The sequence below is a fragment of the Heteronotia binoei genome, chromosome 7, assembly GCF_032191835.1.
Source record: "Heteronotia binoei isolate CCM8104 ecotype False Entrance Well chromosome 7, APGP_CSIRO_Hbin_v1, whole genome shotgun sequence".
Taxonomy (NCBI): Eukaryota; Metazoa; Chordata; class Lepidosauria; order Squamata; family Gekkonidae; genus Heteronotia; species Heteronotia binoei.
Genome location: NC_083229.1, coordinates 67190436 through 67334614, shown reverse-complemented (window position 1 = coordinate 67334614; position 144179 = coordinate 67190436). Strand labels below are relative to the sequence as shown.

Genomic DNA, 144179 nt, shown 5'->3' with positions numbered 1-144179 from the left:
AACTTTAAAGGCACACATTTGAAAAACGGACCTGTTTGCAGGTTTCTAAACCTGCCAGAGCTCAAGAGGTACATGGTGACTATGGGGGCGAGGCTTCCCCCTGCCGGCCAGTTGGCTGGGGGCCGAGGGAAGCATGTAAAACCAGGGGATCCCCCGCTGGGACCTGAGGATTGGGAAGCCTAGTCCTATTCTCTGTTCTCGTGCCCCAACAGAGGAAAATGCCAGCAACATTCAGCTGCATCCTCTTGAACTCTCCCTTCCCTCATTAATAGATTTTTGATCGTTTGTGGGATGCTCTTGTAGGACATAAGGGAACCAGTGCAAGAACCATTTGAAGGGAATCAGTGAGGTTGCCAATCTCCAGGTGTATTTTTTTAATGCTCTACAAGCAAGCCCTGGTGCATGAAGCATCAGGTAAGCAGGGCTATTTTCTTTGGCTTCTCTAGCTTCTCTTTCTTCTTCCTTGGTGGCAACAGCCTCTCCAGCTTGGAACTTTTCCATCTCCGACTAGCCAGCTGCAGATTCCCCACCCCCTCCCACCTTGGGATGTGGTGGAAATACAGAATGCTTAATCTGCAGAGAGTGATGTTCCAGGCATGAAGTACCAAGGCAATTCAACATATGCAGAATGAAAGCAAATATTCTGACGCAAAGGCGTAACAACTATAGTGCTGGGAACCTATGCAGTAAAAACAATGCAGGAAGGGCCTATTTCTTTATTGTCAACTTTAAAGTCATGTAATGACTTTTGTCTTTTTGATAGCTGTAATCCTGCTTTGACATATTCTCCTTCAACTGTCATCAGTAGTTGTTTTAAGGCCATTTCTTTCAGTAATGTTAATATTTCTTCCACCACTTTTCACTCATCTAAATCTAATGCAGCTTTCTTTATTATTATATTCTGCATACAGATTGAAGAGATAGGGAGGTCCCTTTCAGGTCCCTCAGACCTGCCTGCGGAGGATGGGGGGGGGTGAACTTACCAGGAGTGGGGAGGAACACTGAAAATTAATGTGATGTGCCTACATAATCTGGAAGTGACATGGGGATGTTGGGGGCAATGCTCTGGTTTTTGGACAAAACTATGGTAAAATTAGGAGCCCTGTGGTGCAGAGTGGTAAAGCTGCAATACTGCAGTCCAAGCTCTCTGCTCACAACCTGAATTCAATCCCGGCGGAAGCTGGGTTCAGGTAGCCAGCTCAAGGTTGACTCAGCTTTCCATCCTTCTGAGGTTGATAAAATGAGTACCCAGCTTGCTGGGGGGAAAGTGTAGATGAGTGAGAAAGGCAATGGCAAAGCACCCCTTAAAAAGTCTGCCATGAAAATGTTGTGATGCGACGTCACCCCAGAGTCAGAAACGACCGGTGCTTGCACAGGGGACTACCTTTACCTTTTTTAAAAATGGTAAAATTAGCTTCTACCATAGAGCTTTGCTCTAAAACCAGAGTATTCCCCCTCCCCCGATGTCACCAATGGTCAAATAGGTACATTGCATTATTTCTGGTTTCTTGCCTGTTTGGGAAGATAATTGGGAAGACAGAGAGGAGGTGCCCAAAACCGAGGGGGAACCCTACCTGCACCCCTTTGTCAACTGGAAGCAATTCCATTTCTTCATATTCTGTCCTAACAGTAGCCCCCTGTTCAGAATACAGGTTTTCTTGGCAAAGAAAATCACAGCACCTCACTTCCACATGGGGAGATATTTGTATAAAGCAGCCTTGATGCTGATCAGAAGGCTACTATAATTGCCTCTATATTTGACTTTTCATAGAGATGGCCTTGAAAGAACTGGATCACAAAATAGCATTTAGCTGAAGTGTCTCCAAAACTGACCTAGAAATGTATTGCAATTTTTTTCTAGTATATAACCCCTGGTTTATATTTTGAATAACAAGCTTATTTTCAACACATTGTAGCCTTCTACATCTGATTCATTTCACTGTTCAATTATAATGATTCAGCTTCCTGGTTCTATCCTTTTTAATGGGCCTTTCTTTGTGTTGTACTCCTTTCCCTATTATTATATTTGACAATTATATTAAAATAGATGCTGGAGGACAATATGCATTTTATTTTGCAGATGACTATGAAAATTATTTAGTCCTCTAAAACCTAATAAATGCAAGCCTGCAGTATTCCCTTATGGATAGCAAATAATTAGACTGCAATATTCAAAGGTGAGATATTGCCTGTTTGCTGACTCATTGCTCACATTTTGCAGATTCAATAGGAGAAAAGTTAGATGAAACAGTGTTATTGTTCAGATTTTAATATATTACATTTCTACTCCTGACTCTAATGTTGCATGGCCCTTTATTATATTAATAATAAATTAAATTATTAATTTTATTAATTTTTAATAAATTAAAAAATGAAAAAGACATGAAGTATCACATTTTAACTTATCCATCTAAATAGATTAATTGTATAATGACTATTTTTTAAAAAAATTTATCTTCCTTTCCGAAATCTAGTTATTTCATTTGGTTATTTATGAAATGTTCTAAGTAGTAACTGAACAGCATACAGTAAGACTTTCAGAGTACTTTCTAATATTTTTTTTCAACAGATGTCCACTACATCTTTCAAATGTCCCAATACAGCTCTCAACAGATCAGCAGATTAATCCTATGCAATAATTTCCCAATTTTTTCCTAGAAAAAGTCATGAATGGTTTGTCTATTTTATAAACCCACTGGCCACGTTATCTCCTGTTACCTCAATTACCAGCACTGATGACCTGGAATAGCTTTGACATCTGACAAAGCAGTGAAAATGGGATATTAGCTTCCTAATTTTTTGCTCCTATTTACCATGAGTAGAAGTAGTAGTAGTAGTTATTACTGGTAGTGTTGCCAGGTCCTAATGACATGCTGGCAGGGAGTGGGAGCCTTCCGACAGTGGGGCAGGACTCCACAATGTGATGACATCATCACATCAGGGACATTGCACAGCAACACTTCAGTTTTCTCTACAAAACTCTATGGTAAAATCACCCCCAAACCATAGAGTTTTGCCCAAAACCCAAACTGTCACTATGTAACATCCCCCAACATGATGGCATCACTTCCATGTGATGTCATTGCATTAGGGATGACTTGCAGCAACACTGTCATTTGCGGCAGGGTTCCCTTCACTGGCCAGCTGGCGGGTGGCAGGCAGAAGTCTCAAAAACCAGAAGATCCCCACTGGGACCTGAGGAATGCTGAGATAGGGCTCAGGGCAGTTTACAACATTCAATGAATATGTCATAGCATTTCAGTAAATACAGTTATACAAATAGATTAAAAATTTAAAACAACAATACAATCAACTATTCCAGATGATGTTTAAACTATATATGTCTTACTCCTTGAAGGGGCAGAGAGACAAAAGGAAGCCAGGCTCAATGTTAAACCATTGCTCTTCTCAACCATAGGCCTGGTAGAACATCTCTGTCTTACAGGCCCTGTGGAACTGAGTTAGGTCCTGCAGGGCACGAAATCTTTTTCTTCCAGCCTCTTATTGCCCATAAAGAACTAGTGTTCACATCTAGGTTCCTTTACTATGTAACTTATGAGGAGGTATTTGTGTAAAACAGGTCTTGACCCACCTGACAAGTTTAGTATGGCAAAGAAAATGTGTGATTTTATAACATGTGTTCTGCTAGTGGTTGCAAATTTGTTCACAGTGAACCAGAAAGCAGAAGAAACCTTAAAGCCTTAAATGTGTGGTTTAATCTCTTTGGATCACATTCTCCATAGTATGTGTAATAGTCGGAATTCAAATGGCATATAATTTTATTTATCGTAGCCCAACATAGGAATACAGGGACTAGCCCTACAATGGCTGGTCTCCTTTCTCCATGGTTGGGGACAGAGGGTGGCGCTTGGGGGTAAACTAGCCCCAGCACCCATTACAATGTGGTGTGCCACAGGGAGCAATTCTTTCCCCAGTATTATTCAACATCTACATGAGCCCCCTTGCCCAGATTATCTGGAGGTATGGGCTGGGGTGTCATAAATATGCAGATGACACCCAGCTCTATCTGCTGATGGATGGCCACCCGGATTCAGTCCTGGAGGAACTGGATAGGGCATTGCAAGCCATGGTTGGTTGGTTGCAACAGAGCTGGCTGAAATTGAATCCATCGAAGACGGAGGTCCTGTGCCTAGGTTACAGGGGGCTGAGATTAGAGATCCGGCTCCCATCCTTTCATGGGGCTCCACTGATGCCCACATTGAGAGTGAAAAGCTTGGGGATATTCCTGGATGCCTCTCTGACTATGTGTCAGGCAAAGGAATCTCAAGGCAGTATTCATTTGAAACAAAAATGATACTTTATTGGAAACTCATAGCTGGATACAAAGATTGAGACTAATGCGGGTACCTAGGTGATAACTGTTTTTAAGGATTCTAGATCAAAGCAATTCTAAACAAAGCTCCCTTTCCCAAAACATCAAGGGGTTGGAGGTGCAAACTTTCACATGGGCTTCAGCTTATCCCTTTCCCCTGAGAAGTTGCCTTGCGGCCAAGCTATCTTTTAACGGTCGCATTCTTTTGTTCCCTGGGAGTATCAACAAGGTTTACACATCATTGGCTCTCTCTTTTGATATGCACAGTAACTATATGACAGGAAAGATCTTTGGGTTAGTATTAAAAGTCCATATGGTTAGTATGTTGCAGTTATTAGTCATAATCATTACAGAGCCTGACACTATGGAGGCCCAGGTTACCACCATTGTCAGATCGGCCTTTTTCCATCTGAGGCAGGTCAGATAGTTGGTGCCATATCTCACCCCCCACAACCTGGCCGCAGTGACCCATGAGATGGTCTATTCCAGGCTAAATTATTGTAACTCTCTGTACATGGGGCTGCCTCTGACCCTCCTCTGGAAATTCCAGCTGGTGCAGAATGCTGCTGCATGGATGTTGACATCGTTGCCTGTATGGGCACAGATCCAACCTGTGCTGCATGAACTGCACTGGCTATCTATTGAGTACCAGATCCGGTTCAAGGTGTTGGTACTTACCTTTAAAGCCCTATGTGGCCAGAGGCCAGCATACCTTTGGAACCGTCTCTCCCTGTATAAGCACCATAGGTCTTTACAATCAGTAACCCAACAATGTTTGGTAATACCCAGCCCCAGAGATGTCCATCTGGCCTTGATGAGGGCCAGGGTCTTTTCAGCCCTGGCCTTGCCTTGTGGAATGAGCTCTCCTTGGAGATCTGGGCTCTGCAGGATCTGCTCCTATTCCACAGGGCCTATAAAACAGAGCTCTTTTGCCAGGCTTTCAGCTGAGGCAGTGGACGTCACTTATTACCAGCCTCCCCCCTTCATTCCATCTCCATGCTATAAGATCTGCTGGACCTGGACAATAGGCCATGTCTGTGAGGCAGAACCTGCCATTTTAGCCTCTATTGTCACTCTGTAGTTTTAGATTTCATATATTTTAAATTGCTCTTTTATTGTTTTCTACTGTTGTTTGTTTTTATGATGTAACCCGCCCTGAGCCTGTTCTATGGGATGGGTAGGCTAAAAATCAAATTAAACAAACAAAGGTACTGGAAAGGAGGGAGAGCAAAGACACTTAAACTTAATAAGCGTCAGTGGGGAAAGAATAGTACAGTATGTAGAGCTGATATTGCCTTTTTTATAGTAAGACTATAAGTTTATTTGTGCCTACTAGCCATGATGACTAAAGGGAACGTCCACATTCAGAGGCATACACCTCTGAATACCAGTGTGTTGGCCCTGGCCTCTGTGCCCTGCTGTTGGCCTTGCAGTGTAATTAGTTGGCCACTGCATGAAACAAGAGGCTGGACAGGATGGTCTAGTGGTCTGATCCAATAGGGCTTGTCTTATGTTGTTATTACCGCTTTAGCTGGCCTATTTCCCTGCAGCCACTGTGGCCGGATCTGCCTGTCCTGCGTTGGTCTTGTCAGCCACCAGCGAGCCTGCAGCAGACGTGGACTACTGCACCCTTCTTAAATCTTCGTTCGCGAAGTCAAGCCGAGAGAGAGAGCTGGCCTATTGAGACCTCTTTAGGAAAATTATAATTGTTTACATATAGTTGATTTAAGAACCAGATAAAGGGATTCTACATGCCAGTTTATGGTTCTGAAAGCTTTTTAGATTTCTATTACACCTGTCATATGTGGTATTAGACCATTCATTCATCCAGTTTAGTGCTGTCTGTACTTAGGAGCAGTATTTTATTATTTATTTTGTAAATTATTCCATTTACAAATACCCCAATAATGACTATTGTAGAGCCAGTACTTTTAGTCACCGTGCTCAGACTTAAATGCCTGCAAGCGGAGAAAGCAAATTCAGCCTAGATGGTGCTTAACTGCTACCAGCAAGCTAGCAGGCTTTTCCCAGGTTCATCTCCTATCAGTAGCAACACTCCAAAGCTTCAAATGGATGTATTTTCTGATGGTGATATTTGAGATTCTTTTCATGGATATGCCATGAATGGAACTTTAGTACTCTGCCATTAACTGTCCCAAGTAAGCTTGGAGATTCCACTGAATTAGGCCTAGCCATTTGTATTCCAATGGAGAAATCTAATCTCAGCTAAGACACAGACTCATGTTGTGGGCTTGAACCTCCAGATACTAATTTTCACTCTCCACCTGGAAAAGAGGAAAAAAAACCCAAGAAGGTATTGAAAAGACATAGTTGCAAGGTTTCTCACATTTTCTTTGAGGATGAACTGTATTTGAATCATTGCACACTCAACTTGGTACTGAAATAATTAACAATGCCACTCCACATCATGTTCATCAAGGGCAAACATTTCACATGGATTCTAAATAAAACTCTGAGGACCTCTGTTTTTGGCAGATCACTCCATTATTGTTAGTTATTAGTATCATTCATGTAAGTGGGCCTGTTCTATTTAGCCTTTTACTTCAGCAGAAATTAATTTTGTGTATCTTATGAGCTTTTAGGTAGTTACAAAGCAATATTCTTGGATAAAAGATGAGACATTAAAATGCATTAATGAGTAATGTTGAGAAAAAAATTAAAATACTGCAAGTTGAAGTGGGTGTCCAGTCTAGTACTAATGGGACTAAAAGCAAATAATAGTCAGTTGGACCTACAGCAGAAATAACTCATATTGAAATGTTCCTCTTCATCCATATAGAAACTCTATTTCTGAGAAGCTGGGCAGGATTTTTTTCAAAAAGCAATTAATTTTAAAATGGCAAAATTACAGTGATTATTTTTTTTACTAGAGACATAATAGTCTTTGGTTTCCATAAAACAAAACTATCTGAAAATTTAAAGCTAGCACAGACATTAGCCTCATTAAGGGAAAGCCACCACAACTGAACTCCACATTTTGTGTGCATTGTGCCAGAAATGCAATGGATCGCCATCATCCATTACTACTTTGCAATATTATGAACAGGAGACTCTCTGTTCTTCTAGAACTTCTTGAAGGAAGCACAAGACAAAAAATGCAATCAATGGCAATCAATGTCATATGCATGACTAGATACAATAGACCTGGAGAACCAACTGTGTAGAAAGCTTGTTTTCAGCAGCTACTTGGAAACATTTTTTTCTTGTTAAAGGGTGGATGTGTAACTACTGTGTGTTAGTCATGCTCCAGCTAATGACTGGTACATTGTGAAACGCATCTTTCCCGGACCGAGAGTTAGGAGTGCTTGTGGGGGGGGGGAGGTTGTTGCCACTTATATGGTGTTTCTGAGAGCATTAGCTTACTTCCTATCATATAATTATTATTATTATTTATTGTATTTGATGAATCGCCCTATCCTGGCCAGTTGCAAAGTAGTAATGGATGATGGTGATCCATTGTATTTCTGGCACAACGCACACAAAATGTGGAGTTCAGTTGTGGTGGCTTTCCCTTAATGAGGCTAATGTCTGCTAGCTTAAGTGAATCTACTGCATTCATTTCTGAGATGTGTGACCCCCAATGTCTATGGCTCAACCATCATAATTGGGAAAGGGCTATAGCCCAGTGGGAAACCCTCTGCTTTGCATGCAGAAGGTTCCAAATTAGTCCTCAGCATCTCTAGTCAAAAGGTAATGTGATAGACGGAGAACCAGTCAGAGTAGACAGTATTGACCTTGACAGAGCCAGTTGTCTCACTCAGTATAAGGCAGTTTCATTTATTCTCATAACGAAGAAAAAAAAAACAATTATCCAAACCTTGGCAATCTGAACATGTGAACCCAGACATTTCTTCTCTTTATCTAAAAGAGAATAGTTATCATCTTGTAGGATAATGAAATGGAATGATAGTTTCTTAAATTTTAACCTAGCACAGATTTTCTTCTCAAACAGCGATTGTTTACTGGTCCATAATCCATCAGTAAGCCTAGTTATCCAAAAGGTCGGCTGTGTGCTGTGGCAAAATCTGTTTTCTCTTTTTTCCCCAGGCTCTTTCATGATGTGTGGCTGATTTGCCAGTTGGCCCCTTCCTTAGCAATAAACAATAAATTAGAAGGTGTAATAACTCATGCTAGACAAAAATCTATAATTCCAGCTAGCTATATTTACTTGCCAAATTTAGCAGGACAGAGGGAGCTGATACTGTAATAAAGTCAGTTCGATTTCATTCCCGTTACCACCAAGAATGAAAAAAATGTATTAGATCAAGCCCATATCAAAATGCAAATAGGAACAGCTCATTTGAAAAAAATGATGTTATCAAGATTTATAGCATATTCAAACACCACCCCTAAAATCAAGGAGCTGTAAGTACACAAGCAGCTATGAGGCATATACAGTAAACAAAGTTAATTTTAGTTGGTAGGTAGAAAGGTGTCCACTCAAAGATGACACATGCAGCACACAGAGATCTTTATAATTAGATGCACATGCAGATTCGTGCTCATAATTTACAGTACACTGCCACCTATTCCAATCTTGTGTATGCTGCTTAGCTAGCAGATGTGCATGTCTGATCAGTCAGTCAATGAATATATGGTCCCCACCCCCCATAATTTCCAGCTAGTTCTTACAGAGAGATTCCCTCAAAAGAGAAGCATCTGAACTCTGACCAGTTCTAACAAGACCTCCTCTTGTTTCAAGATTCCACCTTCACTCCTTCACAAAGCTAGAAGTACAACCCAGAAACTTTCTGCTCCTCTGGTCTACACTCTCATTTGAGCTTCCCAGCCATGGTCAGTATCAGAACCTTTTGACTTGTGGCTGGCAACAATTGTAGGATATTAGTAAACTCAAATTCTTCTTTGCAGATAATCTCCTCTTGGTATCTTGCTTTGCTAAGAACCTAGGTATTGATGAAGCTGCTGGAAGACTCAAGCATTTTCTTACAAATAAGAAACAAGACTTAGAGAAACTAACAATTTCCCCTTACTTTAAATGCATCTGTCTGAAGCTGCAGAACAAAGTTTGAGTCCAGTGGCACTTTAAGACCAACAAAGTTTTATTCTAGGTATGTGTCCATATGAAAGCTTATACCTAGAATAAAACATTGTAAGTCTTCAAGGCACCACTGGACTCAAACTCCCCTAGACCATGACTACATCTTTGCATTGCAGCAGTGTAATTAGAGCCAGTCCTATAAGACATTACCATTGCAATGCTATAATGCTAATTAGAAATATTATTGTTCATATACTCCTTACTCCAAAGCAGCTCTAGTGATATAATGTTAATTTATTTGCACATTTTGTTCCTATTTCTCAGGGCAGTGTACATAGTTCTTTGCCCTATTCTTTGCCCTATTTTTTTCTCATCAGAACCCTGTAAGGCAGGTTAGACTTATAAAAGTCTCCATAATGGTTGATGGTCTTTGGCATAGTCTTTCAGAGCTTCTTTTGGGGCATTATGTCCCTATAAAAACTACTTCTGTCAATAGGAGTTATAAAAACAGTGGGTGATGTATCTTGCTATCTGACAGAAAGAGCAAAGTTGTGAGAAAGCTTCACCTGCTTGACATAGGTGTGTATTAGACTTCAGGTAAAGGCAGAGAAGCCAAACCTATAAAACAAAGTTCCATTTCCTAGATTATGGGTCTTTTCTGTTGATAGGTGGGCATTAGTTTAAATGGAACAATCTTATGCAGAAAGAAAAAATAATAATGCTGGTTCATTATTTTTTGTTTGTTTCAAAGCAACAGATGAGAAGATCCAGACGAGAAGATCCGTCCAACTATTATTAGCTTTCCTCAGCCTTTCAAATATTCTGCTTTATTTGTAAAGCCATTTTAAAATTTAATTATTTTCCTACAATTACTTTTTTAAAAGGCTCCCTCATGGGGCTAAGAGCAAATATTACAGACATTGGCACTGTATCACCAAACAGATGTTCATTCAGTCCTGTGACATTAAACAATAATTTTAATTTCATCTGCTGTTTGAAACACTCTGTATTGACTACAATCAAAATTCAAGATGGGTCATAAACATTTGTGTGTTTCCCCCCAATGTATTTATCAACTACCATTGAAAGCATGGGTTGTAACTGGTGGGGCAGAGTTAAAAAAAATAATTGCCACAAGAGAGCTGTTGAAGAAAATATTTTAATAAACATTTCCTCTTATAAATCCTAGGACCAAACAAATACATGGGAGAATTTCTAAAAACCTAGATGACACTGATTTTTAAAACTGCATGTTGCAGTTGCATTCTTTACACTCATGAAAACTAATTTACATCCCTGAAATGAAAGAAGAGGCAAAGAAAAGCAACTCTAAAAATGTACAACTAACCAAAATGCAATCTAATTTTTTATATGTCCTTTATAGCTGAATCTACAATATGTATCCCATAAAACTAGAAATTCTTGGGTAATAAATTAGATTTGCATTTTCCAATAGCTTTCAATTCCTTAGAGGAAAAAATAGCATTCTGAAACCAAGGAAACAGATGTATTAGTGAACATGGACTTTCAAAAGATTAATTTCTGGAGAATTCCAATCCTCAAATTTGCATATATAGTCACCAGATTTAAACGTTTGAAATGCTTCCCTGACTAATGCTTATTTTGTGTGTGTGTGTTGTCTTTCATGTTTAGCATTCATGCAGCTGATCTGGTTCCCTATGCTTGGCAGACATCTGAAAAAAGTAGGCTAATAGAAAAGTACATAAACATTCACTTTTTATAGTCTAAACATTCAGTCCCAAATTCTTGTTTTATACTTGCTTTCAAGTTTATTCTGCCTCTCTTTTCTTCCTCTGGCAGCTGCCTCACTGCCTCCCAAAACCTGCTGGTAAAGGCATCAGGTCTCTCTTCACGTTCAGTGGTGCTGTCCTGAGTGAGAGGTGGGGCTAGGATGCTGTCTGGGAGACATCCCACAAGCTTCTGGCAGTGTCAACCAGAGCTACAGCCTAAATTACGCTAACTGAAGGATAGCTCTACAACTCTGTAGATAGAGACAGAACCGGACTAGCTCTCAGTGAAAATGCAAGGCCACATCCAGCCAATATCCAATCACCATCAGGACACATCCATGGAGGTGTGGAAGATGACAGCTTTTTCCCATTAATCCAGTTACAGCAGTAGTTTCTTCAGTGAAGATATACAGTATGTTAAATAAGTATTGCCCACAACAGGACAGTAAACCCAACATTCAAGTAAGATGTTCCAGCCATCCCAACAGCAAATAAAGACACCTTTACCTAGGGTTGCCAAGTCCAATTCAAGAAATATCTGAGGACTTTGGGGGTGGAGCCAGGAGACATTAGGGGTGAAGCCAATATCAAGGCTATGACAAGCATAATTGAACTCCAAAGGGAGTTCTGGCCATCACATTTAAAGGGACAGCATACCTTTTCAATTCCTTCGTTCCATAGGAAATCATGAAGGATAGGGGCACCATCTTTTGGGGCTCATAGAATTGGACCCCCTGGTCCAAACTTTTTGAAACTTGGGGGGGGGGTATTTTGGGGAGAGGCACTAGATGCTATACTGAAAATTTGGTGCATCTACCCCAAAAAACATCCCCCCCCCCAGAGTTCCAGGTACCTATGGATCAATTCTCCATGATTTTCTATGGGAATAAATCTCCATAGGGAATAACAGAGTTCCCAGCAGACATTTCCCTCCCCCCCCCCCCCCGCTTTCTGACGACCCTGAAGCGGGGGGAGGGCCTCCAAACCGGGGGATCCCCTGCCCCCACCTGGGGACTGGCAACCCTACCTTTACCTATGTAAACAAAAGTGTACAGGCATGGTACACCCTATGCTCCAAGTCATCAATACATCATTCTTTCTAGCTAGAAAATCTGGAGCAGGTAAGCCATAAAACAGACTACACACACAATATGCAAGAGGGATGAGGAGAAAGGACTGGAGCATGTCAACGGGGTGGTGGGGTGAAAGAGTTTAGGTCAGAGGCACTTCACAAATCCTCTAACATTCCTAAGATTTTGGACGTCCATGACTAGACCCCCAGCCTAGTTACACTACTATTAATAGCAGCCACAGAGGAGTATCAAATTGAATTGGGACTATGGTATGGGGGAAAGAAATTTAATTCCTCCTGCCATGTCCCATTTTTCCAGTGTAATCTCTTCCCTTCCCAGCTGCTATTTACTAGACAAGGAAAACATATGGATGCCTTGAGACTAAACACAGTCCCTGTTGGCATACAAAGCACGTTCTCTTCCACTGAGCTAAAGATCTTGCTGTACAGCTTAGGGTAGGAAAGGTATCACTGGCTTGCTCATCTGCACATGGAAAGGTAGCATGTCCAGGAAATTTACAACCCTTCCCATGACATGTTCATGTTTAAGGTGCAGTGCATTTTTAAAAAAGTGACAGTTTTAAAAATCTGTGCTCTTATTATCTGTAGTCTATAATAGTATAGTTCAGCAAGAGCTAAAGCATGTGATTGTGTTAATGTTTAAAAATAAAGCTTTATCTCTCTCTAGTTTGTCAGTGAAATGCTTTAAAAGTAATCATGAATGCAGCAGTAAATTGTATCAGAGTTTCCAGCACTCAAAAAAGAATTAACTTCAGAAGGTCTCTTTGCACCTGCTTCAAAACAGTGCATATACCCAACATAAACAAAGAGAGTACAGTAACACTACACAGACTGATTATTTGTGGGAGAAGTAATTCTGGCTTAAGGCCTATAGCATCTGATGAAGTGGATGCCTCTATTCCACTAGTGTTTGTGGCACAAGCAGCTTTTATAGTGCCACAAAACACTGAAGTTTATTTTTTTGGAGGGGGGGCTATAATTCAGCAGCTCTCTGGAATTCATTCAACAAGCAGGCTTTGTTGTTCTGCTTAAACACGAGTGGGAAACATAAATGTTTGTTCCTTACCATAACCTTTGAAATGATTATGAATGTTCCTGGTGGTCTGCTGTACTGGAGGATCTCAGCAAACCAAAAATTAGCCAAAACACAGCAAAATTACTGGCAAATTACACAAAGCTAATTACAAGCATCGATATTTCGCAATAATCAAGTGTTTGTTCTTTAATCAAAAACTTATTATTAAAACCCTTGATGCCATTTGCTGCATTTGCTGCAGTACCTATAATTCCTGGAATAATTTTCTAGTTAAAGGGATCCCTAGTCTAGCAGCAAAGATGTTACCCATTCAGTTTTTTCAAGAAGGTTATTTCTTAAGTCTTTCCTGACAACACTGCCTTGCCAGCTACAGCATGCAAAGGAAAGGTTTAGGTTAGGAAAGCTAGGGTGTTTTCGCACTTAGCGTTTGCTCCCCTTATTCCACGGCGCAATTATGTCCGGCTCATTTTCCTCGTTTTCGCACATGGACTCATTTGCGGAGTCGCTTTCCATGAAGCCCCGGCTCAAATCGTTTTCCCACTGGCATCGACTTGAGTTCGATGCCCTGTCAATCATTTTTTTTTAATCGCAAGTCTGGTTGCGTAAGGACGTAATAACGTAACATCGAGCAGTCAGAGCTGTTCCTTCCCCTTCTTTTCGTGCACAAACCGCATCACGTGTGCTGCTTCTGCTCATGGATTGGCTGTAGCTGTAGGATCCTCCACAGCCCTTTATGTATTAACAGAAGCATTCACAGTGGAGAATCCTAGCACTAGATTCCACCCCCAAATTCCGAAGTTGCGAAATATCGCAATAACGAAGAGAGAGAAATCGAGGGGTGGGTGTGTGTGTGTGTGTGTGGCAGCTTCTTCCTTTCCCAGCCTCGCTCCCTCCCGGGTGGCGAAGCTGGGATTTCCTCTGCGCTCTTTCCCCTCCCTGGCTGGCGCTTGCAACGGGGACCTGACTGATTCCTGCCGCCAGAGCTCCCCCCCCCGCCCCATTCTCTCCTTCCCCTTCTGTGGCGCGTGTGAAGAGCGAGCTCGCGTCTATTTTCTAACCGAGCGGAATGTAGCCAGGGAGAAGAATGCAGGACTCCAACTTCCCATTTTATACATGGCGATTTTGTGCAGGTCGAGAAATCCTGGTGGCACAGCTGAGGGAGGCATTGCCTTTTTAAAACACACACACATGAACACTTTGGCCCACACCGGCGCTAGATTTCTCCCCCCCCCCCAACAATGTATAATGTAGTTGCGAGATAACGCAACAGCGAAATAACGCAGGAGGGGTTTTTTTTTTGTTAATTTCGAAATATCGCTATTACGCAAGAAATATGAAGTTTAAAAAAAAATGGCCGTGCGGGCACTTTTGGGAAGCGCCGCGAACGGCTGATGATTGGCCAAGGGGGTGGATGGGGTGGGAGGACGGAAAGGGAGAGGGTGACGCCCACAAAGCAGTCGATCCGGCGTGGATGGATTTCCCACAGCAAACTCCGAGGAGTGGATCCGGTGTGGATCCGGAGGTTTTCAAAAACTCTGGAAGGATGTTGAAAAACATACTCCAGCGTGAAACCCCTGAAGCGCTGGAGCAAACCGCAGCACCGGAGCAACAGGTGGGAAAACCAGGAAAAGATCCGGAGGTAAATGGGGTGCTACGCCGGAGTAAACGCTAGTGCGAAAACGCTCATAGTCTGTGCATCCAAGCATGGAAGGGGCACACCTCTTTTTTCCAGCCAGTTTCAGTAAAAGTGCTGCTTTTCTTGTTCTCCCCTCCTTATACCAAAGTAGGAAATAGGGCATGGATGGAAGAGGAAGAAGAGACCCATTGGCCTTATCATTGTTCTCTCCTGGAGTATAAACACAGCAGGGTATCAACATATCAATCGGAAAGAGCCCAGAGAAAATAAGGGGCGGTGGGAGGGGGTGGTGGTTCTATCTGCATGGCAATTTGCTATTCTTGAATTTCACAGAAACATAAATTCAGATGGGATGCATAAACTATTGAAATCAATTTACAGCCACAAAGCAGAAACATCAATCTAGTAACTCCCTTCTAATCATAACATTAAAAACTAGTTTCTCACGCACAGTCCAGTTATCATCTTGGAAGGAAGATTAAATGCCTTAATAAATTTAAGCAGGGACCTATGACCTGGTAACAGCTCTGTAGAGCTGCTAAAGTTAAGTTGATATATAGACCTACTAGGATTATGTTCAAACTGAAGAGAAGACTCCCCACCAGCATAAAGGTAGAACATAGATCTTTGAAATCACAGGAAGCTGCTGCACAAGGCAAAAAGAACCCAAATCCCTGACTGCATGAGAATCAGTCTCTTATCCCCACCCCCTTTTTCAATCTTTGGTCTGCCCATCTATCCCACAGCTGGATTCCTAAGGATCTCATTGTCTGATTAATTTCCTGTCTTCCAATTTTCTATCTGCTCCCAACTGAACTCACACTCACTGATGTGCAGTTTCAGGAACGAAAGAGTTCTCTCTATTATATTCCAACAGAGTAATGTCTGCATATATCCAGCAAGTTCCATTTCACAGGTAACCCTGCCTCTAAGGTGGCTATTTTGCACAAAAATGGCTGAGCAGAGTAAGTGCCATTATTCTTACTGTGCTCATTAAAGCAATTCCCACTTCAGAAAGTTCCAAGTGAGACTGAATCTAATAAAAACTTTGTAATGCAATACAAAATGCCACATGCACAAAGAATCGCCTAAGGACTCCCATCACTTTTTGCATGCAATAAAGCACAATTGAATAGCCCTAGTTTGTCATCAAAACAAAATATGCTAGTTCACATACAAATTACCTTAATCTCACAGGAACAGAATAAGGTGTTAATAAAACGGCTACATTCTTAGCTCTTTGTTTTTAATTTGCCCTATAGACACTTCTAACCTCTTGTTTTAACCCATGGACCAAACTGAAGCCGATGGATCAATGAATTTTTTGTCAAGTAATGGTTTAACTGGTGGTGAATGTGTGGCTGATAATGCCACAATATGCACAGCTTTTGCTGATTATAGATCTTCCCTATTGTGAACCAATCACGATAAGTCCCCCATACCTTATCAACTACAGCACAACAATGTAAATTGACCATTGCAAAGACCTCATGCAGCCAAGCATGGATCCAGAAGCAAGTTAGTGGTATTAAAGCTAATGACATAGAACATGGAGGAAAAAATTCTATTGGGGATTACTTGGATGAAGTTAAGGCTTCATGGTGCAAACAATAAGTTTCCAAATGTATGTGCTTACATTAAATGGTAAGCAACAGGGTTCTTGAAAGAGAGGGCATTAGAAACTAATTTATAGTGGAGAAACACCAAGGATATTTCTACTCCAGTGACTTAGAGTAATAATTCTAGGGATGCTTTAGGTTTGTTTTTCAAAATGCAGCAACTGAGGCTACAATTAAAAGGGAGGGATCAACATGATTGAGAGGGCCTTCTTAACCCTTTTCCTTCAAGTCATTGGCCTATTATACATATAAAGGTTACTTCAGATTTTAACAGCAGTCATGTCATGAAGCTTGGATTCTGTTTTGCATTTTGCACTATTCTTTTCCCTATAGATTTGGGGTCTTCAAAAATCTGGATCCTTTTTTTAATGTGTCTCAAAAGAATTGCACTTTCCCTAAGTGGAGTGGGGACTTCACTCCTGATGTGGTCATGGGTGGAGACAAAGGGGTTTTTTAATTATTATTTCCACTGATGCCCTAGTGCAACTGCTCAGTAACAATAATTCCCTGCCTTCCCTTGCAAGCTCATGTAGTTGTATGTGTGATTCTCTAATTAGATATTACACGTGGGTTGATATCTTGGCAGTTTTTTTAAGCCTCTTGTGTGCTGATATGTTCTTTCCTCCAAATGGATTGATCCAGAACAATTCTTAAGCTCAATAGTTTGATGAAGGACCATGTGGTTCAGCTGCCATTTTAATGTTAGGCTTCAGGAGACTGTGAAAATACTCCCCCCCCCCCAAACTTGGTCCACTGATGCATTAAAGGGGAAAATGTTTTCAAAATGTGGGTCCTCCAGCATTTCTTCACCAGTGTAACTTTCTCAGTGGGGATGGGGTAGTGATGGGATGAAGGAATCCTCATCATAGGCTTCCCATCCCACCATCTCTCTCTCTCTCACTCTCTGCATTTTATGTCAATTTCATTCCACACTGATGATCTCACCCTTTATTATATTTGCATGCAGCATTGAAAACCTCATTTCTGTACTGGGAATGCTGCCATTTGCCTTCTCTGATCCCCCTTTCAAGCCAATACCAGCAGAGGACTGAAACCTCTAACATCACTTTTTAATTCCCCCTCCATCATTTTAATTTTTTTTTCAGGTATCCAAAATTTATGATAAGACATTAATTGCAGCCAAGGGTAGAGGGGATTCTTGATTAGTGTTTTATTGCTAGCCTCAGATCATTGAATTAAAAAATAAATAAATGGGGGGAATTAAAAGGGCTACAAGAGGTTGCAGTCCTGTCTTGGGCTTCTGTTTACAGTGCTGGAGGTGGTTGAATGGGCAGAATGACTGAAGTAGACAAAAGAGCATTCAGAAAAAGCAGGGCAAAGTTAACAAAAGCAAAGCCATTCCAAAAGTGATGAAAACATGTGCAAAAGGGGAAAAGTAATGTTCATGTAAACTGAAATCAAAGGAAAACTGACATGCATAAAGGACCACTATATCACTGAACAATGCCCTAGCCAAGCTGCTTTTGTATATGGCAGGAAAATTTATCAGTATATATATACATCTATACACACACATCTGACCTTAAACTGTTTTTATAGTTACCTCCTTGCTACAGAAACTATACTTCTATAAGCAGGCTAGAGATGATCTCTAATACTGACAATTTTGTTTTTCAGTTACAAACTTAGACTTTGCCTGTTACTTTGTATTCCAGTTCTTAATCCTGAATTCCTGATTTTCTTGTTTGTCCAAACTGTGAACAGAAGCCTCAGTTGTCTGACTTGGTGCTGGTTTGTGACCTTGCATTTATCTCTTGCCCTGAAATCTCCAATTCTGACATATTTATATCCTTGTGATGTTGTTCCCCCTCCAGTTGAACTCTAGTAGGTGATAGCCATATAACTAATATTATTATTTTAAGCTATAACATCTTTATTTTGTATGCTAATTTACAATCTAACCTCTGTATGTAAGCTATATAAGATATATAAGATTCAGTTTCCATTTCATACAGTCTGAGGAAGTGTGCTTAACACACAAAAGCCCATACTTTGAATAAAACTTTGTTGGTCTTAAAATTGCCACTGGACTCCAACTTTGTTTGATTTGATTTCCCATTCCTCTACTTGCAGCTGCTGGAATGGCCTTGGGTCAGCCAGAGCTCTCGCAGAGCTGTCCTTGAAAGGGCAGCTGCTGTGAGAGCTCTCTCAGCCCCACCCACCTCACAGGGTGTCAGATGCTGCACAAGCAGGTTAACTAATAAACCCATACATTGGCCCTGCTCCAACAACACCTCCAGTCTCACTCTCCCCCTGTACCAATAGCCCTGCATCCAAAATACCCTGTAAGTCCTCCAGAGAAAAATTCTGGTAATGTGGAGAAGTTGCCTATGTTCTTCGCTCAGTGTCAGCTGTACATTGAGCTGCAGTTGATAGAACCAAGGTGGGGTTTATTCTGAGCCTGCTCAAGGGACAGGCAGCGTGGTCCATTCCCATTCTAAGTCCTTCCTGCAGGTGCTGTGATGCTGCATACCAGAAGCTCCATCCAGTAAACTTCGGGTTTGCCCTTGAATACGATACTGTTTCCCCTATGATGTTGTATTAGTGTCACCCAGTACTAAAACTCAGGAGCCCATCAAGACATTCCAGACTTCAGGGCCACATGTGCCTGTCTACATGAATATTGTGCAGGAGAAGGGCTGGATCCAGCAGCTTCTTTGCTCATCCTCACACAATTTCCCCTCCTTTCTATAGCCTCCATTCCATATGACTTTAGTATCTGGAGGTCCTGTGAACTTTTTTGGTAGTCCAAGGGAAGCCCTCTTTCCTTTTTCATCCACAGATCATTGGATCATAGGATCCAACTCTATGTTTGCTAAAATAATAAAAAAAAGGAGTGGCTCCAAAAACGTCCACTGTCATTGAGGAAATTGTGATTATTCTTTGTTTTTGCAAGAAGTGTTAACAAACAAGTTGAAGTTGAAACAAATGATACAAAACCCACCATACTTTGAAGTTAATGGAAGCACACACACCACAACACACAAACACTCTGTATGCAAGCTCAGTGCTCCTAGGTGGACTGCAATCACCATACTGAAGATCATTCAGGGCCCAGTGATGTGAAATTCTTGCTCATGTTTCCTGTTATTAAAATGGAAGGCAAGAGATAATATTTTCTTGGTAATTGCAAGCTGTGCCTTTGATTGATACACAAAAAATACTCAAAAGGTTTGTCTAGCTCAGTGTAGTAAGATCTGTTTATTTAATACCATAAAGAAACAAGCTATCATACGTGATAGCTGAAATTGGCAGAACAACAGTAACTCTTCTGTTTATGTCATATATTCTACTGCCCTTTCCATATAAATTAGAAAGGTCTGGGCCTTAAAATACCTGCCTCTTAAAACTTTTCACTGGCACATCTGCTTCCATGGAAACTGTAAAAGAGGCTGCCATTAGCAACAGCACAAAAGTTAAAACTCTCATCAATTTCTGAAGTGACAGTCAGCTAAGAGATGAGTTTGTTATAGTCCATGAAGATCTGTAGTGTTAAGGGGTCCTGGCATTTATTATTATTAGCCACAAGGATGAAAATGTATTTGACCCAAACAAACTGGGGTCATACACATTAGCATCCATTTTATTTATTTGTTGGAATTTAAACCACCCTCCCCTGTAAAAACAGGGCTCAGGGTGGTGCACAAAATGGAATAAATAGATAACGCACAATGAAAAACAATTAAACACAATAAAACTGAATTATCAATCTAATAGATGACGCTAAAAAAATTCAGTTGTAGCACTGCTTCATGGGGAAGCAGGGGATAGGAGTTCCAGGAAGATGGAACTGTCACTGTTTTCAATCAAATGGCTGGTAGAATATTACAACCAGGGCTTTTTTTGTAGCAGGAACTCTTTTGCATATTAAGCCCCAACCCCTGATGTAGCCAGGGCTTTTTTTGAGCAGGAACGCATAGGAATGGAGTTCCGGCTGGCTTGGTGTCAGGGGGTGTGGCCTAGGGTTGCCAATCCCCAAGTGGGGGCAGGGGATCCCCCGGTTTGGAGACCCTCCCCCCATTTCAGGGTTGTCAGAAAGCGGGGGGAGGGGAGGGAAATGTCTGCTGGGAACTCTTGTTATTCCCTATGGAGTTTTATTTCCATAGAAAATCATAGAGAATTGATCCGCGGGTATCTGGGGCTCTGGGGGGGCTGTTTTTTTGGGTAGAGGTACCAAATTTTTAGTATAGCATCTAGTGCCTCTCCCCAAAATACCCACCAAGTTTCAAAAAGATTGGACCAGGGGGTCCAATTCTATGAGCCCCAAAAGAAGGTGCCACTATCCTTCATTATTTCCTGTGGAAGGAAGGCATTGAAAAGGTGTGCCGTCCCTTTAAATGTGATGGCCAAAACTCCCTTTGGAGTTCAGTTATGCTTGTCACAGCCTTGATCTTGGCTCCACCCCCAAAGTCTCCTGGCTCCACCCCCAAAGTCCCCAGATATTTCTTGAATTGGACTTGGCAACCCTAGTGTGGCCTAATAGGCAAATGAATCCCTGCTGGACTTTTTCTGCAACAAAGCCCTGTGTGAAACAATGGTGATGTCAGGGGGTGTGGCCTAATAAATAAATGAGTTCCTGCTGTGTTTTTCCTACAATAAAAGCCCTGGATGTAGCCAATCCTCCAAGAGCTTACAGGACTTTTAGTACAGGACCTACTCTAAGCTCAAGGAGGATTAGCTACAGCAGGGGTGTGTGGCCTAATATGCAAAGGAGTTCCTGCTACAAAAAAACTGCAGCAGGTCCTGCAGAGCATGAATTTTATTTGGCAGAGAGTTCTACCAGGTTGGAGCCAGGGTGGAAAATGCCCTGTATCTGCTTGAGGACAACCAGATATCTTAGGGGTCAAGGACCACCAGTAAGTTCTTATCTACTGAGTGCAATGCTGTTCTGAGGGTATACCAGGAAAGGCAGACATGGAGATATGTGTGTCTCAACCATTAAGAACCTTGAAGGTTAACAGCAAAACCTTGAACCTGAGCTAAGACTCCACTGGAAGCTAGTGCAGCTCACACTGCACAGGTTGAATATGTGCTCTTCATGGAATCCCTATGAGGACCTGCCCCACTGCATTCTGTACTAGTTAGTTTCTGGGTCAGTTCTTTAATCTAAAGGAGACCATTGCATGGTTTATTGTGGCTAGATCAGGGTGAGATAGGAAGGGAGCTAGTTCTTGACTTGGTATAGCTGGTAGAATGCCAGTTTAGCAACATTTATGGCCTGGGCTTCCATTGATAGGGAGGCATCCAGAATCTCACCCAGACTTCTGACAGATGGTACTGGTCTTAAGGGTACTCTGTTAAGAGTTGGGAGTTGGCATCCCAGACATAAATCTCACTGTCCCAGCCACAGAACCTCCATCTTGGCAGGATTCAGTCTCAGCCAACTTTGTTTCAACCTTCCCACCACAGCCTCCAGCCCTTCAGCCATATGTGCTAGGGTGGAGTCCAGCTGACCACCCTTCAACAGATAAATCTGGGTGTCATCAGTGTACCAGGGCCCCATAAAATCTGAAATTTGGGAGTGGGTAGTATTGTCTAGTTGAGCAGAATCTATGGAAGAGGAGAATCAGATTCCATAATGGATTCCATCTAAATACAACTGGGATAACTCATGATGCCAGGTTATGAGAGACTTTGTGGTTGCACTTAATATAATAATAATAATAATAATAATAATAATAATAATAATAATAATAATAATAATAATAATAATAATAATAATAATAATAATAATAATAATAATAATAAAAATTATTTATATCCCGCCCTCCCCGCCTAGGCAGGCTCAGGGCGGCTAACAACATTTCATAAAACATACAGTAATAAATAAGGCTTTAAAATTAACAATATAGAACTTTAAATTTAACATCACTAAAAACCAATCAGTATAATTAAAATTTATAACTTAGTCTGACAGTGACGGTGGCATTTGACGCTAATTCTGTCAGTGTATATAGTATTTCCAGTGGTAATCCTTAATTAAACAGCGGTAATCCTTGATTAACAGCCCTTGTTCAGCTGTCTGTATATGCTAGCCTGAAGAGGGTGGTCTTGCAGGCCCTGCGGAACTGATCAAGGTTCCGAAGGGCCCGCACCTCCTCAGGGAGCTGATTCCATAGGGCAGGGGCCGCGACTGAAAAGGCCCGTGCTCGGGTGTTCTGGAGTTTGATCTCTTTCGGCCCCGGGATAGTCAGTATATTTTTCCCGGCTGACCTCAGTGCTCTCTGGGGTTTATACGGGGAAAGACGGTCCCCGTATGAATTGGAATTAGTTGCTAAGGGTAGTTAAAGGGTAGACATCAATACTACATTTGTCTGAGACAAATGTACTACATTTGTCTGAGACATGTTCTTTTGTGATACAATTTTTAGCTAATTATGTTAACAACCAGAAACAAAATTAATCAAATCCCTACATTCCCTTATTGTGTCATACATTCTATTAGTCTAAATTCAAATACTAAAGAATAATTTTAAGACCTTTTTATTTCACCAATTAAATAACAACTTAAATTACATCCCTCATTTCCTAAATAAATGAAGAAAGAACTGATGTAGCACAGGACAAAACAATATAAAAACAACTTTTTCTGCCATTCAAAATAAAGTAATTTCATCAGTGGTCCATTAGCCACAGTATATATGTGTGTGTGTGTATATATATATGTGCACACACATATACATATATACATATATATACACACATACATACACACACACACACACACATATATATACTGTGGTTAATAGCCACTGATGGACCTCTGCTCCATATTTTTATCCAACCCCTTCCTAAAGATGGCTATGCTTGTAGCTGCCACCACCTCCTGTGGCAGTGAATTCCACATGTTAATCACCCTTTGGGTGAAGAAGTACTTCCTTTTATCCATTCTAATCTGACTGCTCAGCAATTTCATTGAATGCCCACGAATTCTTGTATTGTGAGAAAGGGAGAAAAGGACTTCTTTCTCTACTTTCTCCATCCCATGTATAATCTTGTAAACCTCTATCATGTCACCCTGCAGTTGATGTTTCTCCAAGCTAAAGAGGCCCAAGCGTTTTAACTTTTCTTCATAGGGAACGTGTTCCAAACCTTTAATCATTCTAGTTGCCCTTTCTGCACTTTTTCCAATTCTATAATATCCTTTTTGAGGTGCGGTGACCAGAATTGCACACAGTACTCCAAATGAGACCGCACCATCGGTTTATACAAGGGCATTATGATACTGGCTGATTTGTTTTCAATTCCCTGCCTAATAATTCCCAGCATGGTGTTGGCCTTTTTTATTGCAACCGCACACTGTCTTGACATTTTCAGTGAGTTATCTACCACAACCCCAAGATCTCTCTCTTGGTCAGTCTCTGCCAGTTCACACCCCATCAACTTGTATTTGTAGCTGGGATTCTTGGCCCCAATGTGCATTATAGATGTTGTTTACCTAGACTTCCAGAAGCTTCTGACAAAATTCCTCATCAAAAGCTCCTAAAGTGAACCCAATAGACATGGAATAAGGCAGGGATGGCCACACTGCAGCTTGAGAGCCACACATGTTGTGTAGCTCTAAAAGCCCCCACTGCCGTGTTGACCAGCTTGGAGAAGGCATTTTTCTCTTTTAATCACTTCTCCAAACCAAACCAGCTGGCAGCTTTAATGCATTTAAAGTTAAAGTTGCTTTGTTTCCACCTCTCTCTCCCTCCCCCCTCCCCATCTATTTCCTTCCTTCCTTCCTTCTTGCAGCTCACAAACATCTGACATTTATTTTATGTAGCTCTTATGTTGAGCACGTTTGGCCACCATTGACATAAGGGGACAAGTCATCTTGTGAATTAAAAACTGATTAATTAACAGGAAACAGAGCGTAAGTATAAATAAGCAGTTTCACAGCAAAGGGTGGTAAGCAGCAGGGTACCACAGGGCTCAGTACTGAGTATGGTGCCTTTTAAATTGTTCATTAATGATTTGGAGTTTGGAGTAAGCAGTTAAGTGGCTCAATTTGTGTTCAGGATGGTGAGAACTAAGGATGATTGTGAGGGATCTGTTGAGTCCAGGCGAGTGGGCATCAACATGACAAATGAGGTTCTACACGGGCAAGTGCAAAATAATATACATTGGAGTCAAAAATCCTGACTCTAAATACATGTTTATGAGTTCAAAACTGGTGGAGACTGACCAGGAGAGTCTTGAAGTCATGGTAGATAGCTCACTTAAAGTGTTGACCCAGTGTCCAAGGGCAATAAAAAGGGTAAATGCTATGCTGGTGATTATTAGGAAGGGAACTGAAAACAAATCAGCCAGTATCATAATGTCCCCATATAAATCTCATTTGGAATGCTGTGCACAGTTCTGGACACCACACCTCAAAGAAGACATTATACCATTGGGGAAGGTGCAGAAAAGAGCAACTAAAATGATTTAAGGGAGTGGAACACTTTATGAAGAAAGGTTAAAGAGGTTAGGGCTCTTTAGCTTGGAGATACAATGACTGAGGGGTGACATGATAAAGGCTTACAAAATTATGCATGGGATAGAGAAGGTAGAGAAATAAGTACATTTTCCTTTTCTCACAATACAAAAACTCATGGGTACTCAAATTAATGAGCATTAGGTTTAGAACAGATAAAAGGAAATACTTCTTCACCCAAAGAGTAATTAACACATGAAATTCACTGCCACAGGAAGTGGTGACAGTTACAAGTATAGTCAGCTTCAAGAGATTAGATAAACATATGGAGTCCATCAGTGGCTATTAACTGTGAGGTACAGATGGAACACTATGTTCGGGGCAGTGATGTTCTGTATGCCTGGTGCTTAGGGGACAATAGTGGGAGGGCTTCTGGAGTCTGGTCCCACTGATGAACCTCCTGATGGCACCTGGTTTTTGGCCACTGTGTGACACAGCATGTTGGACTGGATGAGCCATTGGCCTGATCCAACATGGCTTCTTTTATGTTCTTGTGTTCTCTTTTAGGTGCCAATAGACTCCAGTTTCTTTTTTATGCAACACTCTGAAACAGCTTCTCCTCTGGCTTTATGGGAAGCAATTTAGTAGGGAAGCCTGTGGAATTACTAAGTGAGAATGTCCAGGTCTGGCTTCAAATTGTTCGTTAGCAACTAAGGAGCCTATATTTTTACATTCCTAATGCAGTGAAGCAAGTTAGCCCTTTAGATTTTCCTGAAGAATTTTCATTATGAATGTGGGTGATAAGACAGCAATAAGGTTAAATGGATAATTACTATGTATGATGTCTTGTCTTATTCTAAGTCTCTGATACCATTTGCTCACTGAAATTAACAACATTATTCTATTCATCTAATAATTAACAGAAATATTATTGATTGTTTTTCATCTTCCTGGTGGAAATTGAAGTTTCTTTCAGAATAACAAATCACTGGAGTGTCACAGCATATTGAAAATTTGTTCAGTTTATGAACTAATGCTCAAAAAGTGTTATTTCCTAGGGAGAATTGGTGCAGGTCTATGAAATCAAATCATGGGGCTTGTGTAGTTTCTTTTCCTAGAACAGCAGTGCTGCACTTTCAATCCACCTCTCTGATTCAAGAAAATATTCAAAACTCATAAAAGTTTCATTTAATACCTTTATTTTTCATGTTAAAGGTTACCAAAGAACCTGATTAATTCTCCTGTTAAAAGAGCCAAAGAAACTCTGAAATTATCCACCTCCCATATTTTCCCATCAAAACAGAGTGTCAGATTTGATTTATAACTCTGTCCCCTCACACCATTCATTGATCTCGGTGGAGCCAGCATGCCTCCAAGACTGTTTTTTAAGCTGGGATGTTAGAATAAAGACTGTCCACATCACAGACATTGTGTTCAAACAACTGAACAAAAACTGCAAAGAACCAGTTCCAGAAAAATCAGAAGTATAACAAGAAAAAAACAGAAGAAATGCAAATTGCTGATGCTATCTGATTGCCACTATAATCACACTAGCAGTAAGGCCCATTGTGAGAAGAAAATACAACTGGCCCTAGAAAGAGGGTGGGGTTGATGAATTTGTATTGAATTTTGGAAGGGGTAAATGCAGTGTCCCAACTCCATCCCACGAAGTGGAAGGTGGGATCTGAACAGTCATGACATGACAGAGGCTGATAGTGAATCAGACCCCTGGTTCAGCAAAGTAAACATTGCGTACTCAGAGTGGCAGCAGCTCCTTAGCATCTCATGGATAGTTTTAGGGTGTTTTTACATTCAGTTTGATCCAGAGTTTTAGAGTCTTCAAATCGCCTGCCATTGTTCCTCTAATTATTTTCCTTTTACATTTAAGCGTTTCAGTTTGAGGGGGTGGGGTGATCAGAGGGCAGCCGGAATACCAGTACTTAGTTAAATGTATACAATTGCTTGGAAATCGTGCCAACACTGCATAAACAATACAAATTTAGATCACTAGATGAGGCAAGCAATGATATGTAAAAATTTCAAGTTCTGTCAGCTCTCATGCAAATTACTGCACCTTGTGGTGGCTTTTGGAGGAGTCTTTTAAAACATAGGAAAACTTTTACAATACAAGTTTGAAATGCCCACAGAGAAAAGACCAGACCAAAACTAGTCTCGAGAAAAACACTTTTGCGATGGTGTTGAAACCCATCTCACTGAAACAAATGTACATATGAACATATGAAGCTGCCTTATACTGAATCAGACCCTTGGTCCATCAAAGTTAGTATTGTCTACTCAGACTGGCAGCGGCTCTCCAGGGTCTCAAGCTGAGGTTTTTCACACCTATTTGCCTGGACCCTTTTTTGGAGATGCCAGGGATTGAACCTGGGAGCTTCTGCTTCCCAAGCAGATGCTTTACCACTGAGCCACCATTCCTCAGGATGTCGATGCACGTAGAGACCAAGAGGGTGATTCTTAGCGACGCAAGAATGAAGGCTGTACACAGTACACCGCTGTACACAGTAGCTGTATTTCCAGTTAACATTAAGACTGAAATTGTAAGAAATGAAGGAAATTGGAGTTATTTATGGGATTTTCTGCAGAGTCTGGTGATGGTGTGTCTTCCCCCGCAGCAAAATATCCTCAATATCCAGCCCATTGTGTAAATGAACTCCACCCCCCCCCCCCCCACACACACACGGGTTGGCTCTACCCCTGAGGCACAGCTCCTGTTTTTCTTATGCAAGGTAAACTATTCCTCTGGAGTTAGTAGTGTGATTGTTCACACTACTCTTTCCCCCTTCAGCACAGAATCCTTGCTCTCCAACCCAGTGCGGAAAGGAGCACACTTCCCCTCCCCCCATGGCATGGCTGACACAGGCAGTAGAGGCTCCAGCAGTCACCACCTACCTGTGTAGACATTGGGCCTGTCAGGAGGCCTTGGACTTGCATTGCAAGAAGAGTGCAAGAAGAGGTTTGTGGGCCATGAAGGGGGGGAGTCAGAGCAGTGTTGGTGGCATAGGCCCTGAGGACATTGTAGAGTGTTTGGCAGAGCAGCAAGGCCGTTTGTCAGAACTGGAAGAACTCCAAACGAGGCCCAAGATTTTGTTTCAAAAGTATAGGCGTTTATTGAGAACTACAGAGCTGAAGGTACAGGATAACACTGATGCCAAGGACTAGCACTTGTTACATTTTATGCGGTTGTAGCAAACATAATAAAACGATCTTTCACACGGCTGAAGACAACTGTCCTTTTTCCCAGAGTCTGTTATCAGTAGGGAGGATGGATGCCTGCTGGGAAGGCCTGGCCGGCCGGGCTTCAAAGGACACCTGCATATGTTGACTAGGGGTTATCTGCCACCCTTCACTGATCACAGTTTGTTTGAAATGCTAAGGAATTTGTGTTAGTGGCCTGAAGCTGGTACAGTGTGTTAGTATCGGGTTACAGCATGGAGTCAGTTTGGCTAAGGCACATAGGAAAGTTACAAGTTCTGACACCATTGAGGAGAGAGAGTGGCTGTGTGTTGTATTTGACCACCTGTGTAGGCTGTTTACAGGCAGGGAGATGTGTCTCTGTCTGAGGTAAGGGTGCCTCTGATGGTTTTGGCAGTTCTTTCCAACATTCCGGAGCTGAAGTGAGTGGGGGACAGGGGTGTGAGCCAATAGGTGTGCAGAGGTGCAGAATGACAGGTGATGGGTCAATGATTTTTGGAGCTCAGGTGATGGGTCAATGATTTTTGGAGCTTCAACCAATGGGGGAGCTTGATTTTGCCAACTACGGTTTTATTATAGAAAGGATAATTGAATAGTGTGGTAGAATAACATTGGTGCTAGAGTAGATATTGACTAGGGATGGGCACAAATTTCGTCATGAATCTAAAGTCATAATGAAAATCACTTGATTCATGGCTTGTAAGCTAAGGGTTGTATGATTCTGTTGGTAATGAACATTCCATGAACCTCCATGGTTTTTACACAAGTTCATGTGGTTCGAGTCATGGGTCATATGGCAGACCTGCTGGTACTGATTGACAAAGCTATGGGGAGGAACATGGAGTTCTGCAGCCCTGGAAACACCAATAGTGACCCTTCAATGCTTGACAGGCAGCAGTAGTGGAAGACAGTGCTGCCTATCAAGCTGCCTGCTATAAGAGCAGAATGGATATATACCTGATGTTCACATACAGCTGTTTTTACTTGGCAGCAGGTAGTTGGGCAGAGAATGAGTTAGAGGCAGAGAGGGAAGAGAACCGGAAATCATTCCTCAGTGTGAACAGTGGGGTTGGGGGTGTTTGGTGCTTACTTAGGGCTCTGAGGCACCAGTCCTGCTCAAGCCAAGCAGAGGGGCTTAGCTACCGGGCTCCTTAGCTGAGGACCTACACCCTCCCTCATTGGGATTTCTGAACACCTCTCCCTGACTGGAGTTGTGGTGGTGCTTATTCAGGGCTCTGAGGCCCTGTCCTGTTCAAACTGAGCAGATGGGCTTAGCTACTGGGTTCCTCGGCTGAGTACCCACACTCCTACTCATTGGGGCTTTTGAACACCTGTTCCTGGCACACTTTCCTGAGGGCACCTGCTTTGGGGGGCTGTAACTTGGTTCCACTAAATCCAATCCTCACTAAACATGGGGGCAGGAAGAGGAGAGTCAGCTGAAGATACACTACAAGCAGCTCTAGCCAACAGGGGGCCATTCTAACACATCATGAACCACACAAAATGACCTGGTTTGGTAAACCAGAAGGTTCATGGTTTGTGGTTCATGAGACCTCATGAACTGGGATGAACCTCCATTTTCCCTGTTCATGCCTATCCCTAGTATTGACATTGGCCTTTTCCAGGTTGCCCTAATGTTTGGTTTTCATTCCCCATATTACCCCATGGGTGGAAGTGGAACAAACAGGTTAAATGGCTGCCTGGACTGTGGCAAGCCATGGCTAGGAGAAAGGGAGAACTGAATTTGCCACACTGGCTCAGTTCAGGGGCCACCACAAACTAACCAGTTTTTTTAGGTTCATGCCCATCCCTAGTCCAGAATTCTGGACCAAGGCCCAGAAGTAGTATTGTGGGCTTTTGGCTCCAGTGGCTGTTCCAGTACTGCCCTCCACTGTTTCACCTATGTCAGAATCAATCCTGGAAGTTAGGACTTCAAAGATCCTGTTGCCTTGGTACTGGAAGGCCAACTTGAAGACTTTTAAGAGACTGTCATCCAGCAATTTGGGTGCCATGGTTTCTTCAGGACTGATTATTCTGACAACAGATTTTTCTGAGGTCCTCTTACCTTACTTCTGGTCACAGTCCCACTAGTCTCTCTCAAGGAAGGGACTCATCTCTAAGGATCATTATCAGTTTCAATGTCTCAACTGAGTACCAGTCTATTGTTGAGACACTGACAAGCCATTCCATTGCTCTCAGTACTATTTTTTCCCTTGTGTTCAGACAGCTTTGTGAACATATCTGTGCTGTCCCAGTTTTTCCTTGTTTGTTTTCCATACATTCGAAAGCTAGTTTTTCCCTTATTTTTTTCCCATTATGGAATGAACCTGCAAGATATTTAGGGGGTGTGCAAGTGAATTTAGGGGGAGGTATTTGTGAGTTCCCTGCATTGTGCAGGGGGTTGGACTAGATGACCCTGGAGGTCCCTTCCAACTCCATGATTCTAAGATAGCCTCTTGCTTTGAATCTGCACTTTTTTCTTTTTTTTTCTTTTTCTTTCTTTCTTTTTTTTTTTGGCCTTGTGGATTGCTGCCCAAGCCCATTCAGAAAGGGGATGGGTGGTGAGCAGTAAAAAAAAATCCATGCCAGCATTTCAATGTCAAGAAGATCAAATCAGTCAGTCCTAAAGGAAATCAACCCAGACTGTTCCCTGGAAGGTCAGATGCTGAAACTGAAGCTCAAATAATTTGGCCACCAAATGAGAAGGGAGCATTCACTGGAGAAGATCCTAATGCTGGGGAAAACAGAAGGCAAAAGAAGAAGGGAACGGCAAAAGATGAGATGGCTGGACAAAATTACTGATGTAACAAACACAAATTTGAGCAGACTTCAGAGGATGGTGGAAGACAGGAGGGCCTAGCGTCCATGGGATTGCGAAAAGTCAGACTCAAATGAACAACAACAATTTCAATGTTTTAGCTTTCGGTGAAACAAAAGGTCAGTCTCATTGGGAAGCCTGACACCAACAGCCAATCATTGCCTTCATTCAAACCCAAGAGCAAATTCTAACACATCCTTGGGCACCATTTTCAAATTCATTTTGTAGTTTATGCAGCTAGCCTAAAAGCATGCAACTGAAGACAGCAAGCTTTTGTGAGCTCTGTACATGATGCAAGCCAGGTAAAGGAATTTAAAAAACAATTGGGGGGGGGCAATGAGAGATAATGCTCAAATTCAGGAAAAGAAGCAACCAGTAAGAAGTGAAACATGTACACTACGTACAGCTCTCAGGTGTGGTGTGGTAGGTGAGGAATGTATTTCTCAGACCACTTGAGGCTGGTGAAGCACTGCAACACTTCAGCACGTGCACACACAAAAATCCACAATGTGAGTGTGAACAGATGCAACACTAATGGGGGGGAGATGATGAAAAATGAAAATGTGTCATGATATCATCAATAGCAGAATCATCAGAACACTGATGAAAACCCAGAAGGCAGCTACAGTATGGAAAACGCCATTGTGACTACTCTGTGTGAAATATATAAGAAAGCTTCCAGATAAAAGTGCTAATCTCCTTTCTAAATCCAAACAAATAAGTGATCCAGCCTAATATGGACCATTATGTCTATTCACTAAGGGGACTTGAACTACCCAAAAACTTTCCAGTATTGCATTAGTAATAAGTTCATTTATCACAATGTTCTTTATCTAGCTTTGCTAAACAATGAGAGCTATCCTCTCCAAATATACTGACATTTGAGAGATTGTCTGGGCAAATTATTGAGCTGTAGAATATAATCAAGGAAGAGTTGTTTTGATAAGACATTTATTTCAAGAAATAAGGCGAACAAAAATTTGGAAAGAATTCTAATATCTAAGATGTTACGGTTTACCTTATAATGGCATCATCCTCTCTATCCCCCCTCCCCTCACAATGTCACATTTTATATAAATAGCTTTCCAGTTCCATGTCTTCCAAACTGTTGGATACTGCTAATATTACAGTTAATTTGATAATAGCTGGCAAGGCCATTTTGGGCTCTATAAAAAGATCAATTAAGAAGCCAAATATGCCAACAATTGCAAGGGACAAATATACCAAAGCATCTCAGATTATCATGATGCCTTTGCTGTAACTGAGTATGATAAATTATTGGTCTTATGTGCTGAACCATCCATCTGCATTTAGACAATTTTTTAATTGTTAGTAGTCAATCTGCCTGAAAAGACCCTGTGGAGCTTCAGATTCAGCACACTATCAGAAGAAGGAAGCACAAAGCACAAATTTCAACCTTTTGGGGAGAGAGAGAGAGAGACTTCCACATTCCATTTACTGTTGGATCAGCTTCTTGTATAATATTACAGATGTGTTATTTTTTTGCTGTGGTAGCTTTATTTTGTTACTATATTTATACATTTTATTTCTAGTATATTCCAGAATTATGAAACTATTCCTGGTGTCATGATTTCAATGGGAGGCCTGCACTGGGTTATATTATGTAAGGAAGCTCACAGGTTTATACAATTCTTCCACATGCATTGTGATTTTATTATATAATTTATGATAATTTTCAGAATATTACTATTAATTTGGAACCAGTCTATCCCCTATATACAAGTTCAGATGTGCCGTCTCTTCCCGGAAGCACAGCTTTTTGGGAACACAAAAAAAATATTAACAAGGAACCTTCTGTATTTAAATAATGCATTGCTTGTAACTTGATAATTCTTATGTGGCAGATTCACAAGGAGTCTATAGCCCCACCCACTATTTCCTCTTTTCCTTCTGGGGCAGTTTTCATAGCCTCTACCCTTTTCCTTCTAGTTTCCACTGCCAGCCAACTACCTATCTGCCCCCTTCAACTTTTCCTTGAAAAAAGTCTGGCTGATTTGTGTGGTGACTTCCTGTGGAGTGGTGGCTATCACCAGCAAGACAGGAAAGGATCAGTGGTGAAGTGGCTGCTACTGAAGGGCAGGGGCAGGAATTATGCTGGTGGATGCCATGGGGCCATGTCACAGGGCCCCATGCTATGAGACATGTTGGTCAATGTCATGGAGCCAAGCTAGATCCAGTGGTACAGTGGCTGATACCTCAGGGCTTGTTTCCTTGTTGTCTTCTCACATACCAGCCAGTCTGCTTTTATTTGCCTCATGTTTTCAGCATTCCCTCCTTCCTTGTTCCTGCCTGGGAAAATTCTGAACAGGTTGCATGGTGGCAAGCTCTACGCTGTGCAGTGGCTGGGCCTAGTTGTGTGGTGGACTGTACTGGGCTGAGTTGTATGGTAGCTGGTGGGCTGAGTTGTATGGGTGGTGAGTCTTCAGTAGTTGCCACTGATTTTGTGCCCACATAGTCCTCCTCCACCAGGGGACATGACAATTGAGGTGGGCTGGGACTTTCTCCTTTCCTGGGAGTAAGCCCCATTGAATAGACCTGAATAGCACTCTGATTTAGCAGTGGGAGGGGGGTTGCCCGGCAGGAACTCATTTGCATATTAGGCCACACTCTTTGATGTCACCATTGTTTCACAAAACCCCAGCAGGAACTTATTTGTATATTAGGCCACATCCCATTGTGCCAAGCCAGCCAGAACTGCATTCCTGTGCGTTCTTGCTTAAAAAAAAAATAAAAAACTCTGACTGAGGAAATAGTTGAAATAAGAATTAAGACAGTTGGCCAAATCTACCCCAGCTAAATTGGCAGAAAAAAAGAACTATTAAAATCAAAATTATTAAAGATAAAGGAGACAAAAAAGCAGCATAGCTTCTACAAAGAGAAATCCTGCTTCACCATGCATTCAGAATTATAGGATCATGTCAACAGACATAAATGAAGGTCCTCCGATAGACACTGCACAGTTTTCTACCAGTGGCATCTGATAGATTAAAAACATTTATTTGAATAGGAGAATGTGAATATTATAAGAAAGTGAGTATTATAAGGAAGTGGAAAGAGAGGATGAGACAGAGAGGTATGAATTCTGTCCTGTGTCGTATTCTACCACTCAGCTTAGTGCAGACCTTTTCTCTGGCAGAAGGTTCCACACTTAGCTGAGCAGAGTGGCAGAATTCAAGTCCATATGGCTAGCCAGTTTGGTGTGGTGATTTAGAGTGTGGACTCTAATATGGGAAAACTGGGTTTGATTCCCCACTCCTCCACATGCAGCTTTGGGCAATCACAAGTTCTCTCAGAGCTGTTCTCTCAAGTGCAATTCTTGAAAGAGCTCTCTCAGCTCACCTACCTTACAAGGTGTCTGTTGTGGGGAGAGGAAGAGAAGTTTATAAACTGGTCTGAGACTCCAAGTGAAGGGCATAAATGTTCCCTTCAGATAGGGACCGGTTTACAATTTCCCTCAAGGGAACCTGTAAATCCAATCTCTTCTTCTTATATGTTGACTTACCAAAAAAGCTTCAACCTCAGCAAACATTGGATGAGAGAGCAGGTCTTCTTACAGCCTAGTAACTGGTTAAAACCAAAAACATGACTGTAGATTAATGAGCACACAGAAGAGGTTGGACCAGATGATGACCTTGCATGACCAGTACTCCAGTGGATCTGAGCTGGTAGGCACAGGGGAATCAGTAAGGCATTCCCTGACCATAACCTCAGTGGATTCCTCTGCCATAGCACACCTGTCCCACCCCCCATGCTGCTCCTGACCTCCCATTTCACCCACCAGTAGTGGAGCTTCTGTTTCTCTTAAAAGGGAATGTGCACCCTCCTCCTCCTCCCCCTATACTTTCTTCCACTCATCGTTCCTTCTGGCCACATTTGCTGGCCTGCTTCACTCCGTTCAGCCTGGAGGAAGTTGACAAAATGCTCTCTACTGCACATCTGACTACTTGTAGTCTCTGGACCCATGTCCATCCTGGCTTATAAAGGCTAGCTGGAATGAACTACAGGTTCCCTTGAGGGAAATTGTAAACCGGTCCCTATCTGAAGGGAACTTCCTTCAGCCTCTTAAAAAGACTGTTGTCCGCCCCCTCCTAAAGAAATCATCTTTGGACCCGGCCGTATTGGCAAATTATCGGCCGGTGTCAAACTTGCCTTTTTGGGGCAAGATCATTGAGATTGTGGTCGTGGTGCAGTTACAGAGCTTTCTGAATGATGCTTCCGTACTGAACCCTTCTCAATCTGGGTTCCGCCCGGGCCATGGGACGGAGACGGTTCTGGTCGCTCTCATGGATGAACTCCAGAGGCATCTGGATAGAGGTGGCTCGGTGGTACTGATGCTTTTAGCCCTGTCGGCCGCATTTGACATGGTCAACCATCAGTTACTGACTTGCCGCCTTGCTGACGCTGGGATACAGGTGTTTGCCTTACAGTGGTTCTCCTCTTTTCTTCAGGGTTGGAGACAAAGGGTGGTGATAGGGGAGGAGCTGTCTCGACGGCACCCACTTGTGTGTGATGTGCCACAAGGGGCAGCTCTATCCCCAATGTTGTTCAACATCTACATGCGTCCCCTTGCCCAGATTGCCCAGAGGTTTGGGCTGGGATGTCATCAGTATGCAGATGACACCCAGCTTTATCTACTGATGGGCGGCCAGTCCAACTCCTCCATAGAAGATCTGACCATGGCGCTTCAAGCTGTGACAGGGTGGCTCAGGCTGAGTTGACTGAAGTTGAATCCGACGAAGATGGAGGTCCTGTACCTAAGTCGTGGCAGTCTTGGAACTGAGGTCTTACTATTGACCTTTGATGGGGCACCACTTACACTGGTGCCCAAGGTCAAAAGTTTAGGGGTGCTCCTGGATCCTTCTTTAAATATGGAAACCTAGGTGGCAGCCACTGCCAGATCAGCCTTCTATCATCTGCGGCTGATAATGCAATTGGTCCTCTACCTCGAGCGCAGCGACTTGGAGACAGTGATCCACGCCACAGTCACCTCAAGATTGGATTACTGCAATGCCCTCTACATGGGGCTAACCTTGTCTCAAACCTGGAAGCTTCAACTAGTGCAGAATGCAGCAGCCAGATTGTTAATGGGTCTTCCTTTACAGGAACACATTCAACCTGTGCTGAAAGCACTGCACTGGTTGCCTATTGCATACCAGGTTTGTTTCAAGGTGTCGGTTCTCACCTTTAAGACCCTATATGGCCGGGGGCCTGCATACCTTAGGGACTGCCTTTCCCCATATGTTCCCCAGAGAGCACTTTGGGCTGGATCACAAAATCTACTTACAATCCCCGGCCCTAAAGAGGCCAGACTCATGACAACTAGAGCCAGAGCCTTCTCTGTAATGGCTCCACGTTGGTGGAATGAGTTGCCGGAAGAGGTCAGGGCCCTGCGAGAGCTCATACAGTTTACAGGGCCTGTAAGATGGCACTCTTTCACCAGGCATTTGTAAACTAGACTGCTGGCCACTACAGTCCTAGGTAACTGGAGAGCCAATTTGGTGTAGTGGTTAAGTGTGCGGACTCTTATCTGGGAGAACCAGGTTTGATTCCCCACTCCTCCACTTGCACCTGCTAGAATGGCCTTGGGTCAGCCATAGCTTTGGCAGAGGTTGTCCTTGAAAGGGCAGCTGCTGTGAGAGCCCTCTCCAGCCCCACCCACCTCAGAGGGTGTCTGTTGTGGGGGAGGAAGGTAAAGGAGATTGTGAGCCGCTCTGAGACTCTTCGGAGTGGAGGGCGGGATATAAATCCAATATCATCATCATCAATATCATCATAGGTAACATATGAACCATCCCTTGAAATCTGCTGTACAGCAGCTGCGGAGAAGACAATTTAAGATCGGATTACAGAGAATCGGAAACTAAGATTATAGCGCCGAAATATTTTATGTATTTTATGTTTTTATATTATTCTATGGTTTTAATGTATTACTGTATTTACTCGTGCACATGCATGTCTATGTGAGCCGCCCTGAGTCCACCTTGGCGAGGAGGGCGGGATACAAATGGAATAAAATCTCTGCAGAGCTCATGCTTCCAATCCATGAGGTATGTATTATTCGGAGAAATGCTGCTGTTGATCTGGAGGTTGCTCATACAGGCCAGCTTGTATTCCTGTTCATTGCAGAGAGGATGGAACCTGCTGGTGATGCCTGCCTGCAATCTCTCCGCCAAGGCCCGACTCACAGGAAAATAGCTGTCCCTTCGGGGCTTGACTGTGTGCAGAGGCCAATGGCCGGTCCAGCTCTTGAATCAGGAGAATGACTTGCCCAGGGCTTTTTTTTTAAAGCAGGAACGCAGTTCCAGCTTGCTTGGCATCGGGGAGTGTGGCCTAATCTGCAAATGAGTTCCTGCTGGGCTTTTTCTACAAAAAAAAAAAGCCCTGGACTTGCCCCAGGCTGGCCATAGGCACAGAGTATGTTGGTGTTGTCCTGGAATGTTTTGAGGACATGCATCATTAGGGGCAAGGTCAACAAGTTCTTGGAGCTGCTACTGAGATGGCATGGAGGGGATGACATCCTGCACTGTGCCTGGGTCACCGGCCTCACCCTCTGCCCACCAGCAGAGAGTTAGAGGATCACAAAAAAGAGGGGTTTAAACCATGCTGCAGGAGAAAAATCAATATTTTTCTTCTCAGGTCTATTGGACAAAAAAAAAATTAAGATTTCCAAAAAATCCTGGGACCAAATATTAGTATTTTTCAGAAATAAAAGGGGGAGGGGTAATAGACCAGAGCTTAAAAAAACTTATTCTTTTTTTTTGCACACCTCCAGTTCCTATTGGATAGATTTGACCATCACCATGGAGTCTGATTGATCAACACCGGGCGTTCTGGGAAATGTATCCATTTCCCAAATTACCTTGAACCATCTTTGAAGTTTGGGAAATCCTCATAACATATGTGCTTCCACAAAGTTAAAGTAATCTCACTTTATGCCTGTCAAACTGACCCATGTTTGGCCTGAACTTTCCTTTGTGTGCTGGTTCATGCCCATCTCTAGTTTAATTCAGATTCCATATCTGAGCAACTATGCTGCTTCTGCTGGTCTTTCATCATAGCTTACTTTATACACTTCAGAGTATTGAACAAATGAAGGCAGCCAATCAGCATAGTTCTTCATCAAGATGCGAATTGTGTGGGTGGTGAGTGAACATTCACTCCCCCTCTGAAAAATAATGCAAAAGTACGCATGCACAGTTTTTCCCTCAATTTGAACAGTTCTACTATCTTTCCTACTTACAAAACCTGACATATGGGCATAAGGAGCCAAGAAAACCATAAAAAAAGAAAAGGCCACATAGCCCCAAAGGCATTTCTTAGTTTTAAACAGCTCTTTGTTAAAATAAAGCTTGAACAACAATATTTTGATGGACATCACATGGGGGGAGGTGTTGATGATCTACATGATGCAAACTGATCCAGAACATTCATCCACCTTTGCTCTTTATTTCCACCATCATCAACGATAGGGGACATAGGAAGGTGCCACACAACTGTAAGTCGCTAACTGTAGTGTTAATGTTTTGGTCAATTAAAGAATGTGACAAACAGTACATGGGAAGGTGGCAAGCTGTGGGCTGGGAGAAGCTGTGAAAAACTAATGTGAGATTACATGATTCTTTGCATGATTGAATGTATGCAAACTATTCATACACAGGTTGTTTTGCTGTTGCTAAGCTCAACTGGAGAACAGATCACAAGCTGAACTAACTGGTGACTGAAAATGGGATTACCCTGACTAGTAAGTTCTTCATAGGAGCAAGCAAACTCACCTGTCAGAATAGGCAGTGGGAATTTACCAGTGAAACAGACCTTCAAACATATGGAACATCCACTTAAGATTCTGATTATTGTTTTTGCAAAAAACAACACAATTGTTACAAATCTCACGAGTATTAGTATTTTATTGTCCAACCTAATTTATCTAGAGTTTCAGACTAATATATTAAGATTTAGTGAGACTCAGTGAATGACTATATCTTCTCAAATAGTGCAAACATGAAGATGAATGAGTGCCTTCATAATTATTGAAAGAAATGGTTTATTTCCAGAGCTCTGTTATTAGTTGTTTGAATGATTGAGTCATCATTCTACATATACAAATGAAGTTAATGTTTTCTCAGAATGCTTGCTTCAGTGGAATTTTAATTCCAATATTGGACATATCTGGATGATAGAAATCTGGAGACAATGAGGATAATAGTTATTTCTGGGAGCTCAAACTAGCTATAAGAATCAAGTGTTCTACAAGTAGCTGTATGTAAGGAAACAGTTTGAAAGGATTTTGTTGTTGTTGTTCAGTCGCACAGCTGAGTCCGACTCTTTACAACCCCATGGACAAAGTCATGCTAGGTCCTCCTGGCTTCCACCATCCTCCGAAGTCTGTTCAAATTTGTGTTAGTTACATCAGTGGCGCTGTCCAGCCATCTCATCTTTTGCTGTCCCCTTCTTCTTTTGCCTTCTGTCTTTCCCAGCATCAGGATCTTCTCCAGTGAGTGCTCCCTTCTCATTTGGTGGCCAAAGTATTTGAGCTTCAGCATCTGACCTTTCAGGGGACAGTCTGGGTTGATTTCCTTTAGGACTGACTGATTTGATCTTATTGCAGTCCAAGGGACTCTCAAGATTCTTCTCCAGCACCACATCTCAAAAGCATCTATTCTTCTGCGCTCGGCCTTCCTTATGGTCCAGCTCTCACAGCCATTACTACTGAGAATACCATCGCTTTGACTATATGGACTTTTGTTGGCAGGGTGATGTCTCTGCTTTTTATTATACTGCCCAGGTTCGCCATAGCTCTCCTCCCAAGGAGCAAACGTCTTTTAATTTCATGGCTACAGTCACCATCTGCAGTAATCTTGGATCCCAGAAATGTGAAGTCTGTCACTACTTGGAAAGGATACCACACCAGAAAGTAACCTGGAAAGAAAGGAGCCATAGTTGCACAATTCAGGTAGTCTCCTTGATGCCCCTTCCATTCTCCAATCAGTATCACACTAAGTTTATAACAGCAAATGTTAGAACTTTCAGGGCATATATATAATTACAGTTTGCTGTATTTCAGAGGCAAGTGTTACATTCAGATGTCACAGAGTTATATTCCCAAAGCTGTGAAGAGTAGGAGGGTGAATGGATATGGTGAAGGGGTTTATTATAAAATGTCAGGAGGTCCAGTTTCCTAAGACACATATGTTATATCATGTTGCACAGCAAGATAAAAAGATGATCCAGTCAAAGAGTATACAATCCAATCCAAACTGGTATGGACCAATTCAATTGTAGGTGACTTAGAAAAATAGGATGTTCCTTTATAATTAATTTTATTTCTTCATTCATTCCATTTACATCCTGCCCTCCCCGCACAGTATCAGCAGCTAATCCACACCTAGTCTGACTGGACTGTGTAGGGTACTGGATCCTTTTTTCTGCTATGTTGATAACTTATTTTTATAGATTAGTAATATGGTAGTCACAGGTAAATGATATTGGTCTTAAATGTTTCGGTACAAACAACCATTTATAATCATGAATTAAAACTTTAAGGACAATTCAACTGCTTCCTACTGTGTAATGCAATATTCCATGGATCTGTTTCTGAATCCTTTCTATTCTCCAATAATTTAAGACATATCCCCCAGAGAATGTGTGATAAGTAATTTTGAACATTATTAATCCCTTTCTGATTACTGCATTTTGGAATCTAGTGATACACAGAATCATTTTTCAAGAATGCGCAGTTTGTTTAGCAAACTATATGAATGGAAAATGTGAGGCCTGATTTTTTTACTTGACATGAGACCCAAGTAAAGCACTTACCCAAGGAAGTGTTCTTAATGCATGTTCTTGTCACATTCTCATGTGCTTGTCACATGCATTGACCTTTTCATAAATGCAGAATTGTCCATCTGGCACACTTCCCTCTGGTGTGTTGACACCACATACAAAAGAGATCACTACATGTGGTAAGTGCATATAAACATGGCAGGGCACATGAGAAATGGGTACTTAGGTAACTGTTTAGTTGTGGTCTACAATGGACATACAGAATTGCACAAGAACCAGCACAGAGACTGCAGCTGGAAGAGGAAAATCAGCTCTTTCTTTTTGCCCCCCCAGTTGGAATGAAGAGGCTGACACAGTGTTGGATGAAAACAGCTTTATTAAACATAACTTGAATGAGCTGGAATAGCGAGAGGTCTAGGCCTAACAGGACAAGCCCTGGGGTCAAACCCAGGACCCCGCCTTGTCCTGGGAGGGCGAGCCACACTGCCCCCAGCACGAGCCGAATATCATCTCGCTGGTGCTGAGCAGCCAGGCCCAAATGCCACCTCCACTTAGGCCGGCATCCAACCCACTGGAAGGATCCACCCAAGTGAGGCTTTGTCATGATCTGCACTCCCCGCATTGAGCCGTAAAGTCCATCTGCAGTTCGTACAGACCACCAGCACCAACTGGTGCAGAGCCATAGGTGCTCCCCTAAAATACTGTAGCCAATACCTCATCCTGCCACCGCCAATGCCAAGCCTCTGCTTAGGCATTCGCGCCCACCGGGCGGCCCAGAGCCGACCACAAACCCTTCCTCAGCTCGTCCAGAAAGGCCCAGTTTCCCAGTTCAGATAAATGAACCCCATCCGGCCTATACAGGTCAGCATTCTCGACCCGTATCGCCGGATGGGGAAGGAATATGCCCAAGCCCCCTTCCATGGCCTTTTGCAAGGCCTGGTTGGCCTTGCGTTTGGCGCGCTCAATTCCCTCAAGATACAGGGCAAACCGCCAGACCCTACGTGGCAGTATTGTCGACCAAACCAAAAGGACCCCCGGCCACCTCCGCTTGATGGCTTGCAGATTTTTTTGTGCCTGCAAGGAAAAGGCCTTCCCCTTCATAAAGCCAAGGTCATTACCGCCCAGGTGAATGACCAGGATGTCTGGAGGTGCCATCCTTCCACGGAAAAGCAGCGGCATGATGCCTGGCCAACGCAGGCCATGGCGACCAAGCCACTCTACTGTCGCCCACTCGCTGAGACCCAGCTGTGTACCAACTGGGGATCTCCTAGCCTGGTGGGCTGCCCAAAACACCATACTGTGCCCGCAGATGAGGATGCAACGCCTCGCACTACGAGCCACAGCATCTGCAAAACAGAAAAAAGGTCACATCCTGGAAATAACATGCCAATGGGCAATAACTGCTGATACATCCCCGAAACTTATTTAAAGCAACGGGCGCATGTATGACTTATAAGCTGATGACCGCCACTGGCCCATCCGCTGTATAGCAGGGGGGGTGTAACCCATCGCCGCCGCCGTAGATGCGGCCCTGATTCGAAATGAATGGGTCCCAAATTTAACACCCCCCAAACCCTGCTCAGCCAGGGCTCTCCCGGTCACCGCCCAAAATTGATACTTTGTGAGGGGAGGGCCCTCTCAATGCCGAAACAAAGGGCCATCACCCTCACCCCTGAGCGCAATATATTGCTTCAAAGCTTTGACTGGGCATAGCTCAGCTGCAGCACATTGGCCGATGACCGTTCCTTTCTGATGCTGGTCGGTTTTCGACCGCCGTACTGACATTGGCCGATGACGGTTCACAATGACCATTCCTTTCTGATGCTGGTCGGTTTTCGATCGCCGTACTGTCAGCTGAACTTGCCCCCCTACAAATTTTACATCACCAGAGCGCAGAGCCCGGCCCGTATGATCTGCCTTTGACTGCACCACCAACTCGCTGATCCTTAACGCCCTGAAAAAGGTGACCAAGGAGGCCGTGTGGAAAAGAGAGGCCTCAAACAAAGAGGAAGCCCCTACAGCACTGAAGGAGATATTGGCTGCCGTGTATCCACCCTGGACCCCGCTCTCTTGACCAGCCCTCTAGCATCTTCCTAACCCTAACATCGCCGGTGCCATCAGGAAAGCCCTGCGCTTTACTAACAAAAGCCAGTGCAGCCATTTGCCCCTTGATGGATTTCAGCCCCAGCCCCCTCACCTTCTGGTGGACACAATACTGAATAATGTGAGCCTCCGGTACCGGCCAGCTATCTGGAAGCCCCGCAGCCCTCCTGAAAGCCCGGAACTGTAATTCTGCCCTCGCATAGGTTTTCTGGGTACTAGGTGCTAGAGCTAATTGAATTGCCCTACCGGCTTCCACCTCCCAAGCTGCCAAAGCTCCGGTGGCATTCGTGCTGGTCGCTGGTCCGCTTCTGGAGCAAGCAGGCGGAAACGTTGGTGAGATAGAGCGTCTGCCACCCCATTACAAACTCCCGGAACATGCCGGGCAAGAAATAGGAAATTCAGCCGGAGGCAACGCAATGTGAAGGATCGCACCAAATTCATTACCACAACTGATTTAAATGACAAGGAATTGATAACATGTATGACAGCCATGTTATCACACCAGAAATGCACTGTATGGTTGGCCAACTGCTCTCCCCAAAGCCAGACGGCCACAATGGGAAAAAACTCCAAAAAAGTTAAGTCCCGACATAATCCACTGTCCAACCATGCCGTGGGCCATTGCTCTGCGCACCAATGCCCCCTGAGATATACTCCAAACCCGGTGGCCCTGGCCGCATCCGAGAATATTTGGAGCTCCGCCTCTAACTTCAAGTCATCATGCCAAAATGAAATTCCGTTGAAGAAGCTCAAAAATTCCTCCCATACTTCCAAGTCCATTCGCATACCGGCAGTCAATTGAACTCTGTGGTGAGGGAGCCTCAAGAACCTCATTGCGTCACATAGGCACTGCAAAAACGCCCTTCCCGGGGCTACAACTTTGCATGCAAAGTTGAGATGCCCCACAAGCTGCTGAAGCTCCAACAGTGTAACCTTGTGCTGCTGTTTAAGAGAAACCAACCTGACCCTGAGGCCCGCCACTTTGTCCGCCGGCAGCCTTGAGGTTTGCCGCATGGTGTCTAACTCAATGCCTAAAAAGGTAAGTACTGAACTGGGGCACTCTGTCTTCTCATGTGCCAATGGCATCCCAAGTTCCCGGGCAAGGTCCTCGAATGAATGCAATAATCTGGCGCATTGTCCAGACCCGGTGGGACCCACAAAAAGGTAGTCATCCTGGTAATGAACGGTATCATTCAACCCCGACCTTGCCCACAATGCCCATTCCATAAAGGAACTGAACCGTTCAAAAGCGGCACAAGATACTGAAGAGCCCATGGGCAGGGCCCTATCCATGTAGTACTTCCCCTCAAATGCAAAACCCAGCAAATCAAAGTCCTTTGGGTGTACTGACAGAAGATAAAATGCAGACTTACTGTCGCATTTTGCCATTTCGCCCCCCACACCGCAACTCCGAACCACTTTGATCGCCTGATCAAAGGAGGTGTACCTGATGGAACAAAGAACTTCCGGAATGGCATCGTTCACTGATCTACCCCTGGAGTAAGACAAATGATGTATCAGGCGGTATTCCCCCGGCGCTTTCTTAGGCACCACTCCTAAGGGGGATATCTGTAATGTGGGTATTGGCGGGGTCTCAAATGGGCCAATGACCCTCCCTTCCAAACATTCCTTCGCTATTTTGGCCCTGACCATGTGTTCCATCCCCATCACAAGGTCAAGAGTTTGGGGGTACTATTGGAGCCTTCCTTAACGATGGAGGCTCAGATAGCAGCCACTGCTAATTCCGCATTTTTTCATCTTAGGCAGGCGAGGCAGTTGGCTCCTTTCCTGGAGCATGATGACCTAGCAATGGTGATCCATGCAACGGTCACCCCAAGGTTGAACTACTGTAATGCCCTCTACATGGGGCTGCCCTTGTGCCGAACCCGGAAGTTGCAGTTAGTGCAGAATGCCACAGCCGGTTGTTATTGGGGCTCCCAAGATGGGAGCACATTCGGCCAGGGCTCCGGACTATGCACTGGCTGCCAATAATATACCGAGTTCGGTACAAGGTACTGGTTATTACCTTTAAAGCCCTATATGGCCTAGGACCTGCCTACCTTAGGGACCGTCTCTCCCCACATGTTCTCCAGAGAGTACTGAGATCGGGATCTCAACATCTGCTTGTTATCCCCAGGCCAAAGGAGGCCCGCCTGCAATCCACCAGGGACAGGGCCTTCTCTGTAACGGCTCCTTTCTGGTGGAACCAACTGCCGGAATAGGTGAGGGCCCTGCGGGACCTTGGCCAGTTCCGCAGGGCCTATAAGACAGCCCTCTTCCGGCTGGCTTATAATTAACTGGCATTGGAAGCTGAGTGTAGTTTTGATAGACCGCCATTATATGTTTTATTATTTTACTGTTTTAACTGTGCAAGATGTTTTAAATTCAAAAATTATGTTAGATTTTTATGTGTTATGAGCCATCCTGAACCACTTCGGTGGGAAGGGCGGGATATAAATTTAAATAAACTTGAAACTTGAAATCACTGAACGCAGATTAGGGGCCAAACCAGGGACCCTAGGTCCCTGGTACGGAATCCTAAATCCATGGGTGCTGTCCCCCCCAAGGCAACACACCCGGTGTTGCCGCTGAAGCGGCGGAGCCTTGTGACAAAGTTGTGGCCATCCCTTGCACAGAGGGTTGTGAAACAAGTCCAACAAAACCCTGGTATTGAGGTACTGCACAAGGCAGGCCCCAAGCCCAGGAGGGTCCAGCCTGCGCCTGTTGCCCAAAAGGCCCCGACTGCCCTGACGATGCAACCACCGGACCCACCACGCCCTGCGAGGCGCTACGCTGGACCGGGCCCCATGGCCAGCTTGGCAACTGGGGTTGTGTGAGGGACTTACCTGTTACCCCTGACGGGCAAACCGCCACTGCCACAGCTGGAGCTGGATGCGCTACTTTCCCTTCCGTACCATGGGTGCCACGCTCCCGGCCACCTACCACTTCCATATCAGCCTCGTCCTCCCAGTCAGGCTCTTGCTGCACATCCACACCAACCGCTGTACCCTGAAAAGCAGAAAGGCGAGCCAGGATCTCTTTTTCAAAAGTCAATTTGGAAGACCGCCTGGATGCCCGGCGAAGCCCCTCCCACGTAGGAGCCCCGGCTGTGCCCCTCTGCTGCTCCAGTTCATCTAGCTGCCCAATAATGGCCTGCCTAAGCTGGGCCTCCTCGTCCAAGTCACCAGGGGAAGCGGGCTGCTGGGTTCGCTTCTTTGCGGGCTGCTTCCCCTTGGACAGGCTCTCACCCTTCTTGGGCACCATACCACCCCTACTTGGTCCATCCCAGGAACACATGTCCCCACCAAATGATTCCCTGGCACCCACCTGAAAGCATGGAGGGGGGGGGGTACACTTGCAAAGTATTGTCTACTTAATGGCAGTGGCTCTCCAAGGTCTCAAGCTGGGTCTTCCACCCTATTTACCTGAACCCTATTTAGTTGGAGATGCAGGGGATTGACCTGGGACCTTCTGCTAGACCCAGCAGATGCTCTGCCACTGAGCCGCCATCCCTCCCCCCAACTGTCTTCTTTGGATAGCCCTCCAAAAGGGGGGAGGGAAGAGGATGGGCCAGCGAGGGGGGGTGGGGGCTGGGGGGGGGACAGAGAACAAAAAAGGGGGGGAGAAAAACCAAACACTCCCTGTTTACCTCTCACCCTGCTAGTAATACACAGTGGGGGGGCAAGGCCCAACTTCCTCACCCAAAAGCCTCTCTGCCCTCGACCAGCTACCCCCACCCGGAGAATAAACCACCCGCTGGCCTGAACATGGAGCTAAAAGCTCCCCGAATCCTCGTGCCGTGCTGTCGCTCGCTCCGTGCAGCTCAAATTAGTTTTTAACCCTGCTTGTGCCATGCTACGGCCTGCACGCGCTCCCTCTCACTGGCCCGGCTCGGCTCACGAGCGACGCAGCTCTCCTGTGCCGAGAGCCAGAAAGAACTGCATTGCTCGGGGCGGGGCTTTATAGCCCTGACGCCACGCCCCCTCAGCTTCCCGCGTTGACGGGAAGCCGAATGCCAGCCTTCCCTCCTTCCGGGAGGGCAAACCCAGCCCCCAGCCTAAAAGAGACGTTGCCGTTTGGCTGGGAGGGGGCCGACTTCTTGCTCTGTTTGTAGAAAAGCACATCAAAAAGTGGGCAGGTAATTACCTGAATCCAGCTGCTTCCCCGCCCCACACACACACACATTACATTTCACATTATATTAAAGGATGTTTGAATGAAAAAGGGGTTAATGAAAAATCCTTTCTATGAACTCCACTCTGTTTAGACAAACCAGCCCAGAACTGGATTAGGATATAACAATATTTAAAAGTCACTTTAACTGTCATAATTTCACACATAATAACCTAGAGTTAGTCTTTAAAATTTTCTCCCTTTTAAGAGAGAAACCTGTAGTCCAAATTTACCTCTGTTGTGGGTTCCATCTAAAAGTGCCATCTTTACAACCAGCCTCTGCAGCTGTGCCTTTAACAGTGATTTGACTGGCAGCAATTTACGGGGGATCAAACTTCACCAACTAATTAATACACATCAAACCACTCTTGACATCACAGCCATTGCTTAATTTATGCCACAGCTCAGGCCTGACATCTCTTTTCAATGCCAGGGAATAAAATAAAAATAGACAAAAGCACTTCCCAGCACATGCAGTTTGTGTTTCCAACACTACTGTATCTATACAAAAAGCTGCCCATACATTAGAAAATAGGTAAAACAGATTCCAGATAAGAGAATGATGTCACCAGACTGATCTGAACCCTGGACTCTCCTCTCTCCAGACATTAAGAGCTGCAAATAGCTATGGGGCCAGCTGGAAATCTGACACAGTATTTATTGTTCCTGGAAGGATGCAAAACAGTGTTATGAATTTGGCCAACTTGATTATGAGTGATCATGAACTTACCAAAAGAAATATGTTTCTTAACATCCATAGATAACTTCCTGAGCAGGGCATTCACCTGCATAAAAGTCTGGTGAATACTCAGCATGACACATTGTGCGTAGAACAGCCAGGGTTTCTCTTGAGTTAAGATAGAGAGAAAGAGCTGAGAGTTTCTAGCTAAAACTAGTTGGAACAGAGGGGCGCGGGAAGCAGCCTTGAAAGCCTGTATACATTGTACTCTGATGGTCTGTTGCTGCCTTCTTTCAAGGATCTGTTTGTTTCTACTAAGCTGCCTTTGCAGATACATGTAAACGCGGAGCATTCAAAGACAGTATAAGTCATTTCCATGCTCCAAGGAAACTAAAGCCTGTAATGCTACACCTGGAACTTCCCAGTGCTCAAAAAGTGAGGAGTGCAATAATATTTCTCAGATCGTGGATTTATACTGTTGATTCACTTTTGTCACTAAGCTATCCTGAGAGCTTGATTTGATGAGGAATCTGTATCATACCCTGCGATGTTCAATTTCTTGTACCTTGAAGATGAATGAATATTCTTCTTTGGCTGGTTGGAGAAAAGAGCGAAGGTTAAACTAGATTAGGCACTGAGAAATCTATGACAGAACTTTCTTGGCATTTTAAAAAATGATAGCTATCAATAGATGTGACTTGAATGACAATAATACAAGGAGGAGGTTTAATCCTTCCATCCTACTCTTAGCCTTGTAAAGAAAAAAGCATACAAAAGTTGAGTGCTGACCTTGACCTAACTGCAGCATGAGAAGAGCAGTTTTGATGGGCAAAATCCTGCAGGTCAGAAGGATTAGACTCCTCTTCGCAAGACTATCTAATATTACTATGAAACTCCACTTCTGATTCCCTCTGGGCTACCCTCACCCTGCTTAAATTGAACCCAAACACTGTATAAGAATAAATAAGCCTTGCCCAGCTCCATGGGCTCCCAAGGTGATGCAGGCGCCAGCCCAGACCCCCAGATGAGTGACCTCATGTCTCTTCACATTCTAAAACTTAGCTTCAAGATTTCTGGGAAGATCCATTCCCAAATCCCCTAGAGTCTTCTGCAGTTGAATAAGCCTCTGAGCATTCACACAGTTACTTTTTCAGCCCTTTGCCAAAACCCCTGAAGACCTAGTTTCAAAGAGCAAATGTGTTTGAGGATTGTATGAGGAACCAATTGCAGTATTGGTCAAAGTTCAAACAACCAAGTGCTTATAAAATATTTTCTGCTGTTCCGCAAACATTTCCTGACTTGAAAGGGCATTCTATGTCAATAGATCCTTCCCCACAATACAACTGTACATTCCAGTTACCAAGCTATCACCTTAGTCCTCTACCATCAAAGTGAATAAACCTTGGAAAAGAAAATTAACCTTCTTGCGGTCCTTAGATTTCATGACCAACCATGATAGCTTTATCTTTTTAAATATTGCATTTGTAGGTTTAACAGATTTTTAATCAAGTGATGTGTTTCTAATTTCCAGCTGCAGATTGTTCATGTCTGCTATGGTGTAGCCTGGAGAATCCTGTAAATCAAATTCAACACTTTTTTTGTAAATTTCAGGGCAATGACCTTTCAAAAGCTTTAGGTATGTTTCCGGTTTAATAAAACTCCAACAGCAAATATGTATTTTATACCCATAGGACCATTATTAAAGTTCACGCCTTTCCAGGAGTGACAGGAAAAAAGGGCAGGGTAACTTTACATACATAATTTTTAAAGCTGTCTTCAAACTTTTTTCATATGTAATGTTGGCTCTTCTGGAGAAGGAAGCTTGTTTTGGCCATCTGGCCTCCTTAGCTCTCTCTTTTTTTGTGGTAAATAAACTTTTATTATAATACCATCATCCCACCTTATTACTGTTTGAAACTTTGTTGGCTTACATCCCAAATAAGGAAGTGTGATTGAGGACAGTCTATACCTTTATAAATGTCAATGGTTTTAATGGTTTTAACATTTTGGCTTGTTGGAATCCACATTGAGCCCTTCACGGGAAAGGGCGGGCTACAAATGTACAAAATAAAATAAATAAATAAATTCTCCCTCAGAAATAGGCACCTAGGCACACTGAAATTTGAAACAGAAATCAAATTTATTAGAACAGACAGGGGTCAGGAAATTTTATTTGCAAGTAAGCTTTGGTTAGGTTTGGTCGAGAGAGGTTCAAATATATATCTAAAACTGTTTTTATATAATATTAGAGAGTTATTTTCCCTGGTTCATTTTGGCTTGATGCTGTTAGAGAATTTTCACTGTTTTTATTGTGATACAAAATTTACTAGAGTCCCTTATAACTTCTTTTTTGTTACTGGATGGTCACACAGACTTGAGATTTTATGATGTTTTAACTCTATATTTACAAACTGGGTTTTTTAATGACTAATTCTCCACTCAAGTAGTGTTTATGTGTTTCACACAAGAAGAGCTCTTCCCACTCCTTGAATAGGTAAGGTTCTGACACTTCTTTGCTAGACTCACTGTCTCCACCTCGAGTGTGTTATTTGAAGAAGCCATAGTGCACTTGCTTTGCTACAGATAGGGTTTATCAGACATTTTCCTCTTCAGTATCTCTCACTAGGAGTTTCCTATCCATTCTGCTCTCTAGTTCCCTAGTTTTAGTTTCACACCAACTCCTTTCCACTTAGGGAGGGATGGTGGCTCAGTGGTAGAGCATCTGCTTGGGAAGCAGAAGGTCCCAGGTTCAATCCCTGGCATCTCCAAAAAAGGGTCCAGGCAAATAGGTGTGGAAAACCTCAGCTTGAGACCCTGGAGAGCCAGTCTGAGAAGACAATACTGACTTTGATGGACCAAGGGTCTGATTCAGTATAAGGCAGCTTCATATGTTCATATGTTCACTTGAATTTGTAGCTCTAATGAGCATGCTCTAGTATATCCCTTTTGGTTTCATCAGTCTGGACAATGGAAGCACAGAGTACTTGGTTCAGCCATCTTACTGTATGAAAGACAAACTTCTACACCTTTAACGTTCAGAAGATCAACATGACAAACAGGGTCGTGCAATCTAAGCCCAGGTTTGAGTCCCCACTCTTCTATGGAAGCTTTCTGGGTGACTTTGGGCCAATCACACAAGTCTCAGCCTAACTTGCCTCACATTGCTGTTGTGAGAATAACATGGAGGAGAGAAGAGAATTTTAATTGCTTTGGTCCCCATTGTGGGAAAAGGTAGGGTATAATTTAAAGAGACAAATAAACCCTGTGGGATAGGTTGAGGGGATAGTGAGTGACAGGTTCAAGTCATCCAATGAGACTCCACAGCAGAGAAGGGATTTGAACCTGGGTCTTCCAGATGTTTGTCAGAAAGTCTAACCACTTCACCATGTCTACTTACTATAGCTATCCAGAGATTGATACAAAGGTGCTCTTCCAACAGAGTATCCAACACTTATGTTAGTGAGATGGCACTTCAGCTGGTAAAACAAGACAGAGGCAGATACCACTTATTCCTTCCTCCCTTTGCAGTCTGTCATGTTGTCCTCTTCCCAAGCTGTTCATGAGGGTCTCCTGGCCCCAGGCACAGAATTTCAGGGATCACAATATACTGATTGGGAGAGGGAAATGAGCTTTGCCTCATACAGGGTACTCTGGATTCAGACCCATAGTTTTCCATTTGCCAACTGCAGCTGTTTGTTCTATAAGCAGCTTTCTGGAGTATACACTCCCTGCTTATAACATGGTGTGTCCTGTTCTAAATTGGCCAAGTAGGAGCCAAACTATTTGCTACCTTGAGATCTGGGACTGGGTGCTTTTTGGCACTGAAAAGCAGTTGGGGGCTGCTGATTTGAATAAGGTCTGCAGTGGTGCAAAAGAAGGGATTAACCTTTGCACTTTCTTTTGAGTGAAACCACAATCAACACCATTCTAGATAGGAATTAGATTGGAATTAGGCAGAAAAAGAAAAATGGATGGACACTATGCTTTCACCTGTCTTCTTAAAGGCTAGTATTTTAAATCAAATTATATATGTAATTCTAATTCCAGCATCAGATTATTCCCATCCGGCATGATGCAGCCTTGAGTCTTGTAAGTCAAATTTCAGGTTTCTGTCCAGCACCATGGCCCCAATCCAAATTAAGACATAGGTATCTTTAGAGAGGGTAATGCATTCTTTGGGATGTAGTATCTCCAAAATAGCACATACCTATTTATTTATTTAAAATATTTATTAGCCAACTTTCTACTCAAGGTGGCTTACAATATGAAAAAAACAAAAATGATAAAGAATACAAAAAGACCACAATGTATAATCACAAATTTTGACTGCCAATAAATAAAGACTAAATTAGTCAAAATCAGTCCTAAATAAAACTGCCTTCAGTGGCCCTTATAGATCTATCTAAGAAGAAGGCAGTCCAAGTTTTATTTACACCATTCTTTCTGTCAGAACTTGATTGCCCTAGAGGGCTCAAGTCATCAAAGCTTTTAAGAGTTGCTCTTATCACAAGCCTGCCACACAGCTCTTAAACAGGAGATGCTCTTTCCATCAACGTCATCTTTGTGCCAAGAAAAGCTTCACCTGCTAACTAGCTGAATGACAGACAGCTATTAAAGAAACTGTTTAATGCTTCCTTCAAATGAAACATGCAGGCAAACATTTTTATTCAAACAAATAACGCTATCTTGCCCACAGTCAGACCCTTGGTCTATCAAGAGCAGTACTGTCTACTCTGACTAGCAGCTGCTCTCCAGGGTCCCAGACAGAGGTCTGTTGCATGACCATCTACTTGGTTCTTTTAACTAAAGATACTGAGGAACAGGGCTTTTTTTTAGCAGGAACGCACAGGAACACAGTTCTAGCTGGCTTGGCATCAGAAGGTGTGGCCTAATATGCAAATGAGTTCCTGCTGGGCTTTTTTGACAAAAAAGCCCTGCTGGGGAGTAAATCTGGTGCATTCCTACATGCAAATCAGATGCTCTACTATTGACCCACAGCTCCAATCTAGGTATTTTCCCTAACATTAACGTGTTTCCTTTTTGTGGGGTGACTGTTAATGACTGAAACAGACTAGAGTCTTCTTGTGTCATCTGACTTATTATTACGCTTACAGTTTAAAGTGAACTGTGTTAACATTCCAACACAAAGTACATAGGGTTTTTCTTGCAGAGATGAAGCTACCTACAAAAATACTGTTCTACATTCATCAAGCTGTGGTCAGTGGCAAGTTAAGTTTATTTGATTTCTATCCCATTCCATTTCCTGTAAACAGGACTCAGGGTGGTGTACAACATAGATAGCAATACATAATAAAATACATACAATACATTAACTTCAGTACTATTTTAACAGTTTGCTTTACTATTGGATGGTGCTACATATCTATCTCACAATTAGATCTAGGTGGGTAGCTGTGTTGGTCTGAAGCAATAGAACAAAGTTAGTGTCCAGTGGCACCTTTAAGACCAACGAAGTTTTATTCAAGGTATGAGCTTGAATACTTCTTCAGATATATCTTTGTTCTATCTCAGAATTAGAGTGACTGGCATAGAATAAAGAGGGGAAGAAACCTGGGAAGCCACTGTTCTCTTTAACCATCCCTGTCCTCAAACATATGCCCGGTGGAACATCTCAGTCTTACAGGCCCTGCAGAACTGAACCAAGCCCTACAGGGGTCCAAATCTCACTGGGGAGAGAGTTACACCAGGTTGGGGCCAGGGCCAAAAAGACCCTGGTCTAGGACAGCTGGACCATTATAGGACCAGAGACTACTTGCAAGTTGGTACTACTGGGGGGGGGGGGGCATAATGCTCTTTGATGAGTAGCAGCTTTGAAGGGTTGGCAGCTTTCCATTTTCATCAGAAGTCCAAGCTGTGTTTTACTATTGGCTTTTTAAAAAATAGTAACCAGAGATAAACAAGTACTTCATTCCCATAAGTGAAACAGTAATTTAAAAAATAGAGTTTTGAGCAGGTGTGTGATAGGCTGTCCAAACACCCATCTCCCTCAGAAAGCTGCTACAATTGCAGAAGTTCTGTCCCCTTTTCATATGGTTACACTACAACTTTCCTATATTGCCAATCCAGAAGGAAATGTGTCCTCTTCTCCAGGTAGCAGTAGATGCTATTCCTGCACAAAATGACAGCTTGCTGGTCATAGAAATTTATCAGCTAAAATTTGTCCACCCCCCTTCCCGCCTTCATTTATTCTATTGACAGATTTATGTTACCTCCTTGCCTGGGATATTTCCCACATTTCATAAGACATGAAAGCAGGACCTCAACAGGGTATAATGCCCTCCCTAGAGTCTGCCCTCCAAAGCAGCCACTTTCTCCAGGGAAACTGATCTTTATTGTCTGGAAATTAATCATAATAGCGAGAGATCTCCAGGTACTGCCTGGAGGTTGGCCTCCATAGATGTATAGCAGCTGCTTGACAGAGAGGCAGGGCAAAAACAGTCCCTTGTAGTTTGTAGAAAATGTACAGCATAATGAATCTATGATAAACCAAATTATGAAGTTGAGATAAGGGCAGATGGAAGGAGCCGGTGCTGGATGTCTTGCTCCATGAACTTCTTCTAGCTAATAAAATGTTGCCAAAGTGTCTGGCTGTGTTTGCTTCTGACAGCTCTTGCTTCCATGGTTTCTGTAAATTAAATGTTCAAGAATGACTAAGACAGAGATCAGTGTTAGTATTCTGAAAATACCAGTGGTAGGCACAACGTTTCAGACTGCCTCCTAAACTGCAAACAGCAGAAAACCTGGCTGCCTTGCTTATGGCCCTGGGTGTTTGGCAAAATAAAAGAAATCCACTGCCAATGCCAGCACTCAATCAATCACAGAGGCCCTTCTGTTACTACGACTTTTCCCAGATGAACACAGCAGCCCTTTTTATCAGCGGCACAGCTGCTGTTCACTTCCAGGAGGCTGAAAGCAAATTATGCTGCTTTGCCTTTGGAAGCTCTGGCTGTTACAAATCACAAGAACCTAACGAAAGGCATGGATCACATTTCCACTGTTAGTAATGGAATTCATATCAGTCAGGGTTCTTTTTGAGCTGGAACACACAGGGACACAGTTCTGGCTGGCTTGGCATTGGGGTGTGGCCTAATATGCAAATGAGCCCCTGCTGGGGGTTTTCTACAAACCCCTTCCCCCGAATTATCAGCAACCCTTGACTCAGCACTTCTGTTTCACAGGTGAAGAAAACCAAATTGAATTCATAAACTCTATAATAACCAACAAGGAAACAAAATCACATGGCCCAGTAGTAGCAGACTCTTTGCATCTGGCCCTATCTTGATAAAACCACAGGAACAATCAAGCTTTGATTTCTGCACTGATTTTCCAAAAAAGCCTTCCACATCAGCTTTTGACAAAGGAAAATAGATTACAACAATATAATCTCTAAAAGGGGTAGTTGGAACTCTGGGAACTGTGCTTAATTTTACACAGCTGCAACCATTATATGACTATTGAGGGAATGGGAAAGTATGCAGAGGATAAGACTCCACCCCTCTGGAGAGCTATACATAAAAGTAGTAGAAATGTTTTGAGCTGACAGAAATCAAAGGAATTGTTTGGTGACTGGTGATTGCTGCTTGATTCTGCTTTAATCATTGGGTTCAGTAGAGTTCCAGAAGCATACAATTGTGATAGCACTGCAGTGATATAAGCCAACATATCTCAAAGGGAAAAGGTTGGTTGTAGCCTAGTATTTATACCATGAAGTAGTTCTTTCTCACATCTATCCCATTTTCTGTTGGACTGACACATTGTTTCAAAGCATTGAGGAAAGCAATGAAACATAAGCATTTACTGCACTATAAAAGAGCACTTACCAACTAACCCTCTTCTTGCTGATTCAGATTTCAATAAGACTTAATCCAATTTAAGGGAACATAAAATTCCCATCCTAGTTAAATTTACAGATTATCTAGAGATCCTGAAGGACATAAGAGTCAACTGAGGATAGGAGCCTGCTCCATTTACTGGAGGAGAATCTTGCTAAAATCAGGTTTAATTCTATAGAAACATTAGTTAATTGAATCATTAGATCTTATTCCAATAAATGACTTGCAGTGCAGGTTTTTCAAAACCCTTTCAGAAATAAATGAAAATCTATACAGCTCTAATCTTCACTTAGCCTCGTTTCAGGACAGGCCTCCTGTATTTTCCATAGCTGGGCATAAGGGAGCAGTTTCTGACACATTAAGACATATAAAGCTGCCTTATGCAGCACCAGACCACTGGTCTGCCAAGGTCAGTATTGTCTACTTCAACAAGCAGCGGATCTCCAGAGTTTCAGGCTGAAGTCTCTACCGCCATCTATTATTTGATCCGTTTTAGCTGGGGATGCCAGAGATTGAACCTGGAATCTTCTTAATGGCAAGCCACAGCCCCTCTTATAACAAAGCAGGGAAAAGGAAAGAAGATTGTAAGCTGCTCTGAGACTCCTTTGGGTAGTGAAGTGCAGGGTATGAATCCGATTTCATCTCTCTTCTTCTTCTCTAAATCCATTCTCACCAAGTAGAGCTATACCTCCACTGTATTCCAATGTATTTTTAAATAATGTGCCAGAATAATGTTTCTAATATTCTATGTCTCTGAGACTATCAGAAATCTCTTTGACAGAATAACTCTACGAAAAGGATGTTGTTAGTGTAACCCATGCTTGAGCGGATGCAGCATGACAACAGACTCTCAATGTATTACTCTCTATAATTAAGAAACCTAATGATAGACTCAACATCAAGGATACATCAATCTCCAATTTTGACATATTTATCTCCTTGTAATGTTGTTCCCCTCCAGTTGAACTCTAACAGGTGATAGCCATATAACTAAGATTATTATTCTTTTAATCTGTTAAAAACCATTATTCTGTATGCTAATTTGCTACCCACCCACTATATGTAAGATATATAAGATATGTAAGATTCTGTTTCCATTTCATACTGACTGAAGAAGTGTGCTTGGCACATGAAAGCTCACATTTTGAATAAAACTTTAGTTGGTCTAAAAGGTGCCACTGGACGCCAACTTTGTTCTCTTCCTTTGATCGAATTTCCTGGGCTACATGTATAAACAGTTTGTTGTTGCTAGTATTTCCATTAATATTAATTTTATTATTACCTAATTTTTGTTGATTATGTTGCTGTTCCTCCACTGGAAGATGGCTGGAGGTATTTAGCAGGCTTTGTTCCTGAAGATCTTTCCCCACCCCCTTCCTTCTATATAACCATCTCAATGTCTCTTGAAGAGCTTCTTTTATTCCTCTGATGCAGAAGGAAATGATTTAAATTTTGATTATAACTTGTCTTATGGTCTAAAGAGATTTCTTGATCAATTAATGGGGGCTCTACCATTTTTTTCTGCCTTCTTATATAAGGGTGGTTGTTCTAGTTTTGATTTAATCAAGGACTTTCTTATTAGATTGTTAAAAGCTCTTGTTAAGTGAATCCCAAAATTCCTAAAATACCCTCTATTGGAAAAGATCATAGAGGGGATTTTAGGGTTTGTTTGTTTTTTTAAAGGTCAGGATGTATCATTCTCCATAAATAAGTTCCTGATTTTTTTCCTACATATTTCAGATCTGTGTAGAGGACAGGCATGCCTAACAAATAAGAGAGATGACACAAACTATTTCTTTTCCACCACCAATGTATCCATGTTTCCTGACAGGGAAAGATTATGATCACCACTTGAAATCTAGCCTTTCCTTTGGGAGCCAACATAGAGAGGGTGTAACCCAGTGAGGGCTTCATCTTTGTAGGATATTTTCCATTAAATGCCTTGGAATAGGACACTTCCCTAAATTTTGACCTGGATCATCCTGCTTCTTTACAGAAAAAAATTAATAAATAATCAACTATAAACTCAGGTTTTTTTCATATAGTAGTTTTCATGTATAAAGTTTATCTGTTTTCATTTGATTTTATCTTTTGAGTATATGTCAAAATCCCATTTCTAAGACACAAGCTAGATTTTTGGTTCATGCAACTATGGCAGCAAGAATTATATATGCTAGATTCTGGAAGACACCACAAATACCTAAGAAAGAAGAATTTCTGCAAAAAGTGTTGGAAATAGCTGAAATGGACTTTCTCTCAACCAAATTGTTTGCAACAAAGTTAAATCAATGTAAAGAGGTTTGGCAGCCCATGTATGATTGGCTGAACATGCAGAAATAGTAGTAATAAAGGAGAGGGGTGATGGAAGAGAAGTTTTAATGAAACTGATAGATGAACTTAGAAGAAGAACAAGATCAAAGTTCTCTTCCCCAAAAATGTTCGTTTATGTGTATTTCTCATTTATTGTTTTTGTTTTTGCATTTCCCCATATATCCCCCAGAGAGCACTGCGATCAGGGACAAAAAATCTGTTGTCTGCCCCTGGCCCAAAAGAAGCCAGGCTATGTATAACGAGATCCAGGACTTTTTCGGTGGCAGCACCAGAACTTTGGAACACCCTCCCAGAAGCTATAAGGGCCCTGCGGGATTTGTCTGTGTTCCGCAGGGCCTATAAGACCGAATTGTTCAAACAGGCTTTTGTGGTTTAATTGAAAAAAGGCCCAGCAGCTAGCTCCCCTCCTATCTTGCTTGGACCTAGCCACAGTAATCCATGTGATGGTCACCTCCAGACTATACTACTGTAATTTGCTCTATGCTGGCCTACCCTTGAGTCTGATTCGGAAGTTCCAACGGGTTCAGAATGCGGCTGCGCGAGTCCTGACAAGAACACCAGGGACAGCACATATACTACTTGTGCTGCACCAGCTACACTGGTTGCCTGTTGAGTACCGGGTTAGATTCAAGGTTTTGGTGAAAAAAGGCTGCTTGACAAAGATGAAAAAATGCTACCTTGGCAATATGTGTGACCTGGGTCTCCATTGAAAGCGAGGTTTCCAGTGTCACTCCTAAGCTCTTGATGGTAGGCGCTGATGTTAGTAGTGCCCCATCAAGAGTCGGCAGTCTACACTCCAGCTCCAACCCCACTCCCCCCAACCACAGAACCTCCATCTTTGATGGGTTCAGCTTCAACCTGCTCTTCCTTAGCCAGCCCATCATGGCCTCCAAACCCTCAGCCAGAGTTGGGGGGGACTGTAGCTGACGGGTCATCCAACAGCAAATATAGCTGGGTGTCATCTGCATGTTGATGACATCCCAACCCAAAGCTCTGTACCAGCTGGGCAAGGGGGTGCATATAGATGTTGAATAACATTGGGGAGAGGAGTGCCCATTGTGGAACCCCACACAAGAGGGGATAACTAGGGGACATATCCTCACCTTGCGCCACCCTCTGTCCCCGACTGTGCAGAAAGGAGGAAAGCCATTGCAAGGCCACCTCGCATATTCCCACTTTGGCGAGTGAGTGAGTCAACAATGCATAGTCAACTGTGCCAAACACTGCTGTAAGGTCAAACAATAACAGCGCCAACCCACCTCGATTCAGCTGCTTACGGAGGTCATCCATTAGAGCAACCAGGACAGTTTCAGTCCCATGGCCAGTGCAGAAACCAGACTGGAATGGGTCTAGTGCTGATGTGTCTTCCAGAAAGCCCTGCAGCTGCTCGGCCACCGCTCTTTCAATTACCCTGTCCAGAAACTGCAAGTTTGAAACCGGGCGGTAATTGGCTGGATCTAAAGGATCCATCAATGGCTTTTTTAAGAGCAGTAAGACCACTGCTTCCTTGAGGCCCTCTGGAAACATCTCTAGGGACAGGTTGATGATTTCCTTCATAGGGCCCTGGATCCTCTCATCACCAGCCTTAACCAGTCATGAGGGACACGGGTCAAGTAGGCAAGTGGTGGGCCTAACAGCACTCAGGACTCTGTCAACATCAGAAGAGGAAAGCAGATTGAAAGAATCAAAAACTGAACCCAACGACGGCCAATGGGCCTCCAATTCACTTACTGTATCAAGACTGGCAGGCAAGTTGTGACGGAGCAACAGGCCTTTATCCGTGAAAAAACCTCATAAACGCCTCTGAATCAATAACCGAATTTCTACCACTATTTGAACCTTTTGGTGTGAGGAATGTTAACAACCGAATTACCCTAAACAATTGAGCTTGGCGTGAGTCTGTGGATGCAATGAAGGCTGAGTAGAATTCCCTCTTCACAGCCTTCACCACCATCTCATAGGCTTTCACAAGCGTCCTATGAGATGTTCATATTGCCTCATCGCGAGTACGCTGCTAAACTCGCTCTAGTCGTCTGAGCTTCTGTTTCATTCCCCTAAGTTCTTCTGTAACCAGGGGGATGATTTCCCACAGGAGCGGAGAGGACGTAGGGGTGTGATCTCCTCGATGGCTTTAGTGAGACAGGAATTCCAGTCTCCTATCAGCTCATCTAGAGAGATGCAGGAGGGCTGTGGATCCTGCAGAGCATTCTGGAACCCGATAAGGTCCATTAGACTCCACGGGCGAGCAAAAATCAACTCGCTGCCTAGACAGGGGGAGTGGGAATGTCCAGCCGGGCCTTCAATACCAAGTGGTCTGACCATGGCACCTCTTCCTTTGAGGTCAGAGCCACATTCAACCCCATGCCAAAGATCAAATCCAATGTGTCACCCACCTGTTGTGTAGGACCTGAAACATATTGGTGGAGTCCCAGTGCTGCCATGGAAGACACTAGTTCTGTGGCCTGGACAGAGGTGGCAGAGCTGTCCACATGAACATTGAAGTCCCCCAGAACCAGTAGCCATGGGTACTCCAATGCCCACCCAGCCACCGCCTCCAATAGGCACAGAAGGCTGTCTGCTGATGTGCTAAGTGGTCGGTACACCAAACAGACAGCCAGATTCACTCAAAATGAGGGGGAGGATGAAAGGAACATCTAAAATAAACTTAAACAGGAAAAGATACCAGACACAAATAGCCTTGGCAGCCCCCAGGTCTGGGCAGGGGATTCCCTGGTTTTGCAGGCTCTTCCCTGCTGTCAGCCAGCTGGCTGGTGGAGGGAGGCCCTGCCCCATCAGCCATGATGTGCCTCTAGACCTTGGCAGGTTTAGAAGAAGCTTGCAAACTTTGTGTTTTTGGAATGTGTGTGTGCCATTAAATCTCAGCAAGACACAAAAGCTGCATGGGGGGGGGGGGGGGGCAAGCAGAGCCATGTGGCTCTTCCCAGTGAGTGTGAGAGAGAGGAAGAAAACACAGTCCCTCTCTTTGTTTTGCATTCCTTCCAGAAGTTGCTTGTATAGTAAAATGGTTAGTAAACAGTCAACTAGAACCTGGCTATGGCATGGAAGAAAACTCCACTCCCTAGACCTCTTTCTTCCTCTTTCTCCACTCCCTAGACCTTCCTGTGTTAGTCTGAAAAAAGTTGGTTGAAATGCAGCAGATTGTTGCATTCAACAACTCTAGTGAGTAAAGGGATCTGCACTACTGTATTTTTATTTATTCGCTTGTTTGTTTTAGGGAATGGGAAAGTCTCCAAGCTCTATCCCCAAAGAGTCCAGGCTCCACCCCCAAAGACCCCAGATATTTCCTGAGTTGCACCTATAATAATAATAATAATAAAATTTTATTTATACCCCGCCCTCCCCGCCGGGGCAGGCTCAGGGCGGCTTACAGGGTGAGGCAAAAGCCATGTTGAACAATAAAACAATTATACATTTCTATACCATTTAAAATTTACCATTAAGTTTTACATAATATAAAAGTCTAAAATCAATCTAAAATAATCTCATCTCATTGCTATCTCAATTATATTGATGTTAGTGATGGCATGGTGTTTATTTCAGGTTCCATCTTGGAAGGCTAGCCGGAAGAGGGCGGTTTTGCACGCCCTACGGAATTGGCTAATGTCCCGTAGGGCCCGCACCTCTTCCGGCAGCTGGTTCCACCATTGGGGTGCTTTTATAGAGAAGGCCTGTTCTCTAGTTATTTTTAGTTTGGCCTCCTTTGGCCCAGGTACTTCCAGAAGGTTTTGTGAGCTGGATTGCAGTGCTCTCTGGGGAACATATGGAGAGAGGCGGTCCCTAAGGTAAACAGGTCCTCGGTCATATAGGGCTTTAAAGGTAATAACCAGCACCTTGTAACGAACTCGGTAAACAACTGGCAGCCAATGCAGCTCCTGCTGCCCAGCCTGCACATGTTCCCACCGAGGTAGGCCCAATAGCAGTCTGGCTGCTGCATTCTGCACTAGCTGCAGTTTCCAGGTTCGGCACAGGGGCAGCCCCATGTAGAGGGCATTACAGTAATCTAGCCTCGAGGTGACCGTTGCATGGATCACTGTTGCCAGGTCATTGCGCTCCAGGAAGGGAGCCAACTGCCTCGCCCGCCTAAGGTGGAAAAAGGCGGATTTGGCAGTGGCTGCTATCTGGGCCTCCATTGTCAAGGAAGACTCCAGTAGCGCTCCCAAGCTCCTGACCCTGCGCACTGGTATCAGTGACGCACTGTCAAAAGCTGGAAGGGAGATCCCTCCCTCCGGACCACCGCACCCTAGACAAAGGACCTCTGTCTTCGCTGGGTTCAGTTTCAGCCCACTTGACCTGATCCAATCTGCCACGGCTTGCAGCGCCTGGTCCAGATTTATAGGAACATCGGCAGCCCGGCTGTCCATCAATAGATAGAGCTGGGTGTTATCCGCGTACTGGTGACAACCCAGCCCCTATCTCCAGGCAATCTGGGCAAGGGGGCGCATGTAGATGTTAAATAACATCGAGGAGAGAACTGCTCCCTGAGGCACCCCACAATTAAGTAGGTGCCTCTGGGACAGCTCCCCCCCAATTACCACTCTTTGTCCCCGACCCTCCAGGAAAGAGGAAAGCCATTGCAAGGCTAGCCCCTGAATCCCTGCGTCGGCGAGGCGGCGGGCCAGCAGCCGGTGGTCGACCATATCGAACGCGGCCGAAAGGTCTAACAACAGCAATACTGCCACACCGCCTCGGTCCAGGTGCCACCGGAGATCATCCATGAGGGCGACCAGAACCGTCTCTGTCCCATGGCCCGGGCGGAAGCCGGACTGGAATGGATGCAAAGTGGAAGCGTCATCCAGGAAGCTCTGTAACTGCAACGCCACAGCCCTCTCTATAACCTTGCCCAAAAAGGGCAAGTTTGAGACTGGCCGGTAATGAGCCAATTCGGCCTGGCAATCCTAGAAGGAAATAGAAACTGAAAATTAGAGAAAAAGACTCCTTGAAACAGAGCATAACCTAAAAGCATCAGTCAGATTAGTGCCAAAAACCAGAAGTCCCCAAAGTTACCACAGATAATGTATTGAGTATGGCCCCCATCTGAGTTAATGCTAGAAATAATTCTGTACTGTGAGGAAACAATTCTGAGGCACAAAAAGACAGCCAATAAAGAACAAATATATCTCTAGACACAAATAACGGTTAAAGTACAATAAAATCAGTGAGATAATCAGATCACTGATAGTGTACTGTTCTCTCCCTCCACAGGGTGAGTTGTAGGCCAGATACGGCAAAAGGCTGTCATAGGTCTGGTGGAACATCTCTGTGTGACACACCCTGTGGAACTGGGTTGGATTCACAGGACACAGATGTCACTAGGTAGAGAGTTTGACCAGGTAGGAGCCAGGCCCAAAAAAGCTGGATTTGTTTCGAGCCAGGGACCGCCAGTAGGTTTTGAACTCATGAGGTTTCGATCTTCCCAGGTGTACCAAGAGAGGCAGTCCCATAGGTTGCATTAACTTGCTTCTCCAGGAGTAATGCTTGTTCTAGTATAGCTTCGTAAACTCTTATCTGAGTCAAGAATGGACAACTGAACATGGGAAGCACAGAATCCATCAAGACTAAGGCTTCCCACCCAGCGTAACCTCAGACTTGTCAGGATGCAGTTTCAATTTGTTCACTCTTATTAATTTAACCATAACAGGCAGCAACTCAAGGCCTGGCAAATGGCATCAGGAAATTTGAAGAGAGAAATATAGAGCTGTGTGTCATCAGCATATTAATGCCATCTAATTCCAAAACTACACATGATTTCTCCTAGGGGTTTTAAATAGAGATTGGATAGTATGGGAGATATTTAGGTCACACCAACTTTGATATCCAATTGATCCCATTTTTACACAGTGGCACACATTTTCTCCTGCTGTTGCTTTAACCTGACCATTCCAGCTAGCCAAATCAAACAGCAGCTCCTCCCTGCAGGGAGTTGGTAACATTACCAGGCAATATGCTTCGGTACACTTAGCTCATCTTTAATTACCATGCTGGCCCTTTGATAAGCCACATGCCAACTGTAGAAAGATGTGCTACTTCACTAAGAGGCATTAACAGATATCTATGGGCTGCTGCAGAAGGAAAACTAGAGTAATTATGATTAGAATCAAAGCAGTAGAAAGTACTCTGTTTGCCCACTCAAGAGACTACATTTTAAACAAGTTTCAAAGGGATATTTACACTTCAAAGATTGCCAAAGCTGACTTATCTAAAAGAAATCCAAATTGAACAAATTACTTTTAGATAATTACAATATGGTCATGGAATAATAGAGCATTAGTGTATCAAATACCAGACATCTGTTCCAAGCAGTGGTTGATTTATAAATACTCAGTGGAAATGCTCTGCCTTGGGCTAACATCTGTTTTGCTAATACTCTGCAAAAAATCATCTATACTCCATAGCAGCAGATAGGATTTTAAAGGTTTTCTAGATTATGCCTTTCCATTGGGGCATATTCCAAGAGATAAAATAGCTCACCATGGTCATTTTGCTTTAACGTATAATCTAACAGGACTGCTCCTCCTTCACCAACACAAGAAGTGCAGTTTGCAACTATTCCCCAGAGGTTCACCAAGGCTTCATTAGTCCTGGTTACTGGATGAGAGGGAGGATACTGTATTGTGTTTGTCCTCCTCCTTCTTTTGGCCTTCTTTTGTGGGGGAGGGAGGGTGCTATAAGTCCCCATGGCTGCTTCTTCTAAGTTTTTTTTAAAATCACGAGATTTGATGACAGGTCTCTCAACTAATGTGTTATTTGGCCCTTAAGACAGCTTATCATGGCAACCACAGGAACACATATAACTTCCCAGTTCACTCAGGGACAATTCATGGACAAACATCCATCACACAGCGCCAAAAAAGAGCAGTCCCAGTGAAGCCAGTACAGCAGACCATGCTGCAGTGTGTTTGTTACTATGTATGTTAAAGCAATGAACACTGAAAAACTAAAGTACAGTATAATTTCCTTAACTGTTTGAGTTAAATGGGAGAATTTTAAAAGCAACATCCCCTTGCCTTAAATGGACAGTTCCAAGGGGTTAGCACTGTGTTCATTTTTGGAAGAGATAGTTAAGCTCTAAGACATATGGCCAAAAATTCAATGACATGGGTAGTTGGTCTGCAAATCAATAACCTCCATGGCAGATTACAAAGGTTTTTTTAAACCTGAAGCAATTTAGGGATGAGAAGGCAATGGACTCCAATACAAAAATTGAACTGAAATTCATGTGGAAGTGTGCAGCTTTTACCAGTCTCAGAGCAATATTAAACTCTTAACTTCAAACTTGGACATTAACTATCTATTTGACACCATTATTGACAACCCATTAAGTTCTGCACAGCAACACAAAATTTCCAGGCCTGGATATTAGATCCATCCATTGTTTTAACCATCTTGTACACAGTTCATAGTAATGACTATAATCCATTATTTATTTACAGCTTGCTTTATTCCCAGTGGGAGCCAAAGTGGCTTAAATTCTCCTCCTTTCCATTTTATCCTCCCCTTTGTGGTAGCTTGCAGTCCCTTGGCGCAGAGTGGTAACGCTGCAGTACTGCAGTCCAAACTCTCTGCTCATGACCTGAGTTCAATCCTGGCGGAAGCTGGGTTCAGGTAGCTAGCTCAAGGTTGACTCAGCCTTCCATCCTTCCGAGGGCAGTAAAATGAGTACCCAGCTTGCTGGGGGGGGGGCAGTAGTGCAGATGACTGGGGAAGGCAATGGCAAACCACCCCGTAGAAAGTCTGCCATGAAAATGTCATGATACAACACCACCCGAGTCGGAAACAACTGGTGCTTGCACAGGGGACTGCCTTTATCTCTTGTGGTAGGTTAGACTGAGAGTGTATGAGTGGCCATGGTCACACAGTAAGTGTGAGAATGGAGATTTGAACCCATCTCCCAAACCCTGGTCCAGTATTCTAGCCACTACAGCACACTGGCTTTCACCACAATCTTTGTCAATTCAAAAATCAGTCAATAAGCTATGTAAGCAGACAGGGAGAACCAGCATGGTGTAGTGGTAAGAATGATGGACTCTAAACTGAAAAACTGGGTTCGACTCTGGACTCAACATATGCCAGTTGGGTGACCTTGGATCAGTCATCACAACTCTGAGAGCTCTCTCAGCTAAAAAAATAAGTGTAGCTTGCCCCTTAGTGGTGCATAATGCTAAAAGAGCTAGAACTTTAGGATGCCAGACAACCTTAGAATCTCCTGGCTCTACTACACACAATGCCATACAATAATTATTATAAGCAAATAGAAACTTCTTACCTGTGATTTGCTTTTGCTACCACTTCCAGAACTCTTTAATTTGACGTTGTATTCCTATCATGTTGCTTCTGAGTGATGACACTTTCTCTCACAAAAGATAAGAATGTAGGACATGAGGGGTGGGGTGGGAGACCCTCAGACTACTGCTGACTAAAGCTTGCTGTGAGAGCCTTGGAACAGAGAATGAAAAGTGTGCCGACAAACCTTAATTAAGGTTGTGAAACAGCAGGCTAACTGACCTCAGAAGGTGGTGAAAGAGAGAATGGATGAAGCCAAGAAATTAAACAGCACTGAAATCTAAGCAACTGGGGTGACACCCATCACAGACACAGAGTCACAGCATAGTCATGCTGCCGCTGCTCAAACATTCCCTATTCATTTGTATTGCAAAGGCATGCTGACTTTTGCTTTTTGAAAATACTTCTTTAATAGCATGATGGTGTATGTGAGTGATATCACTTGCACAAACTAATTCATTTAAATGTGCACAAGTTTTTAAATCATCTTTTACACAGAATCTTGGCCAACATACCATACCAAAGTACATCATGTAGGCTTTTGGAACTGAATAAAAATAAATAATTTTTTTATTCATACCCCGCCCTCCCCGCCGAGGCAGGCTCAGGGAGGGCCATGAAAAGGTCACTCACCAAGCTAAGGCATCAAGAAACTATCTACTGGCTCAGACTGCTACTAAGCCACAGATGGCATTGATTTTCTTCAATCCCCTGCCAGCTATTGTGAAAGTGTCCCCAGTTTAAGTTAGGGTAACTCATTTGAATAGCATCTGCCTTTTAACACCGGTTTGATGTACAGACCTTTAACAAGTGATAATGTCACTGCTGGTCCATTACCTTAATATCTTCATACACCCTTAAGAGTTGCACTGTAAGAGAAATTATTTAAATCATAGCTTTCCAAAACAAACCTGTGGAGAAGAATGGGCAACGATGCAACAGTTAATAGTATGGAATGATTATTCTTTATTGTTTTGTATGTGGAGACAATAAATACATAAAACAAAAGCAGCTATATTTGGGGAGATATTTTCATCATACAGAAAAACATTAGATAGCAAACTGTTCTCTAGACACAATGTTTGACTCCAGGCAACTGTACTGGAAGAATAAGCAGGAAGAAACCTATACAACAGCAGAACAGGTTGTGAGGGCTGCAACCAAATTGATTTCTCATTCATAGTTCAAGATAGCTTTGTGGTTACTGCAGGTACACCCAGCAAAGGACAGAGTTGCAGCATGCAGATGGAAATGTTCAGCTCCGTGCTGTGGCAGTTTGAGGCTGTTCTGATTGCAGCTGCTTCCCAAGATATTCCCTGAAAGAGAATGGAGGGAACAAACTGCACGTCAAAGAATAGTTAAGGAGAGGTTAGGAACAAGCAATAACATAAAGCCAAGAACTATTCATCAACTGATAGTAAAATGCATTCCCAGACAGTAGCCTGGGTTTGTGAAAAAGGAAACAGAACATGGAACAGAAGCTGAAAGACAAAACAGGAAGAAAACAAAAATGTCTTTTCAAGGTTAATAAATAGGCCTCTTTCCTGGCAGTCCTTCCTTAACAAACGCAATGGTTAATCACAACAAGAGAACATGTTCAGTTGAGTCTAAAGTACCACAAGCAAAGCTCTCAGCTTATGGAACAAAAATTCCCTGCATGCTTGGAGGTGTTGGGAGATCCAGGAGTCCCCAGAAACCAATATGTGAATAATTTGAGGGGCTGCAGTAAGGGCGGGTGGGCAGCAAAATCAGACCTTTCCTGTGCAGCACAAGGAGAGAACTCAACAGATGAAACCTCATTTCCCAGCTGACAAATCTTAGAAAAACTATTATGTTCACGGGAAGGAAAACACGCGGGGGGTAGGGAACATTGGCTTTCCAGATGTTTTTTTGCCTACAACTCCCACCAGCCCCAGCCATTGGCCATGTTGGCTGGGGCTGATGAGAGTTGTAGACAAAAAACATCTGGAGAGCCAACGTTCCCTACCCCTGGCTAGGGAGTGCTTCACAACTGATTATATTTTTGTACATTTGGAGAAACTATTAAAATATTATGGGAGGCCAAGACAAGTTATTCAATAAGGAACAACTAATAGCTTAATCGTTGTATAGGCTGTAACCTATGGATTAAGGCTGTTCATTGTCAGCTGTTTGAATTCTATAAAGCTGTATCCATTTAGTTCAAACCCAGGACTTTTTATAGCAGGAACTTCTTTGCATATCAGGCCACACACCCCTGATGTAGCCAATCCTCCAAGAGCTTACAGTAGGCCCTGTAAGAAGAGCCCTGTAAGCTCTTGGAGGATCGGCTACATCAGGGGTGTGTGGCCTAATATGCAAAGGAGCTCCTGCTACAAAAAAAACCCCGTTTAAACCCAATGGTCTTGCACAAAGGGACGTTCACAATGTTGCTGATATTCACAATAATGTCTGCGTGCACAAAGGGAAGTTTTACAATGTTGCTGATTTCTTTCCTGCTCAAGTGGCAACCTTTCCTGCTGCATCCTACACTGTATCCAAAGGTCCCCTGATTCTCAGTAGCAGCTTTTCAATGGGTGCAGCTAACTACAAAAGGAAATAAATGGTGGGAAATATCCACTGTAGAGGTAGAGATTCACCTGCAGTTCCTAGGGTTTGACCTTCTGTCAATCAGGGAACAATCCTCCCAAAGGCAAGCACTTTGATGGCTTACTGATTTCAGCTGGAAAGAAAGCATGTGTTTTATGCCCTCTTGAAAGAAACAAGTTTAATGTTCTGATTCTTGACTCAGTGATGCCACAAGTTAATTTTCATAGGTCTAGAATTGTTTAAAATTCTCCCATTCTATTCAAAGGAAAATGGAAAGTGCCTCCTACATCAAGCCTCTCTGCTGAATAGATTAAAATTCAACCTGAATGTTTTATTTGCTTTGGAGCTCTCCTATATTTTCTTAATGCTTATGATTCAAAACATTTTAACCAGGATGAATAGAAAACAATTTGTGTACTCAAAATCTCACCCGTTTTATACATAGCAGAAAAATGTTAAGAGGGCGGGGGGGGGGGAATCTGAGCCAGACTGAACCATAATTAGACTCTGTGTCAAACTTCAAAGCACCATTTGCTCCAATAAAGAAAATCAGAGAAGAAATTACTGTCACACTCAAACAAATGCCATTTCAACTACCCTGCATGAAATGTTGAAGTGCTAAACTGAAAAACTAAAAGAAATGATGGAAGGGGTACAGAGCAGGATTCTAAAGTGAAACCCTGAAGCCAAGAAAGTACAAACTGTGTGCTTCAGCAGGGAGATAACCATGCTCCATTAAACTCACTGGTGGAGACATACAGAGAATACTAATATCTGACAGAAAATACATTTCTGCAGCTCTGTGTGATTGTGGGTGCTATTTGTAAGCAGAAAAGTAGACAGCTGCAAGCTTGTTGATGTATACTAACAATGCAGTCCTAGGGAGAGTTGTACCCTCCTAAGTCCATTGAAGTCAAGCTTAGAGAAAGACATAACTCTGCTTGGCATGGCACTATATGTTGCTTGATCACCAAGGATGCTCGTTCATTGCTTTGTTGTTACCAAGACAGTTTCTTAATGGCCTGAATTTTTAAAAGCTGTTAAATGTATGGTTACCTTTAACAAAGCATTTTTTTAATTTTCAGGATCCAAGATCATGAATCATACTGTTATAAATGTCTGTCTTACTTTTGCAAAAGTTTTAATCTCAGGTAAATCTCAGGTGGGGGAGGAAGGTAAAGGAGATTGTGAGCCACTCTGAGACTCTTCGGAGTGGAGGGCGGGATAGAAATCCAATATCTTCTTCTTCTTCTTCTAAATCTGATGTAAAACAATGAACTAAGTCCATTCTGTCACATTCAAGGTGAATCTGTCATTCATGACTTTTTTCCTAGATTGTACTCATTATCTTCTTGTAAAGTAAAATAACCTATATATATATATATATAAATCCAAGATCAAAGCTGTGCAAAGCTTGGCTGAATCAATATACTTCACGTTGCCATACGGGCTGCATTATTTATGGCAGTGCCAATTGCTACAGATTTTAGTCAGGAAGGGAAAGGAGACTTGATGATCCTGCCAACTACCAAAGAACCCAGGCAAGCCACTGGGATGGAAGATTTATTGATCAAGTGTTAATTTGCATTCCAGTCTCTAATGTCTATGACAACATGGAATAAAATATGTAGCTACCAATAAGAGCCTGAGAAGAAAAACATTTAATAAAATAACATTTAAAAATGGTCCAAGAAGGTCAACTGAATAAATAAATGCTTGTTCTATAAGATGAATGTGCTGATGTGCAAGGAGCATGGGCTGACAAGAAACAACGGCTGCTGCAAATAAGCCCAAAGGCTGAAACCTACTGCTGGATCTAGGGGAGGAAAGGAAAGGAAAGGAAAGGAAAGGAAAGGAAAGGAAAGGAAAGGAAAGGAAAGGAAAGGAAAGGAAAGGAAAGGAAAGGAAAGGAAAGGAAAGGAAAGGAAAGGAAAGGAAAGGAAAGGAAAGGAAAGGAAAGGAAAGGAAAGGAAAGGAAAGGAAAGGAAAGGAAAGGAAAGGAAAGGAAAGGAAAAGGAAAGGAAAGGAAAGGAAAGGAAAGGAAAGGAAAGGAAAGGCTTGGAGAGAGGAAGAGCTCTTCCTGTCATCCAAGAAGCCCATCTATTTGTTACTGCTCTTCTGGGAAACTGCCTACTGCACTGCATGACACCTGCACACGAGCAAAACCCACCTTTCGAAAAAGGCGGGACAAGAAAAAAACCAGCTTGTCCTTATTTAGGTGATTCCTTACCTGCTATCACCAGTGTTCCCTCTAAGCTGAGTTAGCATGAGCTAGCCCACAGATTTTTATTCTCCAGCACATATATTTTTGTCTTAGCTGAGGAAAAATAGCCCCAGAGCACAATAATTTATGCAGTAGCTCACAATTTTAAAGCCAGTAGCTCACAATTTTAAAGCCAGTAGCTCACAACTTTAATGCCAGTAGCTCACAAAATAGAATTTTTGCTCACAAGACTCTGCAGCTTAGAGGGAACTTTGGCTACCACATCTTCCTTGAGTGATGAGCAGCTGGCTCACTGCCTCCCAGACAGCAGGAAAAGTGCACGGAAGAAACACTGCCTGCCATCTCACAAAGTCAGTTAATGTGTTCTCTTATGCATACATGAGCATACGGTAAAGCTACGAGCACACACAAGCCAGGACAACTATATTCCCAAATAACACAGGTAAATAATAACAAATCAAACCTACTGAGAAAGGACAGTGTCTTTACTCAATTCCCAAGTTGTGAGAAGATGAAAATAATTTGTAATAATCTAACATTGTTACTGAGAGGCGCTACCTGATATAAACTGAGTACCCCAGTGCAAATAAAGAGAGAGGGTCTCCTGTTCTTGGTAAACAAAATGGAGTCTGACCAAACACAGGTCAAGGCAACACTCCACCTCAATGGGTGAAGTGGACCCAGTAGAGAGCTTGGTTGGCGCCTGCACTCTGTATCTCAGCGCAATCTCACCCATTTCACCCTCCAGCGTCCCCGCCTAAAGGGGATGCATAATGACATGGAAACTGCGGGTAAGTATTACTCTCACTCTAATCTTCTGGTCTTCCTCTAGTCTATCACCTCTACCTTGCTAAATCCAATCAAATGCATAACTTGATTGATCCTACCTTTAAAGTCTTTGATCTCTTTTCCGAGTGTCAGACAAAACCCGGTAACAAATTATGCAGTCCCTCCAAGCTTATCATCCTAGCGAAATGTGCGAAGTTTCCCAACACAGCTATTCTAGATAGCCATCAATGGAACATCAAAGCCCCTTTGGTAACTACTGACCCCCATCCTCGAACCCCTATAAAGTGTGGGTCAAAACCCCACCTCAGTGTGCATTCTGTAGGGCGCTATTTACAGTCTGTACCAGCCATTACTCCTGTAATTGGTCTATAGGGCGCGTTATGCTGGTCATTCGCATTCCTCTCTGTGTAATTTTCCTTTGGACAGACGTCTCCTCTTCTGGATCAGGTGAATCTTACCCGCTTCAACAACCCTTGATTTCCTCTATCGATAAACTCTATTTTCTTAGACTTTTGTTTGCTTGTACAACATACGTATGTGTGTATAAATCCTCTTGATACATAGCTCAAGTAAACACTATCAAATTACTATTGCTTGGTCTATTTCTTGGCTGAAAACCTGAACTCCGTATTATTGAAAGCAAAGATCTTCACTCCTAAATTCACTCTACCAAGTCTCTTAGCTTATTTCCCCATTAAAATAAGAGACTCAAAAGCATTGCCTGTAACAACATGGAGATTTAATCAAGCTAGTTACCTGCATTTTCTATAGTTTACAGGTTTCACCAAGTCTAATGATGAAAGGAGGTGGTCACAAAGGGAGTAGGCTGATGATGATTTTGTATTAAATGGAGAAACATCTCAGAGAGTTCCTTCTGAACTACTATTGATTAAATTGCTACAGATGAAAAAGCCTTATGCTCTCTCATTAGACTTGAAGGTGTGCTTTGTTCCCTTGTCCAAAAGCCATCTGCAACAACTGTATTTAAATTCTTAGCTGCCAGTTTCAAAGAGACAGAGGCGTGTGATCAAGGCAGAAATCATTCTAGAATCAGTATGAAGAATATGCTTTGGGACAAAATGCAGTAGATAGGTAGTGATTTTAAAAAAAAATTCTGTAGAGACCAGAGTACTAAGTATTGCAAGACATCACCCTCCAATACTGATATGCTTCTTACAAGCAAGGCAAAAGATTCATCCACCAATGAGCATAGCTTGTGCAGGAATGGGGTAAAGGAAGGAAATAGGTTTTACATTTTCAAGAATCTGAACCTTTACCCCACCCCCCAAAAAATCTTAGCCTCATTCCATCAAGTATTTCATGAGAGTTTGAAAACAAATGCCATCTGCAATTTTTGCCCTGCGCTATATAAAGTTCATCTATGCAAACACTCTCACTACTTCCCCCCCTCCAAGATATCACAGTTCCTACCCTAGATGACACTAATTTTAAAAAGAAGAGAAATCCTTTGCTTTATCTGCTGCATCACAGCAGGAGCCTCTTTAAATGAAAATTGTTTTCAGAACTATCGAATTAACAAATGCCTAAATAGGGGGGAGGGGTTGAATAACTTCTGGTTTTCTTAATTAGAAACAAAGGTTTGCTTTATATTCTTCAAGGTCACTGACTGAGGGGTGGATGAGAGTCTGTCAGACATGCCAAAGCCACTTCGTCCTCAAAGGGGAGAGAGCTCAGTGGCTTTCTTCACTGATTCACATAGGTCTGCCTCGCAATATGAAGAGCAGTAGTGATGGAGTCTTCCTGTTCAAAATTGTACGATGCTGAGTCCCCATTGGGAAGAGAAGCGGGGTATAAATATTATTATTATTATTTGTGAAATGCCTATTCCCTTCTGGTGCAAGGCTCTAGGCAATTAACTTACAATAAAAACAGTTTAAACCAAAACAAAAACCAACTACATTTCAGATAGCAGTAACATTTGCAACCCCACTCTAGACTGTACCGTATTAAAAAGACATATGGAAAAGGTAAAAAGGTACATGGAAACCTGGATCTAGGTTCAAAACAGAGATACTGAGCAGAAGGAAGTGATACAACTGAAAGTCATTTAGGACTTCGTTCAGGTGGACTCAGCTTTCTACTTGTGCATGGAACTTTACAGGTGGAAATAAGGTGTGACATGTCCTACTTGACCAGCTACCATGGGATGCATGTCCCAGGTGTTTCTGCAACATGGAAGTTATTTTAGCAAAAACAACATTACAGCACCAACACCCGATCAATTCATGCTTATTTTCAGTCTTGTGTGTGCGTAGAACGACAAGAAGTTGTACTTGATTTATGGTGATCCCTCATGGGGGTTTTAAGGTAAGTGACTAACAGGGGTGGCTTGCCATTGCTTTCCTTTGCATAGCAACCCTGGGATTCCTTGATGGTTTCCCATCCAAGTACTAACCAGGGCTGACCCTGCTTAGCTTCTGAGATCTGATGAGATCAGGCTAGCTTGGGCCATCCAGGTCAGCGCTGAGTCTTGTTACCATCTGTAAAATATATCTTAGTGAGTAGCTGTAGTGTTAGATTGGTAGCTGCCTGTTGTTACCTGATTTACTTTCCACTTATTAATGGAAACTTGTGGATGCCATTTCCCCTTGGTTCAGATACAACCTACTTTTGTAGGTGTACTTTGGCTTAGCATTGCAAGTGCAAGAATAAAGCCAGAGAAATGAGGAAGACATTTCTCCAGGTTTAGAACACTGCAAAGGCAACCTGGGAGCAAGTGTAGGATCAGAAAAACAAATGGTCCAGGCAGATGAGTAAGATCACAGCCGATCAGTTTCAAAAGGGTTTCAGAAGAACACTCTGTGCTTGAAATAGCTATGACTAGGAATTTAAATGCAAAATCACAATAAAATTACTTATTCCAGAGAGCTAGCTATGGTATTCTGCTGCAGCCAGTGTACTTTTGTGCTATTATACCATTGGAGCACAAATACCCACAATTTACTTTTATTATGTATAATTTAAGAAAACTTTCCCTTTGACTCCAACTGGAAAGCTCAGAGGCATCAACAGGTATAAGCTTTGCAACTTCTCTGTATAGGAAGTCTAAATGTTAGCAACTTCTGTTCAGCACTGAAGGAATGAGGCATTTGTCTACACCTGCTCCTAACACCTGTAATATGGTTCTCAGTTTATGTATTTATTTGTTAATTATTTGGACTTTTAGGCTGCAGCCCTTCCCTGCAAGCAGGGCTCAGGGTGGCTTACATTAGAGCCACCCCTAAAGGCAGTGCCAATATGCCCACCTCACTGTGAGAAATTGTTCTGCCCTGAGATTATCCTATGCTAAATAGTAAATAATAAAAGAGGTCAGAAATACAGCTGATGGGAAGAGCCAGGCAGATCAATGGACAAGAGGAATAAAAATCGGCTTGAAATTTTATTTGCAAGGATGGAGAATCTATATCTCCTACTCCCTTTATTTTTAAAAAGAAAAATCCTTTAAGCATTCTATAATCTATTGTTCTATGATTTTTCATGATGCCATTTTCTGTTAAATATTCACAGTAAAGACAAATGCAAAAATATCACATTTCTGTTCACCAGAATTTTACTGACTATATTGATGGATTTTTCTGTAAATCATTCTAGTGGACGCACAATGAAAATTAACAAAATAGGGAAGGGATCAGAACAAGTTTAAAGCCTAATCCAACACTTACTTTTTTTTCTTTTAAAAAAAAACCTAAAAAAGGAGATTGTTTTAACGCCAAAGGGCCTACTAATTCCATTCACTAGCAACTGTGCGTCATTTGCAATGCCAGCTCTAAAAATTAAAGCACATCACAGCTCTCATTTCAGTGGGGGAAAGGCACTGCTCATACTTAAGTATTGGCACTTTAGGCATCACAAAAAGAGTTCATGCTAGCAACCCAGAACCAGAAAATAGTCTTCACATACCAGTTGTGGACCATCAGCTTCTGCACTGCAAGCAAGGCATTATAGCGAACCTGCTGGTCTTCATGATGCATGTGGTTCATTACAAGCTGTTTTCCACCGAGCTGTTCAATAACTCTATTTAGAGACAAAAGAGGGGGTCGGAGGAATGGAGAGTGGAAAATCATGGAGAGAAGAAAGGTAGCCCGTTTATGTGAAGTTTCCTTTTATTTGGATTAAGACCTGGCAGAACGTCCCAGTTCTAACATCAGTTAGTTGTACTCAAATTCCAATATCAAGAATTGGAAGTCCATGTCAATGTCTCAAGGGCCCACCTTGTTCTTGAACTCTGTCCCTTAGGTGGCTGCTTATGAAATCTTGCACCCAGGTCCACATGGCCTTGTTCTGTTGGCCCAAGACCTACTGGCAGAGCAATCTTTCTTCTCTAGCCTTGATTATGTACTGAAAGCAACAAACTATACTTAGGGAAACCAACCATGATGACTTTGAAAATCCTGCCTGTTAGAAACTGTATCAACTCAACTAACTGGAAATCTCACGAGTGACTTCTGACACTATCTTTAAGATCTTACTGAAGCAAGGTGAAAGTATTCAAAACTTTTTATCTGTCTGGAAGCAGTCAACCTGAATAATGAATATCCTCAACTTTCACAGCAGGTACATTAAAACATTCTTCCCAGAGGCTCCATCCAACATTCTTGGAGGAAAACTAAAACTGAAGTCTGCAAAATCAAACGATTTAAGCCTATGGTGGTAAGAGATACCACATCACAGTTGATACAGGCAGAAGACAAGAGGTTTTTGGCACAGACATTTTCTGCCAGGAGGCAGGGAAGAGAAGCGATGCGTCTGGTTTTTTTTTTTAGTGTCATACTAAGACTCTGAATAACATAGTGGGTTTGAATTTGTTCCAAGAAGTTACCGTATTTTCTGGACCATAAGACGCACTTCCCCCCCCCCAAAAAAAGTGGGGGGGAAGTGTGTGCGTCTTATGGAGCGAAGGGATGATAGGACGTACCTTCCTCCGGGGGGGGCGATCCGCTGCCTCCACCTCCGATCCCGGCGCTTCCCCCGCGCCTGCCTGCCTGGCTCCAGCTCTGCTTCCAGCAAGCTCTGGGATCGCTCCACACTGCCCCCTCCGCAAACCCAGCGCTTCGCGAGCGCCGGCTGCGGAGGGGGCAGCGTGATTCCTCCGTGCCCGTCTGCCTGGCTCCAGCTCTGATGCTTAAAGCAAGCGCCGGGATCGGAGGGCAGAGGGAGCAATCCTGGCGCTTGCTGTAAGCGTCAGAGCTGGAGCCAGGCAGACGGGCATGGAGGAAGCACGCTGCCCCCTCCGCAGCCGGCGCTCGCAAAGCGCTGGGTTTGCGGTGGGGGCAGCGTGGAGCGATCTCCTACCTCTGCCAGTAGGAGCCAGGCAGGCAGGCACAGGGGAAGTGACGGGATCAGAGGCGGAGGCAGCGGATCGCCCCCCAGGAGGAAGGTGCGTCCTATGGTCCGGAGCATCTTATGGACCGAAAAATGCGGTAGTTTTACTTGGGGACCAAGGAATTTTGAGATTTGAGCAGACAAGTGATCAACCATCTGAGAAGGTAAAATAAAGCATTAGGGTTCAGAATAACAGCAAAAAAGAGTCATCTACACACTTGTCTGAATTAAAAATGACATGGCAGGGGGGTGGAATACACTTGGCAGTGATATCAGAAACACCACTGAATACTTGAACAATCACCATTCCCGCTGGAAAGCGTGCAATTATCATTTTTTAGTCAACAAAAGTAACTGCACCTAGCAATACTTGCTGAGACGATGCTGTCTAAATACTAAGCAGCTGCAAGGGATACTCTGCTTAGTCTCCTACTGTAAATCTGGCCTACAAGAATATTATCTGCAGCCTGAGTAGATGGGAATGGGAATATCATCTAGGTGAAGGAGTTCTAATTTCAACAGCTTCTTTTCCTGTCAGCCTCCCTTTTCTCCTTTGACACAAATCTCTTTCTCCTAGGCTTGCATTCAATCTGATTTACATCACAAAACACTCCTCTATCAAATCCCTGTTTCACCCATATGTCAGTACAAGCCTGCAGAAGTACCTGCAAGGTATCCGATGGGAACGTTTTCTTCCCACCTATGTCTTCAAAGATGACAAATAGCGACACAGACAACCTAGCTCTCTACCCATATAACTATCTACCACCGATATGACACCGTTCATGAGTACACAGACTCACAAATGCCAAGGGCAAATTCATCTAGCAAGAAATCCTGACCCCTTTCATCACTGTACATGTATATATGTGAGTGTGTGTGTGTTGTTTGTTATGGTTATGTTCTATTTGATATTACAGGCCCATGACTTGCTACTTTAACTCTAAACTAAACAGCAGTTAACCTTCCAAATAAGGTTTCCAATACCCTGAAGTTAGAATTTCTCTCAAGCCTATATTTGCATAGTCAATGCTGACTTTTTACTACTATGAAACAAGATGATACTTCTAAATCTAGCTTTTAGCTGTTTAATTTTTTAAAAAATCTTCTGAGTTAACTGGCAAACATGTTGTTCAGCGGAAAGTATTTTGTAGTCTTCTTGTTCAAGAATCCTATTGTTACCTGACCTTTCCCCTGAACTCTGCAAAAAAGATCCTGAAAAAAAGAGATCTGAATTAGAAGATAATTCACTTTTAGATAACTCAAAATGGAGCCTGCTATAATATAGGAATAGGGTGTTTGAGGTGGGGTTTTTTTCTGCAACCTTAAAAAAACCCAGTCTTAATATGTAATCTGAAATATTTTTCTACATCTCATAATCACTTAACAACAAGTGTTCTCTGGGAAGAAGTCCTTTGAATAAACTAAGCAAGATTATGCCATAGGCTGCCTGCATTAGGTAAGGAGAGAACCTTGAAGCAGCAAAACAGGAGGCTCTAAGGATCCCAGACTTTAAAAGAACACATTTACAGAAATCCTTAGTTGCTGGTTCCATTTCAAGGGACTACAGGAAAAGGTGAAACAGCTCAGCCCGAGGAATAGTGGATTACACTGGCTAACAGAAACAGCACATTTGATTACTGCACCTAAACTGAAGTACTGGAATAATAGTACTGGAGAGTTAAGAGCAGCCAAGAAACAATATGTTCCATGGGCATTTAAAAAGAAAGACAGTAAAACTCAAGCACTGACGAAATATCAACATTTTCAGAAGGAAGAACAGTCCACCTGCTATATGTGTACACTGTCTGCTATATTAGTTAGAATTATTCTTAACCCCAGCTGCCCTACACAGGGATTTTCCCCTGCAAGGAATGTAGGAGGGCCCTGATTTGAACAGAGCATCTACATGACATTGTGCTCTCTATGAGCATCACTTGTAGGCCTACATGACATTGTGCTCTCTATGAGCATCACTTGTAGGCCTCTTGGGGTATATCTACTTCATATGATTCCAAGGAAAACTTCCTTTGATCCAATTCACAGGAGGAACTATGAGATAGATGGAGGCAGGGCATCCATGTGGACATTCCTCTCATGCCAATATGGGAAGCAGGGCGAAGCTAAACCCCACTTTGAAAATGGTAGAGCTAAATTCTGCATTTCCTCTCCACACTCCATTTGCCCCTTTAAAGAACTTCCTTCTTTCCTGCAGCATCACACTGCAGCATTTCAGAGTGGGTCCTGCTGGGCTGTGGAGGGTCCAGCTGGTCTCTGAGGTGTCTGTAGTTCTGCACAGATACTATGGAAGTCAAGTGTTATGTGTGGAATCAATCTATTTGACACTACTTCATTTAGAAAGGGGAGGGGGGCAAAGCTGGTGGCAGAGAGAGTCACATGGGGACAGGGGATATGGATGGCTGTTCGCATCTGCTTCTGTGCTTAGGGTGGGGATGCACTCTGTATGTCCCTGTCAAAGCAGCCTAACTTTTCAAAAACATGCATAAAGCATGAAAAGTACCTGAATTTGTGCTCAACAAGATGTCTTGTGGCATCCTAAACACCAGCAAATTTATTGCAATGTAAGTTGTCATCATGTTCCTGAAATCCTTGCCTATGTGGGCAAACTACGTAAAACAGAATTGCTCAGAAAGGCATTTTTATAAAAGTAATGAAAGCCATGGCTCAGGACAGTGTTTCTATAATGGGAACTGGGCTGTGAACTATACAACTGTATATAATATATCATCCTACTCTAGCTTCTTTGTTTTTAAACTTTTATAACAATGCAGAAAATGGTATTGCATGTTATGTTAATACCTTATGCCTTGTTCCAGGTTGCTGCAATCCTAGTCCTATTACCTTGCTTATCAGAGGTCTCATCCCACGGATTGTATCAACTGTGTCATATGTCTTGAGTCTCAGTGAGAAAGGTGGAATATAAATAAAGTCAATAAATAAATACATCTGTCAAGGAATCAAATAAACCCTTCCATGCAAGCTCATAGTTTACCATTAACTGCAGTGCACAATGAAGATTTCCATACCGTTTCCCTCGAGGATAGTGTCGGACATATTCGCCCACATCATGAGCAGCTACAGCCAGGACTTGAGGGTCGTCTGACACCTCCAGAAGCTTTGTCAAAATTCTACAAGAAGATTTTAAACAGACAGTAAAAAGTCCATGCTCCAAAAAGTGCTAGTTAAAAAGAACTAGATAAACCCCTCTCTACTCAGAACCACAGCAAGTAGGATAGAAGTAGCAGCCTACCGATTTCAAGCAATATCTTTTTGGGCTTTCTAAATGATCAATTGAGCCTTGATCAAAGCTAAGCTACCTAAAAGATACAAAGCCTGCAGACAATAAACAGAAGAGAAGCAGATTGCTCAGACTGTCGAATTAGAACTGGGGATCAAGAGTTCAAATCCATACTTTACCATGAAGCTCACTAGATGATCTTGGACCAGTCATAAACAAACTCAACCTAACCAACTCCGTGGAAGTGTTGAGAGGCAAAAATGGGTACAGGGAAGGGGGAGGGGAATCCTACAGGCTGCCCTGATCTCTTTGTAGCAAGGGTAGGATGAAAACAAAATACAATGTAAAAGTTGTGCTGATGCCATTTCCCAAGATGATACAGATAAATTTAATATGCTGATGAACTTTACTTTAAAATAAATTCTTAGTATTGGCTGTGACCAAAAGGCTCTAGTTGCACGCAACGTACCAGCACAGGGATACACAAAACAACCCTACTGAACGCTATTTAAGCACTTCAAAAAAGTTACAGGGAACTATTTTTAAACAGTCACATATTTTGAAAAAGAAGCTAAACAGCAGTTATAACAAGTGGCAAGACCACAGGACCATGGTCAGTGGTATTTATAACACTGTAACTTTTTCTTTGTGGGCATAGTTTGAAGCAGTTGAGTTTTACATGCCAAAATCCTGATACACCAGGGGCAAGGGAGAGGTAATTGCTTTGTTTGTCATCTTTCTTTTCATTATACATAGTTGGATGGACAAAGAGTCAATCATTAGGGTTTGTAGAATCTTTCGGGCTCAAGTGCCGTGTTCTACTGGAGAAAGTTTTCCTTCCAGACGTTTCGTTCTCAGCTGCGGAGAACATCTTCAGTGGCGTTGCAGCCGGAGCAGGCACTCTGACCTTCTTGGCTGCTGTGCATTGAGTGGGGCCAGGGCTGCTGGAGAGCTGCTATTTCTAGGCTGGAGGGGGTGTGGTGAAAGGGCAATTGGTTTGTGGCTGTGCCCATTGTTTGGTGGGGCTTCCTGGAAGGGTAGTGATAAGGAAACTGGCTGTTGAATGTGACCATTGTTCTGTGTTAATTGCTGGGAGGGTTGGAACTTGGAAGGGGTGTGAAGATAAGGAAGATGGTTGTTGACTGTGCTGTTCTGTGGAATGTACTGGTTGTTCTGTGACTTTCTGCAATTTATAGTCTGTAGGGTGTTTTGCAGAGCTGGGTACCAAGATTGGTGGATGAAAATGCCTTCTTCCTTTCTGTTAAAATTGTGCTGGTGTTTGTAAATCTCAATAGCTTCTCTGTTCAGGCGGGTATGATAATGTGAGACCGTAGAAAGGACTTCAGTTCTTTCAAAGTGGATGACGTGGTCTCCTTCTTGAAGTGCATGTTCAGCTACAGCTGATTTTTCTGGCTGAAACAAGCGACAGTGTCTCTTGTGTTTGGTGAGGCACAGAACAATGGTCACATTCAACAGCCAGCAGCCCTGGCCCCACTCAATGCACAGCAGCCAAGAAGGTCAGAGCACCTGCTCCGGCTGCAACGCCACTGAGGATGTTCTCCGCAGCTGAGAACGAAACGTCTGGAAGGAAAACTTTCTCCAGTAGAACAGAGCCCAAAAGATTCTACAAACCCTAATGATTTTACCAGCCGTGAAAACCTGAAATCTTTGATAAAAGAGTCAATCCTTTTTTTATTAGAAAGTTCCTGTTTGTACGAAAGCAAGTCAACGTTACTTAGAGTAAGAAATTTAGTTCACACTGAACAAAGTCCTTTGAGGCACTTTACAAACATCTAATTTCAAGTTACAAATATTTAATTTCAAATCAGAAATATTAAAGTGTCAATTAAAATATTATGGATACTGGAATGAGTAGCTCATTTTGAAAAGGCAATATTAGACCTTCCAAAAAGGTCTATTAAATTTCACTGAACACTCAGCCCAAATCCAAACATGTTGAGAGTGATATGGTCACTGATGAACAATCACACTTGCATGGATGCTTTGTGTTCGTTAAGTCATTACCTTAAATAGATGCTCAGAGTTTCAAAGTTCAAGCATTGTTAAAACAGTCAAATATATGAAATAAAGAAGCTCCAACTGTTTCCAACAGGCTCTTGAATGTGAACATTTTTACATGTGTTTCAAATTCTGGAATCACAAACTTTTGGTTTAAGGTAGCAAGTATGGTTCTTACAAATTGACTCATGGTCCAAAATGCTGTGAAGTGGCATAGACTGAGAGTGAAAGATCTTGCAGCTGTGCTGCATAGCTAGAGGAAAATGTCAACTCAGTGTGTGTGGCTCCACACTTGGGGCTATTAAATCATCAAACAGCCAATGTTTGTTGTGCCCTTGTATAGTTGCAGATATCCGCAGTTCTGGTCTCCATACCTCAAAAAAATTAATAATAATAATTCCAGAACTGGAAAAAACTCAGGAGAACAACCAAAATTGTTAAGGGGCTGCAACACCTTTTCTAGGAGGACTTTTCAGTGTAGAAAAAAGATTATTAAAAGGGGGCATGACAGAGGTTTGTAAAAATTATGCAAGGGTGCAAAAAGTAGATACAGAGAACTTTTTCTCCCTAGAATCACAGAATTGGAACTACAGCAGGGGTGTCAAACTTGTGGGCTATGGGATACAACTGGCCTGTCCAGAGCTTTTAATCAGACCTGTGGCTCCTTTCTTCCCTCTCCTGTCCTCACACTTTGAAGTTTCAAGACTGTTGAAGTTCCCAGCTCCATCTGTCTGCTGGCTTCTTGGCTTGCAAAGCAAATGTGGAATGGATTTTCCATTAAGGTCTCTGAACCGAGATAGACAACAGAGTTCAAGTAGTTTCTGATGTTTGTATGGACAGCTGAAGCTGCTGCTTGCTTTGGTTGGTGCTTTGAGCCAGCTTGTCTCTGCTGAATGGACCTGAAAACTGGTGCCTAGTGAGTACTCTAACCTGGGAACCCACAGCCAAAGGGAGACATTACACCAGAGAGCCATTGCCAATGTAAGTAGATCTGGGAGTGAAGGGAAGAAGCTTGCAATGCCCAGCCATTTCATGTTTTCCTAGTCTCAGAGCATTTTATAGTTTCAGTTTCTGATATGATCCTTATGCTTTTTCTGGATGTTTTATTTTTAAAATTGCATTGCCAAATCCCACTATTCCCCACCTTTCCATTTTAAACAAAATATCATAAGAGTTTTAAGCATGTCTGTATTCTAAATAAAAAATAATATAATTGTGTTTGTCTGTGTCCTTTATAAAGTTTATATCTCTGCTACCTGGCATTACATTTTGAGACACAACGTTCCACTTATGTCAAATCTGGCCCTTGTAACAAATGAGTTTGACACCCTTGAACTACAGCTATCATCATGAACCAACCTACAAATCATCAAAAGAAAACAGGAGGTGAGTGAATCCCACATTTTTGTGTAAACGTGTATAAAACTGGGCTTGGTATAGAATAACTGTGATCTGTTAACAAAAAAAATATTTGGATGCCTGGTGTCTGAAAAAGCTACTTTGCTTAAGATAAATAGCTGGTATTCTGCATACAACTGACCACTGCAGATTAAGATAAATTTGCAAGAGTCTAGTTGTCAAAATTACAAATTCTGAGTTTACATCTTATTACATATCAATATAGCAGTGACTGTAGTTCATTGTTGCTCTTAACCTACATAGGAAGAACTCTTGAAGAGCACATGGGAGCATTAAGTCTACTTATAAATGAGGATAGTATGTCAGATACAGATTTACTTCTATTGCTCATATGGTGTATAACACTGAAGATGTAACTTATATATGGGGTTGGAATGGAAGTTTCTCTTTTGAGCTGGTAGAAAGAACCACCATTAGAATGGAAACATTTAAGTCAACTACAGGATGTCTCATCGAACCTTTGGGTAGCTACAGGTTAGGGCATTTTACAATGCAAAACTCAAATGCAATACAGCAGGGGTGGCCAACGATAGCTCTCCAGATATTTTTTGTCTACAACTCCCATCAGTCCCAGCCAGCATGACCAATGGCTGGGGCTGATGGGAGTTGTAGGCAAAAAACTTCTGGAGAGCTACTGCTGACCACCCCTGCAATACAGCATAGAGACATGAATGAAAGAGACATGAAGGAAAGAAATCAAGTGTTCCACTGGGTGAGGACAAAGCCTTGGAAGCCTAAAGTCATTCATTGGTTCTAGAAAATAAAACCACAGGTCCTCTGCCTAGTGCTGTACTATTAATACCCAACTGCACTTTGGTTATTTTGAAAAATACAACCATTCCAACTGTTTTCTATTTTGTTTAAATGGACCCAACACCAAAAAACAAACAAACAAAACCCCAGATATTTTTGAGAGACAGAAAAAGAACTTACTTCAATAGTTCATAGTTCTTTTCATTTAATCTGACAGCATTCTCTCGCCAGAATTTCTCAGATTTGTGCACAGGACTCCACTCTAGTCTTCCTGACTTAAGCTCTGAACTGTACTCATCAAATGAGCTGCAAGACAGAAAGAACACAAAAAAGAGAAATAAATCCAAAGTTCATAAATGCAGTAACAAAATGCAGTAGGATGAATGCAAACTGCAAAGCACTAATTAAGTTTGCAGATTTATCTACTTCATTTATTAGTAACACCTTTGTCCCCAACAGGGACCCAAAGCAGCTTATATCATTCTCTTTTCCACCATTTTATCTGCACTACACCCCTGTGAGGTGGGTTAGGCTGAGTGTGCACGTCCAAGCTAAAGTCACCCAGCACATTTCCAAGGTAGAGTGGGGATTCAAACCTGGATCTCCCAAATCCTGGTCCAGTACTCTAACCACTATACCACACTGGCTCTCTTCAGACTTAAGAAAAAGAGAGGAAGGTTCCACTTAAGTTCCCCCAGGACTTACAAAGCTCTGTAAAGATCACTGCAAGTCACAATTTTATTTAAAGCCACAATAATGATAAGAACTTAAAATATTCCAACCCTTCAGTTAGCAGGCTGCACTGAAGTATAATGGTGTGACAAAAATGATCTAAATGGCCTTAAATTTGAATCAAGCATCCTAAGGTCTACTAACTCCCAAGTGAGCCTATGAGCCATGAAGATCTACACTGGAGACCTGACTTGTATGCTCCCCTCCCACCCAAAGGGCAAGCACAGAGAGCTTAGAGGAGGAACTGGCTGCCTGCATTTGTTCGCTTGGCACCTTCTCATTTCAACTTTAGGCACTGGGTGAAGCCAACTGTGCTTTTCCAAAGTTTTTGTGGTATATAAGGTTAGAGGAGGGGCACTTTGCCTATTCTCTTGACTTCCTGGTATTATACGGTGGTTATTCTGCTAAACGTTAGTTTCATTGGGGTTGAGGGTGACCAGGAGAGATGAAAACATTAGGTGTTTCACCAGATAGAAAATGCAGTTATCCAACTCATTCCTCATTAAAATCAAAGGCCAGAATCTCATTAGTGAAAGTTTCCTCAATTAGCTTGTATCATGAAGCTACTGGATGCACGACTCCCTGTAACAAACATTCTCATTAAACAAACCTCTTATTTGTCCAAGAAAAAATGCTTGAGGCTGTTCCTTGTGTTGGCAGGTGCTATTGAATCGTGCAGTAGAGAAGTCAGCTGTAACTCTAAAGTGATTAACAACCCCCCCCCCCAAAAAAAGCTATTAACATGATCAACTTGGACATGTAATTGGTACCACCAAGCTTTCTTTGGAAATGCAATGGGTACTTCCGAGCTCTTCCTAGCTCAGAATGCCATCATACTAAGGAAACAGCATTTTCATACTAAGAAAACACCTGCAGTTTCAAGCTGTTTGGCTGTTTCTATGAAGGCTGGACACTATGAGCCTTAAGCCCCTGCCTTAAAGAAAGACCAGTAACCAACACGTGCTCCCTGTCGAGATTCATTTTAGTTTGTGTTTAAATTGAATTTGGGGTCTGAGACCGCCTTGGTGGCCTTGACTGTGAAAAAGATAGGGACTGGGAACCCTGCTATTTCTTTGTGATTTCTCAGTGGCTTTGAATGAACAACTACAAGGTGAATAACTAAACTCATCTTTAATTATTATTGTGACTTCAACTTGGTTTAATGATGTTAGGGTGGCTGAAAGCTATTTGTTATATGCCATTTGAAAAGAAGCTAAGAAATCTAATATAAACAAATGAACATGTTATTGGGGGGCACCACTTTGAGGTGGCTCTGTTCTTTTCTGGGGGAAGGTTCGATAAGTTAAGTCTTGGTTAATTACTACTTGACTCCAAGGGCCTTAAATCTGAATCAGTCTTATCACACACAACTCTCAACAGTTATATGAAACCACTGGGTGAAGTCAGCAGGAGTATGCAGAATGCTCCCATCTCTATTTCACCCCATCCAAATAATCCAGTCCTAGAATCAGAATGGAAGGTGAAATGCCCATAGATGGGATCATGTGGTTCTTGAAAGATCAGATTCACAGCCTGGGGATATTCTGGATCATCTGCTGCTCCTGGACTCCCAGGCAGCAGCAGTGGCCAGGGATACTTTTTTCAGTTTGGGCTGATATGTCAGATGAAACCTTTTTTGAAAGACCAAGGCCCTGCTGTAGTCATTCATGCCTTGGCAATCTCTAGATCAGGCTAATACAAATCCTCCTGTCCTCAAAAGATAATTGGAACACTCCAACTAGTAAAAATGCCATAGCCAGACTCCTGCCTAGTGAGCACAGGAACAAATATGCCATATCACAATAGTGAAAGAACTGCACGGGGATCCTATTTTTTCCCAAATCAGGTTAAATCTACTGACATTGACCTTGGAAGTCCTAAAAGTTGTGGGCCCAGTCTACCTCAGAATCTGTTCCCACAGAGATCCTCCTCCTTCACACACAGAGACCACTCAGGAAGGCTCTGCTTAACGTTCCATCTTATAGGGAGACCCAGATAAGCCTCACACATAGCATGGCCAGGGCTGGCCCTAGACTGTCTGGCACCCTAACCAAGGCTAACCTCTGGTGCCCCTCCCGCACTGATAACACCACCAAGTCACATGGGAATGCCCTAACTGGTGCCCCCAGAAGGTAAGCGCCCATGGCGATCACCTAGTTTGCCTAGTGGCAGGGTTGGCCCTGAGCATAGCTTTCTTCATCAGTAACCCAGAGGTTTTGGCCCTGAGAAGACTGCTTGGCTCCATCTGTACAGCTGTTCCACCAGTGAAGAAAGCCTCTTTCATGGGGGGGCGGGGGGCATTAAGTGAATGATATATCAATGAGTTTGTTGGCTGAGGTTTTATACCCTCCTTGTCAACAACAATCTGAATAACTGAACTCATCTTTAATTATTATTGTGACTTCAACTTGGTTTAATGATGTTAGGGTGGCTGAAAGCTGTTATACGCCACTTAGAAGTATTTGAAAAGAAACTAAGAAATTAATATAAACAAATGAATTTGTGACAGATTCTGTTACTAAACACCACAGGCAAATTTACCTGAGGTCCTGGACACTCTCCCCGAGTTTCTCCAGCAGAAACTTGATATCCTCACTTATATCTTCATCATCATACTTCTGTTGCTCCAAGTTCTCCAGCTGCTTTAGAACTTTGCATTGGATCATGGCAAGAGCATATTCTTGACGGGTTTCTCTTTCAGTAGACTTTTCTAGAAGATTCTGGGGAGACAAGTAATAAAATGTCTTCATGAAAACCCTACCATCATTGAAGAAGACTTTTTAACTTCTCTGCACTGACACAATCAAGGGGCACTATGTGTGTGAATTTTCCCCATCACTTCCAACTAGCATACTTTGAGTTCAAAACAAAATGTGCAAATAGGCAGAAGGCACTGAGACAGGATGGTGGACTGCAATTCAAGCAGAGGAGACCACCCTTAAAGATATTACCTTTAACACTTTTTAAACTATTTCAATTATCAAGCTCAAGAAGACATGTATTAGGGCAACAGCACTCACTTCACAGCTTGTGGAGAGCCACATCTGCAGTTACCATGATCCAAAGGATCCACATTTACTTCCATCCCTGGCATGAAGTCTGCACCTCAGGGAGGCTTGCTGCTTACCCATTCGTCTGGCGCCTGCCATTTAAAGTGTGTGTGTGGGGGGGGGGACCACATGCCAAGCACAAGCCCCACTGTGCAAGGGCCTTGCCCTCTTTTCTGTAATGTGGGGCAGGTGACATACCGTGGAACAGTACTCATGGAAGTATGAAGTTATATTATATTGAGTGACACTACTGGTCCAGTTCAGGATTGCCTATTCTGACTAACAGCAGCTCTTAAAAGTCTCAGGAAGTGAAATGTCCATCCCCATACCTGCTGAGACCCTTTAACTGGAGGTGTGAGGGATTGAAGTTGGGCCTTTTGCATACGAAGTATGTGTTCTACCACTGAGCCCCTGGCTTTCCTTCTATAGCAAGAATGTTTCTTGTATAAAGGCTTTCTAGTCCACAGAACTCACCCGGAATGCTGCAAGAATGATCCTGGTCACTTTCTCTTTCACAGACTCCTGAAGAATGTCTGACAGGACTGGGACAATATTATAACGCCGTAAATATTCACACATTTGAGGACTAAATGCCAACAGCCAGATAGAGAAAATCATCTGATACTGGAGTTGGAAACCACATTTGTTACTCAGCACGCCCATGATACTGGAGGGGGGAAAAGGTCACATGAAAACATATCACTCAGCAGAAGAGAACACTTTGCTTTTGTGACCTTAAGCATCCATGTTCCCAGCACCCTTACACTGCCACTTGCCACAAAAAAAACCCTCCAAAAGTCTTAAATATCACAAAGGGCAAAGCTGTTCTTTCTCTAAGGCCATTTGGAAGCACTTCAGTCATGAATATTAGTTTATCGAATACTGAAATGTCCACATCCAGACTCTGTGCACTTGTGAAAATGTTTAGACAGATTCTAAAGAGAGCCAAATGGTAGATGATCGTTCAGCCTGAATTCAGTCTGAAGTTTTGGAGGGACTGCAGCTGCTCCAGGTTTATACAGAAGAGCTTTGAAATTTCAACATGAATTGCTAATGGTTCTGTTTCAAGGTTTTATGTTAATGTGCTTTCAACAGCAGATAGCAAAGAAACAGAAGCTCTGAAACTGGCAACAAACTTCTATGTCGCACTCCAGTCTTGTGTTAGAAAAGGGTTTAGAACAACAATTTTCCCATGTAACCCATAATTTATCTGCTGTGCAATGTTAAGCATTTACTCAAAAACAAGTCAATTGAATAGAATATACCCTCTAATAAGAATGCAAGGTTTTGTAACTGCTACTGTGATAAAAGATGTATGTGAGCTATAAGCCACTCCTAAAATTAGCATAGCTTTCAGTAATGGGACTGTTTATTATCTGATGAAGCTACTGAAAGTTCTGTTCAAAGCTTCAGGTTCCCATACAGAATTATTGCTATGAAAGATGGTCATTCTTATGCTAAAATAATAAATGTTCTTTTGCCTGAAGCTGTCATCAGATCCCAAGCTTCAATAAAGGGGCAGAACAGCAATTTTAGGGCGATGCATAACTTGGAAAATCCAGTCAGACATTGCCTAAGTTGTCACCTTTCTTCTGATGGAAGACCAGGTTTTTGTGCCAATTGACAGACTGCCCCAAACCCAAACTGTGGAGTGGGGGCCAGAAATGGAAAATAAGCCCCAAACTGTTATTGGTCTGTACCAGGGAATACACTCCAGTCCACTATCACAGAAACAGATGAACACAACAATGTCACATCCATACAACACAGGAGAGATGAGTCTCAGCAAGCTGATTCAGAGTGAGGCAGAGACTGACCCATCCCGCAACCAAGAAAAAATGAGAGGATATTCAGAATAGTGTCAGTCAACTCTAGGTAGCCTGTTTTATATTTGTTTTTTCTCCAGTCAATCTTGTTATTTGTCTTTTGTTGTAAAATACTTGCTACCTATTTGTGCTACCTGTGCAATTAGACTTTCAGCAGAATGACATTCTTCTAGAAACCAGTGTTTGATCTTGGGACAATGTCCTTCCATAAGTGACTCCAACTCATGTAAACCCATAAGACTGCTAAGCTATATAAGGAGAGGAAGACCCAAAAGAGAGGGAAGGATGGACTGACAGGAAGGGAAGCAAGCCAAGGGAACCAGAAACCATCTCTTCCAAGAATGGAATCTATCTGGTGGTAGTTGCCATCCTAGATCTGATCCAACAGGATGGGAGAGGCCAAAAATTTCCTCACAATGCTCCTCAGCTATGTAGCTCAGATGTCAAGGGAGTGAGGTAGCTGCCAGGTAAGACATAGCTTGTGACAACTATGACACCCAGAATTCTCTGAGAGACATGTGTTATCAAAGATTTCAGGTTTTCACGGCTGGTAACATCATTAGGGTTTGTAGAATCTTTCGGGCTCAAGTGCCATGTTCTACTGGAGAAAGTTTTCCTTCCAGACGTTTCGTTCTCAGCTGCGGAGAACATCCTCAGTGGCGTTGCAGCCGGAGCAGGCGCTCTGACCTTCTTGGCTGCTGTGCATTGAGTGGGGCCAGGGCTGCTGGAGAGCTGCTATTTCTAGGCTGGAGGGGGTGTGGTGAAAGGGCAATAGGTTTGCGGATGTGCCCATTGTTTGGTGGGGCTTCCTGGAAGGGTAGTGATAAGGAAACTGCTGTTGAATGTGACCATTGTTCTGTGTTAATTGCTGGGAGGGTTGGAAGGGGTGTGAAGATAAGGAAGATGGTTGTTGACTGTGCTGATTGTTCTGTGGAATATGCTGGTTGTTCTGTGACTTTCTGCAAATTAGTCTATAAATTGCAAAAAGTCACAGAACAACCAGCATATTCCACAGAACAATCAGTACAGTCAACAACCATCTTCCTTATCTTCACACCCCTTCCAACCCTCCCAGCAATTAACACAGAACAATGGTCATATTCAACAGCCAGATTCCATATCACTACCCTTCCAGGAAGCCCCACCAAACAATGGGCACATCCACAAACCTATTGCCCTTTCACCACACCCCCTCCAGCCTAGAAATAGCAGCTCTCCATCAGCCCTGGCCCCACTCAATGCACAGCAGCCAAGAAGGTCAGAGCGCCTGCTCCGGCTGCAACGCCACTGAGGATGTTCTCCGCAGCTGAGAACGAAACGTCTGGAAGGAAAACTTTCTCCAGTAGAACACGGCACTTGAGCCCGAAAGATTCTACAAACCCTAAAAACATGTGTTACATTGGTTTAGGATATACATGGAAACATGCTTCTGGGGAATTAAAAAAGAGCCAAAACACCATCAGCCCTCAGAAAACATGCCATTTATACATTAGAAGTTTCACTACTTCTGTACATCATATACTCACCAATTCACCCCATCAGATTCCACCCATGCAAAACGGTATTCATTGACCCTGAGCATCAGCTGCAGACATCCAGCAACACACTGAACATATTGTGAACTCTAAAAGAAAGATTATAGAATACTGTACGAACTCCTAATTTACCATGTCATCCTGCCAAGAGAGAGAGAAAACACCCTGCAGGCAGATGTCTGTGCCTCCTTCATGGGAATATAAAATGAGCCCATCATTGCTAGTGCCTGATGTTTTGCCACAGTTGGATCCAGCTGCTATTGCAAAAAGCATCCTCAATCTTGTTTACCAAGTCATGCAGTCAGGCCATTAATCAGCTTATTTATCAGTGCTCTAGCTAAAGCTGGTTGCAGATAGCGCTTCAAAAGAAAGTTAGGTAGCACAGACTGAAGTGTATTTCTAAGAGTGTGATGCAGTCTGAACACCTCAAAAAGCAGGATGACATCAATGCCACATCCAAGCTTGAATAATTTGACAGTGTTTTTTCTGCTGGATCCTGCCAGTTTTTCTGCTGGCAAAAGATGAGCAAAAGGTGAGCTCTTTTTGACAACCCAAAAAGTTCTGCCAGGGAATGGGGGACCCACTGGACAAGAGCAACATGGGACAGAGGCTGGAGTGAGAAAGGAATTGGGGGAGACTATGGGGAAACTGGTAGCATCTAACTCTTTAGTCTCTTCAAATTCCCCTTTTCCCTAGTCAGTCTGTTTTATAAAAAATTAATGAAAAATATACCAGTCGATCAGCACACAGGGCAACTTTTTAAAATAATGACTAAAATAAATAAAATAATACTTAGCAAGCCCTGTACTGCCTAAAATATTAATAAATGAAATTACAACAAATAAATATTATCTTGAGGTACTACTGAACGCAGACTGCAACCACCCTCACCCCACCATTATATAAATAGGATAAAAAATAAAAATATGCAAATAAGGATGCATGATTTAATAGGCAATGCTTGACTTGCAGAAGCAAGATATATCAGAATTAAAAGTATCTGCTTTACATATATCTGGCAAAGATTCCAAATAGGCAAACCAGAGACTGATCTGTGAAGCTTCATTTGTATTATGAAACATATATTCTCCAGAACCATTACAGAACTGCTACCCTCTCACAAAGGTTTCTTGATATATAGTTTTTATAGGATCCTTGAACTTCCAAGTCAAGCAGCCATGATGTTGTCCTCTACAGTATGATCTCCAGGTAGGAAAAAATGCTAAAGATCAGTACATATGAAGTGCAACATCAGTGTTCATTTTGCCATTAGTTCACAGTTTGGAAGCCATGTGACAGCATCCCAATTCTTACTCCTATTATTTGAACTGCTTGAACTTGCTGATTTACCAAAGTTCTTTGGATTATTAACCGTGGTAAACTTTAGTTTTGTTTTCACTCATGTCAGTATTCTGAGCTTATAGTGGTGCTCTGCCACTTGTCAAAGAACCCTCCCTTACAGCTCATAAGAACATAAGAACATAAGAGAAGCCATGTTAGATCAGGCCAATGGCCCATCCAGTCCAACATTCTGTGTCACACAGCGGCCAAATATATATATATATATATATATATATATATATATATATATATATATATATATATACACACACACACACACACACACACACACACACTGTGGCTAATAGCCACTGATGGACCTCTGCTCCATATTTTTATCTAACCCCTTCTTGAAGGTGGCTATGCTTGTGGACGCCACCACCTCCTGTGGCAGTGAATTCCACATGTTAATCACCCTTTGGGTGAAGAAGTACTTCCTTTTATCCGTTTTAACCTGTCTGCTCAGCAATTTCATCGAATGCCCACGAGTTCTTGTATTGTGAGAAAGGGAGAAAAGTACTTCTTTCTCTACTTTCTCCATCCCATGCATTATCTTGTAAACTTCTATCATGTCACCCCTCAGTCGACGTTTCTCCAAGCTAAAGAGCCCTAAGCGTTTCAACCTTTCTTCATAGGGAAGGTGTTCCAGCCCTTTAATCATTTTAGTTGCCCTTTTCTGAACTTTCTCCAATGCTATAATATCCTTTTTGAGGTGCGGCGACCAGAACTGCACACAGTACTCCAAATGAGACCGCACCATCGATTTATACAGAGGCATTATGATACTGGCTGATTTGTTTTCAATTCCCTTCCTAATAATTCCCAGCATGGCGTTGGCCTTTTTTATTGCAAAGGCACACTGTCTTGACATTTTCAGTGAATTATCTACCATGACCCCAAGATCTCTCTCTTGGTCTGTCTCTGCCAGTTCACACCCCATCAACTTGCATTTGTAGCTGGGATTCTTGGCTCCAATGTGCATTACTTTGCACTTGGCCACATTGAACCGCATCTGCCACGTTGACGCCCACTCACCCAGCCTCAACAGATCCCTTTGGAGTTCCTCACAATCCTCTCTGGTTCTCACCACCCTGAACAATTTAGTGTCATCCGCAAATTTGGCCACTTCACTGCTCACTCCCAACTCTAAATCATTTATGAACAAGTTAAAGAGGATGGGACCCAGTACCGAGCCCTGCGGCACCCCACTGCTTACCGTCCTCCACTGCGAAGACTGCCCATTTATACTCACTCTCTGCTTCCTATTACTCAGCCAGTTTTTGATCCACAAGAGGACCTGTCCTTTTACTCCATGACTCTCAAGCTTTCTAAGGAGCCTTTGATGAGGAACTTTATCAAAAGCTTTCTGGAAGTCAAGGTAAACAACATCTATCGGGTCTCCTTTGTCCACATGTTTGTTCACCCCCTCAAAGAAATGTAACAGGTTAGTGAGGCAAGATCTTCCCTTGCAGAACCCATGCTGAGTCTTCCTCAATAACCCGTGTTCATCAATGTGCCTACTCATTCTGTCCTTGATAATGGTTTCTACCAACTTTCCCGGTATTGAAGTCAGACTGACTGGCCTGTAATTTCCCGGATCTCCTCTGGAACCCTTTTTAAAGATGGGGGTGACATTTGCTACCTTCCAGTCCTCAGGAACGGAGGCAGATTTCAATGAAAGATTACAGATTTTTGTTAGAAGATCCACAAGTTCAACTTTGAGTTCTTTCAGAACTCTCGGATGTATGCCATCCGGACCCGGTGACTTATTAGTTTTTAATTTGTCTATTAGTTGTAGGACCTCCTCTTTTGTCACCTCAATCTGACTCAGGTCTTTCAACACCCCTTCCAATATTAGTGGTTCTGGGGCGGGCAAACACTTCTCATCTTCCACGGTGAAGACGGAGGCAAAAAATGCATTCAGCTTCTCAGCCATTTCCCCATCCTCCTTCAGTAATCCTTTTACCCCATGGTCATCCAAGGGCCCCACTGCTTCCCTGGCTGGTTTCCTACTTCTAATATATTTGAAGAAATTTTTATTGTTGGTCTTTATGTTTTTTGCAATATGCTCCTCATAGTCCCTTTTTGCCTGCCTGATCACAGTCTTGCATTTGATTTGCCACTGCCTGTGTTCCCTTTTATTAATCTCACTTGGACTGGTTTTCCACCGCTTAAAGGAGTCCTTCTTACCTTTTACAGCTTCCATTACTTTGTTTGTTAACCATGCTGGCCTCTTCTTATACCTGTTTGTGCCTTTCCTAACTTGTGGTATGTATTTTATCTGAGCTTCTAGGATTATAGTTTTAAATAGTCTCCAAGCTTCCCCAAGGGTTTTGACCGTATTTACCTTTCCTTTCAGTTTCCTCCTCACTTGCCTCCTCATCTCAGAGAATTTACCCCTTTTAAAGTTAAATGTGGTTGTGGCGGTCTTTTTGGGCAACTCCCTATTTATACAAATGGTGAAATCAATAACATTATGGTCACTGTTCCCAAGCGGCGCAATCACTTTTACGTCTCTCACCAAGTCTTGGGCATTACTTAGGACCAGATCCAGGATCGCCCCACCCCTGGTAGGTTCTGAGACCATCTGCTCCATAGCACAGTCATTGAGAGCATCAAGAAACTCAATCTCTTTCTCTCGACCAGAACACATATTGACCCAATCAATCTGCGGGTAGTTAAAATCACCTATTACGACACAGTTTTTACGTTTAGCCGCTATCTTTAATCCCTCCATCATATTATAATCGTCCTCTCTCTTTTGATTTGGTGGGCGATAACAAACTCCCATAGTTAAATTTCCTTTTGGGCCCTCTATTTCAACCCAAAGCATTTCTAAAAGGGAATCTAATTCTCTGACCTCAGTCTTACTGGACCGTATATCCTCTCTGACATACAGAGCCACCCCACCTCCAACCCTTCCCTCCCTATCCTTCCGATATAACTTATATCCAGGAATCACCGTGTCCCACTGATTCTCCTCATTCCACCAAGTTTCTGAAATTCCCACAATGTCTATGTTTTCTCCCAACACTAAACATTCCAATTCACCAATTTTACTTCGGACACTTCTAGCATTTGCATACAAACATTTATAATTTCCCAAGCAAGCTAGGCCCGCCACCTCTCTCCTGCCGCCTCGAGACTCTAGCAGACAGTCCATACTGTTTGTCACCATCACAGTGGACAACTCTGATCCGTTACACGGTAGAAAAATAGAAGCCAACCCTTCATCTCTTTGAGACGAGTCCTCCCGAACCAGAGACATTCCATCTCCTGTCGGCTTTCCCCCAAGATTTAGTTTAAAAACTGCTCTGCCACCTTTTTGATTTTAAGCGCCAGCAGCTCAGAGGTGTTCCTTTTAAACCTGGGTATGAAATATAAACCAGAAGTTTCTTAACCATAGGAAAGGTGGAAGGAAAAAAGGATTTTCTTCCTTACATTCAAATTATTTGAGTGTGAATATGGGCTCAGATTGGAAAGTAACACATATCTAGAATACACCTGTCTTCCTAATCATGCACAGTAATACATGATTCAGATACAAGTCTCACCACACAACTCTTCCCTGACAAAGCCTTTGGAGCTGATCAAACTACCCATCCTTTTTCTGCACCATTTCATGTTAGTCTCCATAACCTTGAGAACCAAACCTCTATAAAATGGACCTCAAGGTACACCATTAGAACTCCAAAAGCTGCATGGCAGCTAATAGGGCCTCTGATGACTACATCAAGTCTAAAGCAACTTACACTAAGAGACATAAGAGACAAGGCTACATTGGTTCCCTACGGAAAGTTTGACAGTCTGAACTGACTGAAAAAGGAAGCCCATTGCTTACCATTCTTCTTTTCCACATCCTGGAAGAAGAATGTTGTAATTTGTATTAATCACTGTCACTTCCTCCTTCAAGGCTAAGTCTCAATATGATTGGAAGGATGCTCTGAACAATCCAATAATAATACTACTAATAAACCATGACACACATACACACCCATTCCAAGAATAAATTATCACTGTACCGGATTCTTCATCTGATGAAGTGTGCTTAGAAAGTACACAAAAGCTTACGTTCTGAATAAAACTAATCTGGTTTTAAAGGTGCAATTGACTCCTATTTTGTTCTACTACTTCAGACCAACACGGCTGACTACTTGGATTTATGCTGCTCCAGTTTAGTTTGAATGTTTTTATTTCTTGGAGACATCTAGTGGCAACTCTGAGTACTACAGATCTGAGACAAATGGCATGTCACTGCCCGAATGCAGCCTTGGTGTTTTTAGTGTTTTAGAACAGAAAGCATGAACCTGACCACTGAATTCAATGCTGAAAGAGTCGTTTTTATGAAATGCAAGGTTTGTATAAATATGACACTTACATTCTTTGCAGAACTCATATAACAACACCCCCTCCATTAACTACAGTGAATAACTAGAGAGTTTCCTTTTAAAACATCAGTATTGTTTCTGCCATGCTCTTTAAGACAGATATATGATATACTCTGATAAAAAGAATCAAGGTGCAGTTTTTTAAGACAAGTAAAGGAAAATTCTGTGCCCAGGCCAAAGACCTAAAAAACCCTTTGATTTGCATCTCAATCTCAGATAGGAACAGAAAGGAGAAGAAGAATATCATGTCTACAACCCTCGTCTATGAAAATGCACACCAAACAAAATTTAAAATTGCACAAAGAGAAAAGCATATTTATACTACAACCTCACCCTTTTCACACTAACAATGCCACTTGCACGGGGTGCATGGCCAAAATTATAGTGTTTCACTTATGAATGTCCATTATGGCTTGTGAGTCATTTGTCTGCGGCCAGTGGCCAAGCTCTGTATTTTTGGGTGTTCATAAAAAATTCAAGGGGGCTGACAACAGCCCTTTAAGCAGATTTGACAGTTTGGATCTTCACTACAACATATACATCAATGTGCTCTCTACCCTCTTGGGAAAGTTATGAGACTCTCAGCTTTCTCTGAGTGTGTCTTTCAAATGCAATTTTATCACAGTTATGAGTTACTGAAATGCACAGGAAACTGCCTCTCAACAACAATCTAGTATACTACTCTCATCAAAGCCCACATTCCCTTTACTACAAAGGATTTGATACTACAATCCAAAATATACTCCCAGAGTCTCGCTGAACTGTGAGTAAGTATACTTATGAGCTATAGTCATTCAGGTTCCATTATTCACAAAATTGCCCACGAACATATTTCAAAAAGAACTTACCAAAATATGTAAGATACTTACATCAGTTCCAGGTTCATTAGCACTTCCAATGCCACGTAGTTTCTAATATATGAGGGGAAAAGTTAGGTTCTAAAGATTCTCAGACACTAGGAGATAATCCTACATGTATAATGCTACATGCACACCCTAACAGATAACACAAAAAGATGGAGCATTTTTGCCTTCTATAGCTAACAGCAGAGCCATCTCAATACACCAGAATCACATATCAGGTGGTCTACATGGTGTTTCCAAGCTTGTTGACTTGACATAGTGACTCAAAATTAACTATGGGACACAACCTGGAGTTGCACTGGGACTCTCAGGTGTTCCGCTTTAACCACACTGGCTTTAATAATGGATATTATACACTATTAGAGGTTTCAATAATTAGAGCTATCTATGCAAATTATGTTTCTCACATCATACCATAGTTTAACCGTTTTGACTTGAACGCAAAGTAATTATGGGATTAATCCCATAAAAAGGTCTTCCTTGCAAGCTCCATTAAGTTCAATCAATTTTGTTCAGTAGCATTTCTCAGTGAATATGCCCTTTATGCTACCATCCCAAGCACAGCTACAGCCTTCCCAGCCCACAGACTTCAGTGAACTTAGAAGGATGTGGCTCTGTTTAGGATGGCACTCTTAATGAGTTTAAATCCCAGCAGTCTGATTTGTAGTACAATTTTTTTTTTTACAAAAGTAATACACTATTATTGTCTACCTGTGAACTCAGCTGGGTTTTAATCCAATTGAAGTAGTAATTTAAGTCACTGCCTTCCATCAGTTCTCTTCCCCAAGCTGCCAGTTTAGCAATAATTCTGGCTGCCTGAAAGACAATGCGGAAAATAAAAACTTCAGCCTTGCACAGCCAAAGACACTGAAATGAAGAATCCTGAAAGACAATGGAACTAAAGAGCAACGTTAAAACATAGATTTGTCAAGGTTTAGTTGTAAAACATAAAACGAATGTCAAGGTTTAGTCCACCATATTTTTGGACCAAACGATCGACACATTTAAAAGCAAATTAATCCACACAGACTGTGAAAAAACGATGTGGCAAGTAGTCTCCGCCCTCTCCCACTCAGCAGACTACATGGTCAAAAGAGTGGCCTGGGAACTTCCTTGACAGCAAGTTCAGCTTCAACAAGCCTTCAGGAATATAGCTAATATAACTAGCCTAACTATCAGCCATGGCAGCTCCTTCACCAATATAAGTGGAAGTTGTTCCTTTATGGTCTGCTTTTCTCAGAGAGACTCAAGATGGAAGTCGTGAGACCTGTTTTAGCTCCTTTTGCCTAGCCAGATTCTCAAATGCCTCTCACAAATCTGTGAAAAAGTATGAAAAAAAGAGCAAAATGCATATGTAAGAATCCTTTTTTTAAAGTAAATTGCTTTTACAGATGGAAAGGGGTCCAAAAGCATGCAATCAGCCATTCAGGAGGCTGGAATTCTAGCTAGGTTAGTAAAATAAAAAAATAGTTTGGTGTAGTGGTTAAGTGCATGGACTCTTATCTGGGAGAATCGAGTTTGATTCCCCACTCCTCCACTTGCACCTGCTGGAATGGCCTTGGGTCAGCCATAGCTCTGGCAGAGGTTATCCTTGAAAGGGCAGCTGCTGTGAGAGCCCTCTCAGCCCCACCCACCTCACAGGGTGTTTGTTGTGGGGGAGGAAGATAAAGGAGATTGTGAGCTGCTCTGAGACTCTGAGTGGAGGGCGGAATATAAATCAAAGGTCGTCGTCTTCTTTATGGACTTTTCCCATTATAAAGGCTCAGGTGAGACACTGCATTCTTTTCCAGTTAAAATGAGAATATGATCGTTTAATCCAAACACCCAAGAAAGAACAAACACCACTTCCAAAAGGTACTCAGGTTGGGACTTGGATCATTCTTTCCAGGCAGAGCCATAAATCGTGGGAAACCACTGAGAAGGTTTCTCTTCTCTTTCCTTGGAAACTGGAGTGGTGGTATCATAGGACTCTTTCAGTACAACCCTTAGTTGTATTTGCAAGGGCTGACAGAACCAGCTTTGCAGCACTGCAGACCAGAGACTTCCTGCACTGCTTTAATACTCCACACCCTCCCATGGAGTAAGACTGTCACATTTAAACATTTCAAAAGTATCCTTCCTCCTCCTGAATTCAGGATGTCTGACCAATGAAAAGCTTACCATATGCACCGTGAAAAGATCCTGACGGTTCAACATGGGCAGGAAGTAGGACCACGCGGTGTTTTTGCTTCGTTTTGCATAGTCAAAGAAAATACTAACACGTTGGTGATTTTCCTGTAAGAAGCATAAGACAGAGAAGTATGCAGTTGCTAACCAGACTATGGGACCAAGTACTGCAAAGGTTTTTGAACCAATTAAGGAAATTGAGACAAATTGCATAAATCAAGGGTTATTGAATAAAGGAGTACAAGTCCAGGTACTGCCACAAAATCAACCACTGGGACAATGGTCCCCTGACAAATGCCTGCCTAGCAAGCAGTAATGTTCATGGCAGAGAGGAGGATCTGGAGCTCATTGGGGAAGACAGCCTTTTCCTGGGCTATGCATCCTATTGAGTTACACTGATAGAAAAACTCATATTAAATCAGGGAAATGATCTGCCTGCTCTCCTTGATATGGATTGACTGCAGTGCTGGAGTACTGCCTTCCATCCTCACATCTTAAGAAAAAGCCAGGAAAACACAGCGGAGGGGGGGGAAATGATCTGATGTTTGGAGAAAATTACATATGATGAAAGACTAGAGCAGGGATGTCTAACTCATTTGTTATGAGGGCTGGATCTAACATAAATGAGACCTTGTCAGGCTGGGTCATCTGTGTCATTAAATGTAATGTGAGGTAGCGGAGATAAAAACTTTATAAAGGACACAGGCAAACACAATTAAAAGATTAACACTCCTACAATATTTTATTTAACATGATAACTGACACCTCTTGTTCTGAATTACTGCGTCAAAATCTGGAGACAATGTCTGTGCTGTAGAGTATGCTGTTCAGGTGTTGTTCAGGTGTGTAGCTGTAAGTTGAAAACCTAGTACTGATTTTTTTTTTTACATTAATTACAGAAATCTCATGGTTAATGCTTTGAACCTAAGACCAAGGGCAGTGTCTCATATAACAGTGACCTTCTGCTGAGGGGATATGCCATGAAGGATTGTAAAGAATTCTTCCCATTTAAAGTACTTGGAAATAATATTTAAGGTAGTACAGCTTCTAACAATATCAGCCCTATCTGTAGATCGTTGCCCAACGCAAGAACTGTGGGGTTTGTTTTAAAAATAGTGACAAACAACAGTCCATGCCCCGTGCTGCAAACTGCAGATACTTTCCTCAACACACTCGTACTTGTTAATATCCTTCTATGTGAAGCTGGATCTACATGCAGAGTGAAGTCCGTAGTCTATCACATCCTTAAAGCATGAAATGTGTAACTATGGTTGGATCCAGCAAGTTTTTTCATGCAACCTCACCTAATTCTTCTCAGTGCTACTAACAGCCAAATTGCTGGTTAGAGACAACAGTAGTTTTGAATTCTTACCTAGATTTCAAAGCAGCTTACAAATATAGACCAATACAAAATAGTCAGACAAAACTAATTGTAGATCAGGGTGGTGGGTTTTCTTTTAGACCAGCCATATCCAATGAAACACATGATGAGAACTAGCAGTCTTGTAAAAATATCTGCAAATCTAACTCTAATGCAAAAGTGATGCTTTACAGAAATTTTTAATGACCAATAGACATTAACCTTTAAAATCTTCCCAAAAAAACATACTATTATTGATGTTCATAAATGCCTACCCAGTTTGCTCCTGAAATTTTTTTCCCAATTATGGATTTCCACAGAAGAATACCTGCAAAACGTTCTCTGAAGGCTTTTTTTTTTTAAAGGAAGAAGTGTACAGATGGGACTCATTCAGAGCATCTTAATGCCCTATAGAAGACCTGGGGCATCAGTAATTTGAATCAGTAACATCAGTAATTTGAACTGAAACCAGAATTTAACAGGATACCAGTGTAGCTTCATGAAGACAACTACAGCCAATTTCTCCAGCTAGTTCATATCATCATCCAGGTTGCTTAAATTCTGGACCAGAAAAAGTTTTTGAACAAAGGCCACACCAAGCAAAGTACATTACAGTAACCTAAACTAAAGACTACAGTAAGCATATAGAATGGAAAGCAGGTCAGGTCATTCAGTTGTTCCCATAAACAATGAACTTGTACAATATATTTAGAATTAGGTTCCTAGGCAAATGGATGTTTGGAATATAACAGATTAATAATTTGCATTTGACTTATTCATTTATACCACATTTAGTCTTGAAATGTCTGTGGTATTTGAAGTGTTCAATGCATTGTAGCCTATAACATATGAATACACATAATTTTTTAAAAAGAAAAAAGGTTGACTAATTCATTTATTAACAGTTTGAGCCACTCTTCTTTGTAGCTGTAAGTTTAACTTTACATCATTGATTATACTACTAGTACATTCTACACATTTTTTGGACATGGGCTGTGGAAGTAGAAACTAGCAGCAGTTGTTCACAAAAAAGTTCATTTCAGTGCTGCTATGCAACATCCAGAAACTTCAGTGGAGAGCACAATCCCATTAAAATCAAATAAGGCTGCTTGCCAGGTAGCATCCAGCCTTTTAAAACAATATTAAGCAGAGAGCAAGTGAAAAGCCACCTACATTGAAATAAGACACCCACATATCAAGAGTTAAAACATTTAAAAAGTTAATTAACTTACCTGCAGCATATCATCAACCATAGTTAAAATGTACTGAACTGTCTGTTCCTTGGAGATATGAGTCATCAGGTTTATGAATGTTTTAGCACACTAGAAAAAAGTATTTCAAGAAATTAAAGTATTAGCAACTGTTTTCATTCTCATTTTACCATACGATTTTGAAAACACAGGTAATGCAGAAAACATTCTTTAAAATCTGAACTTGTCTGACTTCAGTATTTATTTACTGCAATTTATATACCACTTTTCTGCTGTAATACCATCCAAGGCCGTTTACAAGCAAAATTATATAAAAATGTCAAAGCACTAAAAAGATATGATCACTATAACAAAAGAACACAATCTAAAGCAATAAGAAAACAGTCAAGAACATGAACAGCATCAATAAGAATTTTAAAACAGGTGTGGTTAGAAAACACCAGCAGTTTAAAATTCATTCCATGAATCAGAATCAGTTCCTGGAATTTATGCAGAAACACTAACCCTAGTTATGGGATTTTCAATGCCTGATGGTTGCAACACAACAAGTTCACCCCCAGAACCCCGCTAGCTTCCATCCTGAGTAGCTCTCTCAGCATGGACTCACCAGCTACACTCAGGTCTTGGGGAGGTTCATACTTGAGAATGTGATCCTTCAATTACTTTGGACTTGCGTCATTCAGGGCTTTAAGAGTAAAAATCTTTAAAACCCTCAAGTATTGTACTTGTACTGAAGTTCTGAATATAGTAGGGACTTCCTTCCAAACACATGACTACTGTACGCTCCATTAATTTGATTAGTTCTTTCAGTGGAATGCACAATGAGTAATAACAATGGTTGCTTGATTATACACCCAAGAGTGAGTGATGGGGAAAAGAACCAAAGAGCATACAGTGTTGAATTCATGCCCTGGAGACTAAATATAAGAAGTTTTATGTGACCAGAGTCTGATTGGTAGAATAGTGCGGACATTTAACAAGTGACAGCATTTATATTAAGTTTGATTCATAAAAGGAGAAGCAGCTAAGAGACAATTCTCAAGGCAGCTCTGTCTGCTGAATGCCTCCCATGAAACTAAATATGCAGGTTGCTTCTTAAGTATACCATCATGAGAAAGAAAGTTAGGGTCATTCCTTCTATTTATGGTGAGCTATCATGGCTGTTTCTCCTCTGCTTTTCACAGGACAGAGCGGTAAGAAAGAGACAAGAGACACACTTCTGTGAAACAGGTTGGCTCCAAACTTGCAGCCCAAACGATGTATGGATTACAGTTTAAAAGACATGATTATTGGATTATAACCTTTTCCCCCTATGACTAAGAAGAAATACCATGAAGATGGATTATAACTTTTGAGTTTTTCAGAGAAAGATTTTCTAATAGACAAAGTTTATTACCTTATAACAAATTAGATTAAATAATAATATGGGGACGTTTGATAAGGGGGCATGCACTGCTGGGGGTCACAAAAGGGGGTGGGGTGGAGAAAATGTTACATATGTGCACTAACATTTAATGACAAATGAAGATATGTTATTACAATATATTACAATAAACTGGTTAAAAAAAAAACTTGCAGCCCAAGCAATGAAGAGGCAAGGAGACAGCGAGTCAACCCCACCACCCATAACAAGAACATGCAATGACCATGGATGAACTTCAGAATTGAAAGCAGACATGATTTTATTGGTTACAGTAGCTGTCAGAGCCTTAGCACAGCATGCAGCCACAGATCCAGGCATCGGATGACCCACCTGCCACCCAAAGTACTCCAACCCAACCCACCTGCTGGGAGGGGAATACCATGGGATAGCAAGATGTAGAATTCCACATGGGCAAAAGCCACAGTGTGCTCTCTCCTGTTACTTGAAGGTAAGGATACCTTGACAGCCCCCAAGCTGGGCATGTCCTGTCACCCCAAAATCCCTTAAGGGGATCCCTGAAGATTAGGGAAAACAGGCATATAGGCCACCTTCCCCTCAAAAATGGGTCAGGCCCCATGCTGATCCAGCTCAATGCAGCTGTGACAGAGGAAAAAGAATAATGTAACACAGCAAACATGGATTATACAGGAAAACTCCCACACAGTACCCCTGAAACACTGAAACAAAGGGAGGGACGGGTGGGGAAATCCATGAGGCCAACTGACACCAATGGCACAGCAGGGCCCTTTTTAAGCTGGCAGGGTGGTCCAGAAGGAAGACTCCTTCTGTATGGCCCACTGGCACAGGTCCCACCTCCAGCCAAACCAGGGATAGCCTGATTACTGGGGGGAGGGGGAGAAGCTGAGGGAGGCCTGTACAGGGGCCAAGGTCTTCCCAGCCATTACCCACCGGGTCACCAGCTCTTGCAAAGGCAAAAAACTGCATCACTTCACTCTTCCCTGTCCCCTCATCAGCCCACAAACCGGGCCCAGATAAGTCTAGGCTTCTGTGAATGGAATTTATGGAAGCTGGATTTTTGCTGTCTTCTAACTACAGCCCCCTATCCCCTTTGCTTTGGCACAAGCAGAGCAAGTCTCAAAGCCAAGCTTGCGCCATTCCTGCAAAGAAGAACCTCACTGACAGCAGACAGGAAGGGCAGGTGGTGACAGCAGACAGGGAAGGAAACTGCAGAAAAGTAGAATCAGAATGCACAATCACCTTTCATGCACTACTGAGAACATTCGTCAACTGCTTGAATACAAATGAACAGTTTGTCAAATATTCAGCTCTGCTGATTGCAACTTGCAAACAACTTATGAACTATATCCTTGAGGCAAACAAGGTGCTTTACCTTGCTTTCAGCCAAAAAAATGATGCCCAAAGCAGCTTTATATCATTTTAATACTAATCTCAATATCAGTTAAAATATGATGAAACAAGCAGAGTCCCCTTGAGGCACAGGGGACAGAGTGGTGCCTGCCTGCTGCCTCTTTTCCAGCTGGCATTGCTGAGAGCAGTGGGTAGCTGGGAGGAGGGGGCTCTGAGCTGGAGCTCTACCCAGGTGTACCTGGGTAGTGTACCAAGGTGCTACCTCTACTGTATTTGTATGAACCAATTCCTACAAGCTGGAGTTAATTACAATTTTTTGTATTTCTAAATAAATCTTCATAAATGTATTGGTTTTATGCTTGTAGCCAACAATGTCTTTTCACCATGTTTCACTTTGCATCAATTCACAAAGCCAGCTACAACCTCACTCTGAGGTTAAGTGCTTAATTTGCAATGGGGCTTACTGATGGAGCTGCCCAGATTTTACCTTTATTCATAAGAAAACACATTAAAATCTTTTATAATGATTCCAACCCATCACAAGATGGCTGTGACACCATCTAACAGGAATGCAAACCTTGCAAAACTAAAATAAAACTTCTAAATTACTGAACTGCTAGAACAGGAAGCTCCTTTCAAGGAATGCTAAATTACCTGGTGGCCTTCAGTTTGTAACAACTCCTGTTTCTCTTCTGGGCTTCTTTTCTTTTCAAATTTTTGAATAAAGTCACAGTCTTCAGCTGAAATCATCTGCCCCCTGGAACGAAAACATGCAGATCATAAGATGGCTTACAGCATCACATTAAGCTTTACACTATTGAAAAGTAGAGATGGGCATGAACCAGCTCATGAGCCAAAATTCAGGATGAACTTGAGCTGGTTTGGAGCTTGGGAACCGATGTTCAGAGAAGGCATCTTCCCTGAACATTTACCTGACTCTCAGCCAATTTGATTAAGCTGTTTGTGGCCAGCCATTTAAACTTAACAGCTGAGGTGCTGGGTCCACCTCTCAATTGTTAGGTTTAAATGGCTGGCTGGCAGTCTTTTAATCCTTCTGTTTTGCCTTTAAAGCAGTGGGGAGCAAAACTGATTTAACCTTTCAATTAGGCCCCCACAGTTTTAAGGCGGGAGTGAAACTGAAGGGTTAAATGAAGCTACTTCTTAGGCTATCCTCACCTCTTTTCTCCCGGCAAGCCATTTCCAGGAGAAAGAGGGAAGGAAAGTCCTTTCCCAGGTGATCCCCCTTTCTCCTGGCCCTGGAAAGCTGTGGCTAGGCAAAAGGTAGAAGGCAAGTCCCTTCCAGGGTGGTCCCCACCTTCTTTCTCCCAGCTACAGCAAGCCACAGCCGGGAGAAAGGGGAAACTGAACTTGCCGAACCAGTTTGGTTCGTGTGGGGCCCATTTGGTTCAGAATTCAGCTTGACTGCCACCCCAAATTGCCCTTCTGAGGTTCGCACTCATCTCTATTAATAAATTCAATGTTTTCAATTTATATTATCATAAACATAGCATGTTAACTATAAGCAAAATAGACACGTTTTCAAAATGCCATATTATTGAGCCCGTATTGTGTGTATACACACTCAGTATGTATAGAAATTATCTTTTTTCAGATATAGATTCTCTTAAATAAATAGCTTCATTCTTAACTCTAAGCAGATCCTTATCTACTAGCTGCCACAGTACATTGGGTCACATGGGGTAGCTGCTGTTGAATAGCAGCAAGCAGCTTGGCCTGGGTAGCTCATGCAAGTCATGTGGTTGCAAATGCTGGTCCTGATGAGTCTTCTTCCTCAAAGGTCAAAATAACCCTGGAAAGAACTCTGCACACTCCTCTTCCTTTGATAGAGTTTGGAGGTGGGGACATTCTTGTGGTTGCCTAGCAACTTCCCCAATGGCCACTGAGCAAGCATCCATTTCTTAAAACTACAGGCAGAACTGGTATTATTTGAAGTGCTTTTACACATACTCCATGGTTTTATTTTAAGAGTTCAGTTTTTTCAGCAAAGCTGGAGCAATTTTCAAGTTCCTAGAAAGATCTGTCTTACATGTTTAGGGCTCCAGTCTCCAGATTTAAGTATCCATAGATTTGGTCGTATTGAGAATTACATATATTGATGAAAAGAGAGGGACCCTAAAAAACTTGTGGGACATCTCATTTTGCCTTGTATCTCATCCTTCCTTATTTCCTCTTTACCTTCTCCTTGCAGTCTCATAACCTCTCTCCTTTTTCTGCTTCCATCTCTCTTTCCCACCAACCAGCCAACCTACTTTTTATTTGTCCCTCACCCTCAGTTATATTTATTTATTTGCATTTGCATTCTGCCCTCCCCACAAGCAGACTCAGGGCAGATCAAAAGAATTTAATTTAAACCCTACCTTTCTCCCCAGTGGGGACCAAAGGATCTTGCATCATTCTCCTCTCCTCTATTTTATCTTCACAACAACACTGTAAAATAGGTTAGGCTGAGAATGCTGGCCTAAAGTCACCAAGTGAGCTTCTGTAGAATGGAGATTTGAACCTGGGTCCCCCAGATCCTAGCCTGAAACTCCAACCATTGGCTTCCATGTGGTGGCTGCTGAAGAATAAAAGCGAGCAGCCAGTCCTGGGTAAGTCATGAAAGTTGCATTTTATCCTCATAAAAACACTGTGAAGTAGGTTATGTGACTATCCCAAATTCCCCTGGTAAGCTTCTGCAGCACAGTGGAGATTTGAACCTAAATCTCCCACATCCTAATCTGAATCCCTAACCACTGCCCTACAGTGGCTTTTGGTGGTGGCTGTTGTTGAACAGTAGTGAGCAGCCAGGCCTGCCAGTGATTGTTGCAGAGACTGGCCCCATAACAGGCCTTAATCAAGCACTGCCACTGCCTTTTACTGACAGAAACTGTGAAGTAGGTTATGTGACTATCCCAAATTCCCCTGGTAAGCTTCTGCAGCACAGTGGAGATTTGAACCTAAATCTCCCACATCCTAATCTGAATCCCTAACCTTTTCTGCCTTTTACTGACAGAAACCAAGGCTTGAAGACTGGCAATGTTGTTATAATTGCCTAGCAACCCTTACAATAGCCACTGAAAGGTCATTCATTTTTTTTAAGCTTCAGGTGTTCCTATTATTGTTGTTATATTGAATCTCTCCTTTTTTAAAGATTTCAGATTTTTCCCCCTGCAAACCTGAGGCTTTATTCAAATTTGTAGGAAGATCTCTCTTGTCTGTTCATGGCTCTAGTCTCTAGACTTAAGTATCCACAGATTCAGCCACGTTGAGAATTAGATATATTGATAGCACATGTTGATATGTTAATCAAGTCTGACCTATATGATGCATTTTATATTGTTAAAGCAACAAAAGAAATTTAGGATTGATAAGGAGGTAGGTATTGCATGTACTTTTTTTTCCCAAAAGTTTCATTTTTTCCCATGGAATTCCCCCTGCCTCCCAGTCCATTGCTTTACTGTTCCACTGTGAAACACAAAACGTGGACTCACAACAGTATTCCACCTTATGGAATAAGTAGAGATTGGTATCAGCAGTGGAACCCAGCAAATTTGTGAAGCATCATACCAACATAGGTAACTTCATTGTAGAATATATTGTCTCGTCTCTTTATGGACCATTTGGAATCAATTACCAAGACAGATGCTGACAGGATCCTGGGATCTGTGATGGCCACTACTTGTGCCCCAGGCGCTTGTCCATCTTGGCTGCTAAAATCATGTAAGAACCACATCACTGAAACTTTGGTGGCCATCAAAAATCAACCTTTAATTCTGAGCACCTTTTCTCAGCCATTCAAAGAGGTAGTATTCCACCCATTACTTAAACCATCCCTACAGAAAAACAATGTGGTCACTTATTGCCAATTCTCTAATCTACCCTTTCTGGACAAAGTGCTTGAGACAGCAGTAACTAACCAGGCCTTCTTGGACAACTCCTCTGCTCTAGACCTTTTCAGTCTGGCTTCAGGCCTGACTATGGGACACATAAGAGAAGCCATGTTGGATAAGGCCAATGGCCCATTCAGTCCAACACTCTGTGTCACACAGTGGCCAAAAAAAAAAACCCAGGTGCCATCAGGAGGTCCATCAATGGGGCCAGGACATTAGAAGCCCTCTCACTATTGTCCCCCCCAAGCACCAAGAATACAGAGCATCACTGCCTCAGAGAGAGAATACAGAGCATCACTGCCTCAGAGAGTTCCACCGCCTAGGCGGGGAGGGCGGGATATAAATGTAAATATAAATAAATAAATAAATAAAAATACCCTGTGGCTAATAGCCACTGATGGACCTCTGCTCCATATGTTTATCCAAAACCCTCTTGAAGTTGTCTATGCTTGTAGCTGCCCACCACCTCCTGTGGCAGTGAATTCCATGTGTTAATCATGTTGTGAAATATTGTGAGGAAAATTGTTTCAACTTTCCCACACAGTTCAATGGACCGCTGGATCACAAAAGAAATTGAGAGATCTTTAGTATTGAAAAATATATATTTTATTTCTAAAGGTATAGGGACACTGGGATGAAAATAACATGATCGACTACATCCTTAGACCATCACTAACAAGCTTAGTACTCAGTCAGCGCTCCCAGATCCAAAAGTGCCAGCTGCTTTTTTTTTTAACTGTCATTTTCAATCCTCTGCTTAACATTCCATCAGCTCTCATCTCATTGGCAATGAGCCAGATATCCCTTCCTGAGTCAGCTAAACAATACAAACTGGTAAACATATTTACCCCTATAATGACTGAACTTTAGACACTGCCTAGGCATGCAATATAAATACTCAGAATTCCAATAAATCACCCTTTGGGTGAAGAAGTACTTCCTTTTAATTTGTTCTAACCCAACTGCTCAGCAATTTCATTGAGTGTTCATGAGTTCTTGTATAGTGAGAAGGGGGGAAAAGTACTTCTTTCTCTACCGTCTCTATCCCATGCATAATTTTGTAAACCTCTATCATGTCACCCCTCAGTCGACGTTTCTCCAAGCTACAGAGCCCCAAGCAAAAATAGTCCTCATGGTTTTGGTTGATCTTTGTTGCTTCTACTGGTTATCTACACTGGAGTATGACATCTTCTTGAGGAGATTGAACTCAAAGGGCTGCCATCAGAGACCAGCTGTCATCAGTGTGAGAACTGTCCTGTGGAGTTTCACAAAGCACAGTGCTATCCTCCATTCTATTCAGCCTCTACATAAAGCCCTTAGGACATATCATTGATAGATTTTGAGCTTGCCATTATCAATATGCTAACAACACTCAGGTCAACAGATCCTTATTCAAATTTCCTGGTGATGAGGCAGAGGTCCTGAATCACTGCCTGTCCTTACATAGTCTATTAGATCTCTCACCCAACTGACTTACACTCTATGAACCATCCTGAGTCTCCATGAGAAAGCAGATTGTAAATAACATAAGTAAAAATAAATAGGTAAACATAAACAGCTTTCCTGAAGTTAGACGGTACTCAGCACACTGAGACTTGGTTTAGATCGGTGGTACTTACAATGCGACTCACAGAGAGCCACATTTGCAATCAAATCACGTCATCTACATGTCTAATTGCAATGTGTGGTTCCCATCTGCAGATACCTAAATCCACGGATTAGGGCCACACCAACACTAAAAAGAATTCCTTGCAAACTTGGGTGACTCTAGCTTTGCAGAAAAATCTGAAATCAAAAATCAAATATATAGGGAGGCTTAAACCCCTCCCCAAATAAAATTATGTTGCCTGCACAGACAACAAACTTAAAGTAGCGAAGGAAACTGGCAAATACCAGCAGACACCAGTAGCTGGGCTCAATAGTAAATGGTTGCGCCTGGACCCATGCCAGCCTTGGCCATATGGGTAGTGGCGGGATCCCTCTGCAAGCCTCACAGCCACCCCCCCCCCCGGTATATTCTCAGCGCCAGAACGTCCACTAGGCAGCCTGAGGCCAGATCAGCCCTCCCATCCATCCTTGCCTCCGAGGCAAGGGAAATCACTAGCTTGGGAGCAACTGCCACGGGGCTTCCAGCCTCAGTGTGCATGGTTACTGCTTGCTTGCTGTTACTCCGTCCCTCACGTCTGTGCTTCCAGGCACAGATGTGAGGGATGGAGAGCCAGCGCGTACATGCACACACTGAGCCTGGAAGCTCCGTGGTCGAGCTCACCCTCGCCAAGGAGGTGAGGGGCGGTGGGGGTGCCTGGCCTGGGGTGGCAGCCTTGCGCAGGCTCTCTAGCGCCAGCACTGTATATTCTAATAGTCAAGTTGGCCAAATGTAAGGATACTTAAATCCAGTGAATGGACCTATGAAATGACAAGACAGATCTTTCTACAAAACTGCAACACATTCCAGGTTTGCAGAAAAATGTAAAATCTTTTACACACACATATATGCACACATATACATACATACACACAGATACAGACACACACACACACACACATATATATATATGGGATTTTAAAAAAAACAAACAATAAAAGCAGTGCTTGTTACCATCAAACAAAGAAGCCATGTGCTTGACCTCAAACACATATACAACGTAATACATAATAACATAATACGTAACAGAGAAAACATGTTACAAGACAGACCCCAAAGAGACAATAACAAAACACCAGTAGTGGTCACACACAACTCTCAACTGAAAACAGTTCAACGTATCATCAACAACTTACAACCTCTATTGGATAGTGACAGCTCTCTTTCAAAAGTTCTGGGGGCTAAACCTTTCCTTGCACACAGACAGCCCCCCAATCTCAAACAACTCCTCAACCACAACAATACAACATCGCATCTGAGCAGGAACACCGGGAACAGAGCTTGCAATAAACCCAAGTGCCAACTTTGCTGCCACATACACCCAGACAACACAGCCACTGGGCCTAAGAGAATTAACTATACCATCTCAGGCTCATTAGAACATAAGAATATAAGAGAAGCCATGTTGGATCAGGCCAATGGCCCATCCAGTCCAACACTCTGTGTCACACAGTGGCCAAAATAATATATATATATACACACACACACACACATATATAATATACTCACTGTGGTTAATAGCCATTGATGGACCTCTGCTCCATATTTTTATCTAACCCCCTCTTGAAGCTGTCTATGCTTGTAGCCGCCACCACCTCCTGTGGCAGTGAATTCCACATGTTAATCACCCTTTGGGTGAAGAAGTACTTCCTTTTATCTGTTTTAACCTGACTGCTCAGCATGAATGCCCACGAGTTCTTGTATTGTGAGAAAGAGAGAAAAGTATTTTTCTACTTTCTCCATGCCATGCATTATCTTGTAAACCTCTATCATGTCACCCCGCAGTCGACGTTTCTCCAAGCTAAAGAGCCCCAAGCGTTTTAACCTTTCTTCATAGGGAAAGTGTTCCAAACCTTTAATCATTCTAGTTGCCCTTTTCTGGACTTTTTCCAATGCTATAATATCCTTTTTGAGGTGCAGTGACCAGAATTGCACACAGTATTCCAAATGAGACCATACCATCGATTTATACAGGGGCATTATGATACTGGCTGATTTGTTTTCAATTCCCTTCCTAATAATTCCCAGCATAGCATTGGCCTTTTTTATTGCAATCGCACACTGTCTTGACATTTTCAGTGAGTTATCTACCACGACCCCAAGATCTCTCTCTTGGTCAGTCTCTGTCAGTTCACACCCCATCAACTTGTATTTGTAGCTGGGATTCTTGGCCCCAATGTGCATTACGTTGCACTTGGCCACACTAAACCTCATCTGCCACGTTGATGCCCACTCACGCCTCAACAGATCCCTTTGGAGTGCCTCACAATCCTCTCCAGTTTGGTGCCAGTTTGGTGTAGTGGTTAAGTGTGCGGACTCTTATCTGGGAGAACCGGGTTTGATTCCCCACTCCTTCACTTGCACCTGCTGGCATGGCCTTGGATCAGCCATAGCTCTGGCAGAGGCTGTCCTTGAAAGGGCAGCTGCTGTGAGAGCCCTCTCCAGGGTGTCTGTTGTGGGGGAGGAAGATAAAGGAGATTGTGAGCCACTCTAAGACTCTTCGGAGTGGAGGGCGGGATATAAATCCAGTATCATCTTCTTCTTCTCTTGTTCTCACCACCCTGAACAATTTAGTGTCATCTGAAAATTTGGCCACTTCACTGCTCACTCCCAACTCCAGATCATTTATGAACAAGTTAAAGAGCATGGGACCCAGTACTAAGCACAAAGACTGCCCATTTATACTCACTCTCTGCTTCCTATTAATTAGCCAGTTTTTGATCCACAAGAGGACCTGTCCTTTTACTCCATGACTCTCGAGCTTTCTAAGGAGCCTTTGATGAAGAGCTTTATCAAAAGCTTTCTGGAAGGCAAGGTAAACAACATCTATTGGATCTCCTTTGTCCACATGTTTGTTCACCCCCTCAAAGAACTGTAACAGGTTAGTGAGGCAAGATCTTCCCCTGCAGAACCCCTGCTGAGTCTTCCTCAATAACCCGTGTTCATCAATGTGCCTACTCATTCTGTCCTTGATAATGGTTTCTACCAACTTTCCCAGTACTGAAGTCAGACTGACTGGCCTGTAATTTCCCGGATCTCCTCTGGAACCCTCATTCATTTGTTCATCTTCCAACATTATATATGCCATTAAATGCCAACAATGCCCCACAATTCTCTACATAGGGCAAACAGAACAAACCCTACGCCAAAGGATAGATGGACACAAATCTGACATCAGGAATTACAGAAGTGAGAAACCTGTTGGAGAACACTTTAACCTTCCTGAGCATTCAATGGGTGACCTCAAAGTAGCTGTTTTACTGCAAAGGAACTTCAAGAACAGAATGGAGAGAGAAACTGCTGAATTACAAATTATCATGAAACTTGGAACAAACACTCCCCAGGACCGGACAGGGATATTGGGTTTTTATCTCATTACATATGCTAAACCAACTCTCACTGAGTATAGCTGTGCATCCACAGTGTTTCAATGCATTTCTTTTTTAGAAGTGTATCAGAATAATGGTTTCTTTGTGTTGACATGCTCAAATGAGGGATGTGGGCTGTTTGTCTCATTACATATACTAACCCACCTTTCACTATACTTTAATGTACCCTGTTTTTCTAATGGCTAACATATTATTTATCTTTTAAAACAGTGTATCAGAATATTTGGGGGGGGGGTTGTTTTTGGTTTTTTTATATTGACATACTTAAATGGGGGATATTGGCTGTTTGTCTTATTGCATATACCAACCCATCCTCCACTGTATTTTAATGTCTTCCTTTTTTTCTAATGGCAAACTATAATTGATGTTATAATCGCTTGAGAAACCATGACCTCTATTTAAACTAACAAAGCCAGAATGTTACTAGATTTATGGCACTTCGCACCTACAACAGCAGTCTGCTTTTTTATCACCCTCCAATGGTTTTTTTAGTCCGGCTTTGTCCTAACACTAACAAACACAGATCCCTATTTATGATTCTTTTAATCTGCTAAAAACATTCCCATGATTCTACACTGCCCACTTATATTATGAATTGCTGCTTCCATTCCCATTTTATCTGATGAAGTCTGCTGAAAAGCATACAAAAGCTTACATTCTGAATAAAACTTAGTTGGTCTTAACGGTGCACTTGTCTACTGCTTTGTTCTGTAGCTTCAGAACAACACGGCCGCCTACTTGGATCTTTAATACATAATTATTAATATTAAATATAATGTCTCTCCCCATCACTGTTGAACTTTAGCCAGCCCTTGTGTACCTGGAATGAGTGGGAAAGCGTCCCTCTTGCTTTCACGCTCTCTCCTCAGCATGAGGCACAGAGTGAGACTGCCAAAGTACCCAGAAGAGGTCAACTGGCTGCAGAGAAAGAGGAATAAAACTGCCACCATCCCACTTTCCTCAAGTGGCTGCCACGTTTTTCAAGTGATTGCCACTTGAGAAAAGAGCCAGGTTGTCCCTGGTAACAGTGAAAGTTTTACCCTCTTCTCTGTAGCCAGCTTGCTTTCCTCCTGGCAGCACCTGGGTGCTGGGATGAAAGTGCAAAGATTACAGAGAAGGGATGTTAATTGGAGAGGATGGGCCATTTACTTCCACCTCCCACCCCTGGCACAAGGCCTGCAGCTCAGGAAGGCTTGCACCATACCCATCCTTCAGTCCCTGTGGCAGCAGCTGCTACAAGATGTAAACAAACCACAAGCCTTAGCCCTGCCAAGAAAGTGGACATCACATTGGGGAACAGTGCTCAGAAGAGTCACAGGCAGCATGTCAAAGAACCACACACATTTGACATAATGAGCTGACAGCTCTGCCACCTCTGAAATCCATTTCAAGAATTCCTTGAGGTTTCATGTGACTTTTTTTTAGCCACAGAACTTAGAACATTTGCTTTATGTTGCTGGGAATTAGTCTTTCGGTACGTTCTACCACTGAGCTGATTCCAACGTTGTTGAAAGAGCAGGGACTAGCCATCTATGTTTACAATTGCCTTGAAAGTACTGATGTTTCAGTAACATCCTGCTTAAAGTTTACAATAATTTATGGTATATGGCATCTCTAGAGCTTAGGGGAAAAGATTTTTTTTTAAATCAATCCTATATTCCACATAAAGCAATGACCAACCCTCTTTGCCAGGAATCATACCACCACTTGGGATGTGTTAAGTATATCATTTAGATCAGAACTGATTAACAGCATACAGTGCAGATTTTCTTAGCCTCAAAACAAAGCCTTTAAAAAAAATAAAACTCCAGGATAGTATTTAATTCCATATTTCTTATAAACCATGTTAGAAAGCTATTCCAGAGGTTAATGAACCAGTCCTGCTCAGCAGGGCTGGAGGGGATAACACATTTAATACTGTTGTCTAGGAATTAACATGGCCATCTTTCTAGCCACAGTAAGACAGGTACAAAATTACAATGCTACAGCAGAAAGAAGCAGCTGTTAAGGTCCGCACTGCTGCTATCTAATTAAAAAAAAAAGAACTCTTTCACTCCCTAAGTGACACAGCAGCTTGTGATTACTTTTTCCTCTTTGTTACACACTTCCTTACAGTATGCATAGTTCCTCTTCTGTGCAAAGGGCCACTTAGTAGTGGAAAGTGCTGTCGATTAATGATAACACTGTAGAGTTTTCAAAGCAAAAGATGTTCAGAGGTGGTTTGCCATTGCCTACTTCTGCATTGTGACCCTGGACTTCCTTTGGTGGCCTCCCATCAAAATTCTAACCAGGGCCAGCCTTGCTTAGCTTCCAAAATCTGACAAGATTCGGGCTAGTCTGGGCTATCCAGGTCAGGGCCACTTAACTTCTCTGAAATTTTCAATCTTATTAGAACTCATCTCATTGATAACCATTTTTTTAAAGCAGCATTGATCCCATTCTGCAATGTTGTCTGCAGGAGCTAACAAGCCATGGCCCTTGGATGCCTAAGCTTCCAGCCATCTAAACTTTCTGAATTGGCTTTTAAATTTTATTTTGCCTATTAAAAACAAAAACTGGAAATTTTGTTAAGAGGGACTATAAAAGTCAACCTTTTCAAGTTACCTTTTGGTTCTTGGTAGCTAAGAGAGATTCTCTCTCTATGGTAAATAATTGCTCACTGATTCTTTCATTCTCCTCTGATGGACACCGCGTGCTTCAGAACAGGGCAGGATATTGCTCTTTAGCTCTATGGACTCAGGAAACAAAGTTTAATTTACATAAGCCTCTAGCTGTCACAAAAAAGGATAGTGCAGGATTTCAGAACTATATTTTCTACTTCTGCAATTCCCATTAAAAGTTTATTGCACTTCTATATTCTAAACTCAGTGAATTTGAACACCCCAAAGCTTAATGCTCTCCTTTATAAGCTACGGATAAAATATATATTTGTATTTTACTGGAGACAAGATCTTCTAAAGGCAGCTGAAACATTTCCAAATTAGGGAAGGAAAAAAAGGATTACTAAAGAACCTATAATGGAAACCTTAAGGTAAGGATTTCCTGTAAATAGAATGGGAAACCAACATTTATAGATTGTTGTGTGATCTTTTAAAAACTGTTTGCACAACACCTGAGAGCAAAAGGCAGAAGGGGGGGCAAGGCAGAAGGAATCCTCAGAAGCAGGATTGTGCCTTTGGATCAATCACTGTGTACATCTACTCTAAGTCCTATGTTGGGCCTCAACCATCATCCTATCAATTTTCAAGTGCTGGCATGTGTCAAACACTGAAGTACTGACCTATGAATAACATAAATATAAGAATAATAGGAATATCCTAACTCTTATCTCAGTTTTGCAAAATGTTTGCATTTGGATTGCATGAAGCCACTCCCCCAAGGAACACCATATAACCAAAAACATGTTTATTCAGAAGTAAGACACACCAAGCTCAGTGAAACTTACTTTCCAGTAAGTGGGCTAAAGAGTGCAATTATCTGCCAAAGTACTAGAATTTCCAGAGAAATTGGTACTTTGAAACCTGCATTTTGCAAGACTTTGTGAACTCTACTAACATTTTAAATAATTTTTCCACTGTATACTTTACTGTTCTAAAATGTTCCATCTTGCTGTAACAATCCATTTCCATTGACTCAGGATTTTTCCAGTTCCCACAACAACATGAAAGACTGACTTTAGACATTTTACACAAGGAATAACATTGGTAACAAGTCTTCCAGCCTATAGAAAAGCATCAACTAGCAATCTAACCAGTTCATTACTTACTGGAGATATGATTGCCAAATGACTTTGTTAGCCCGAACCTCGGCAGCTTTGGCAGCAACAATGTTGGTGGGGACAGCAGCATCCACAGCTCCCCGGATATCCATTTTGATACTGATTCAGAACCTACAAAGGAAGCAAAGGTAACCAGTATTGATTTTCTAAAATACTGGACAAAGCTTCAGACAGTGCACTTCCACTAAAATCCTACTTCATTCATCCCATTGAAATCAGCAAGCTGAGATTATTCAAACTGTGGTTCACACAATAAGGCCCCAGAACTCTCCAATGCACATAAAAGCGGTAACTTCCAGTAGAATTAGAGGTATGTGGAGGGTAAAAAACGGTGTTTCTTTTCAAATATCACAGCAAGTATCTCACTCACCATATTCAGAATAACCTACCAAAAGTGTGGGGCTAAAGGAAGAATCAGAAAAATGCATCTCACAAACTTGATCTGATCAAGCCTTGGTACATGTGTTCTTAATGTACAGAAGAAAATGCCTACAAGCACATGCCTACTGCCATTTTCCCCTTTATTTCAATCCATTAGGACAGGGGTGGCCAATGGTAGCGCTCCAGAAGTTTTTTTGCCTACAACTCCCATCAGCCCCAGCCAGCATGGCCAGTGGCTGGGGCTGATGGGAGTTGTAGGCAAAAAAACATCTGGAGAGCTACCGTTGGCCACCCCTGCATTAAGACATGGAGCAAAGTTTTGTAGAATGGTATTCCAAGAACAGTTAATCCTGTCCTTTTCTTTCTTTTTGATGCCCAGGTTAAAATCATTCAGGAACGTGGTCCTAGTGAAGAAACAATTGTAGCTTCTTCAATGGTGAATCCAATTATAGATTCCAATGCTGAATCTAAAAGAATGATTAAAAACATTGTAAATCTGTGGCTTACAGGGTGACTATTTTGCCCTAATCTATGTGGTTTTGGGGAAAATATTTTAGAACAAATCCAAATAATCACCAACCTAACTACTGCTTTTACCCCCAAGCAACTATTTTTAAATGGGGACATTGATCTAGATAAACTGTCGCCTTTCTTCTCTCAGCAGCTAGAACAGCGGTGGCACTAGATGTAAATCAGATAAACCTCCTGATTTAAACTGCTATCATAAAAAGCTATGAAGTACCTACATAATAGCCAAGTTCTCTGACAATATTAGCCAATTTGAATGTCTTCTCTCCTCTTCTACTTTCTCAGCTGTCTGGTTTCCTATTCTAGAATATCCCATTGCACAATAAACCATCCCTAATATAATTAGTTAGTTTTCCTTATGGTAGAGTTTATTACTGCTACTTATATTGATTAATGGCATGGAATATCTCGGTCAATCACTATTAGTTTCTATATAAGCTATAGGTAAATTTCCTTATGAAGGGTTCAACTTTACAACCATTTTTACTAGTTAATATTTGAATGTTATTGTGCTTTATATTTGAGTTATGATCATATTTAACAGTATACATGCACTTTGTATATAATGGTGAAACTGCAATAAAAGGTATTTTGGGGGGGGGGGCATTCTAAGTGGAGCCAGCAATGCCTTTCGGCCGATTACAATTTTAACCATTTTTATCTGTTTTTAATTGCTCTTCCCTGTAAAAGTGAATGCTACTCAACTCTTCCTTGATCAGTTTAATGACTGACTTCATGACAGTCCAGTTTTCATCAGTTTTTTTCTTCCCTTTTCCTTTTCGTTACCCCATCCTTCCCTTCCCTTAAATGCCATTTTGTTGTTTTCCCCCTTTTCTTCCATCTTTCTTCCCGCTGCCTTGTCCCTCCCTTGCCCTTGGTGCTCCCTAGACATAACCCTTCTCTTAGCCTGGATTGGAATTGGGTTTGGGAATTGTTCCCTATCCATGTTGGGGAAACTAAGGTTCAACCTTTGATGGGGGGAAGACAGTTTATCACTTATGCAGGATGGTGGGAATTTGTAGGAATGGAAGGTGCTTTTTCTGTCTTTGTCTTCTCTTCTTATGAGGGTTGGAATTCACTGTCATGGATTTAAGGAGAGGAGGGCAAATCCTAGACCAAGATAAGTGTTAGCATAATAGACAATTTCATCTAATACCGCCTTGAAGGAATAATTTCTCATTTCAGTAATGTTCAATATTTCCAATTGTGGCTGCTACTAAATATAGAGACTGGGAGTGAATGTCCCAAATCCTGGGAAGTATATATTTAAAAAAAAACATTGCAAATCCATCTATTGTTTTTATTTTATAGCTGTTTTATTTTGATTCTTTTTCAAATAAATTACTTAGAATAATTCATTTTAGAAAAGCAACTAATAAAGTTATTATCATGTAACATGTGATTCTCTTACTTCAGAACAGCCACTGCTGTTCCCCATGAAGTATTGCTTCAAAAAAAGAACTAAGCCCCTCTTTTTAAAAAAAAAATGCATCAGATAAATGCTACACACAGGACAACAGATCTCTAGCTCCACATTTCAAAATATGAATTAGTTGCCAAATAGTGGAATGGTCAGGCAAAATGCAAATTCACTTTCAGGGAAAGTGTTTCCTATGTATGTTGCTTTTATGGTTCACACTGTAGATACAATTCTGCTAGGGTATTATTGACTAGCTTCTAATTTCTGTGGTCCAAGAACATGGACATTTCCCAATTTCAGCTAAAAAAGTAATTAATCTGTCCTAAACATTAAACAGTAGCATTTGAGTTGTACTAGTTCATAAGGAAAAGCAGAAGCAAAGAACATAGCTTACATACCAGAACTAGTGACCTTCAGCATTTCTGCTTTCAGCTTCCTAAAGGTTAAATCTGGCCTAGTCTGACTTTGATGCCAAAACAAGTTTCCTGTTTTTAACATGTCAAATCATGGTTGGGGCAGCAACTTCAGACTCTTTGACCTGTTCAAACCAGCTTGAACTCCACCGCAACCATCTGCCCACACACAAGAACCAGCTGGATCCTTTCCTTCTTTCTATTAGTGTAATCTAACCATATCTGTCATTGGGGGACACAACTACTGCAAGCCCTCAAACAGCAGATCACCCTCAAAGACAGCAATTTCACATTCTAACATACAATGCATTTGAAGGATCTGACCAACAATTAAGAGATGAGATTTTAAATTTTACAGGGAACAGCTTCTTCTGGGCAAGCCCTAACTAAAGGGTCAGATATTTCTTGCCATTCAATCAGATTGACTGTGTGGGGTATTTTGCCTTACATAACAAAATGCATCTTGGCTCACTTGCTTGAGTTACATGTTATGTACAACACCTATTCTAACTTCATAGAGATACAAAATACTGTAGTTTAAACCAAACCATAGAGGGCAGGTTCAACAACAGATACTCCCCATGAGAAAGCACAGGGGTGATGCTAATTACTTATATGACAATACACCGGTGAGGGGGAGGCGCGCAAAAGAACAGCTACATCCATCACAGCTTGCTCGTGTGACCTTCCCAGTCACTATCAAATACGTAAGAACCAAAAGGTCGGATCACGCAAGGCAATTCTCACGGGACGTGCTATATGGAATGCCTATGAGCTAGTGGATTCTATCTGGATCCTATCTAGTTCTACCCCACCAAAATCCCGTCAAAATCGCTCCAGGAAATCGCCCTTGCTGATCACCCCGACACCTCCCTGCTGGGTTCCCCGCTGTCGGCACAGAAAACTACCGAGCTAGAGACCTGCCTTGCTCGCTCGCTTACCTCCCTCAATTGCTTGCCCACTCGCTCCAACTGGCAAGCAGGTTCTTGGACTACGCAGCAGCTGGTGACCCACACTAACGCGCTACAGGTTGAAGCGGCCACTCCGAATCATGTGACACCATGCACAGCTGACAGTAGCTAGACGGAGCTACGGGTCCCGCGACGGCTCAAACCACCAAGGAAGGCGGAGGTAACGTTGGCCGCCTGTTAAAGTTGGCAGAAGGTGTGTGCGTGGTGTGGCAGGTACACACGCAGAATTCGGTGAACACAGCTTGGTTTTCAGAGCCTGGGCTCTAAAAATAGAGTTTATTTGGTGGTTTTAATTTTACTTGCCTAAAACGAAATTGTTCAATAATTATAGCCCCTTTGCCTATGATTCTTCTTAACGCCCCCCCCTTTCAAATTGCTATACTAGAAACGGGGGGGGGGGGGGAGAGTGGAGAATGGAATCAACAAGGTTTGGTTTATTTGTAAATTTTTAGAGAACTTAAATAAGATGGGTCCAGTGATCATTTTGTAGAAAAATAGGTGGTGGAGCTCATCCAGGGATTGTTATACAGCTGCACCTCCTATTCAATGGACAAGGAGGTGGAACTCTCAAAGGTTCAGGAGCTGTGCTCCTGTGAGTTCCCATTGAATCTGAGGCCTGGATGGGCCAATCCTAGACTCCCAGCGTATCAAAGTAAGACGGAAAATGGGCATTGTAAAACAAAACACTGGAAAGTTCTGTAGAAATTATTCTTACTAATAAGAACTCAGGAGAAAGCTGCGACTTATTTAACTAAAATAAAATGTAAGAACGATACTCATCCAGAAATAATGTTTTGATTAAAAATAAAGAGTTTCAGAAGGAAAATGACTGTCTTCCCTTTCATTTCCTGTAACAAAAGATTCTTGTTTTATATATTCTGGAAATTGCAGCTACTTACTTATCTGCTATCAGTTGACCTTTTCAGATACTTCAGCCTAAGTAATTTTTATTACATTTCTGCTACCGTATTAACTCTTATACAAGAAACAGAATGGAAGTCTTCTGAAAATAAAGACCAGGCAAAAGGTTGGGCTAACACAAAATGCTCATATAATTCACACAATATACTTGATTAACGTTTAAAAAGAAACCAAACATGACAGAGCTCAGATCCAGGTGCATACCAGACAGAATTTAAAATCAATTTAAGTCATTCCTAATTCACTCTTTAAAAAATATTTTAACAAACAGTACAACATTAATGTAATTCTATGATAATTCTAAACAATGAATATCCATATCTATAAAATGGTGAGAGATGTTTTAAAAGCAAATAATTAAACCAATCCATATATTGAGAATATATTAAAGTCCTAACATCTAAACATAATGCTAGCAAGATTTTTCAGACAATGCCAAGAAAGAGTAGACAGCTGGAATTGAAGTTTGCGAGTCAGTTCCTTTGGATGCAAATTCTAAAAAGGGAAACCAAAGTTCAAGAGCTGCAGATTGGTGAGATGGATTGTCAATGAATTGAAGCTGGTCTGAAATTTTGTCTGATTTTTTTTAAAAGTCCCATAGGCTTTATATATCAGTGTGAATTGAACGTATTTCCTTTGATTTGCATTTAGAAGCCAGGAACACTTTAGCTGCCATGAGGAGTACTGATATGAGGTCTTTTATTGAATCTGGAATATCTAGGTCACTTTTGATTGTAACAGCATTAGAAACATGAATAGATGGAGAAATGACATAATTTAAACACAGGAATTGAGGTGAATGAATCAGTGACTGATTTCCCACTAGCCTTATGCCACTTGAACGCTCCTCCACGAGGCTTCCTTCGGATTTCATACTATGCCCTGATGGATAGCTTGTGGGCAGAATGCTCCTAGAAAGGCTTCTATTGGTCGGAACGCCAGCAAGAAGAGCCAACACACCAGTTTCTTCCAGAACAAATGGTGTATTATACAGATTATTTACAGAAGTGCAGATATATACATACACAGTCCAGAGTAACAGTATGCTTCGCCAGTCCTTCATTCACGTCGAGAAAAAAACATACTGGCTACTCAGCTGTTAATATAGTTCAGCCCACCAATCAGCTAATTCTGCTGACTCACTATGACTCTCTTAGAAAGTCTAGTTATTACCAATTATTGCATCAGCCAGAGTAGTCCTGTGACCTCTGTCATGTGACACCTGTCATTCTGACAGTTCATGATCTACCATGCTTCACAGCAAACTAGAGTATATCAACATGCCCCGGGGCTGCAAGCAGCTTTGCCTTTTTCATGTGGCAAACAGAAACTGGTTTTTAGAGGATCTTGTTTGCTGCATGAAAGAGGCGGAGCGAGTTATAGCCCCGGGGCAGATAATGTGAAATCCAATGGAAGCCCTGCAAAGAAGAGGAAAGTGAGAGCGGCACAAGGCTAGTGGGAAATTGGTCAGTATCTCATAAGGGCAAACACACCTTCAGGTAACTTTCCTCTACATGCCCTACAAGTTGAGTGCAGATTGGATTCATGGAGTATGAATTACACAGTACCAGTGCAATCAAAGAGATGCAATGTCAGCTCAACAGGACTGATGTCTAGCACAGAAGCACACTTCGTGCAAGCTCTGTGTAAGAAAATTGTAAGGGAAACAAAAGCCAGCAAAAGCCCAGGTGAATTTCAGCCATCTCCACCTGGAAAGCTGCCATTTTCCTTCATTTTTTTGCTAATAACGTCCAACGTTGGAGTTTTATTTCAGAACTTTACCACTAGGATTCCTTGTTTTTTCAGCAGTGGTAACTCCTATGAAAAAGACAATAATGTCAAGAAAAGCCGAAGGCAGGAAAAGCAAGAAGACCCAACATGAGATGGATTGACTCAATAAAGGAAGCCACGGTCCTCAGTTTGCAAGACCTGAGAATGGTTGTTAATGATAGGATGTTTTGGAGGACATTAATTCATAAAGTAATTATAAGTTGGAAGTGACTTGATGGAACTTAACACACGCCTCCTATGGCCATGACCTTAAAGGTATTGTACAGTTGGTTGATTTGTTTCATTCTGTATATTTGCTTCCTGTATGCTCTCTAGTGCACTCACCTTCAATGAAAACTACACCATGCAACTGCTCTGCAATTCCTTTGGGTAGTAAAGAGCGGAGAATAAAAACCAACTCTTGACTAAAGATAGGGACACTTGGTCAGTTATTGCATAGGAGAGATGTTCCTTGGAGCAAAGTAACTTCAGATTTAAACTAGCATTGTGCTGCTAGAAAGCCAAGGACAAGAATACAAAACTTCATAGTGGAGCCAGCTAAAGCACTTGCTCTTTAGATGTCAATGTCTTCGGAAATTCTTCTGACTTAATATGGATGGATGAATGGATTTGCTGATGCAGCCAGACACCTGATACAGCTACTACCTGTTTATAGCCAACTTCCATGTTCAGAGGCAATTTACGGTACCTCTGAAGACCAGTTTCTGAGACAGCTATAACAGAGGAACACTTTGGCCTCTGTGCTCCTGCTTGTGAGCGTTACACTGTTTCCCAGTGTAACAAATAGAATGCTGGACTACAGGGACCATTGGTCTGGTCCATGATTATTCATATTTTCTTAAATCATAAAATCATAGAGTTGGAATGGGCCATAGAGGCCATCAAGCCCAACCCCCTGCTCAATACAGGATCAGCCTAGAACATCCCTAACAAAGTCCAGCCGTTACTTAAAGACTGTCAGAGAGGGGAAGCTCACCACCTCCCTCGGTAGCTGGTGTGTGTGTTAGGCTCTTCTCAGGACATAGAAGTAACTCTACTGCCTGTAGAGTTTATTCCCTGCATTAAATAGAATGGCAGGGACAGGGAGAGGGTCAGATGGGCAAATGAGAAGGAAGATGAGGTTGGGATGAGATGAATGTCAGGAGAATCCATATAAGACTAAATGGTTCAAGAAAGGTGTAGCTAAGAAAGTGAGTGCTGAGGAGAGAGCCACAAAGAAGCAAAGTTAGCCTACAAGAAAGATTCTCTCAAGCCCAAATTCATTGAAACATTAGGAGCTGGCCATGACCTGGGTAATCCAGGCAAGCTCAATCTTGTCAGATCTCAGAAGCTAAGCAGAGTTGACTCTGGTTAGTGAATGGATGAGAGAGAGACCTTGAAATACCAAGTTGAGAGGGACAGGGCAGGATTTATTCAGCCACCTCTCTGAATATCCTCCAGGTCCCCAGTAGGGGTCAGTCACCAGAAGTTGACATACAACAACAACAAATAAAGAAGGGGCAATTCAAACAGTCATGGTCTAGTTTATTAATACATTACTCGCCTCATAGATGCAAGGTCAACATGATTTCCAGGTGCACACACACATGCAAAATAAAAAAAATACTCCCCCCCCCCCGCAAAAAAAAAAAGAAACACTGGGAATTGCAGGATGGAAGCTAGGGTTGCCAACCTTCAGATGGGACTTGATGATCTCCCAAAATTAAAGTGATCTCCAGGCAGTAGAAATCTATTCCTCAGGAAAAGGTGGCTGCTTTGGATGATGGATTCTATTGCTTTGTACCCAACTGAGGTCCCTCCCCAAACTCCACCCTTTCTAATTTCCACCCTCCAAATCTCCAGGTATTTCCCAACCCATAGCTGGCAACCCTAACAGGAATTCTCAGCTTTTAAAATATGCCATTTTCAGGCATTTTCAGTTCTGATCAGGACTGTAGGAAGGGTAGTTTTAAACCTTTTATTCTATCTTACGCTCCTGATCTAAAAAATCTAAAAACCAGGGAGCTAATATTTAGGGGAGGTTTATAGGTCCAAATTTCCTCAACAAGGCAAATGCCAGCTCCCAAGGGGAATGGACAAGTGAAGAGCTGTGCTCCCTATGATCCTGATTTCCCATTGCTGCATATCTAGTAAGTGCTTTTTTTTTTTTTTTAGAAAGGTCAGTGCTCCAGTCATAGAACTCCCAGCGTCTCATCTGGTTTATCCCTCTCATAAGCTACTTATTATCCTGGGAAACAATAAGTCCTTCTAAAGTTAGCTCACTCCCATGTAGGAGATTCCAGGTTTAAGCCCTTGTGAGAAATGTACATGTTTGTTCTGTACCCAACCCAGAGTGCTTCTAGTCTTCAGAATCCTCAAATACCTGTGCTTAATATTTCACTGTGCCAAACATTGAGATGTTGTCCAACATGCCAAGTGTCATGCGGAAATTACGTAGAAGAACATGAAGGACCATATTGTGAATAACCAAAAATGCTAACTGTATGAAGTCCATTCACAAGATAATTATGGGAACGTGAACAAATGATGGGGTAAAACCTTTTGGCTGGGAAGTCATGCAAGCAACACTGTTGACCTTTGTAAAATGGCATCAGAATGTTGTATAACACATTCGAAAGATCCCCTTCTTGGAAAACAAAAATGGAACCATTTCCCACATGTAATATAATAAGCAGACAATGTATTAGTTCACTCTCAAAAGCTGATCTGAAAGTGATTGCATTCAACAAACTGTGAAATCTGTGAAATGTGAAATTCTCCACAGTAATTGGATTACAGTATGTGCAGAACAGGGTGAAAACAAAGGGCAACAATTTGTCACAAATATAATTATGAAAATATTCCAGACAATCTGAAGTGGCTGTATCATTAATGGGACTTAATGAATGAATCGGTAACAATTTAGCCTCCAGTTTCACTTTGTACTCTTCTGCTCCCACCTGTATTACAGGAGGCTGAATTGATGAATACATGCAATCTAAATTGTGCTGTTTAATGTAACCTGTTAATCAATTCTCATGAGTGAAACTGTGTTCTGTTTAAGCAAATATCAAAAGCCTATTAATAACCCACCTGAAGTGTCCATGTGGCCATTGCTAATATGGAATTTTCATTTTGATTGGAAGGATTAACTAAAGACCATCTATTAATCAATTGCCTACTCTAATGGACAAATACCAGCCCCCTAAGTTGGATCCAGCAGTTCAGCAGCATGTGCCCAGGACAACTGTCATCCTGCACTTAATCTTTTCTATTAAAAAAGCAACACATACATACCAATTAACTGCATTCTGCTAATTTATACTCCATCTTATTGGAGACAGTTTCAAGGATTGCAGGTATTCTCCAAGATGCTTCATCATAGATGCCAAATCAGAATTCTCATCTTTTTTTTAAAAAAAGAAAAACTTGTACCAACATTGAGGTATACAATAGTCAAAAAGCTAGAGCAAAGAATTAATATTGCATGGACTAGGAAAGGAATTGCTGCTCAGTGAACAGATAATCCTATTTGCCTTCCCAGCCACAAGCACTGCAGGAGAGATTTGACAAACTTCACCTGCCCTGATGCAAGAAGTTAATCTTATGCTGCTTTTATTCACTTCAGTATCTGAATTTTGGATGTGTTTCTTAAAAAATGATATTTTCCCAAGAGAACTGTGGAATTCAATTCCAAAACATGCCCTTTTATGAGCTGTCAGGGTGGAGGCATTATCTCCTTTCTTTTAGGACACCAAACACCACTGCAGAAGAGGAAAATGAAGGCATCACTAAGAAAACACAGCCATTTTTCAAGGTAAGGATAGTCCAAGATACTGAAATGAGAAGAGGGATGGATTAAATCATTATAGCATCAATCCAAAATCTCTGTTTATTTGGACAGAGAGACGGTGCAGAGCCTCCAGAATGATTTCTTTGGTGCAGGGTAACAGCAATGCAAGCTAAACTGAAGGACTGCTGCAAAATCACACTTTGTTCTCTAAACATTACTTGGTGCTTTAGAAAAGATGCCTCTGCCTTCTGCTACTTAAGACCATTTCATAGATGCCATTTGTATCCCTGTAGGGGGAAATGTTTGTGTGGTGTTTGGAAGCTTTCCAATAAATGTTACTGATTAATTATTTTCTCTAATCTCAAATGATTTTAGGAATACTCCTAATAAAATATTTTTTTCCAGATAATCCTCAGGCAGCATGTGAAATAAGCCTGTGTAGCATAGTGGCTAAGGGACAGAAAGAGAAGGACTATAAGCCAGCAAATCCCTTGTTTGGATCTTACTGTTGACACAGACTTATAAATCATAGTCATGTCATCCACATAAAATACCAATCTGGAATACTGATTTACTTTACAGGGATGCTAAGGGTTACCAGGTGGTGGTAGTGACTGACTTGTATCTTCCAGTAATCTCTAATAAGAAGAGTATGCCATTCTTGCATTCAGAGTTTAAAGTGGTTTGTGGTTTGAGTCTGGAGAAAACCATGGTTTACCTAATTCATATATCACAGCAAACTACAATTCCCACTAACCAGGGAATTGAGAGAATCACCTTGCCCAAAGGCAAGTGAAGAGAGCATATGACTCCATAAGAAATTTATAGTGGCCAGATCATGTTCTGCTCATGAGATTTGAACATAGTACCAGGTCAAGAAACAGCTTCAGAGAGCCTACAAGTTTTGAACATTTGTGTGATGGATTCTTTAACTGAACTGGGCCACCTACTAAAGTGCAATTGCTAACCGGCCAGGCTGTGCAAGCCTGATCATATTGTGTGTCATAAATTCAGTTCTGTACACTAAGGGAGTCTATGATTGGACTTTATAGAAGTTTTCCTCAGACGTTTGTCTGAACATCCATTGAAAATGCAAAGAGGAGAGTAGGAACACAACAACAAGCCCTAGCACAATCTCCTGTTTCAGGTTCAGTGTCCATCCATGCATGCAACAGACTTCTGCAGTATGTGTAGCCACCTCTGCAATAAGATGAGGTCAGGCCAAGCCTTCAGCAGTGGCTTTTGGGATGATGGCAGCCTTTGCCACCACAGTCTCACAACCTGCATTCCCCCATTCCCCACCTAGGCTCTGGAGCAAACCACAAAAGGGAACATAGTGATAAATGATAAATTCATCTGGCCCTGCTACTGAATTTTATCAAAACCACAAAAGGGAACATAGTGATAACAAACAAAGGAAAACCAAAAAATTCCACTTTGTGTCTAATAATAAAATATATATTATTTTCAATTATCTAACACCATTATTTCAATAATGTTTCATACAATGGATTTTTCCCAATAAATTGTTCATACTCTTATTAATCAACAATATGCATTCATGTTCACATATTCTGTTACAGTTCTCATATTGATGCCTTTTAAGTGCATCTTAAAAAAAAACCTTTAAACCAACCATACTAGAAAAATGATCAAACTGCTTTTCAAAAGGTACTATGTTTTTTCAAACAGATTGCTGCAATGCTATATTTCCAGAATAGAATATATGACTCATCAAAGCATAGTTTGGACTGAACATTCATAGAGTTCTTTGTTTTTCCTACTCTGAATTTTTTTTGAAGCTGCAGGAATCTGTAAATGAGACATAATGTTTGGCTTGGAGAAATGCTTTGATGAATGTTAATGTTTTGGGAGTTTGGGAGGAGATAGGTTAGGGTTGCAACTCCAGGTTGGGAAATTCCTGGAGATTTGAGTTAGAGCCTGGGGTGGGTGTGCTTTGAGGAGGGGAGGGACATCAATGAGGTATAATGTTATGGAGTTCACCCTCCAAAGCAGCAATTTCTCCAGCGGACCTAATATCTACACTCTGGAGAACAGTTATAATTCCAGGAGATCCCCAGGCTGGTAACCCTACCAGTCTTATGGCTAGTATCAAGAACAGGATTATAAAATGGAGGAAATATTCTGTTGTTTCACTAATAACAGTAAGACAGAGAATGAGATGGATCTGAAGATAGAAGGAAAGGTGGTGCTAGTAAATGAGAAGCAACAAAAGGGCCAAGCATAGAAGTGAGAGATGGGGATTTGAAATGCAGTTTTGAGAAGGACCATGGCTCAAGTGATGGAGTACCTGCTTTGCACGCCGAAGGCCCTAGCAGCTTTAGCCAAAACTGCTAAGTAGTAAATGATATGACAGACTTCTGCTTGAAACCCTGAAGATCTGCTGACAGTCAGAGTAGACAAATCTGATCCTGATATATGGCACCAGTAGGGTTGCCAATCCCCAGGTGGGGGCAGAGGATCCACCAGTTTGGAGACTCTCCCCCCGTTTCAGGGTCATCAGAAAATGGGGGGAGGGGATGGAAATGTCTGCTGGGAACTCTATTATTCCCTAAGGAGATTTATTCCCATAGAAAATCATGGAGAATTGATCTGTGGATATCTGGGGCTCTGGGGAGCTGTTTTTGGGGGTAACGGCACCAAATTTTCAGTATAGCATCTAGTGCCTCTCCCCAAAATACCCCCCAAGTTTCAAAAAGATTGGACCAGGGGGTCCAATTCTATGAGCCCCAAAAGAAGGTGCCCCTATCCTTCATTATTTCCTATGGAAAGAAGGAATTGAAAAGGTGTGCCGTCCCTTTAAATATGATGGCCAGAACTCCCTTGGAGTTCATTTATGCATGTGACACCCTTGCTCCTGGCTCCGCCCCTAATGTCTCCTAGCTCCACCCCCAAAGTCCCCAGATATTTCTTGAATTGGACTTGGCAACCCTAGGCACCAGTGTCCTAATTCAATCTAGGGCAGTGTTGTGTGTGGAAGATCGCATTCATAATCTAGGGCTAGTAGAGTTGCCATCCTCCAGATGGTAACTGGAGATCTCCTGGGATTATAACAGATCCCCAGATGACAGAGATCAATTCCCCTGGAGAAAATGGCCTCATTGGAAGATGGGCTGTATGGCATTATACCCCACTGAAGACGTTCTCCCTCCCCAAACCCTGCCCTCCTCAGGCTCCAACCCCAAAATCTCCAGGCATTTCTCAACACAGAGCTGGCAAACCTAGTAAATGCTCAGTTTGAGAAGCTTCACTGTGCATATCCAAAGACACATAAGAGGAATGCTGAGGAAAGTTGTGTTAGCTGATCAATTTCTTGGGTGGCAACTGGCAATGATGAGAAAAAGCAAGGGGTTGTGGTCTCTTAATTGAAACCCACTGCACTATGCCCCCTACATATGCATGCAGACTCCTTTGTGTGCAACGTTCCCAAATGTAAGGAGTCGTCGACATGTCATATACTACATGCCATACACATGTGTGCATATAGGTATTGTTGAAATTGTTTAGCTGAACATGCGGACAGTGGACAATGGAGGCACTACCCCATTCCCTTGTGTGCTTTCAATGAATGTATGGATGAATACAGAGAGGTATAGTTCTGGACTTCCTATGGTCCCAGCAAATTGTTCATCATGTAGTTCATAATGATCATGTAGTTCATAACGATCAAGTTATCTGGATGGTTTCAGCCATGCCTTAAATCATTATTACTGACCTCCAGTCCAGAACAGTTCCAGAATTTCAAGCATGTTTCCAGCCCTGTTCTGGAGAACAGCTTAGAAATTTAAAAGTAGTGTCTACTGAAGTAATCTCAGTGGGACTGGCAATTGCTGGAAGGCAGAATTCATTTCCTTCCTGTGTTTATAAAACAACTCCACTCCCGCTTGTGCAGATTGCTCTGAAAGAAATTCCCTATTTCATGTCTTTTAGTATGTTTCTATTTTAAAAGGTTACAACTAAATTGAAATAAGCTAATTGTAACAGTGAATAATTTTTGTATTGATCAATTTGCTGAATTTTGTTAACATAGTTGCAGAAAAGATGGGTACTGCATACACAGTTTTTGCATTACGCTGATATTTCTGCATGCTGTCTCTGTGAATATTTGCTATTTCTGCTTCACCCTGAGACTTATTTACTCTGTTCCATAAAACTGGAAAGGTCACTGAGAAAGATTGAGCCAAAACAGAAATACATCCCACTAACCTGAGTAAAGGAACTATGATCTGACAATCAGAACTGACTTGCAGGTACTTATGTGTGGAGGTGGCTTAGATAAGGGCCTTAGATAATGAAGGGCTTTAAAGGTAAATACGTATATTAAAAACTCAAAGATGGAAGACTGAATCCAGTGGCACCTTTAAGACCAACAAAGTTTTATTCAAGCACACTTCCTCAGATACAGTGAAAGAATTTCTGAACCATTACATATAAGAAGAGAGAGGAGTGAGGAGGGCTGTCAGGAAGGGCTGGTTAGAGTCAAGATGCATAAGTACTAGGTAATTATAACTGCGATTGGATTCAGAGATCCAATCTGTGAATGGCAGTAAATTAGCATACAAATACAAGAATTAGCAGACAGATGTGAGACAAAAGTTTGAGTACAGTGTTACCTTCGAGACAGACAAAGTTCAATTTTGAGTATAGGTGAGAACTGAGAAACTTAGCATGTGTAGTGAGATAAAAAGCAATATCTCTGTTACACCCTTGGGGGTTCCATTATCCTGAGTGTTGTATTAACTTGTAATTCAGCAATCTCCCATTCCAGTCTGTTTCTGAAGTACCTTTGCAATAAAACAGCTACTTTGGAGTCCCTGTTCAGTGCTCTCATTTCTTGGTTTTGTGATTCCTGATGTCAGATTTGTGTCCATTTATCCTTTGGCATGGGTTTCACCTGTTTGTCCTATGTAGAGAACTGAAGGGCTTGTTGGCATTTAATGGTATACAGGGCTTTTTTTGTAGCAGGAACTCCTTTGCATATTAAGCCACACCCCTCTTATGTAGCCAATCATCCAAGAACTTACAGGACTTTTATTACAGGGCCTACTGTAAGCTCCAGGAGGATTGGCTACATCAGGGATGTGTGGCCTAATATGTAAAGGAGTTCCTGCTACAAAAACGGCCATGCTGGCTGGGGCTGATGGGAGTTGTAGGCAAAAAACATCTGGAGAACTACCATTGGCCACCCCTGTATATACAATGTTAGAAGATGAGCAACTAAATAAAATGTTGTAGTTGATATTGTTAGGTCCAGTGATTGTGTTGTCTGGGTGTATGTGGCAGCAAAGCTGGCATCTGGGTTTATTGTAAACTCTGAGACCAGTGTCCGTGTTCAAATTAGATGCTGTATTATTGTGGGTGAGGAGATTGTTTGAAATTGGGGGAGCTGTCCGTGGGCAAGAAAAGTTTTGTCCCTCAGTACTTATGAAAGAGAGCTTTCATTACCCAGTAGAGGTTGTAAGTTGCTGATGGTGTGTTGAACTGTTTTGACTCAAGAGCTGTATGTGACCACTAGTGGTGTTCTGTTACCATCTTTTTTGGGCCTGTCTTATAGCAGGTTTTCTCTGGGTACCATTCTGGCTTTGTTAATCTGTTTCTAGACTTCATCAGGTTGATACTTTAATTCCAAAATGGTGTGCTGTAGAAACAGATAGGCAGTCAATAAAACATGGACCAAAGGGTTCAAACTGCTTAACCAAAATACCAACAATCTGAAAAATTGGAGCATGGGAGTGTATCAGAAGATGCAGTATGGGAAGTTAAAGTGTTCCAGGACTGAGTCAAGCTAAATGGACCCTGTACTACTGAATCAATACTATAAGGCAGCACCTCCATGGCTATTCAGAGCAGGCCAGCAGTGCCTATCAGTGCACTTGTTACTTCATCCCACAGGAGATGGAAGCAAATGAGCTGACACCAACCACCACTGCGGTTGAAGGATATGAAGCAAGTCTCCCTGCCCCCCATGGCATTGGCAGAACTATTAGGACTTTGCTCTGCCTTCCTTGCAAGTTAAACACCCAGTCTACTGCTGACCTGAGTAATTCATTTTATAATGAGATTTGTGCTGTTGACAAATAAACATTTACTGCAGCATTTTTAGAGTTACACTAGAGTTTTGCAGCAAAACTACTGCAAATTAAAGTGAGTATTTGATCCTTAGAGAATATTTTCCCACATTATGCAAAATGGCTTTCAAAACCTGATTGTGTTCAGCAAGGCAATCCATGAATATTCCAAGGTTAGTTTTGTACCACTAGCATAATAGTTCACTACCAATCAGCAGTAAGAATGCTTGTTATGATATGTGAATTACTGAGTAATTGGGTTTAGTTGTCCATTTCTGCAGATGAAGCTTCTTTTAAAGGTGTTGTGTGTGTGAACTAAAGTTGTGTAGTTGAAATGGTGTTCCTGCGTGGCTCATTGGAGTCTTTAAGACTGAGCTTGAGGACTCAGGAACAATGGGCAGTAGGATCCAAATCCCTGCTGCCCTGCTCCAATCATGGGCCCCCTGCTGGTTTGAATGATCCAATGGCATCCTTGCGTCAGAATCTTTATGTGTATTAGTTGGCCCCGTTGGCCCAGTTTTCAGTCTTAGAGTTCAGCCCATGCCTTGCTGTACTTGATAAAAGAGCTATGATCACTACTACCTTGTCTCTTCAATGCATTGAACCCACTATATTATAAAAGGGTCAGGAGATTTTTCTCCAGGCCTGCTGGCAGCCCTGCCATGACTTGGCCTGTTCTACCACCTGAGGGGACTCACACAGCTTCACATGATTTTGGGGGACCAGGTTTGTATTAAGCTGTAAAACTTCCCCTCAGTTACCACGTTTTTTAGAGTAGCAAGTGTACAGGAATGAGTTAGTTGCCCTGTGGTGAGTTTTGTGGTAAGCAAGTAGAATATGGAGATCACTAAGGCAAAAACTCAATATAAACAACATGGAAGATTCATTTATTTACAGGTTGGTTTCAAATAACAGATCAGCAGCTTAGGTCTCCAGGTAGACAAAGGCTGAGGAACCTCAATTTAAGTTAGCTGTGGCTTCAGATAGTGGTCTGAATTTTCTTTAAAGCTTTCCGGCACAAACAGGCTTTTACTGACTAGCCACAAAGTTGGATCCTCTCACACATGCAGGATTCCACTCACAACAGCCTACCTTTTCTCAAGTGTCAGAATAAATGGTACAAGAACCTTCAGAACCATGGAATTTGCCCGCAAACCAGAGCATCACTGTGTGATGTACCTGTTTGGGGGTGGGAGTTTCCCCACTGACCAACATCCCCAAAAGAGAGGGAGCCCCCACTAGGACCTGGGGATTGGCAACCTTACTGTAAATACTGCTGAGACAGTGGTTTAGTCCACTTGTAGTATAGGGGGAGCTGTGGTGCATTCTCTAGACCAGGGTTTCCCAAACTTTCCCCCTCAGTGGCCCGGTTCTTTCCTCATGGTCCAAACTGAGGATGCTCAGGGAGCAATTCAGAGACTGTGCACTGGCCAGGAGCTTTCCCCGCCCTCTCTGATGTTTCCAAACATCAGAGAGGGACGAGGAAGGGCTTCTGGCCAGTGTACAGTGTCTGTAGCGCTCTCTGAGTGCTACAGGTGGCGGCAGCTTGGGGGACAGGCTGAAGCACGGCATGCAACACCAAAGATAAAGAAGGGAGGGAGCTGTCGAGCTGCCCCTAGCGACCCAGTATTGAGGCTTCCGTGGCCTGGTACCGGGTCGCAGCCCTGCAAATGGGAAGCGCTGCTCTGGACTTTAAGGTTTATTGAATGTTTCCTGTTGGTGTTCAGTCTACCTCTTGTTGTTTCTGTCTTTGGTGTGTGTTAGTATGTGTGCTCTAAAGGCCTCTCTGTTGCATTAATGACCTGTGATCAGTTATTGTCTTTTTGCAAAATCCTGTTGCAGTAAATTCATTAAAAGCAACTTCAAGACATTAATTAAATTATTTCCTAAACTCTGCTAATACCTCCAGCATTCCACCACCCTGTTGAAAGGTGATTGGATGCTGGAGGAGCAACAGTTCCACAGGCTCATTTGAGTGGCTATTTCACCCTTCAGGGGCAGGGCAGCTTCTTGTCCATCACATATCCTGGATGATGTCCACTTTGGCCCCACAAGTGGTCCCAGTTTATGGCTAGTTCTGCCTGGGAAAACTTTGATCTAGCCATCAGTTAGATCAGGGGTGAAATTCTAGCAGGAGCTCCTTTACATATTAGGCCACACACCCCTGATGGAGCCAATCCTCCAATTGCTTACAAAAAAGAGCCCTGTAAGCTCTTGGAGGATTGGCTCCATCAGGGGTATGTGGCCTAATATGCGAGGAGCTCCTGCCAGAATTCCACCCCTGAGTTTGATCAAGAGGCATTGTGACTGCACAGAGGGAACTTGGTTCTTATTTGTCTTGAAGCATTGTGAACATATCCTAAAGGAAGCCATTAATGAATCCTTCCATTTCTCTTTTATGTTACACTTTCTTCCTGTCAACTCATTGCATTAAAGACTATAGCTAATGATTTCAAGGGCCCAATTAGCAAGCTGTGCTTCCTGAGCCTCTCTCTTTGACCCTGAGCAAGAGGCAAAGAACATCTGTCTTGGTTGATATCAAAGCTCCTGCAGGGATTTGGAATTGATTAGCTTGGCAGGGTCCCCAGCAGGAAGATCAATTCATGAGTTAGTCATGTGCCCGCATGCCAGCAGTGTTCCTTGAGACTCAACTGTTAATCTGCTTGCTGAACTATTCAATTCTATGTAGGAGTCTGCTTCTGCTCTTACACGCTGACCCCCACAGCCCTCATGCATTGAGTCTTCTGCTGAGTAAAACCCTTTCAAGCAGGTGCTCAGCTGTACAGCCACCACATCAAATGTTCCTCTGCTGCTGAGCTAGGGCAAAAACACTGCAACTCTATGGAACCAATATTCCCCAAATATCACTGCTATCCTTGCATTCTGCCAACAACTGGTTTCACCATCTCCTGCTTCCAAAGGTGTCTAAGAAAGGCAAAGACATTTCTCCCCGTTAAAGAGGGAAGTTCTCCTTTCTTATATATTTACAAAAATTATATGCTGCCTTGCTAGGCTAAAACAACAAAACAAAACCCACACAGACAATAAAAATCAATAAAAGCAAATTACAGCAATAAAAATCAATCAATAACAAGCCACAACAATAAAAAACATGCCAAGGCATTAAAGTATATAAAACAAACAAAGGGATCTAAAATGATATGGATTAAATAGTACTTAGACTAGGAGCAGACTACAAACAGGTTTTTAAAAATGGAAACCTGTAGTCAAAATTATAGTAAAGAGCAATGTTTCAGCCTGATGTCTAAAGGTAAATAAAGTAGGAGTCACACACACAAAAAAATAAAGGGGGAAGGCATTATGAAGGCATAGGGTTGCCAAACTCAAATTGGGACAGACCAAAAAAGGGACCCCCCAATGTGAATACCCCGTCAGGAAAGAAAAACCAATGGGGAGTAGAACTGTCAAACAAATATTCAAAATGTGCATACAAGCATTCATATATGTATTTGTTATATTATTCACAATGGCTCATGGCAAGAGCCAGGCAAACATATATTAAAATACAATGGCTTATTTAAAGGCACAGTACATGTAAAATAACAAGAATCCCAAGCTGCTCAATTTTCAATAAATAGTTCACAAAATAATTTTCCAGGTAAAACAAAGGCACCAAAACTATCCAGAAATCCTTCTAGTCAAATTGTAGGTGTTCTAGTTACCAAGTGACCCTGGAAGAAATTCACTAGCTGCACAAATCTCATAAGCAGTTCACAAAACAGTTTTCCAAGTGACCAAAGGAACCAAACTTTACAAAAATCCTTCTAATCACACCATTCTGAGCTGACCCCAAGCTGACCATCTGTACCCAACCTTAGTGTTATGAACCGCTCATTGGCGAGCTAGACTTGGTTTTTGCAGAAGGCTGAGTGAGTTCTGAGAGAACTGTGACTGACCTAGCTGGCTTCATGTGGAAGAGTGTGGAATCAAACTTGGTTCTCCAGATTAGAGTCCCCCGCTCCTAACCACTACACCAAGCTGGGTCTTTAGGACTTGAGGACAGGATCTCAACTAGTAGACCAACAGGGCAATATGGTAAGAGACAATATTTAAGTAACCTGGTCCCAAGCCACTTAGGGCCTTAAAGCTAAGAACCAGCACTTTGTAATGGGTCCAGATACAGATGGACAGCTAATGTAGATCTTCCCACACAGGGGTGATTCAGTTCCTGTATACAGCCTGACAATAACCTGGATGCCACATTAGAACATAAGAGAAGCCATGTTGGATCAGGCCAATGGCCCAACCAGTCGAACTCTCTGTGTCACACAGTGGCCAAAAAAACCAGGTGCCATCAGGAGGCCAATCAGTGGGGCCAAGACACTAGAAGCTCTTCTACTGTTTCCCCCCAAGCACCAAGAATACAGAGCATCACTGCCCCAGACAGAGTTCCAACAATATGCTGTGGCTAATAGCCACTGGTGGACCTCTGCTCCATATGTTTATCCAATTCCCTCTTGAAGCTATGCTTGCAGCCGCCACCACCTCTTGTAGCAGTGAATTCCATGTGTTAATCACCCTTTGGGTGAAGAAGTACTTCTTTTTATCTGTTCTAACCCGACAGCTCAGCAATTTCATTGAATGTCCATGAGTTCTCGTATTGTGAGAAAGGGAGAAAAGTACTTCTTTCTCCACCTTCTCTATCCCATGCATAATCTTGTAAACCTCTATCATGTCACCCCTCAGTTGACATTTCTCCAAGCTAAAAAGCCCCAAGTGTTTTAACCTTTCTTCTTAGGGAAAGTGTTCCAAACCTTTAATCATTCTAGTTGCCCTTTTCTGCACTTTTTCCAATGCTATAACGTCTTTTTTGAGGTGCGGTAACCAGAATTGTACACAGTATTCCAAATGAGGCCGACCATCAGTTTATACAAGGGCATTATGATACTGGCTGATTTGTTTTCAATTCCCTTCCTAATAATTCCTAGCATAGCGTTGGCCTTTTTTATTGCAATCGCACACTGTCTTGACATTTTCTGTGAGTTATCTACCACGACCCCAAGATCTCTCTCTTGGTCAGTCTCTGCCAGTTCATGCTCATCAACTTGTATTTATAGTTAGGATTTTTGGCCCCAATGTGTATTACTTTGTATTTGGTCACGTTGAACCTCATTTGCCCACATGTTGATACCCACTTGCCCAGCCTCGACAGATCCCTTTGGAGTGCCTCACAATCCTCTCTGGTTCTCACCACCCTGAACAATTTAGTGTCATCCACAAACTTAGCCACTTCACTGCTTATTCCCAGCTCCAAATCATTAATGAACAAATTCTGAACCAACTGAGGTTTCTGTACATTTTTCAAGGCAGCCTCACATACAGCATGTTATTATAAGCTACTTATTTACCAACTTTCCAGACTATAACTGAAAATGATTGAGGAGATGCCAATTGACAAATAGTGCAGTCCTGAGCAGCGCTGTATCTTTCAATGAACTTAGAAGGGTATTGCTCTGTTTTAGGATTGCACTGATAGTTTGCTAACAAGTAAACAGCCCCTGTTTCCACTTGACCCAAAAATGCAACTGACATTGCTTTGGAGAGATTAAAATAGAGATTTAAAATAAAGCCTTTTTTTTTTAGGGGTGGACTTTTTCAATAGTTTATGATAAAACTCAGGACACTGCTTTTCAACAAATTCTTAATGAAACTATCTGTATGGATACAAGGACCAATGTTGTTTTAAAGGTCTACACCTAGATGTGGAGTTGTACTGAGCTTTTTAAGATCAGTTGGGGGGGGGGGGGAATGGAAGCTTTTGAGTTACACAACTCATCTACTTATAAAACATGAATATCCATGCCATCTCTATGTCACAGCTTGTTTTCATGAAACGGGATTCTTTCTACTGATTCTTGCATTTGAGGCAGAGCTGATGAGGCCACACTGCCTTCTGAAGTGAAGAAAGTTGATTCCTTTCAGTTGAAATCAGTCAGATTTGATCCTGAAGTAATGGTATTTAGGATACAAGAATTTCTTCATATAAGGTTCAAAGCAGTTCTTGCTTAAAAGGGATTTACCATGGATCTAAAACCCATATTGACCAGAATGTTCATTTCCACTACAGTACAGATAATGCTCTTCTGCTTTCTCCTTTGCTTTAAGAACACTCTGATGTCCAAATAAGTAATAAAGAGGCTCAAAGGCAAATTCAGCCTCACACAAGAATGCTGCCTGTCAATTATGTTGTGTCACCAGAACAATTTCATTTTAAGCCTGTAGTGACACCTGCTGGCAGGTTCTATTTGGTAATATGAAATTCCAGCCACTTCTACATTAGACATGATCAACAGGATCCCTAAGCAAAGATCTTGGGTACATCATTTTGTTTCAATATCTAGCATGCATTAAAGACTTTAGTAACAAAATAATAAGAATTCTTGCAATGAACTTCAGAACTAGTTGCTCTAGAATACAAAGCAGCAGCATACGTGTATACATGGTGCCATCTTGGCATTGCAAGTTGCTCTTTAATGCCACAATCCATTATTAAAAAGATGGCCAGGATCATGGTGGGGTTGTGTTGCCTGTCCTAACACATATGCACATGCTCACTTGGAGGCATCCTTACTTCCACCACCAGAGGGTCAATTAGGTCCACAATGCTTAGGGTTTAAGGAATGGGAATGATGAAGTCTGAGCAGCTTAAATCAGGGTTCAGCTTTTTGGCAAATGCACTACCAGGGCTGTAGCCAGGATTTTTCATTTGGTGGGGCACATAGCCTTTCTATCCCCACAACCATGGGCTGCCTGCCTGCCTGCCCCCTCCTGGTGCAATGGCAAGTCCATCTCTTTTATCCTCTTGCTTTGAAAACCTGCAGGATCGTTATAAGTTGTCTGTGACTTGAGGACCCCTTCCACCACCTTTCCACCATCACTAAGATTTTACTTGCCTGTTTCCACTCTTATCCCCTGTTCTAGCATGGCCTTCCTCTCCTGATTCCTTGGGCTGCTTCTCCCCCTCCTTCAAGCTCCTCTCCTCGAAAACTCCCACCTAAAGTCCCCCCATCCTCTGATGCCTCACCGGGCTGAGCTATTTACCAAAGGTGCATGGAAAGGAGAGTAAGGGTGCCCCACAGCCTGGGTGATGAGCATGTGGGGGTGCAAGGCCCAGCTCTCCTGATTTTTCTCTTTAAGTGGTGGGACTAGGTGCTTTGCACACATGTGAGAGTGGAGGGGCCAGGACCCTGTGTGCCCCACTGTAGCTACTGCATGTCAACAGAGTGATATATTTATGCCTTGGTGAAGTTGTCAGTGAACAACAACACAGCATGACAGAGGCAAGAACTTTGGACCAGATGCTAACACTTCATGCAGAATTACAACACATTGTGCTTCAGTTAAGTATATTTTGTAAAACAAATTCTGGTTAGTTCTTCCAGACATATCATACAGTTTCCTATCCTGAAATACCCCCAGGTGTTTCATTTCTGCTCTTATCAAGCTGATTACTATATGCATTGGACCTTTGCATCCTTTACAACACCCCTCCCACCTTCTGACTAGGAGAAAAGGACTCAGATGGCCACTGCTTTTCTACTGTGTCTGACAAAGGGAGCTGCAACTCTCCGAAAGCTTCTACCCTGAAACTCTTGCTGGTCTCTAAGGTGCTACCAGACTAAAATATAACCCCTCCATAAGTATTCTTCTTGCATTCCTTGAGATGTTTAATTTCATTTCAAAAAATATTTCAACAACTGTAGTGTAGTTACCCAGTATCTTAAATGTTGGTCCCACTCTGATACAAGGTCAAGATCAATCTGTAATAAGGGTACAGGCATGGTCTGGATAGGAACAAATTGCTTGGAGAAATGTGTCCAGCCAGTTGTGTTGCAGGTATGTTTTAGCTCAAGGCACATTGAACAGAGGAAAGCTAGAACAGTCTAGGTGGTTTGACTCCACAGGAACACTGCTTGCTTTTTATGGGCTTTAGAAAACATGCTCTAATGAAGTGCAAGGAAGGCTTCCTCTTGGGTAGTTCAAATTTAGGATCTCAGGACTGCAGAAATTACAAGGTATTTAAATAAAAGTAAATATCCCCATAAACAGAGGATACCACTAGGAACTACACTTCATGTGGTTCTGTATGTGCATCTCCCTTATATTATTATCTGCTTACCACATTGTGATCTTGCCCTCCCTTCAGGGTGGTACATGTTCCCTTCTTCTATTTCATTGTCACAATATCCTATGTGGTAGGTGAGATAATGGACTAGCCCACTCCAGTCACTATTATTATTCACTGAATTGTGGTCCAGCAAAGAGCCTCTTCCCTTGAGCTTCCGATGGCAGTGACAGCAGGTGTCCCTATTCCATCTCTTTTGGCCTCCCTTGCTGTGACACTACCTTATTATCACCATCCTACTGCTGAATTCTTGGGCCTATAGCTATATCAATCTGTAGAATGTGCCCAAACGAAATTGCCACCTATGATGTATATTATGGTTTCACTTTATTGTTGGACTGGATGGGCCATTGGCCTGATCCAACATGGCTTCTCTTATGTGGCAGCCATTCTTGGGAACAATGTATACAATGGCTAGAAACACAATAATCATATGATAACACAACCACCATTACAACACAGCACTATTCTCCATGCCGTCCTACCGTATTGAAAAGCACAGACTGTCACGATTTGTCCTAACATGATAGAGAAGTTGAATATGAGGAGCTACATGTTATGATCACAATGGTTTTAGATCATCTTCCAGAGACATTTCCAGTTGTCTTCATATAATGTCCTTGCAATATAGACTAGCCATCATATTATATTTTGGTGCAGATATCATAATAATTACTAATCTTAGCTTCCTTGAGGGAAAAGGTTTAGGAGGACATTCCATGATCTGTTATTTCTGAAGGTTGATTTACTTGTTGTTGCTGCTATTATTTCCTTCCTTTTCAAAGTTTTCATCCATAAATTGGGGAGTCAAAAAAATAAAATTATTCCCTTGTAAATCAAATACCAGATATAGCTGATGTTATTTTATAATGGAGCCTGAAATTAATTTCTCCAACAGCAGATGGGCAAAGTATCTCTTACTCAGAGAAATCCTGCTGTTCATCACTAGTTCTTCCAAAATAACAGCAGCATTGGCCATATGTCAAGACATCATTCTATGGAATTCATCCCTTTTTCATTAAAGTAGGCAATCTGGAAATAGAGTGAGACAGAGAGCTTCGAAGCAACAGTTACAATAATTGCAAATCTCATTATTAAGCTTTGGACAGACAATCATGCAATTATATTAAAACAGGGCAATGGCTATCCCTCCTGTGTATATACCACTGCATCAACTGGTACTGCATTTGAAGGCATTCTGAGTGTAATTTGCATGCACCATCAGCACAGGTTTTCAGTGAACTGAGTCCTTCCAGTGCATATTA

At 42.2% G+C, this 144179-nt stretch overlaps 1 protein-coding gene across 1 annotated transcript; it reads right to left on the bottom strand.

The window, feature by feature from the left end:
- Positions 1–67128: 67128 nt before the first annotated feature.
- ATP6V1H (ATPase H+ transporting V1 subunit H) lies at positions 67129–122345 on the bottom strand. Its single transcript, XM_060243795.1, has 14 exons — positions 122166–122345; positions 118471–118593; positions 106435–106537; positions 103050–103139; positions 100452–100565; positions 99003–99107; positions 98298–98339; positions 91691–91788; positions 88813–89005; positions 87830–88008; positions 84737–84862; positions 80154–80255; positions 75685–75798; positions 67129–67498 (listed from the first exon to the last, which is right to left on the bottom strand). Exons 2-14 carry the CDS (start codon positions 118572–118574, stop codon positions 67438–67440), a joined length of 1431 nt encoding a protein of 476 aa, XP_060099778.1. The 5' UTR covers positions 118575–118593; positions 122166–122345; the 3' UTR covers positions 67129–67437.
- Between the last annotated feature and the right edge of the window lie 21834 nt (positions 122346–144179).

Excerpts from the sequence above, each read along its gene's own strand:
- ATP6V1H (XM_060243795.1), bottom strand. The coding sequence starts at position 118,574 with ATGGATATCCGGGGAGCTGTGGATGCTGCTGTCCCCACCAACATTGTT. Across the intron at positions 91,789-98,297 it reads CTAATGAACCTGGAACTGAT|AGTTCACAATATGTTCAGTG; the intron begins GTAAGTATCTTA and ends TCTTTCTTTTAG. Across the intron at positions 84,863-87,829 it reads GAGAGTGTCCAGGACCTCAG|CTCATTTGATGAGTACAGTT; the intron begins GTAAATTTGCCT and ends TCTGTCTTGCAG.